The sequence below is a fragment of the Stegostoma tigrinum genome, chromosome 37 (genome assembly GCF_030684315.1).
Source record: "Stegostoma tigrinum isolate sSteTig4 chromosome 37, sSteTig4.hap1, whole genome shotgun sequence".
NCBI classification, from domain to species: Eukaryota; Metazoa; Chordata; class Chondrichthyes; order Orectolobiformes; family Stegostomatidae; genus Stegostoma; species Stegostoma tigrinum.
The window spans coordinates 5,232,187-5,368,509 of NC_081390.1; the positions used below are offsets into that span (position 1 = coordinate 5,232,187).

Consider the following 136,323-nt stretch of genomic DNA (forward strand, 5'->3'; position numbering starts at 1 on the left):
CCGAAAGCCAGCGATTTCAAATAAACCTATTGGACTACTACCTGGTGTCATGTGACTTCTGAATTTGTCCACTCCACTCCAACACTGGGCCTCCACATTATTGCAACTATACAGTGCCTTGGCAATAATTCGCTTGGAATACTGTAGGAAGTTTTCATCTCCTCACCTAAGAACAGTGATGGAAGGTGTGTGATTATTTTAGATTTTTTGAATTTTGAACTGGTGAATGTGGATTTTCTTTGTGTCTGAAGAGGTTTAATGACTAACTCATAAATATTTCTACAGCTATTTAGGATTGAGATGAGGAGAAATTTCTTCAGTCAGATGATTGTGCATTTGTGGAACTACTAAAACAGGCAAGAAGGCCATCATTGAATATGGTTAAGAAAGAAATAGATAGACTTTCAGGCACAAAGATATCAATGGGTTTCAGATTGAGGATCATCTGTGATCATACTGAATGGCAGAGCAGTCTCATGGGTTGAGAGGTCTTGTTCTACTCCTATTTTCTATATTTATAAATGATCAGCTCCTATCCTGAGATTTGACCTGTATTTCATGTTCCCTGACCAGCAGAAATAGCCTAACCTGTTGATTCCGTCCAATTTTGGATCCAATTTGCCAAATTGCCCAGGATCCCATAGGCTCTTAGCTTCTTGACCGGTCTCCCATGTGACACCTTGTCAAAAGCCCTACTGAAGTCAATATAGATTATATTGCACTGCTCTCATCTATGCACCTGGTTATCTCTTCAAAATATTCAATCTATTTATCCCTCAAGTCCTCTGGCACCTCTGTTCTGCCCAGAGAGAATTTGAAAATTAATGACAACCTCCTCCCTTGCCTCCCAAAACAGTCTGGGATACATCGCATCTGGGCTTGGGAATTTATCCCCTTTCAAACTGCTATAACCATTAAGACCTCTCATTCTCAATGCTACTTGTTCCAGTATTTCTCAGACCAGTCCCTGACTTCGAACTTTACATCACTGTTCTGCATTGTGAATATAGATGCAAAGTACTCATTTATACCATACATATGTTTTCTGGCTCTACACGCAGATTCAACTTTGGCCCCTAATGGATTCTACTCTGCCCCTAGTTATCCTTTGAACCCAATGTATTCATAGAACACTCTTGGATTTTCTTTCATTTTACTCACCAGCATTTTTTCATACTGATTCTTTATTGTCTTAATTTCTTCCTTAAGTAACCTCCTGCATGCTCCATATTTTTCTGGATCTCCTCTTATTTTGACTCCTTAGCATCTGCAAAATAGCTTCCCCTTCTCTCCTTATCCAATTCTGTACATCCTTGATGTCCAAGGTTCACCTTTACAGGATCACGTTGGCCTTGCACTCTCACTGTTTCCTTTGCTTATGTTTGATCTGATACCATGTGATCTCACGGGGTCTGGAGTCACTGTTGAGAACTCCCAGGGCAAATCCCTCCCAACAGTATTATCACTATGCTGCACAAGTCCCCAGATGTTAGTGAGGAGGACTTGGCAGGGTTGATAGGGCTGCGCTTACCATTGGCATTTCTGGGGCTTAGGTTGATGCCAGCTTCTTTGTCAGGTTCCATTCCTTTGAGACTTGTCAGCTGCTTGAAACAACTGAGAAGCTTACTCAACCTTTTTAGTTTGGAGTCAATCACATTGATGTGGATTTGGAGTCAAATGTCGGCCAGACTAGGTAAAGATCGAAGGTTTCCTTTTTAAAGGACATTAGAGAACCAGATGGGTTTTTACAATAAATATTTCGTGGTCATTTTTTTAGATTTTAATTCCAAGTTTTTGAATGCAATTTCTACCCTCTGCATGATGAGCCATAAGAGACAGACCCTTCAGTCCAACCGATCCATGCCAAACTAAACTAGTCCCACCTGCCTGCTCTTGGCTCATATCCCTCCAAACCTATCCTATTCATGTTTTTATCTAAGTGTCATTTAAATGTTGTAACTGTGCCCACATCCACTGCTTAAGATTCAAGCCTGACTCCTTAAGACATTATCCAGGTATCTGGATCAATCATCCAGTGACAAACTAGTGACCATGTTTCAGTAAATGACCATCACATTAACTAATTTTTTAAAATTGTTCTATCAAGCCAAATTTAATTCTGGGCTCTAATTTATAGAGGAATGAGTCATACAACATGCAAACAGACCCTTCGGTCCAGCCAGTCCATGCTGAACACAATCCCAAACTAAACTAGTCCCACCTGCCTGCCCCTGGCCCATATCCCTCCAAAACTTTCCTATTCGTGTACTTAACAAAATGTCTTTTAAACATTGTAATTGTATCCACATCCATCACTTCCTCATGAAGATCATTCCACATGCAAACCACCTTCTGTGTAAAAAAATTTGCTCTCATGTCTTTTTAAAATCTCTCCTCTCACCTTAAAAATGTACCGCATTATCTTGAAATCCCCCATCCTAGGGAAAAGACAGCTACTAGATAACTCTATTTGTACCCTTCATTATTTTAAAGACTTCTATAAGGTTGCCTCTCGATGTAGTATGGTCCAGTGAAAAAGACCCAGCCTATTCAGTGAGATAGCGAGAACTACAGATGGTGGAGTCAGACATGACAAAGTGTGGAGCTGGAGGAACGCAGCAGGTCAAGCAGTTTCAGAGGAACAGAAAAGCTGCCGTTTCTTCAGAAGGCAGTTAAGAGTCAACCACATTGCTGTGAGTCTGGAGTCATGTGTAGGCCAGAACAGGTAAGGAGAGCTGATTTCTTTTCCTCAAAGACATTAGTGAACCAGATAGGTTTTTGTTTTCCAGCAATCAACAATGGATTCATGATCATCATTAGACTCTTAATTGCAGATTTTTGTTGAATTCAAGTTCCACAATCTGCAGTGGAAGAATTCAAACCTGGGGCCCTGGAACATTACCTGGGTTTCTGGATTAACAGTCCAGCAATAATACCTCTAGGCCATCACCTTCCCATTGTTAATTGTTGGAAAAAACCTATCTGGTTCATTAGGAAATGGCCATCCTCACCTGGTCTGACCGACATATGACTCCAGATCCACAACAATATGATTGATACCCAACTGCCCACTGGGCAATTAGGGATGGGCAATAAATGCTGACCTAGACAGCAACACCCTCATTCCATGAATGAATAAAAAAAATTTAGTCAAAACTCATGCTTGGGCGGCTGGTTTGTAATGCAGAGTGATGCCAACAGCATAGGTACAATTTCTGCACCAGTTGAGGTTACCATGATTCTCTTTCTCACCTCTCATCTTGCCTGATGTGTTCTAACCCTCAAGTTAAACCACCATCAGTGAGCCCTCTGTAATGAGAGCGCATATCTTGCCAAGGTCTGTACCTTGCTGGAATACATCGATCAACACATTTTTATAAGCCAAAATACCCAAATAACTGTTCGTCCAGCAACCGTAAACTAAGTTATGATTCACAGTTGAGTGTTTCTCTAATTGCGGTTTTATTGTTATATTGACTAATAACAGTATTAGATTTTATAACATACAAACAAGATAAGCTAATTTCCAGACCAGAAGTGATCCCTCTCTCAGTTGAATGTGTGACTTTGTGCTTCCACCTGCTTCTGTCTGCTTTTCTGACTAATCAAAGAACTATGCCTCATTCTAATTAGATTTGGCTATCTTGTGCTACCTTCTGCCCACAAAATAAAAGCGCAGTTCCTGCATTTGAATGCATACTCAGTGTTATTTTCAGCCATTGCCTCTGTGCTACAAGATTCATTTGCAGTAAAGTAGGTGAATTGTTTATCTCTTAGTGCAGTATGTGCTATCTCGAAGGGTGACAAGATTAAATATTCTTCTTCCCTCTTTTTATTATAATTTCACTCCAAGTGAAAGCATGCCAGAGCAATTTGATGAGCTAAATCATCTGAATGCCTTTAACAATATGAAAGAAAATCAGATGAAGGTAAGAGAGGAAAGGCAGTAGATATGAATTTGATCAATAAAAGCTTTTTGTTAAACTCTGAGAAGAAGCAGGAAAGAAAAGCAGGGACAATAGTGCATAAGACGTCCATACATCGTCAAAATAACATACATTCAGCAAAAGCAAAACAAATTTAACCATCAAAACAAGGTTGAAACTTGTGAACTTTACTAAGCTGAAATGGAAAAGGCAGACTGCAGATTACTAATTGTTCAAGGAACAGGGGCAGAGCACTATGATCAAACTAATGTGCACATGAAACCTTTATGGCTATGTTCAATAATGTTGACCATGCATCCTAATAGCAGCCAAGCCTGAACAAAGCATTCATTGCTGTTGATGATCAGTCTCACCGTCAGACTCAAAATGTGCTGGAGGAGACATGTGGGGGAGGGTGGTCAGGTTAGAAAGGGTGAGACTGGGGTATTCCAGTCTCTGAATCTTTGTTTGCACAATCTCAATTGCCTCCCCATCACCTCTCATTATTCCAAAATCCCATGGTTCGCGACCCAACTTGTTCACCCTTTCTTCCTAAATCCTCAACCCAAGAACAGATTCTCAGCAGATTCAGGTACAGTTATACCTTTTATCAAATAGAGATACCACATTCATCACCTTACTCCAGGTGCATCAATGTTCTGTGCAGTAAAACAGCCCTGTTTTTATATTCCATTCTTTTTGCAACAGACATCAGCATTCCATTTGGCTTCCTAATTGCTGCTGTGCCATGATAGTAACTTTCTGTGATCCATGTGACAAGACACCCAGCTCCCTCTGTACCGTCACATTCTGCAAGCTCCATCACATTCTGCCAGCTCTGTCCACTTAAATTGTAGATTGCTTTTCCTGCCACAATGGACAAGTTCCCTTTTCCCACGTAACACTCTGCCTGTCAAATTCTTGCCCATTCACTTAACCTGTCCATAGAATAAGTTACAGTGACCATAGTACCAGAGGACCAAAGGGCTGCTCTCTCATAAGAGAGAGACAACTGGTAATGGTTTAACCTGAGGGTCACCACACATCAAGGGTGAAAAGGTGGAACCTTCATAGTGTAGGAATTGAAACCACATTTTGCATTGTGAATCAGCCATCCAAGCGAACTGACCCCTTTGTTCGTGTCCCTTTTCACTCCTTCTACCTCCTCCTGACACCTTCAGCTCCTACCCATCTTGGTTTCACTGACGAAGTTTATGGGCTGTTTAACAGTGGTTATGCCGTAAGATCATGTAAACATGCAGAAATAATTGTGGTATTTAAGATGCAATCATGGGCTCTTTAACCTTAAGCAGATTGAGTGAATCAGATTGGCAAATGCAGATTGAGAAATAAGGTCATAGAGTACATTTGGGACAGTTTCTTCAAGTAGTGCTTCCTGGTGCCAACCAAGGAGGTGGCTGTTTATCCTCGATTCAGTAATGGCACTGAGACAGATTAACCAATTAACTCACGGTAAAGGTGATAGTGATCATAACATAGAATTTCTTACTCAGTTTCAAGGACAGAAGTGTGAGTATAAAATTAAAAAAACCAAATTAAGGTTATAAAGATTCAGATTTAAACTTTAATAAAGGTAATTATAAGCATTTGAAGATAGAGCTAGCTAAAGTGATCTGGGAAACTGTGGGTTAATAAGTAGACCAGTAGTGATGTAGTAGTAGACTTTTTTAGGACATAGAGTTGTATAGCACAGAAACAGATCCTTTGATCCAACTCGTCCATTCTGACTATATATCCTAAACAGCATAGAATCCCTACAGTGTGGAAACAGGCTCTTCAGCCCAACAAGTCCACACTGACTCTCAGAGAATCCCACCCAGACCCATCCCCAGTAACCCAACTAATCTACACATCCCTAAACGCTATGGACAATTTAGCATGGCCAATACACCAAACCCGGACTGTGGGAGAAAACCCACACAGACACAGGGAGAATGTGCAAACTCCACACAGTCACCCGAGGGTGGAATTGAACCCAGGTCCCTGGTGCTTTGAGGCAGTACTTCTAACCACTGAGCCACAGTCTCTATTCCCAATCCATTATTCATTTCCTCTCAACTTCAAGCTCTCAAGCTATCCTTCCTTTCTACTCTAGATGTAATTATTCAAAACGTCTGCTATTTCATCACAGTCTCTGACAATATTCTTACTTTCAGTCTTTAGAAGACCAACATTGCTCCTACCACCTGCTTTCCTTTCATGTAATTATAACATTTCTTCTATTGATTTTGATGTCCCTTTTGGAGTCACTTTCATAATCCCTGTTTTTAGCAATATAAGCTGCAGTGTGGTCCTTTGTTGGTCTTTGTATCTTTCCTCTTCAGCAGGATCTGTGTTGGTTTTTATTTTGGAAATTCTGTAAACTCTTTCTGCTGTTTTTTCTGGCTGTTACTTTCTGTGAAGTCGATCTTTCCCCCTTTCAGGAATATAAGTAGCAACGGCAATATAAAACACACAGGCTCAGCAACATTTTCCCTTTTGCTTACACCAGTTATAACCTGATTCTCCGTTAGACCTCTTTCGCACACTTAACACCCAAAATCTCAGACAGAAAGTTTGTCCATTCAGCCCAGTTGTTACTGTTTTGGCTTTCAAAGGTGAACATTTGGCATCTTGCTCTGAACCTGGGTTCCTAAACTTTACTGCAATCAAACCACACAAGCTTTCTGTCAAGCAGAATACATAGCAGACCAAATAACCCCCTCACTAATCCATTTAATTTGAGATTAAGACAGCAGAGAACGTAACCACATTGTAAAAGGTCATGTTGATAACACTATGTACCTAAAGAAAACTTTAAAAAGAGCCGCCCAATTACTCTCAGAATGGGCATCATGATACTCAGCAGCCCAGTATGATGGGCAGACGCATACTGTTATAACAGCCCATTCCAATTAAGTTATTTCCAGTCATACAAAACAATAAAATACATTTACAGCATGAAAAGGTCCAGTCAGTATTATATCATGTTCATGGTCAGATCATTTTAATCATAGAATGACAGCAATATACAAGAACACTCTCAAGATTTGAAAGAAAAAAACTGAGTACAACTGGAATCTAACCTTGATAATAAACACTGGTACTGATGAGCAACATAGCAAAATGGCAAGGAAATACAATCATTCGTTCTAGAGATCTGCAAATCAGAAAGTGCTGCAAATATTGAGGGCAGATTATTCATCTGTTCACTCAACAGAAGTGAACCTTTCACACATCTCTTCATTAGACAGCAGTTGAAGAATAGTCCACGTTGGCAGTTTACTCCACAAACACTGTCTGACCTGCCAAACGTTTTAGCGTAATAATAAAATGTGAGGCTGGATGAACACAGCAGGCCCAGCAGCATCTCAGGAGCACAAAAGCTGACGTTTCGGGCCTAGACCTTCTCTGATGAAGGGTCTAGGCCCGAAACGTCAGCTTTTGTGCTCCTGAGATGCTGCTGGGCCTACTGTGTTCATCCAGCCTCACATTTTATTATCTTGGATTCTCCAGCATCTGCAGTTCCCATTATCACTGAAACATTTTAGCATCTTCAGTTTAGGAACTCCATGACGTCGGCATTACAGACACTGCAAATGATGGTGACATTGTGGCTAGATCACCGACTTATTTAAATGTATAGCAAAAAAATTCCTTCTTTTTAATTTGACCATTAACATTGCTTTGGAGGAATAATATACTGAATTTTAAAAATGTGGACCCTTCCAACCCAAAGAAAAGTAATTACTTTATAAAAGATCTACAAAACAATATTTAAAGATGACCAAACTAAAGTTTAAACAAAACTTTGATATCAGACATTATTCTGGTCCGATTCTAATTCTTGACATTGGACTGAAGTTACAAAATTCTGTAGTCCCATTTGCCAACATTTGGTCCAAATACCTCAAAACCCTCCCTGTCCATGTACTCTCCATATGCCATTTAAATGCTGTAATCAAAACAGCTTCCAGTACCTCCTCTGACAGCTCATTTCATACATGCACCATGCTTTGCATGACAAATTTGCCTCTTAGGTCCCTTTTAAATCTTTCCCCTCCCACCATAAACCTATGCCGTCTGGTTTTGGACTTCCCTACCCTGGGAAAAAGACATTGGCTATTCACCCCATCCATGCCTGTCATGATTTTACAAACCTCTATAAGGTTACCCCTCAGGGTACAACACTGGGGAAAATAGTCCAGCCTATTCAACCTGTATCTATAGCGCAAACCCTCCAACACTGGCAACATCCTTGTAAATCTTTTCTGCACTCTTTCAAGTTTCACAACATCCTTCCTATTAGCAGGGAAAAACTCTCAGCAAAGATTTATCCCAAGAAAAACTTCTTGTGAAATTGTAACATCCATGGCTAAATAAGGCAGTTGAGCAATACTGTACAAATCTGCAAAGCTTAGTGGCGTGTCAGAAGATTGGTCAGATTTCAGGAATCAGAAAGAATGACCCTCAAAAATCCAATATGTTTCAATGAGATCATGTCTTATTCTTCTAAATTCTAATGAGTAGAGTTACAACCTGTTCAGCCTTTGTTCATAAGGCAGTCCCTTAATACTGGGGATCATTCTAATGAACCTTCACTGAACTGTCTCCAATGAAATAATACCTTTTCAAATAAGGGGACTGAAACAGCTCACAATACTCCAGTTGTTGTCTCACCAGCACTTTGTACAGTCGCAGTAAGACTTCCTATTACTGTTCTCCAACCCCCTTAAAATAAGGCCTAATATTCCATTAGCCTTCCTGATTACCTACTGCCCCTGTGTGCTAGCTTTCTGTGTTTCATGCACAGGTACCGCCAAGTCTCTTTCTGCAGACTTTCTTCATTTAAGTAATACTCTGTTCTTTTCATCTCCCTTTCAAAATGAACAACTTCATATTTACATTGTACTCCATTTGACAACTTTTAATCACTTACTTAACCTATCAATATCTCTCTGTAAACTTTTTGCATCCCACTCACAACTTGCCTTCCACCTATTTTTGTGTTGTGTGCAAATTTGGCTACAGTACATTCGTTTCCTTCCTCTAAGTCATTAATATATATTGTAAACAGTTGTAGTCCAAGCACTGATCCCTGTGGAATTCCACAGGTTACAGGTTACCAACCTGGAAAAGAACCCTTTATTCCCACTCACTGTTTCCTCCTCATCAGCCAATTCTCAATCCATGTCAATCTACTACCTCCAACACTGTTGGCTATATCTTATGACAACCTTTTGTCAAAAGCCTTCTGGAAGTCCAAATACAACTGGTTCCTCTTTATCTACTGGTTCCTCTTTATCCACGCTGGTTGAGACTTCTTCAAAAAGGTCCAATAAATTAGATACAACCTTCCTTTCATGAAGCCAATTTATCCAGGCTTTCTTGAATTAACAAAAAGAATGAGTTTATTAATTAGTAAATGCAAGAAGAAACAGTATTGGAGCTCACGTACATAGATTAGAAGCAAGCGGTGAGTCCAAAAAGATAAAAAATCTTTTTTAAAAATGGATCAATCTTTGCATTGTTTGTTGAGTGTTGTGACAGTTGCAGTAAATGATATTGGTAGCGTTGGTGTTGCTTGTTGAAAAGTTGATCTTGTGTTTATTGATTTGTTGGTTGATTGAAACTATTTTGTCCTGATTCTTTCCAGCAGCGACCTACAGGCAGCACCCAGAGAAAAATAAATGTTCTGTCTTTATACCTGCAGTGTACGGATGTTTAAATGCCTGTTCTCAGATCTATGACCCTCACAACAAACTAGTTCACACCCAAGGATGTCTTGCCACTAAAACACACAGACTAGCTTTGAATTTCAGTTTTAACTCCATCCCTGTATATTCTTAAAAATGGGGAGACACAATTATGTTTTTCACTCAGACTGTTATGTTTTTTTAACCATCATGTTACAGTGTGATATACTCTCAGACGATTAGAAATTCATTTTCTCATCAGGTCGTAGAGTCATACAGCACAGAAACAGACCCTTCAGTCCAACCAGCCTATGCTGAACGTAATCCCAAACTAAACTCATCCCACCTGCCTGCTCCTGGCCCATATCCCTCCAAACCTTTCATATTCAAGTACTTATCTAAATGTCTTTTAAATGTTGTGATTGTGTGCACATCCACCACTTTGTCAGGAAGTTCATCCTGCACACAAACCACCATTTGTGCAAAAGATTTTCCCCTCATGTCTTTCTTTAAATGTCTCTCCTCTCACCCTAAAAATATGTCCCTGGTCTTAAAATCCTCATCATTGTCACATTCCAGTCTCTCTCTGTCCAATCAGCCATTGAATTTACATCCATAGTCAACTATTGACTATATGATTGGTTTTTAATCAAAAAAGACACATTGTAATTAAAGTTGAAGATGTTCATAAGTGATCCAATGTCTTAATAGAATCACAAGCCTTCCAACTCCTGACAAAGTGTCTAATACTGAACCACAAGTGATTGGATGGACCAATGAAAAGATAGACAGATAGATAGAAAGGAATTTTGAATATCTGAGCAGTACTTTGTACCCTGTTTACTCTTCATTTCCTGTCCATTTACAGAAAGTTACCAATGGAAATTGTTTAAGTGCCACAGCACTGAAAACCTGCAATACAATCATTTACATTATTGTTATCAGTATTCAAGCTTGTTAAAATCACAGTCACACTGCAGGATAAACATTGCATTTTGCTCCACTGATTGAGCAGGTGCAAAATTACTGCACACATAAAGACTCAACCTCGTTGAAACTCCAGGATTCACATAAAATATTTACATTAAAGTCATAACAAAACATCCCAGTGTCTGAGCCAGAATTGTGTCTTTTTTATTCCAAGCCCATTTTCAATCTTTTTAAAGGATTCTCCACATGTGACAAAGTTTTTAAAGGGAAACACACTGGCTTTTGCCAGGAACATAGAAGTTAGAAACAGGAGTAGGCAATCGCTCAAATAAAATTAAATATTGCAGATGCTGGAAATCTGAAATAAAATTGGAAAGTACTGGAGAATCTCAGCGGGTCTGGAGAGAGAGACACACAGAATTAACATTTTCAGACTATATCAGAGATAATAGGAACTGCAGATCCTGGAGAATCCCAGATAACAAGGTGCAGAGCTGGATGGACACAGCAGGCCAAGCAGCATCTTAGGAGCACAAAAACTGACGTTTCAGGCCTAGACCCTTCAGTGAAGCGTCTAGGCCAGAAATGTCAGCTTTCCTGCTCCTAAGATGCAGCTTGGCCTGCTGTGTTCGTCCAGCTCCACACCTTGTTATCTAACATTTTCAGACTGTCTAGTTCTGAATAACCATTCGTCGGACTCAAAGCATTAGCTCTGTTTCTCTGTCCACGGATGCTGCCAGATCTGCTAAGTTTCTACAATGTTCTCTGTTTTTAGGCCATTCATTCCTTTGAGGCTGCCCCAGCATTCAAAGTAACCTGGCTGGTCTATTTGTGATCTCAATGCAATATTCCTGTCTGCCTGTCATAACTCCTGACAGCCTTGTCTATCAGAGACCCATCTCACACAGCTTTGATTAAATTTAAATACCCTGCTCTAGTATATTCTGGGGAAGGGAATTCTACACTCTCATGATACATTGAGAGAAACAAAATATTCTTCATCTCTGAGATAACAAGGTGTAGAGCTGGTTGAACACAGCAGGCCAAGCAGCATCAGAGGATCAGGAAAGCTGACGTTTCAGGCCTAGACCCTTCTTCAGAAATGGGGGAGGGGAAGGGGGTTCTGAAATAAATAGGGAGACAGGGGGAGGCAGATAGAAGATGGAAAGAAGAGAAGATAGGTGGAGACGAGACAGACAGGTCAAAGAGGTGGGAATGGAGCCAGTAAAGGTGAGTGTAGGTGTGGAGGTAGGGAGGGGATAGGTCAGTCCGGGGAGGATGGACAGGTCAAGGGGGCAGGACGAGGCTAGAAGGTTGGAGATTGGGGGGGGCTTGAGGTAGGAGGAGGGGATAGGTGGGAGGAACAAGGGGCCATCATCTTAAATTAGAGCTGGATTGCCAGAGAGTAAATTTAGGAAGCACATCTTCACACAAACATTGTAGAAATCTTGAACTCCCTCCCCGAAAGAGCTGTTCATGTTGAGACAGTTGGAGTATTCAAAACTGAGGTTGATAGACTTCCATTACGTAAGGCCTTCTAAGGACACTGAAGAAAAACAGCAACATTAAGTTGAAGTGGATCAGTTTTAATTGAGTTGAATGGCAGAGAAGGTGGGAGACACTGAATGACGTATTTCTGCTCCTATGCTGCTACATCTTGTAGTTCCTGAAGATTCCATGAATGGTAGTCTGAAAGACAGCAACTCTAACCCTGCGGTTCTCCCTCAATACTAAGATGTCATATGAGATTGTGTGCCAAAAGTTCTGGAGGGGAACTTCAACTCAAGACTTCTAACTCAGAGATGAGAGTCAGCGATAACAGCTAGGCAATAATAAACTCTATTTTCAGGTGTTAAAATAGAGTAAAAAGTATTCTGAACATGCACACTGATAACATTTTAGCAACTTTCGAAATATGTAGTATGTATCTCTAGTACGAATGATATTGTTCTTAAAATGTATTGGAAATATTATAGCAGCACCTATCACAGAGAAGGTGCTGGATTCCAATCTTAAGTGGGCAATAGCAGAATTCTGAGAAAAACATAAAGTGTTCAGACAGTGCCTACATGGCTTTGTGAAAATAAATTTGTTTTGAACTAATCTGTTTGAGTTATTTTTTTCATGAAATGACATGTGCAGTATATAGGGGAAGCAGTAGAGGTGATGTACTTAAGACTTCCATAAGCAGCTCATAAGGTGCCACATCAAAAATTGGTGCACAAAATAAGACCATATAGTATAGTGATTGGCATATTGGGATGGAGAGAGGACTGCTTGACTAACAGGAGGCAGATAATAGCGATTAATAGGTTATTTTCAAGATGATAGTTATAACTAGCAGAGTGCCGCAGTTATCAGTGCTGGATGATCAATTATTTACAGTCTGCATCAAATGTATGGCTAAAGGGACAAAATATATTGTAGTTAAATTTACTAATGACACTAAAATAGGTAAGAAAGAAGTTGTCAAGGAGAGGAAAGGATCTGCATATGGATGTAGACAGATTACCTGAGTATGTAAGATTTAGTATAAAAAATGTGAACCTGTTGATTTTGATACAAAAAGTAGGAAAACAGTATACCATTTAAATGGAGAGCAATTACAGAATGCAGTGGTAAGGAGGGATCAGGAGCCTGGTACATTTTAGTGACTGGAACAGGGCCAGGTGGATCTCATTGATTATGAGATCCTTTTTGGGGGCCGTTCACCCAGGCTAGTCAGGGAGACCAGGCAGACTGATATAAACAGGAGATTCTCCTCTTTCAAGGGGCTGGCTCTGAGCTGGCTGGTTAGAGTCCATGTATTATAGAACATAGAACATAGAATAGAACATAGAACAGTACAGCACAGAACAGGCCCTTCAGCCCACAATGTTGTGCCGACCATTGATCCTCATGGATGCACCCTCAAATTTCTGTGACCATATGCATGTCCAGCAGTCTCTTAAATGACCCCAATGACCTTGCTTCCACAACTGCTGCTGGCAACGCATTCCATGCTCTCACAACTCTCTGCGTAAAGAACCTGCCTCTGACATCCCCTCTATACTTTCCACCAACCAGCTTAAAACTATGACCCCTCGTGCTAGCCATTTCTGCCCTGGGAAATAGTCTCTGGCTATCGACTCTATCTATGCCTCTCATTATCTTGTATACCTCAATTAGGTCCCCTCTCCTCCTCCTTTTCTCCAATGAAAAGAGACCGAGCTCAGTCAACCTCTCTTCATAAGATAAGCCCTCCAGTCCAGGCAGCATCCTGGTAAACCTCCTCTGAACCCTCTCCAAAGCATCCACATCTTTCCTATAATAGGGCGCCCAGAACTGGATGCAGTATTCCAAGTGCGGTCTAACCAAAGTTTTATAGAGCTGCAACAAGATCTCACGACTCTTAAACTCAATCCCCCTGTTAATGAAAGCCAAAACACCATATGCTTTCTTAACAACCCTGTCCACTTGGGTGGCCATTTTAAGGGATCTATGTATCTGCACACCAAGATCCCTCTGTTCCTCCACGCTGCCAAGAATCCTATCCTTAATCCTGTACTCAGTTTTCAAATTCGACCTTCCAAAATGCATCACCTCGCATTTATCCAGGTTGAACTCCATCTGCCACCTCTCAGCCCATCTCTGCATCCTGTCAATGTCCCGCTGCAGCCTACAACAGCCCTCTACACTGTCAACGACACCTCCGACCTTTGTGTCGTCTGCAAACTTGCTGACCCATCCTTCAATTCCCTCGTCCAAGTCATTAATAAAAATTACAAACAGTAGAGGCCCAAGGACAGAGCCCTGTGGAACCCCACTCACCACTGACTTCCAGGCAGAATATTTTCCTTCTACTACCACTCGCTGTCTTCTGTTGGCCAGCCAATTCTGTATCCAAGCAGCTAAGTTCCCCTGTATCCCATTCCTCCTGACCTTCTGAATGAGCCTTCCATGGGGAACCTTATCAAATGCCTTACTGAAGTCCATATACACCACATCCACAGCTTGACCCTCATCAACCTTACTAGTCACATCCTCAAAAAACTCGATAAGGTTTGTAAGGCATGACCTACCCCTCACAAAGCCGTGTTGACTGTATTTGATCAAGCCATGCTCTTCCAGATGGTCATATACTCATGTAAATGCAAGGTGACTTAAGGATGAGAGACCGGCCTCTGTGCAGTTGTTTCATTCATGACTGGCATAAAGTTAGTATGCTGATACAGCAAGTCATTAAGAAGATGAATGTGATGTTTGGTATTTATTATAAGGGGAATGGAATATAAAAATAGGGAAATTCTATCACAAAGCTGATGAGACAACACCTGAAGTACAGATATATACACCACAAATATACAATGTACAGTTTTGGTCTTTTTTGAAAAAATAATTTAAAAGCTGTTCATAGATGGTTAACTTGACTTGTTGCTGGGATGAAAGACTTATAACGTGAAGGAAAGATGAAGAGGGTAAGTGTTTACCCATTGGAGTTTAGAAGAATGAGAGGAGATGGTATTAAAACATATATGATCCTGAGGAGATTCCAGGTAGATACCTCTTGTCAGGGAGACTAAGACACAAACACAAACTGTTGTTGCAAAGGGGGAAGCGGGACAGCAGCAAGAGGCCCAAGCCTGTTATGCAGCAGGAAGCCATTCAGGCCCCTCGCCAAGCCTATTACGCAGCAAGAGCCCATTCAGCTCCCTCCTCTCCTCTTCCCTACCCCACCACTCCTGCTCCAAGAGTCCTGTACTCCTCCAAGTCTGGCCTCTCGAGCTTTCTGGCTCATCATTTGGCTGGCTGTCCTTCAGGTGTGTGAACGTGGAATTCCTGAACTCCGGAATCCCCCCTTTCCGCATCCTGACCACTCCCCCACCCTGGCGTCTCTTTCCAACCCCTGTCCCCACTCCCACCTTCCCACAGCCAAAATAGGTCTATATATTTGCCTTGTTTTTTTTAAAATATATTTTGCACTTCCCAATCATATCACTCCCCAGTCTCCTACACTCAAAGGAATACAAGCTTTAATCATGAAACTTAGGCTTGTAATTTAACTCTGAAGCACTCTCAGCCTCATTCTGGTTTATCCGTGCTGCATCCATTTGAAGGCCAGCGTATATCCTTCCGTGTCCAAAACTAAATGTGGTACCCCACATGATAAGTGTCTGTACAACTGGATGAGGAAAGTGAACGTACTACTAAATTTACAGAAGACACAAAAACAGGTGGGAAGGCAAATAGTGAGGATGACACAAACAGTCCTCAACATGTGAAAACAAGTATAGGAGGTCCCAATTACAAATAACTGATTTACAAAGGCTAATACTTATGAATACAATCCCACACAGAGGACTAATTTTGAAGACCCGATGTAAGAACATTTCCTGTACTTACAACCGACTGCTTTACATTGTCCTGGACTGTGTTCTGACTTGCGTAAACAACTTGCAAACAAACTCCAGATTGGAACGCATTCACAATCCAAGGAGTGCCTGTGCACAGAGTGTTTGATAAATCAATGATTTTTGCAAGGGTGTTTAGACAGGCCCTGAAACAAAGACAATTAATGAGAATGGTTCCAGAGATTAGGGATTTCACTTATGAAGATAGATTGGAGAAGTTGAGATTGTTTTCCTTGGAGAAGAAATTGCTGAGAGGAGATCTGATTGAAGTATACAAAATCATGAGAGGTCTGGGCAATATAAATAGGGAGAAATGGTTTCTGATTGTAAAAGAATCAAGAATGACAGGGTGCAGGTTAAAAGTAATTAATAAGAAAAGCAATAGTAATACAAGGAACGTGCAGTGAGTGATTAGGCTTTGCAGTGCATTATCTGAGAGTGTGGTGGAAAAGATTCAATTGAGTCTTTCAAAAAGGAATTAGACTGTTATCCAAAAAATATAGAATTTCAAGGAAAAGGTGGGAGAGTGATAGTAAGTGAGTTGCTCTTTGAGACAGCCAGTGCAGGCACAATGGGCCGAATAGCCTCCTGTGCTGTAATAATTCTAGACTCTATGATTCTGTGAACAGATCAAAACATATGTGTGGAGAAAATGACACAAATTTAATGCATTATATGCATAACGAAACAAGCTGTTTAATATTAAATCATATTATGACAAGATCAGTGTAATCTGCTTTTATAGATTTTAATGCCGATTTAAAACGAGATTGCCAGCCCATTAAGCATGTTTTCTGGTGTGTAAAAATGAAAAAATCATTGGTTCACATGTGATCATTCATAGAAGGCAGCCGTTTGGCCCATCATACCCGCCCTTACTATTTGGTAGGACTATTCAATCAATTCCATTGAGGCATAATGTGATTGACATTGGTTTTAGCAAGGATTTTGACAAGGTAAAAAGTAACTAAAGGTGTGTGGCATCCAAGGGACATAAACAAAAATGTTTCAAAATTGGAACAGTGGCAGAAAATAAAGTGCAATGGTTAATGCGTTTTTTTTAGACTGGTAGACTGTTTCCGTTGGGGTTGCACAGGAGTCGGTGTTTATGATATACAGTAATCATTTTAGATTTACATGCAGGAGACATGTTAAGAATTTTGCAGACAGTATGAAGAATGACCATGGAGTTGGAAGTGAAAAAACTTGCTGTAGACTGCAGGAGAATATCAATACACTGGGAAAAATGTGTTAAATGGAATTCAACCAAGGAATGTGAAGTCATGTACTTGTGAAGGCCAAACAAGACAAAGAAATATACAATGAATAGTAGGATACTGAGAAATTGAGAATCTGGGGATGTAGGAGTGTACAAATACAAATTTCTGAAGGCAGCATGACAAGGAGTTAAGAGGCTTGGAGACAATAAGGACTGCAGATTCTGCAAGTCAGAGTCTATAGGTGTAGGCCAGAGAAGCATAACAGGTCAGATGGCATCAGAGGAGCAGGAGAATCAACGTGTCAGGCCAAAACCATGCATCAGGACTCTTCATCCGACACAACGAGTTAAAGTAGTCAAGAAGGAAATGAGATAAAAACCAAAAGAACTGCAGATGCTGTTAGTTAGGAACAAAAGCAGAAATTGCTGGAAAAGCTCAGCAGGTCTGGCAGGGTGAGGGTGAATATCTGTTAATCGAGACAATTAGAGGCTAACAATTGGCGTTGTATAATGGCAGGCTATGTGTAACAAAGCCTGGTGTGTGGGGTAGGGGACTAGGATATGGGAGAGTATTGAACTTGATATTGAGTTTGGAGAGCTGCAAGGTTGCCAGGCGCAAAATGAGGTGTTGTTCTTCCAGCTTGTGTAACACTCTACATTCTGCTCTCAAAAAAGACCCTGAATTTCCAGTTGTCTGCCACTTTAACACACCACCCTGCTCCCTGGCCAACATCTGTCTCAGGCTTGCTACAATGTTCCAGCAAAGCTCAGCGCAAGCTGTAAGAACAACACCTCATTTTCCTCTTGGGGACCCTGCAGTCCTCCAGACTCAATATTGAGTTCAATAATCTTTGGGCCTAAACTTTCCCATGTCCTATCTCTACCCCACACACCAGGCCTTGTTATCACACAGCCTGCCATTACACACTATCTATCGTTAGTCACTAACAGTTCCCATTAACAACTATTTACCCTCCTAGTCAGATTATTATCGAATCCTTTGTCGGTCTAACGAGTCTTCTCTCTCTTTTGGGCTTTATCCCCACCTATCACTTACTCATTACCCCCTCCCCCCACCCTATCTTCTAAATAATAAACTGACATTTTCCTAGCTACCATCAGTTCTGAGGAAGTGTCACCAGATCTGAAATGTTAACTCTGATTTTTCTTCACAGGTGCTGCCAGACCTACTGAGCTTTTCTCGCAACTTCTGTTTTTATTCCTAAAACATATGAGACACTTTCCAATATTGGCTGACTGGTTGGACAGTAAATGGAGACAGAGGTGCTACGTGGTGGCTCAGTGGTTAGCACTGCTGCCTCACTGTGCCAGGAGCCTGCGTTCAATTTCATCCTCAGGTGACTGTCTGTCTGGAGTTTGCACATTCTCCCTGTGTCTGTTTGGGTTTCCTCCAGGTGCTCCAGTTTCCTCCCATAGTCTGAAGATGTTAGGGTGGATTGGCCATGCTAAATAGCCCCATAGCGTCCACAGCTGTGCAGGCAAGGTGGATTAGCCATGGGAAATGTGGGTATGATTCTCTTTGAGGGTTGGTGTAAACTCAATGGGCTGAATGGCCTGCTTCCACACTGTAGGGATTTAAGTGCATTGTGTTTAAAAAGGATTTGGATTTACTTGAGACAGTATCACCCACAGCTCAAAATGGTACCAGTACGTTTTGCTGTAGAATATTCCCCAGAATCACAGAATTATTTTGATGCAGAAGGAGGCCATTTGGCCTGGCTCTTTGAATGAACATTTCATTTGTGCCTTTATTCTCCCCACATCCTGCACACTCTTCCTTTTCAGGAAATTAATTTCCCCTTGAAAGCTTCAGTTGAACCTGTCACCAGCCTCTCTTAGGCAGTGCATAACAGACTGTATGAAAAAAAGCTTTTTCCTCAAGTCATTTATGCATCTTTTTCCCCTGGAGAAAAGATCTTGCTGTAAGTCTTTCTATATTTCTTCCACATGCAGATAGACCCCTAGATTGTGCCATTATAATTATGTAATTTACATTGCCTCTTTTCACGCTTTCCACCAAATCATCTCCCTTCATGCAGCTTTGTGTTAAATTTCATCAGCTCTGTGTGTCTTGTCCATTACACCTGCTCATCAGTGCCCTCCTAATGACTCCTCCTCTATGTTCACACATTCGGTATCATTTGCAAAGCTGTGCCACAGGCAGGGAACGTTGACCCCACTGCACAAGTTCCCCCTGACAATATCAGGGAGGGTGAAGAGACAACTTCATGACATTCAGGAGAACATTGGTCATGTAATTATTTTGATAAAATAGAGCTGAGAAAGGAACAGTGAAACAAATCCAAGTCAATTTCATTATGATATATCAATAGGAGCAAAGATTCAACTATTAAATCTCTGGAAGCCCACCTTCTACCTTCCCATCTGAACTGTAACTGTTCTCCACTACTTTATGACTCTTAACCATCTTTATTTCCACTACTCCTTCTGTCACCTTACTACCGTCATGTTGACCACTCCAATATGAGGTGGTTTGTCAATTAAACCCATCGGAAGGCCATTCACAAGGCAATAAAAGACATGGAGAGTGTGATAACACTGCCGAGAGGGAGTGGTTCTGAGTGTAGGGGGCCAGCACTGTCTAAACTCCCACCCTCTCCGGCTGAGCCAGGGGTTTTTGAGCCAGACGCCGTTTGCCCATTGATTGGAGGATCTGAGGATTTGTTGGATCAAATTGAACACTCGAAAAACGCGACAATTTCCTTTTTTGCATTGACGTTGGGAGACTGGCACATTACCATCCACGTGTTTCCAAACGGTTTTTCCCTGTGACTCTTTAAAGAGCTACAGCACCCCACCCCCTCCCCCCTTTCGGATTTGAGTCAATGTGACTCTCTCTATCTCTTCTCCCTCCCACAATTTTGTTCAAAATAGCCAGGGAACAGTTTGCCAGCGTCCGGAACACCCTCTTACGTGCAGTCGCTTGCTTTCTCGGGCACTGTCCAACTTGGTGAGCCAGATCAAGTGGTGCAGGATGAATGGCCTCAGCGTCCGGAGACTGGAGCAATGTCAGGAAGGTGGAAACTGCACCAGGACTGTCTGGAATGAATCTGCAGGCGCCTTGGGAATGCTCGACCTGCCCCCAGCCAGAGTGACGGTAGGGAGCTGTCACTGCGTCCTTTTTGTCCATCTCTGTCCTTCTGTCCCCTGTTGTGTATCTCTGCAGCATTTCACACACTGTGCTGTTTGCATGTAATCTGTGCGCTGTCACTGATTCGGAATAGATTGAAATTTCCGTTCTCCCTCAGCCTGGTGGCTAACGCTGCGGACACTTTGTTCACATCGGAATGTGATACTTTTAGCTGTATCTCAGCGCCACCCTCCCAACACCGTCAAAGCCGGCAGCAAACTGCAAGCGTCCATTCAAATTGAAAACAGAAGGTTCATCTTTTTCAAAACAAAACCCTGCCAATTCCGGATATTTCACATTTCGCAGGTTTGAAGGGATTTGGTGTGGTCTTTCTCCACGCAGCTTCCACTACATTTTCACTCTGTGAGTCTGCTTGGTTAGATAGTTTATTTATCCAGTGCCCCCCGACTTCTATGTTCCTTTTTCAGGCGATTTTCTGATTCAGAAATGATTTTGCCTTTGCATTTGTTCACAAGTCTCTCTCTCGCTGTCAATCTTCACTCTCACCTTCCCCTCGTCGCCACATTCCTCCCCATTTTCGTTTTAAACCAATAATCCCCAGACTCACTCAGCCTTCTTTATTTGCCCCTGTGAGTGCAGTTCAGACAAACTGAGACCTGCAAATTTGGCATTCTAGTAATGCCTCAAATATCAAAGACTAGGTTCCAGCCAGAATGCACTTTTCGTTAAAGGTTAAAACCACGAAACATTTCAGGTTGGAAATTTAATAAAACGAAACCGATCGTAAAATGAACTTTGTTTTTCTGGATTTGAGAAGGTGCAAAATGCGGGGAAGAATTGCCCGGAGTAGCAGGCGTGGAATGTAGTGGGGATGATAGAGTGAGAGTTAGCGTAGGAACACCTGGAGGATATGCACAGTTCACAGGATCGGCTCCAACTGGAAAACTGGAATGACGGACTTCAGTCGAGGTGATACGGCAGGAAACCATTAACCACATTGGGAAAGTGACAGCATTAGAGAGGCCGGTCTCAGTGGGAGAGTTACAGTATTAGAGAGGCCGGTCTGAGTGGGAGAGTTACAGTGTTAGAGAGGCCGGTCTCAGTTGGAGAGTTACAGTGTTAGAGAGCCCGGTCTCAGTGAGAGATATACAGCGTTAGAGAGGCCGGTCTCAGTGGGAGAGTTACAGTATTAGAGAGGCCGGTGTCAGTGAGAGAGATACAGCAATAGAGAGGCCGGTCTCAGTTGGAGAGTTACAGTATTAGAGAGGCCGGTCACAGTGGGAGAGATACAGCATTAGAGAGGCCGGTCTCAGTTGGAGAGTTACAGTATTAGAGAGGCCGGTCACAGTGGGAGAGATACAGCATTACAGAGGCCGGCTTTAGTGGGAGAGTTATAGTATTAGAGAGGTCAGTCTCATTGGGAGAGTTACAGTATACTGTGGTCGGTCTGAGTGGGAGAGTTACACTATTAGGGAGACCGGTCTCAGGGAGAGTTGCAGTATTACCGAGGTCGGTCTGAGTGGGAGAGTTACACTGCTAGAGAGGTTGGTCTCAGTGGCAGAGTTACAGTATTGCAGAGGTCGGTCTCAGTGGGAGAGTTACAGAATTAGAGAGGCCGGTCTCAGAGGGAGAGTTACAGAATTAGAGAGGCCGGTCTCAGAGGGAGAGTTGCAGTATTAGAGAGGCTGGCTTTAGTGGGAGAGTTAGAGTATTAGAGAGGCCGGTCTCAGAGGGAGAGTTACAGAATTAGAGAGGTCGGTCTCAGAGGGAGAGTTACAGAATTAGAGAGGCCGGTCTCAGAGGGAGAGTTACAGTATTAGAGAGGCCGGCTTTAGTGGAGAGTTACAGTATTACAGAGGTCAGTCTCAGTTGGAGAGTTACAGTATTAGAGAGGCCGGTCTCAGAGGGAGAGTTACAGTATTAGAGAGGCCGGCTTTAGTGGAGAGTTACAGTATTACAGAGGTCAGTCTCAGTTGGAGAGTTACAGTATTAGAGAGGCCGGTCTCAGTTGGATAGTTACAGCATTAGAGAGACTGGCTTTAGAGGGAGAGTTAGAGTATTAGAGAGGCCGGTCTCTATGGAGCGTTTCAGCATTAGAGAGGCCGGTCTCAGAGGGCGAGTTACAGCATTATAGACGCCGGTCTCAGAGGGAGAGTTACAGCATTAGAGAGGTCGGTCTCAGTGGGAGAGTTGCAGTATTAGAGAGGCTGGCTTTAGTGGGAGAGTTACAGTATTAGAGAGGCCAGTCTCAGTGGGAGAGTTACAGCATTAGAGAGGCCGGTCTCAGAGGGAGAGTTACAGCATTATAGAGGCCGGTCTCAGAGGGAGAGTTACAGCATTAGAGAGGTCGGTCTCATTGGGAGAGTTGCAGTATTAGAGAGGCTGGCTTTAGTGGGAGAGTTACAGTATTAGAGAGGCCAGTCTCAGTGGGAGAGTTACAGCATTAGAGAGGTCGGTCTCAGTGGGAGAGTTGCAGTATTAGACAGGCTGGCTTTAGTGGGAGAGTTACAGTATTAGAGAGGCCGGTCTCAGAGGGAGAGTTACAGCATTAGAGAGGTTTGGCTTTAGAGGGAGAGTTAGAGTATTAGAGAGGCCGGTCTCAGAGGGAGAGTTACAGCATTAGAGAGTGTCTAGGCCCGAAACGCCAGCTTTTGTGCTCCTGAGATGCTGCTTGGCCTGCTGTGTTCATCCAGCTCCACACTTTGTTATCTCGGATTCTCCAGCATCTGCAGTTCCCACTATCTCTGCTGCCCAACTTGCTGAGTTTCTCCAGCTCTTTGTGTTTTTCAGAATTCCAGCATCCACCATTCTTTATATTTATTTCAGTTTTACGAGACTGGTTTCAACAGGAAAGTGACAGATTAGGTTTCCCTGGGAAACTAACAGTATTAGAAGGTTGAGTCTCAAGGACAGAGTTTCAATGTTACCGGGATGGGTTGCAATGAAAGAGTTACATTCTTAAACAAAAGGAGTTAAGTAGGACTGTTACTGTATCAGAGAGAGAGAGAGACTCGTTCAAAGGGAGAATTGTAACAGAGCGATGTGCTTGAATGGGAAAGTTACCGTATTGGACCCAGTGGTTTTGATGGTAAAGTTAGTGTCAGGGAGATGGATTTCAATGGGAGAGTTAAAGTGTTGGAGAGCTAACTTTCCAATTTGGAGGTTGACAGTATTAGTCAGAGAGCAGCCCATGTTGGACTGGGGTGGACAAAGACAGAAATCATACAACGCCAGGTTATAGTCCAACAAGTTTATTTGCAATCACAAGCTTTCAGAGCAGTGACAGAGGAGCAGCATTCTGAACGCTTGTGTTTTCAAACAAACCTGTTGGATTATTAAAATGTGCAGCTTCTGACTACAGTATGAGAATCAGGATTTCAATGGAAGAATTACAAGGTTTTAAATAAACAAGAATCAATGGGAGAGTTACAAAATGAAAGAGAATTTTAACTGGCAGAGTTACAGTATTAAGCAGACAGGTTTCAGTGGAAGAGTTACAGTGTTAAAGGGGAAGGTTTTAATTGGAGAGTTAAAAGGACATGTTTCCATGGGAGAGTTACATTGTTGGAGCAATGGGAATGAATGGGAGTTAGAGTAATTGGTAGATTGATTTCAGTGGGAGAATTCAGTATTAAAGAGGGGTGTTTCAATGGAAAGTGTACATTGTTAAATAAAGGGGTTTCAGTGTGAGAATGACATTAATAAAGAAATTGATTTTAATCGAAAAGTGACAGGATTAGAGGCAGGTTTCAATGGGAGAGTTACAGTGGTAGAGTGATGGACTTCAGTGAATGAGTTTTGAATGATAATTAGAGAGTTACAGTACGGGAGAGGCAGGTTTCAATGGAAGAGTTGCACTGTGAGAAAAATGGGTGAAATTAGGAAAGCTACAGTATTAAAGAGACAGGTTTCATTGGGGCAGTTACAATATTAGAAACACAGGTTTCAATGGGAGAATTACTTGTTAAATTGACAGGTTTCAGTTTAAGAGTAACATTATTAGAGACAGGTTTCAATTGGGGAGTCATAGTCTATGCTGAGACAGGTTTTAATGACAGAATTACAGTGTTGCAGAAAAGGATTTCAATGAAAAAGTCATAACGTTAGAGGAAGGGGCACCAGCAGAACAGCTACAGTATAAAAGAAAAGGGTATTGACAGGAAAGTTATGGTATTAAAATAACAATATGAGAGAAAGGGATTTCAATCAGGAGTTACAGTATAGGAGATAATAAAATGTAAGGCTGGATGAACACAGCAGGCCCAGCAGCATCTCAGGAGCACAAAAGCTGACGTTTCGGGCCTAGACCCTTCATCAGAGAGGGGGATGGGGTGAGGGTTCTGGAATAAATAGGGAGAGAGGGGGAGGAGGACCGAAGATGGAGAGAAAAGAAAATAGGTGGAGAGGAGAGTATAGGTGGGGAGGTAGGGAGGTAGGGAGGGGATAGGTCAGTCCAGGGAAGACGGACAGGTCAAGGAGGTGGGATGAGGTTAGTAGGTAGGAGATGGAGGTGCGGCTTGGGGTGGGAGGAAGGAATGGGTGAGAGGAAGAACAGGTTAGGGAGGCAGAGACAGGTTGGGCTGGTTTTGGGATGCAGTGGGTGGAGTGGAAGGGCTGGGCTGGTTGTGTGGTGCAGTGGGGGAGGGGACGAACTGGGCTGGTTTTGGGATGCAGTGGGGGAAGGGGAGATTTTGAAGCTGGTGAAGTCCGCATTGATACCATTGGGCTGCAGGGTTCACAAGCGTAATATGAGTTGCTGTTCCTGCAACCTTCGGGTGGCATCATTGTGGCACTGCAGGAGGCCCATGATGGACATGTCATCTAAAGAATGGGAGGGGGAGTGGAAATGGTTTGCAACTGGGAGGTGCAGTTGTTTATTGCGAACCGAGCAGAGGTGTTCTGCAAAGCGGTCCCCAAGCCTCCGCTTGGTTTTCCCAATGTAGAGGAAGCCACACCGGATACAATGGATACAGTATATCACATTGGCAGATGTGCAGGTGAACCTCTGCTTAATATGGAAAGTCATCTTGGGGCCTGGGATAGGGGTGAGGGAGGAGGTGTGGGGGCAAGTGTAGCACTTCCTGCGGTTGCAGGGGAAGGTGCCGGGTGTGGTGGGGTTGGAGGGCAGTGTGGAGTGAACAAGGGAGTCACAGAGAGAGTGGTCTCTCCGGAAAGCAGACAACGGTGGGGATGGACAAATGTCTTGGGTGGTGGGGTCGGATTGTAGACGGCGGAAGTGTTGGAGGATGATGCGTTGTATCCGGATGTTGGTGGGGTGGTGTGTGAGAACGAGGGGAATCTTCTTTGGGTGGTTGTGGCGGGGGCGGGGTGTGAGGGATGTGTTGCGGGAAACGCGGGAGACGCGGTCAAGGGCGTTCTCGACCACTGTGGGGGGAAATTTGCGGTCCTTGAAGAACTTGGACATCTGGGATGTGCGGGAGTGGAATGCCTCATCGTGGGAGCAGATGCAGCTGTGGCGGAGGAATTGGGAATTGGGGATGGAATTTTTGCAGGAGGGTGGGTGGGAGGAGGTGTATTCTAGGTAGCTGTGGGAGTCGGTGGGCTTGAAATGGACATCAGTTACAAGCTGGTTGCCTGAGTTAGAGACTGAGAGGTCTAGGAAGGTGAGGGATGTGCTGGAGATGGCGCAGGTGAACTGAAGGTTGGGGTGGAAGGTGTTGGTGAAGTGGATGAACTGTTCGAGCTCCTCTGGGGAGCAAGAGGCGGTGCCGATACAGTCATCAATGTAACAGAGGAAGAGGTGGATTTGGGGCCTGTGTATGTGCGGAAGAGGGACTGTTCCATGTAACCTACAAAGAGGCAGGCATAGCTGGGGCCCATGCGGGTGCCCATGGCCACCCCCTTTGTCTGTAGGAAGTGGGAGGAATCGAAAGAGAAGTTGTTGAGGGTGAGGACAAGTTCGGCTAGGCGGATGAGGGTGTCGGTGGAGGGGGACTGGCCGGACCTGCGGGACAGGAAGAAGCGGAGGGCCTTGAGGCCATCTGCATGCGGAATACAGGTGTATAGGGACTGGACGTCCATGGTGAAAATGAGGTGTTGGGAGCCAGGGAATTGGAAGCCCTGGAGGAGGTGGAGGGTGTGGGTGGTATCACGGACGTAGGTAGGGAGTTCCTGGACCAAAGGGGAGAAAATGGAGTCCAGATAGGTGGAGATGAGTTCGGTGGGGCAGAAACAGGCTGAGACAACGGGTCGACCAGGGCAGGCAGGTTTGTGGATTTTGGGAAGGAGATAGAAACGGGCCGTGCGGGGTTGGGGAACAATGAGATTGGAGGCTGTGGGTGGGACGTCACCTGAGGTGATGAGGTCATAAATGGTGTTGGAGATGATGGTTTGTGCTCAGGGGTGGAGTCATGATAAAGGGGGCGGTAGGAGGTGGTATCGGAGAGTTGGCCTCGGCGATGTAGAGGTCAGTGCGCCATAATACCACTGCACCACGCCTGTCCCGCAGGCCTGACCAGTCCCCCTCCACCGACACCCTCATCCGCCTAGCCGAACTCGTCCTCACCCACAACAACTTCTCTTTCGATTCCTCCCACTTCCTACAGACAAAGTGGGTGGCCATGGGCACCCGCATGGGCCCCAGCTATGCCTGCCTCTTTGTAGGTTATGTCGAATAGTCCCTCTTCCGCACCTACACAGGCCTCAAACCCCACCTCTTCCTCCGTTACATTGATGACTCTATCGGCGCCGCCTCTTGCTCCCCAGTGGAGCTCGAACAGTTCATCCACTTCACCAACACCTTCCACCCCAACCTTCAGTTCACCTGGACCATCTCCAGCACATCCCTCACCTTCCTGGACCTCTCAGTCTCCATCTCAGGCAACCAGCTTGTAACTGATGTCCATTTCAAGCCCACCGACTCCCACAGCTACCTAGAATACACCTCCTCCCACCCACCCTCCTGCAAAAATTCCATCCCCTATTCCCAATTCCTCCGCCTCCGCCGCATCTGCACCCACGATGAGGCATTCCAATCCCGCACATCCCAGATGTCCAAGTTCTTCAAGGACAGTGGTCGAGAACGCCCTTGACCGCGTCTCCTGCATTTCCCGCAACACACCCCTCACACCCCACCCCCGCCACAACCACCCAAACAGGATCCCCCTCATTCTCACACACCACCCCACCAACCTCCGGATACAACGCATCATCCTCCAACACTTCCGCCGTCTACAATCCGACCCCACCACCCAAGACATTTGTCCATCCCCACCGTTGTCTGCTTTCCGGAGAGACCACTCTCTCCATGACTCCCTTGTTCGCTCCACACTGCCCTCCAACCCCACCACACCCGGCACCTTCCCCTGCAACCACAGGAAATGCTACACTTGCCCCCACACCTCCTCCCTCACCCCTATCCCAGGACCCAAGATGACTTTCCATATTAAGCAGAGGTTCACCTGCACATCTGCCAATGTGGTATACTGCATCCATTGTATCCGGTGTGGCTTCCTCTACATTGGGGAAACGAAGCGGAGGCTTGGGGACCGCTTTGCAGAACACCTCTGCTCGGTTCGCAATAAACAACTGCACCTCCCAGTTGCAAACCATTTCCACTCCCCCTCCCATTCTTTAGATGACATGTCCATCATGGGCCTCCTGCAGTGCCACAATGATGCCACCTGAAGGTTGCAGGAACAGCAACTCATATTCCGCTTGGGAACTCTGCAGCCCAATGGTATCAATGTGGACTTCACCAGCTTCAAAATCTCCCCTTCCCCCACCGCATCCCAAAACCAGCCCAGTTCGTCCCCTCCCCCCACTGCACCACACAACCAGCCCAGCTCTTCCACTCCACCCACTGCATCCCAAAACCAGCCCAACCTGTCTCTGCCTCCCTAACCTGTTCTTCCTCTCACCCATCCCTTCCTCCCACCCCAAGCCGCACCTCCATCTCCTACCTACTAACCTCATCCCACCTCCTTGACCTGTCCGTCTTCCCTGGACTGACCTATCCCCTCCCTACCTCCCCACCTATACTCTCCTCTCCACCTATCTTCTTTTCTCTCCATCTTCGGTCCACCTACCCCTCTCTCCCAATTTATTCCAGAACCCTCACCCCATCCCCCTCTCTGATGAAGGGTCTAGGCCCGAAACGTCAGCATTTGTGCTCCTGAGATGCTGCTTGGCCTGCTGTGTTCATCCAGCCTCACATTTTATTATCTTGGATTCTCCAGCATCTGCAGTTCCCAGTATCACTGTTACGGTATTGGAGATCAGTTTCGAGGGGAGAGTGGGACATCTACAATATTAGAGTGACAAATGTAAACGGCTAAGCTACAGTATTAGAGAGACGGGTTTAAATGGCAGAGTTACAGTGTCAGTGAGATGGGATTCAATGTCAGTTTCATAGCAATAGCAAGACAGCTGTTAATGAGAGAACTACACTATGAGAGGCACGGTTTTCAGTTGGAGAGTTACAGTATTAAACCGAGCAGTTTCAATGGGACAGTTGGAGAAAAGAGTTTCATTGAGAAAATTACAGTGTTAGAGAGAGGGATTTTCAATGGCAGTGTCACAGCCAAACAGAGATGGATTTCATTGGGGGAGTTGCTCTGTTAGAGACAGAAATTTCAATAAGAGAGTTAAAGTATTAAAGAGCGTGGTTTCAATGTGTGTGCAGGAGAATTACAGTAAGAGAGAAATGAGTTGCAGTGAGAATTATGGTATGGATGGCAGGTTTCAATTGGTTAATTATGCCATTAGAGATGAATTTCAGTGGGAGAGTTTCGGAAACAGAGTAATGGGTGGGAGAGTTAGAATATTAGAAAGGCAGATTTTAATCTAGACATCATGGTATTAGATAAACAAGTTTCAATGCTTGAGTTGTAGTGTCAGGGAGTGAGGTTTCAATAGGTAAATGTAGTATTGGAGAGGCAGATTTTATGAGAATGGTCACAGACTAGGGTCACAAATTTTAATGGGAGAGTAGCTGTATTGGAGAAACAGCTTTTATTGGCAGACTTTCAGTATTAGAAAGATAAATGTAGAAATTATTGGAAAGAAAATTGGGAAAGTTACAGTATTACAGCCACGGGCTTTGATAGGATAGTGGATGTAGTATTAATTCTGAAGAAAAGTCAGACCAGACTCGAAACATTAATTCTGTTTCTCTCTCCATGGATGCTGTCAGATTTGCTGAATTTCTCTAACATTCCCTGTGTTTGTTACAGTTACAGCTCGGGCATTACAGTGGGTGAGCCATAGTAATACAGAGAGACAAATTAGTGAGACAAGTTGAGTATGAGAAAGAGACACATTTAAATGGCAGTGTTACGTTATTAGTGAGTGTGGTTTCAATGGGATAGTTACAGGATTCCAGAATTAAGTTCATTGGGAGAATTACGACATTACAGGGATTTCATTGGGAGAGTTACAGCAACAGAACATTGGGTTTCAATGGGAGCATTACAGTATTAGAAAGATGTGCTCCAATGGTGGAGGTACATTTGTAGAGAGAGGTTTTATGAGGTTTCATTAGGAGAATGACATATCAGAGAGACCAGTTTCAATATGAGTGTTACAATATTAGAAAGACAGTTTTCAATGGGAGAGTTACACTGTTAAGTGACGGATTTCAATGGGAAGGTTACAGTCTTTGTGTGACAGTGCTTGTTGTGGATTTTGAAGTGTTTGAACAACAGACCTAGAAGGGAACATTGCTGTACTCGTATGAGAGGGAGGGATTCCAATGGACTGAACAAGCATTCTTTACATTTTCATATTCCCAAATATGATCTTTTTTTGAGTTCAGGTCTGAATTTTATTTGCTTATTTCTATTTCTATTTAACATCTGCTTTCCATTGTGAATTTGACAGCTCTATGTTTTCATTTTTTTAATTTAACAACTAATTCCAATCTTGTGTGTAAGGCTGTGTTCAGTTATTCTGACTTTAAATTCCCAGACCAAGAACCTTAACCTTAATCCAATATGACAGATTTTTCACCCCAAATAGTTACTAGCCCATGAAAACTCATAAAAAGATGTGATTTCTGTGCAGTACATTTGGTTCAGTTACTTGCATTCTCGCTTCTGATTCTATCCCACTTGTGAAGAGAATACAAATTCAAATTGCTGATTCGCAGTGACTGGATTGGTACTTCACAGTGAGTTGCATTTTTCTTCAAAAAGAAATATCTATGTAACATCCTTTACGACTTCAAGTTTTTCCAAAGTGACAAAACACAAACTACAATCCACTCAAGCTACAAAGACCATTTGTTTCCAAGCCAAAGAATAAAAAACCTTACTTTTTCAAAAGAATCCATCTTGATATATGCTGGTGAAAGAAATAGTCACAGACCCATCACTTGAAATCTTCAAAACCTAGCCTGAGATCATTTTATTATCCATTCTGCTAATCTTACAAGTCAGACCTGGTTTTCTCTGCCTGTATGAACTTGGCATAACATAGGCATTAGTCATTGATGCCAACGCAAGCTAAACAGAAGCAGAAGCAGAAGAGCTCAGAATCGGGGCAGTGCAAACACTGTGAAAAGTTTGAAGTCAGGTATTAGACAGCTGGCATCCAGTGAATCCCTAGAGAAGTAAAGGGATGTAGGAGTATACTTAAAGTGGAAATCAGGAGTCAAAATAGGGGCTTGGGATAGCTTTAGCAACTAAGGTTAAAGAGAATCCCAAGAGGTTTTACTAATACATTTAAAGGCAAAAAAGTAACTAGGGAGAGAATAGAGCCCCTTAAAGATCAACAAGGCTGTCCATGTGTGGAAGGGCAGGAGATGGGTAAGATACAAAACAAATATTTTGTGTCAGTATTTACTGTGGAGAAGGACGTGGGAATTAGGGAACTTGGGGAAATAAATAGTGATGTTTTGATAGGTGTCCATTATTATAGACAAGGAGGTGTTGGAGATTTTAAGACACATTAAGTTAAATAAATTCCCAGCTGTAAATCTGATTATGTGTACCCGAGCAGTCTGTGGGAAGCTAGGGAAGTGATTGCAGGGCCCCTTGCTGAGATATTTGCATCATCGGCCATGGATGAGGTGCCAGATGAGTGGAGGTTAGCTAACACGGTGCCATTATTTAAGAAAAGTGGTAAGGAAAGGCCGGGGGACTAAAGATCAGTGAGCCTGATGTCAGTGGTGGGTAAGTTGTACAGGGGATTTGGAGGGACAGGATTTCCATGCATTTGGAAAGGCAAGGTCTGATTAGGAATACTCAGCTTGTTTTTGCATGTGGGAAATTGTGTCTGATTAACTTGACTGAGGTTTTGAAGAGGTGTCAAGGAAGGTTGGTGAAGGCAGAGCAGTAGACATTGTCTATATGGACTTCAGCAAAGTGTTAAACAAGGTTCTGCACGGCACACTGGCTAGCAAGTTTAGATAACATGGGATCCAGTGGATCTAGCCAATTGGGTACAAAACTGACTTCAAGGTGTGAGTCGGAGGGTGGTGGTAAAGGGTTACTCTGGGACGGGTTGCGGTTGCATCGTCTGCATCCCCCTTCTCACAAGGACCCCATTGCCCTTTACTCACTTGACAAAAAAGCTCAGCTAAAATGTTACATTCACTCCAAGATGATCCTCGAGACATGCACAGTAGCCTTGATGGGGATAGTCAGGTGGCCCCACCATTGTTGAATATGCATGGGTGAGTGGTGTTCTTCCTGAAAACTGAGTACCTCGTTTTGGAGAGAGTTCTTACTGTTGGTGCAACATTCTTCTCTCTTGACCTTCTGGAGGTATTTGCTCAGAGGGTCATTTTGTTGAATGTCCCACTTTTTGTTCCATCAGAGCTCCTTCTCCCTCAACTCTGCTTGGGGAGGTAAAGTCTGGCATGGTACCACTACTGCTCGATCTGAGACACATTTACTCCTTCAGGTTTTCATCTGCCCCAGCCCACCGGGGGATGTCTTGGAGGGTACGTTCACCCTCCAGTACAAGGGCAAGGAGTATGCCACCACCCCCTCTACCACCCCACCACGACACACTCCCTCTGACCCTGCCTCAGCCCCTGCAGGAAGAAGTTGCCTTCGCTGACACTGCTCTTACTGATACCAGTGAGGTGAGGGCACCCAGCCAGTGGGACGGTGGGGGTTGGTAGTGGGCGATGGTTGTGGTGTGGGTTGAGCTTCTGCTGGGAATCTTGTCTATCTTGTTGGCCCCTTTCTTCCCCGGAGATCTTGAGGGTAAAGGGACGCATGCTACAAATCATGGTTTGTTTCAGAGGCACAGGGCTACTGTTCATAAATGTACATGTGCCTCCAATGGGACCTGAGTAGATGAACTTCTTCAGAGAAGTGTCTGCTCTTCTTAGCTCCATTGAGGACGGCGAACTCATTCTTCTTGGGGTATTTTAATTGCTTCCTAGAGGGGAAGGACCATGGCAGCACCCAGAACAGTTCATCATCCATGGGGAATAAGGGACTTGGTTAAGACCTTTGATGTGGTAGATGTCTGGCAAAATCTCCATCCTGATTCCATGGTCTTCACCTTTGTGAGGACAGGGATTGGAGCATCCAGAATTGGCTACGTCTGCCTTTGCAGAGTGTGGCCTCTTGTGTTCCAAAGGCCCCCATGTGGCTGGTGCCATCCCCTGATCATGACTTTGGATGTGGGTGAGTCTCATTCTATTCCGCACCGTGACAAGGTCGGCATATTGGCCCATTAACAATGCACTGTTGGAGGACAAGCATTTGCGGGACTTATTTTGTCACTTCTGGACCAGCTGGAGAAGGAAGCAGGGGTCATCCCTCTTTGAGGCTATGGTGGGATGTGTGCAACGGCTGTGTCTTCTGTCAGCGGTATGTGTAGGGGTTGACGAGGGGGCAGAAATCCAGAATTAAGGGACTGGAGAAGGAGGTGCTTGACCTGGAGTCACATCTTAGCCAACCTGACATAGACCCAGCCCTGTGGGAGGCATATGAAGAGAAGAAGGCAGTGCTCTGGGACCTGTAACTCATTGGGTCCCGAAGTGCATACATGAGATCACGAGTCCAGTTCCTTTTGGATCTCAACTGCAGCTCCCCCCTTTCCTCTACTCGCTGGAAAAAGTGCACAGGGTCTGCCATTGGATCATTGTGCTGCTAGCCAATGACAGATCTCTTGTCTTGGGTCCGGAGGGCATCAGGGCCTAAGTGAGAGACTATCATGAGTTCCTCTTCTGTCTAGATCCATCCAGCGAGGAAGCTCGCAGAGTTCTGAGGGAGGACCTGCTGCAGGTCAGCCCAGAGGGTGCTGAGAGGCTTGATATCCTCTTGAAGTTTGGAGGAGCTGACCAGCACCCTCAATCATCTTTCCACGGGCGTATCCCCGGGGCTGGACATGCTGACTATGGAGTTCTTCAGAGAGCTCTGGGACGCCCTGCAGGAGGGCAGGGAATGACTGTGCACAGTCCTGGAGGGGCATACGATAACTGGAGAGTTCCCCTTGCTTGGCAGAGGGCTGCCATCACTCTGTTGCCTAAGAAGAGGATCTCTGCTCATTAAAGAATTGGTGTCCAGTCTCCCTCCTCATCATGGACTACAAGATCCTTGCCGGGGCACTTTCAACCTGCCTTGGCAAAGTGCTGGACCATATGACCCACCCAGACCAGTCCTACCCCATCCCGAGCTGGAGCATCTACAACAACATTGTCTGGTCCATGACGTGATCCCTGATTCCCGGGGGGGGCTGGCCTGCCAAGTGCCTTTCTCTCCCTTGATCAGGAAAAGGTGCTCGACAGAGTGGATCACAAGTATCTGCTCGGAAATCTGAAAGCTTTTGTGTTCAGGACCGGTTTTATCACCTGGATTTGACTTCTGTACACTGCTGCGGAGTGCCTAGTGAAGGTTAACAGGTGCCTGAAGGCACCTCTATGTTTTGGGAGACGAGCATGTTGGGTCTGCCTCCCATCCGGCCAGCTGTAGGTGGCTCCACCCCTGCTCCTCTTGTGTAGGTTGGTGTTGAGTTTGGATCTGCTTAGGCCGGGTTTGCAGTCCTACCAGCGTATGCTCACGACATGCTCCTCCCATTCACAGACCTGGTTGACCTCCGGAGGTAGTGAAAGTGCCAGGAGGTCTACTCTGCAGCGTCCTCCACGGGGATCAACTGGAGTAAGGGTTGGGAACTTCTGGTCAGTCCATGGCAGATGGACCGGGGTAGTTCCGGTTCTTCACATGGAAAACCACTCCTCTCCTCTACCTGACAGTCCATCTTTGCCATGCCGAGGAAGCCTGGCCAGCGAATTGGCACAAATTGGAAACCAAGGTTACCACTCACCTGGATGGGACTGCTCTGAGAGTTGTCCCAAAGGGTACAAGTGCTGGCCATAAACCAGCTGTGGTGGTACTGGCTGGCCACTTTGGTCCCTCCCCCGCCTTTGTCACTGCCAGCCAAAACAAAACTGTTGAGCTTTTCTGGGACAAGAGGCAACGTAGGTTGCTGCTGTGGTTCTGAGCCTGTCACTTCGAGGGTTTGGTCAGGAATTATGCCTCCACAGCCAGGTAATAACGTTCTGCTTTCAGACCCTGCAGCATTACCTTTATGTCAAGCCTCCTCCAAGGTAGTGCACTCTGGTGATGTATTTCTTACATCAGGTCCACAGCCTCTGTAACGACATGCAGTTCTTGTTCGTGGAGTGCTCTCAGCCTTGGGCGTTTTTCCAGGAATTGCCTGTCTTCTGTCTGGACCTGATCACAACCCTGGAGCTCCCTCCCTATGGGAATGGTGGCTCTCTTCTGGGACATTCCTTGTTGAGCGTGGTTTGCACTGGCTGAGGGAGGAGATAGCTCGGGATGAAGGGCTGACCAGAGTCAGGGACAGTCTGGATGGCAGGGGAGTGGGCTGCCACAATCGGTCGTGAGGGTCTCAATCCACCTCCGGTTCACAACTTGAGCCATCTGAGGCACTGGGTCCCAACACTTTGCGTGCACTGAGGTGGTTCAGGTGTGTGGTGGTCTTCCAAACAAACGCCCTGGCACTCGACATTGGTCCCACACCATGGATCCTCCCCATGGTGTGCTGCCCCCCACAATCTGAACAGTCTCAGGGTTATCCTTCTGGTGCCCTTTCAAACAGAATGGAGACGTTATTTGTGCGTGTTGATGCTGCGCACTCTCCACTGCCATGTCTTTTCCCGGTGCCCTAGATATGCCTTGGCGTGATGTTTCACTGTCTAACAGTGGAGAACCCCGTGGATGATCCTCTACAAAGAGGTCTTCTCCTCTTACATCAGGGATCTGGGGTGGAGAGTGCAACTGGAGACTGAGCAAATTAACTGGGTGCCGGACCATGTGTCCACACTATGGCCTGGAGGAGACTGTGTTTCGTGTCTATGTTTATGTTGAGTGTGTCCAGTTGCAGCCCCTTTTTTAGTTTTTAATGACCCCAGAAGAGGACTGTTTTATTTTCTATTTATAGCAACTTTGGACCCCTTGAAAGAGACATGGGGGATGTTTTGTTTCAACCCTGTATTGTCCACATCCCAGAATGCTTGATGCGATCAGTGTAAGTGGATCTTTATTTTAATTTGCAATGGATAGAGGAACCTTTCCCTCTGACCTTTAAACCACTGTTGTCCATGTCCCAGGAATGTTCGATGGGAATGGAGCTCAGTGGATTGGAGTTCTAATTTCCTTTGCATTTGACTGAATGTTTATTCTACATTTCAACCCCTTATTGTCCCTGTCCCAAGGTGAGGCCAGAGTGGAGGAAAGCCATTTTTTTGTTTGTTGATTTTTTTTTTTCTTTTCTTTCCCAGGGAATCACTGGAACTTTATTTCAGTCCAAAGGTTGGGGCAACTTTTACTTTCCTGCTTAAAAAGAGTGAGCTTTACTCTGTTCTTAACCCACTACTGTGTCAGTCCCAGGCATGTCTGATGGGGATGGAGAAATTTCCTTTTCTGTTTGCAACGTTTGTTTAAAGGAGGAGAGGGGTCGGACTGGAGGCCTGTGACCAGTGTTGTATTACAAAGACCAGTGCTGGGTCCATCGCTTTTTGTCATTTATATCAATGATTTGGATGTGAATATTGGAGGCATGGTTAGTAAGTTTGCAGATAACATCAATATCGGAGGTGTAATGGACAGTGAAGAAGATTATCTTAGAGTACAATGGGACCTTGTTAAGACGGGCCAATGGACCGAGGAGTGTCATTTGGAATTTAATTTAGATAACTGCAAGGTGTTGCATGGGAAGGAAAACCAGGGCAGGACTTATACACTTAATGATAGGGCAGTATTATCGAATAAAGAAACTGAGGGGTGTAGATGCATAGTTCCTTGAAAGTGAAGTCACAGGTAGACCAGGTGGTGAAGAAGGCATTTGGCACACTGCCTCCTTTGGTCAGACATTGGGTTGGGATGTCATGTTGTGGGTGTACAGGACATTGCTGAGGCCACTTTGAGAATGCTGCATTTAATTCTGGTCTCCCCGCTATAGGAAAGATGTCGTTAAACTTGAAAGGGTGCAGAAAAATTTTACAAGCATGTTGCTAGAACTGGAGGGTTTGAGCTATAGGAAGAGGCAAATGAGACTGGGGCTATTTTTCCTGAAGCATCAGTGATTGAGAAGTGACCTTACAGTGTTTTATAAAATCATGAGGGTCACAGATAGGGTGAATAGCCCAGGTCTTTTTTCCAGGACAGGAATCCAAAACTAGAGGGATTGATTTAAGATGAGAGGGGAAAGATTTAAAAGGGACCTAAGGGGCAACTTTTTATTGCAGAGGGTGGTGTGTGTATGGAATGAGCTGCCAGAGGAAGTGGTGGAGGCTGGTACAATTACAACATTTAAAAGGCTTCTGGATAGGTACATGAATAGGAAGGGTTTAGAGGGATATGGGCTAAATGCTGACAACTGGGACTAGATTAATTTAGGAAATCAGGTCGGCACAGAATAGTTGGACTGAAAGGTTTGTTTCTATGCTGTACATCTCTATGACTCAAAGTCTGGATGATACAGAGATTAGGAGGGGTGAAGCTTTATGGGATTAAAACGCAAGAATGAGAATTTTAATTTTGAGGTATAACTGGATCAGTGCAGATCAGTGAGAGTTTGGTGTGAATTTAGCCAGCAGAATTTTGGAAAAGTCGAAATTCATGGTGAGTGGGATTAAAGAGATTGACCAGAACATCATTGGAATGGTCTTAGTGAGAAGTTGTCAAAGTTTTGCCCAGATAAGCTGCCAATGAAAGAAAATAGAAGCACGTGGTATTAAAGGAATCATAGTTAATTTGGAATGCTATTAGCTAAAGCATAGAAGGCAGAGAGAAAGTTTCCAAATAGGTTGATTAAAAATGAGGCTTTTGTGACATAGTAGTAGTTTCCCTAACTCTGGGTCAGAAGACTGGGGTTTAAGTCCCTCCTGTTCCAGAGGTGTGTGAAAACATGTCTATGCAGGTCATTTACAAACACCAAGAGACCACAGAGTAACAGACAGTGCTCTGCCTGGTGAGAAATATATAATAGCTCCTCAAGGGTGGTCAACATTAGGACCATGCTTTTCTTGTTACATGTAAGTCACCTGGTTCTGAGCGTATGGGATACAATTTCAAATTTTGCAGTTTGTAGAAAACTTGGCAATGTAGTAAGGAGTGAACAGGTTTATGGCAGATATCAGGAGGACACAGATTGATGAAATGGGCAGACAAGAGGCAAATGTATTTTAATGGTTTAATGCAGACAGGTTTGTAGTAATGAACTTTGGGGTAAACAACATGGGGAAGCAGTCCAAACTAAATGGTGCGACTTTGAGTGGGGTGCTTATTCATAAATTCTTTACAGATTGCAGAGGAAGTTGAGAAGGCAGTTAAGAGGGGATGCTCAACTTTGTACATAGAGGCGTTGGACACAAAAACTAGACAGTATAGTAATATTTTAAAAATCACTATTTAGGCCTCAGTTGGAACATTGTGTACAATTCTGGGCTCCACACTTCAGCACTGATGTCAAGGCCTTAGAGCAAGCACAGGTGAGGTCTTACCTGGATGATGGGATTGCAGAGGTTATGAGGAGAGCTAGTAGAAGCATTCAGAACCATAAGGGCTTGATAGAGCAAGTAGGGAGAAACTGTTTGTTCTGGCACATGAATTGGTAACTAGAGACCATAGATTTTTTAAAAATGGCAAAGTAACTAGAGTCAAAGTAAGGAGAATGTTCCCACACACAGGATTGTCATCATCTGGAATTCACAGTCTGATAGGATTAGGGTTAGGGTTAACCCTAGTGCAGTTGTACTCAAATTCCACACAAACTTTCAAAAGGCAGTGTAATTGAACAGGATTGAGTTCAAGCTTGATGCAGGAAAAACTGGGCGTGGAACTAAAATGGCATTTTCAAAGAGGTCTAGATACAGGCGTGATAGTTTGAATGGTCATCAAAGATTCTATGATCCAAATATTAAAGAACTTCAGAAGCAGCAGCAGGGATAAACCATGCAACTTCTGTAGATTTTATCTATAATATCCTGTCTTAACTCACTGCAATTCTAACTTGAGCATCATAAATTTCTTTCATAAAAACTGAAAGAACTGCGGATGCTGTAAATCAGGAACAAAGACAAAATTGCTGGAAAAGCTCAGAAGGTCTGGCAGTATCTGTCACCGGACCCGAAATGTTAACCCTGTTTTTTCCTTCACAGATGCTGCCAGACCTGCTGAGCTTTTTCAGCAACTTTGTCCCTGGTACATAAATTTCTTTCATCATAGCTTTGATGTCTTGCCTGGACCTTAATTGCTGATATTCACTCCTTAACCCCCAGGTTTTTTTTTAATATCCCCTTTATATTTTCTATTCAAACCTGCTCCAGAGGTGTGTACATGAACCTGGACCTCCTGGCTCAAAGGTCAGGATACTACCGCTGTGCCGGACGAACCCCAACATCACTCTTTAGTTATTTTAATCAACCTGCTCAGACATGTTGAGACACACCTCCAAGCTCAGGTGGTATTTAAACCTAGGTCTCCTGCCTCAGAAGTAGGGACACTACCACTATGCTGCAAGCATTCTTACTCCTTCAATCCTGCACCAGCTACCCTTAAAATCACTGGTCCAAGGCTCAGTGTCATACATTGAACAAATGAACAAATGAAAAAGTACAGCACAGGAACAGGCCCTTTGGCCCTCCATGCCTGCGCTGAACATCATACCCTAATTAATCTAAAAACAAACCTGCCACTTTTCGATCTGTATCTCTCTATTCCCTTCCTATTCATGTACCCATCTAGGTGCCTCTTAAATGTCTTCAACGTGTCTGCTTCCACCACCCATTTCAGGCCACTACCACTCTCTGTGTGAAAGACTTCACATCTCCCTTAAATTTTCCCCCTCTGACCTTGAACCTGTGCCCCCTTGTTATTGCAACTTCAACCCTAGGAAATTGCATCAGACTATCCACCCTATCTATGCCCCTCATAATTTTGTAGACCTCTGTCAGCTGCTGTCTTTACAGTGAAAACAATCCTAGTTTTTTTTTAACCTTTCCTCATAGTCAGTGCCCTGTAGACCAGGCAACATCCTGGTGAACTGTCTCTGTACTCTCTCCAAAGCATCCACATCCTTTTGGTAGTGTGGTGACCAAAACTGCACACAGTACTCCAAATGTGGCCTAACAAGGATTTATATTATCTGGCAATAGTTGTCTGAAGTGCTGTGGGATTGTTTGCTCCATTAAAGGCACTATACAAATGTGGCATTTCGTTGCTGTAATGAAAGCATGATTGGGGATTTCAGCAGCAGGTGAACTGAGGCAGGATCTGAGATGGTTGGCTTTATTTTTCGATTTATTTGTGGGATGTGGGTGTTGCTGGCTGGCCAGCATTTCTTGCCCATCCCTAGTTGCCCTTGAGAAGGTGGTGGTGAGCTGCCTTCTTGAACCGCTGTAGTCCTCCTGCTGCAGGTTGACCCACAATACCATTGGGGAAGGAATTCCAGGATTTTGACCCAGTGATGGTGAAAGGAATGACGATATATTTCCAAGGCAGGGTGATGAGTGGCTTGGAGGGGAACTTGGAGGTGGTGGTGTTCCCTTAAGCCTGCTTCCCTGTCCTTCTAGATGGAAGTGGTCATGGGTTTGGTGTCTGAGGGTCTTTGGTGAATTTCAATATCTTGGCGACTGACAATATTGAGGCAGATGGTCCTAGTGATAAGATTGCCTGGGACTCAGTGAAGCAAGTTCAGGTCGGCCTTAGGCAGGGATCAGGGAGTGAGGTCAAGTTCATGGCTTGGGGTGGTGCTTGTGGCAGGAACAAAGGCACCAAGCTCTGTCTGCCAAGTAGTTCATTGGAGGAGATTAAGAGCTGTACAAGGATGATGTCGTACGGACTGTATGACATATCTGTGGCGGTGGGATGGTTCATGAAAAACAGCAGTGAGGTAGGGCTGGATTTTGAATCCAATGCTTTACAAAAATGTCACGAAGAGTGTGTATGTAGATGAGAAATAACACAAAATAACAGGTAAAAGCAGTCCCTAACAGAAGAAAGGGCAGGAGAGGTGTTGGAGAAAGAAAGCAAGGGTGGGATAACTGTGTAAAAAGGCTGTCGAGAGATCATAAAGAATGAAGATGGTTAATTGTTCATGACCACAGTCACATCAAATTTCATTCATGAGCTCAATAAGGCCTGTTGTGGTACAGGGGATTTCTGCCATAACACGTGTTCCATCAAAGTGAACTAGCTATGATGTGACTGATGAATAGAGGAAAGCTATTTCTAAAACGCAAACTTGTGTTGGCTATAATGCAATTCCATCGGTGGGCTTATTTTTGATGTTTTGAAAGATATTTTTAGAAAATATTGCAGGAGAAAGAATTTGGATTTCAAGGTTCTCTTCATCCTGGATAATGCGCCAGGCCATCCTCCCACCCTTTCTGAAAACATCAAAGTGCCATTTCTACGCCCAAACACAACCTCTCTCCTTTCACCCTTGGACCAGGGTGCAATAGCAGCTTTTAAAGCTTATTATTTAAAGCACACAATGAAGAGGCTGTTTGCAGCCACTGAGGGGGATAAGGACAGTGTTTTTCAATTTTGGAAGAGCTTTAACATCAAGAATGTAATTGACATTATTGTGGAGGCCTGGGGTGATGTCAGTAAAGACTACCTGCATGCAGTTTGGTGGAAGCTTCTCCCAGATTTTTTCCAAGATTTTAAAACCTTTGATCCATCAGAGAAGCTCCCAAGAATCAGAGAACATTGTGCTGACCTTGCAAAGCAAGTTGGATTTGAAGAAATGGAGAGTGAGAATGTTGAAGAGCTGCTTGAGTCCCACTGTGAAGACCTCCCTACAGCTGATCTACAACATCTTGTCGCTGAGTGGGAAGTGGAAGCTGGAGATGAAGGAGATGAAATCTAAGACACAGCACCACGACAACTTTCCACTTCTGTTTTGTCTTCAATCTTGAGGGAAATTGAGGCCAGTTGCAGCTCTTAGAGGACAACGATTACAATGCAGAATGCAGCAGGGGAGCAGTTCATGGAATAAGATCTAACTTGGCACCCAATGAACAGCTTCTTCATGAAAGAATTAAAAGGACTAAGCAGCAAAAACTGGATATCTTTATTAAACCAACCCCCAGGAAACAGTCAGAAGACAATGAACTAAAGCCGTCTGCTTCTGGATTAACTATTTTTCACCCTAACCTTGTGACCACAACTGTATGTGATCATGATGATGATAGTGACAACGCTCAGCCCTGCATTAATGCTAGAGTAAGCTCAAAACCTCCTCCCCTATAAAGCCATCTTGACATTTTTTAAAGATAAGATGTTAAATTTACTTTTATTTCATTATCAAATATGAATTAAATATTTATTCAAACTGTGTCGTCCTTTGTGTTAGGCTCTTGAGTGATTATTGAACAATTTTGAGTGATATATTTGGCTGGTCTGCCCCTAAACCTGCTTTTCCCATAGGCCCCGTTGTTTCTATAGAATGATTTTCTATAAAAAGGTGTTGTGCAGGAACACTACTATCATGTTATAGCAGAACACATAACAGTATTATGGAAGGAAAATAAATTTTATTGGAGTGGTTCGGTCATGGAACCCCAGAACCCAAAATGCTGAGATGATTGAAGGTACCACAGCCAAATTTGTAGATAATATTAAAATAGGTGGGAGGGTAAGTTGCAATGAAGAAATAAGATATTTACAAATGAATTTGGATAGGATAGATGAATGGGACTGCATTTGGCAGATGCAGTTTAATGTGGTAAGTGTGAAATTGTCCATTCTGGTTGGAGAAATAGAAAGGCAACTTGATAATTAAACAGAGGGAAACTTGAGGGTGCTTCAGTGCAGAGGGAATTGGGTGTCCCTTTGCATGAATTCACAAAAAACTACAGTGCGGGTGCAGCAGGTAATGAGGACAGAATTTAGAATTTTGGCATTTATTGCAAAAGGAATAGAGTATAACAGTAGGGAACTGTTGCTGCAACAGTACTAGGCATTAGTGAGACTGCACCTGGAGTATTGCATACAATTTGGGTCCTCTTACTTGAGGAGAGGTGTAGTTGCCTTGGAGGCAGTTCAGAGGAGGTTCACAAGATTGATTCCAGATTTGAGGAGCTTGTCTTCGAAGAGATATTGAGCAGTTTAGGCCGATATTCTCTGGAGTTTAGAAGAATGAGAGGAGTTCTAATTGAGCTGTATAAGATGTTAAAGGGTATTGAGAAAGTGGACCAGAGAGGAATTTTCCTCATGTGGGGCAATCTAGCGAGGGGGTCATCGTTTTAGGAAATGGGGTAAGGTAACAATTTAAAACAGATGAGGAAAAATAACTTCTCTCAAAGAATCATGAATCTGTGGAATTCACTACACAGCATTAAGGATAGCAGGCAAAAAAGTAGAGTTGAGGCAAAGATAAGATCAGCCATGATCATATCAAATGGTAGAGCAGATTTAAGGGAGTGAATTGCTTGCTCCTGTTCCTGGTTCTCAAGTCTTATGTTCTTATGTTCTAAATGTGGCAGATCAATTACATGCACACTTGACCCATACTCTGGCTGCTGGCATGACTGTTCCTGAATATCAGAATCACCACAGAAACATCAAACCCCAATATAGAACATCAGTTAACTTAACACTTTGAAGACAGTGGAGTAACGGTAATTTCAATGCACTCAAAACCCAAAGGTCCAGGCCAATGCTCTGGGATAGTGCTTCAAATCCCACTACAGCAACTGGTGGAAATTAAGTCCAATAAATTCTGAAATTGAAAGCTAGTCTTTGTAATAATGAAGGTGAAGCTATCATCATTTGTTGTAAAAACTCATCTGGTTCACTCCTGTCCTTTAGGGAAGTAAGTCTGCCATCTTTACTTGGTCTGGCCTTCATGCGATCCCTGAGCTACAACAATGTGGTTGACCCTCAACTGCCCTCTGAAATCGTTAGTCAAGGTATTTAGCTCAAGGACAATTAGAGAAGGGCAACAAATGTTGTCCTTGCCAGTGACACTCACATCCCACCAAAAATAAAGCAGGAAAAAAGCATTGGTAGATCTGATTCATTTCTGTCAAAACTATTTATCACCCTTGTAGCTTCTGAGAATGCAAGTGTAATACTCACCTTTTCTTCCTCCCCTTCTCCATCAACAAGTGAATAGAACAGAACCTATGGATGTGTTTGTTACAAAGAGTGAGACCATCTATTCAGCTACTTCTTCCATTTAATTTCCTTCCCCAGCTCACTGACCCAAAGCTCCTGTTTTATTCCTGCATTCAGATCTTTCGCCGATTTCATTCTACTATTTCCTTATGCCTTCTCTGAGCTCATCTTGCTCATGAGGCCCACAGCCTGCTCCCTTGATCCTAAGCCTGTATGGTGCTGATTGCCCAATTATTCCCTGCTGGCTCCCATGCTGACTGATTTTATGAACAGTTTCCTGTCCTCTGATACTGTCTCCCTCCTTTACAAATTTACCATCATCATCCAAATCCACAAAATCTCACCCATTTCTCTCTTGCCCCTGCAAACTGCCATCCCACCTCCAACCTTGCTTTCCTTCCAAAGTCCTTGGCTATGTTGTTGACTCAGTTTGTTAACATTATTCCAGGAAGGTTGTATTTACCTATGCTGCAACACCAGGGGGAGCACATGCTCAGTGTCAGAGAGTTGAACTGCTGTATTTAAACAAGTTGGCTTGACACAGACAAATACTAGTGTACCATTCGTAACTTATATACACTTCAGCTAACAACTGTTCCCTCTAAAGTATATTTCCGACAATTCAATGAATATTGAGGTAATATAATTGCTTGATTGTGTTCACGTGGGCTCTTCAGATATTAACATAAGCTGAAACTAGATATCTTGGCAATAGTTCACCTATGCTTAATGTCACACTGTGGATGATGATAAGGCTACAGGGCAACATGTTCTGAGCTGGCAAGACTCCAAGCTCTGACTACAAAACAATAACAGATAGCCAGTGAGGTCACAGTAATATCACTACCTGCCTCAAAGATCTATCTGCATAGTTATCAAATCTTACCACCACAATGATCAGGATATTTCAATAAATGTGATACTCAACATCCAATTAACCGAGAGACTGTGGATGGTGACATTTTTGGTAAAGTTAGTAAAAATCAATATTTTTAAAATATGAGAAATGTATTATCTAATTAGGATTTGAATAATGAACTTTGGATTAAGAGTGTGGCTGTCTTCAAAATGAGCTAACTGGGCTGTGACAGAATCTTTGCACACAGCCTTAACATGCTAGGGGAAAATAGTATTTAAATAGACTCATTTGTTTTGTTTATTTTCAAAGTTTGCCCTTCCCTAATTGCTCTTGAGATGAGTGGCCTGCTAGATCATTTCAGAGGGAAGTTAAGAGTCAGACACATTGCTGTGGGTCTGGAGACATATATAAGCCAGAGCAGAGAAAGGTGACAGATTTCCATCTCTAAAGGGCATGAGTGAACCACGTGAGATTTTAAGATAATGATAGTTTCATGGCCACCATTACAGAGATTAGGTTTAATTTAGATTTATTGATTTAAATGTAAATTCCAGCAACCATTATGGTGGGATTTTAACTGATATCCCTGCAGTATTATTGTGGATGGCTGCATTGTTGATCCAGAAACATTACCTCTATACCAACACCTCCCATGTTTGGGCATCTTTGAGAGTGAATAGTAACGGGATGCATGTCTTTGTATTCAGGTCTGGAGACCATTCTTGTGGGAGTACCAGTGTAGGAGAGGGTAAGGATATTACTCTGGACATGGGTATCAAAAGCGTAGGTGAGTGTTGGATTGAGCAGTTTGATTGCTTCAGAGTTTGCGTGGCAGAGAAAGTGACAAAGGCCAGATAAGGGAAAGTTGGAAAGCACCACTGCAAGTGAATTGAGAAGGGATTTTTCCGGGAGGGGTGAACAGAAGGAAATCCAGTTGGGAACGATGAAAGGGATGTTTGGAGAGAGCTACTGAGAAATTACCTGGAATGGCCGTACCTTCTGACCGCTTTAAAGTCCAGTGGTCTCATACTTTCAGAGACATTTACAGAGGGAGCAGCTCAGCTCATTGTTACTTCACTAGTCGCTACACTAATCCCATTTTTCAACTTTTAGCTGAGATTCTGGAGGCTATGGCAACATAATTGAATATCTAAATATCGTTTAAGTGTTACAAGAGTTTCTGATTCAACCATTCTTTCAGGTAGTGTGTTCCAGTCTTCCACTGCACCCTGGTCAAAAAAGTTTCTCACCTGGCCTCTTAACCTTCTACCTCTTAACCTTAATCTATGCCCTTGGTCATTAATCCCGCTAATAATGCAAAAGTGTCTTCCTATCCACAATATCTATGCCTTTCACAGTCTAATATACCTCTAGCAAGTGTCCATTCAACCTTTGCTACTCCAACTCATCCAATCTTTCTTCATAATTCAGACCTTCCGACACAGGTAACATCCTGGTGAATCTCTTCTGTACCCTGTAAAGTGCAATGATGTTCTTCCTATAATGTGATATCCAGAACTGCACAAAGTACAGATCGCTGACGATAGCAGGACAGGTAGATAAGTTGGTTAAAAGGTATTTGGAGTACATGTCTTTATTAGCTGAGGCACAGAATACAAGAGCAAGGAGACCATTGCTGGACATATTTCCTCTCTCTCAATGTTTATTACTTTTAATATTTCACAGTCCTCACCCTGATATATATATCACAAAGTACTCACTGAGAACTGTGCCCCACATCTTCTGGGTCCACACGCACACTACCTCATTGGTCCCTAGTGGGCCTTACCCTTTCCTAGTATTTCTCTTCCTTTCTATTTATTTAAAAAAAATGTCCTGTGGGTTTTCCTTAATTCTACCAATCAATGCTATCTCATGCATTCCCTTTATTTTCCTAATTTCATTTTAAGATCCTCGCTGCTCTTTTTGTACTCCTCCAGGGATTCTGCCATATTGAGACCTTAATATCTGCTGCTATAAGCAGTACTAGCATCAAAATAAGCTTTAAAATATCTGTGCACACTTCAACTTGAAAAGTAACATCGAAGTAGGAAAGCATGTTTTAAAAAATCTATAAAACAGTCAAGTATAAAATCAGAAGCTGAGTTCCTTTACGCTAAATTTATTTCCAAAAAGAGAATTTTAAAAAAAAATTGACTTAAAAATAGAAAGTGGAAAATTATTGACTCAAGGTGTAGAATCACCTTTGCACATTGAGATGATGTCTATCAGGAATTCCCTGGTTTGCCCAGACATTCCTCCGTCAAAGCTTTGAGTTCTGTATATTTTGGGGACCTGCATGATTCATTCCTTCTTTCTCCAATTACAGGAGGAGTCGGTGACAGATGTCAATTATCATCACGCCTTTCCTACAGTGAATGTACCAGATCATGCCCACTACACAACTGGAGCAGTAATTCTAGCAGTGGGCATCACTGGCATGGTGGGCAACTTCCTGGTCATCTACGCATTTTGCAGGTACATGTGCGCACCTCCCCCAGGCATCATGTTACACTACGCACTCGCAGTCTCCCCAGTACAATACAGTAGTATCATACATCACAGGAACAAGCCCCTCGGACCACCAATATCCTCTGTCTACGAGTGGGGTTTTTCCTTCCCTGGATGTTCTCGAAAAATGAAGGGAGGCATTTACATGGGAATGATGCAGGTGTCACTCAACAGTTACAGAACCAGTGAGTCTCCCGTGTCACCTCATTTAAGGGAGGCCCTCAAAAATTAAGTGCCTCTCAAGCATTTACCTGGGCAATGAGGGTCTTCCCAGGAACAAGGACTTATGCAGGTGGACCTCCACCTATTAGAGTTGCTGGCCAATCAGAGACTGCATTGTGACTGGATTCCAGGAAACATAGAAAATAGAAACAGGAGTAGGCCATTCAGCCCTTCAAGCCTGCTCCACCATTCAATAGGATCGTGGCTGATCAGCCAACTCTGTACACTGTTCCTGCTTTCTCCTCGTACTTTTTGACACCTTTAGCCCTAAGAATAATGTCTAACACTTTCTTGTGAACATTCAATGTTTTGGTTTTACCGGTTTTCTGTGGCAGAGAATCACAAGCTCACCAGTCTCCGGGTGAAGAAATTTCTCCTCATCTCAGTCCTAAATGATTTATTGTGCATTCTTAAGCTATGACCTAATCAAAATGGAACAAGTGTAGTTGGATGGAAAGAGGTCAGACGGTGGGTATTGTGAGGGACCAGGATGGACAATGTACAGGCAGGGGCCTGGCTTTGAGTGGCCCTCCTCAGCCCCGATGCCAGGTCCCTCAATCACTCAAATGAGTGCATTTAAACAAAGGTCCCAGGATCCTGTAAATGATGCCACATTTTTCCTACATGTCTGACTCCATTCCCAAACAGCCTCCTTGTTCAGTGCTAGGATTAATCCCCACTCCAGCAGGACAATGCCCTCAAATAGCTTTCCCATAATGTGAATTTAATTGGGGTTTAGGCAGGAAGGTGGAAGGGCCCAGCTGGCACCTTCCCTCCTGATTCAACATCCCCTCTGCCTCCAAAGGGAGGCTATTAAAATTCCTCCAAGTGTATCCACGTGGATATGGAGATGAAAGGCTTAGTTACACAGTAAGCGAATACCTCCCCAGTGATTCCGTGAGTAAAAGATGTGATACTAAGCTGTACAGATTTGAAAAGGATCTGGTTTCTGCCACATCAACTGACCTACACCACGAAAGTGTGGACCTGAGAAATGAGAGATGGACTTGTCCACAGGACCCCATCATTATGGACTCCACTCTTCTGCACTAACTCCCTATCTCTTGATTCCTTCAGTATGCAAGAATCTATCGATCTCTGTCATGAATGTGCTCAACATCCACAGCTCCCTGAGTTTCCGAATGTGAATAGTTCAGAATTCTGTCAGTGTGCCTCCTTCCACATCTCAGTCCTAAAACGTTGACCGCATATCCTGACTGTGTGAAACCATCTAAATGCTTTATGTGCTTTAATAGAGTAGAATAATTTACAGCACGGTGGGTGACCTATAGCCAGGGTCATGTTAAGTCCCTGCTGGCTGTCTGCAAAAACTATTGAATGGATCCCATTCCTCTGCACTTTCTCCTTTCTGAGATTTCAGCTCTGCTGGAGTATGGAAATACCCCTCAGCTATGTGAGGCCATGGGTTCAAGCTCCATTCAGTGACTTGAGCACATAAAATCCCTATGGCGTGGAAACAGGCCATTAAGCCCATCAAGTCCACACTGACCCTCCCACCACACCCTATCCCTGTAAGCCTGCATTTCCCATAGCTAACCCACATAGCCCGCTCATCCCTGGATACTATGGGGTAACTTAGCATGGCCAATCCATCCTAACCTGCACACCTTTGGACAGTGGGAGGAAACCAGAGCATGCAGACAAATCCCACGCAGACACGGGGAGAATGTACAAAATCCACACAGACAGTTGCCTGAGGGTGGACTTGAACCTGGACCCTGGTGCTGTGAGGCAGCAGTGCTAACCAGTAAGCCACTGACATATTGATATACCTCAGCATGGCACTCAGGGGGCAATGGACTGTTGGGGGCATGGTCTGTCAGATGGCAGACTAAACTGACGGTGCAAGCGACATCTTTTCCCATGGCATTATTTGAAGGGGAAAAGAAAAATTTTACTGTTGTCCTGCATAATATTTCTCCATCCAGCAACATCACTACAAACAGATTACATTTCATTCATTTGTATTTGAGGGACCTCACTGTGTTGAGATTGGCTGCTGCATTTCCTCAAGACAAACGTGAATACACTTCAAAAGTACTCAATTATCTCTAATTTGGACATCCTAAAGTCATGACAGACACTACATAAATGCAAGTCTGCTTATCTTTGTAAAGTCTTGGTTGAAATTGGACTTTGTTTACTGCTCAGGAGTCAAAATCAGACTCTTCAGGCGGCTCCTTCATTGAAGGGTTTGCAAGAGTTCAGTGAGAGATGAGGGGTCACGCCAGCTAATAGATGGCAAAGATAGGGGCTGAGACCTGCGGATGGATTTGTCAAAATCATCTGAAAGAAACGGAACTTTTCACTGGCCTGCTGAAAACATTATGTCCTCATTCTGTGCAATGTTTCATTTTTGAGGCTGTTCAGCAAAACAAACGAAGCACTAGGCTTTATTCCTGAGAGGATAGAATGGAAAAGTAGGGATGTTATGTTAATGCATAAGAAAATGAAGGGAAAGCAATAGGTATAGATATAGGTGGAAGAAGGCACCAGAATAAACGCTGGCAGGGACTGGTTGAGTGGAAAAGTCTGTTTCTGTGCTGTATATCCTTCATGTACTCCTATCTGTAATCCTATGATATATCAATCACCTGAATAAGTGGTCAACAGAAATCCTAAACTTTGTACAGTGACTGATAATTAGAGAAAGGAATGAAGTTGTAAATGTGCAGAAGAAAATCCTCCCAGTCCTTGTCAAATGCTATTTTTTTTTCTCTCTCTGCTTTTGGCTAAAGCAAAAATGAGAAAGAAACAAGACTAGTTTGAAAAGTGATATTGTTGCTTTTAAAATCTTTTAAAGTCTTTCCCTCTCTTTCCCCACAGAAGCAAGAGTCTGCAGAGTCCATCCAATACTTTCATTATCAATCTGGCCATCAGTGATTTCCTTATGTCAGTCACACAGGCTCCAATCTTCTTCACAACAAGTCTGCACAAACGCTGGATTTTTGGCGAGAAAGGTGAATTCCATCTCTCAATTTTGTGATTCACGGTGTCCTTGGGGATCTAATACCTGTCCAATCTCTACGTGTACACACACAGGGGCTTGCCATACTGTGAAGACCGAGAGCTGTGGACTCAATCTCATAATGAGGATGTGTTTACTGTCGGGGTATTTCCATGTTTGTGCAGCTGTTTCAAGTGGGTTAACTGGTGCAGTGTCAGAATCCTGTTCAAACACATTCACGTTTGTATTGTGCCTTGTCGTATTTCTAAAGCACTTTGCAACCAAACCTTTTCAACAAAGCAAAAACTTGGGGGACATTCATTCCCTGGTGCATCCCCAAAGCAATGCCTTGACCAATTGGAATCCACTTTCTAAATAATCAGCACACTCTTTTCAAGCAGCATAAATCATTGTTCACTTTGAGATTTGACATTCTTGCAATTCTGTCCTGATGAGGGCCGCACAAAAAGCTACAACAGCATGGCTCTTTTTTTTTTCAGTAATACTCACATTATGTGTTATCAAGTGACTAACCAACTAATAATAAACTTTTGAAATGTGGTCCAGTTAGTGGTATATGCGCAGTAAGATTCCACAAGTGGCAAACAAAGTGAATGACCAGTTCCGAGATAATGGGAACTGCAGATGCTGGAGAATCCAAGATTACAAAGTGTGAAGCTGGCTGAACACAGCAGGCTAAGCAGCATCTCAGGAGCACAAAAGCTGATGTTTCGGGCCTAGATTGATGCAACTAAAGAGAAGGTAGGTACGTCTATGAAAGAGAAAGGAGATTCGTGTGGACCATCAACAGCAACTGCAACCAGTTGAGCGAAACAACCTATTTTCCATGTTGTTAAAATATTACTTTGTAAGAGATTGTTGTCCTCTGAGTTGCAGAGGGATCCCAGTACACTTGTCCATAATCTCAAAAGGCTGTCACACAGGTACAGAGCATAAGGAAAGCTAATAAAATGTTATCATTTATCAAGAGGTGAATTGAGCACAGCAGTCTGGAGATTATGCAGCAGTTATACAGGATACTGATGAGACCGTACCTAGAGTACTGTGCACAGTCTTGGCCTCCTCACTTAAGGAAGGATAGAAATGCTTTGCAGGCAGTTCAGAGAATATACATAACCTGGAATGGGTGCGTTGTCCTGGAGCTAAGGTTGGGCAGGCTAGGTTTGTGTCTGCTGGAGTGTAGAGTGGTAAGAGGAGACTAATAGGATCTTGTGCAGTCTTGACAGGGTAGGTGAGGAAAGGAGGTTTCTTCTTTGGAAAGGATCTAGAATTAGGGCACACTGCTTAAATAAAAGGGGTCACACACTAATACAGAGATGGGAGGATTTTTTTCTGACAGAGAGTTGTGAGTCTTTGGAACTTTTTTTCCTCAAAGGGTGGTGGAAGCAAAGTTTTTGAATATTGTGAAGGCAGAGGCATTTAGATTCTTGATAAACAAAGGGGCTAGGCAGGATTGGGGTTAACTCAAGCCAATCATGATCTTCTTGAATGGTAAAGCAGAGCTGAGTGGCCTAGCCCTGCTTCTAATTTGTATGTTGCATCATTCTATAGGCTGGATTCTAGCTGGAAATCAATTGGGCCAGGGCCACTCCCACACGAATGTAAAAGCTGGTGGCATTGCCTTGGAAGGCTGCACTGGGCATGAGGCAGGAATATGGAAGTATTTTCAGGGGGGTACAATTAGGTGGCACAAGGGCATAATGACTGCAGGTAGCAGCAGATGGTGCTGGTGAAGGTGAATGATTTTTGTGTTCACGTTTTGACTTCTGTGAGCCTTCAATTATAAAAAAAAGTTTCAGGGGGCAGGGTTCATTTAAATTTGTAATCCATGACCACTCTGTTTGAGCCCCAGCCCTTCCATCCCATGAGATCCCGGTCTTGATTCCTGATTGGATATAGAGCCCTCCTGGTTGCATCTCTGATCAGCTCGCTTCCCAAAAGATGGCTACTCACTGGATGTTCACTGGCTGTAAAATCCAGCTATAAGTGTGTTGCATTAAAGTGCAAGATTTTGCCTGGGATTGCTGCTTTTTAAACTCCCAATCATTGCTATCTGAGTTACACTGAGTTTCTTACTTAGAGAAAACAAACCAAATGTATGATATGTTTCATCTCCTTCCCTTTAGGAAATCTGCTGACCTTAAACATCCTGGCCTATATGTGACTCCAGGCCTGCAGTAATGTTAATGACTCTTAACTGCCCTCTGTAATGGCCAGACAATTGCCACCCAATTCAAGGGCAATTCAGGATGAGTAACAAATGCTGGCATTCCACACATTCCATGAAAGGATAAATAAAACCAGAGGGAGGATGTCTGACGGTATCACTGGGAGCACCAAACTGCTAAGCAGCATCTCAGGAGCACGGAAACTGACGTTTCAGGCCTAGACCCTTCACCAGATGCTGCTTAGCGTGCTGAATGACCGGTTCCTATGTGTTTGTTTTAATGATTTTAGATGGGTTTCTGGAGGAAGTCACATTCGGTTTCAGATAGTGGTATGGGATCTTTTATATCCACCCAAACTGGCACCAGTGCCTATGTTTAATGTCACAGCTGTGAAAAGCACCGCTAACCATGTAGCACTCCTTCGGTGGGTGCCAGGGTGCGGTCTTTGATGCCTGGGTAGTGTGTCACAGGGGACAGGCATTGAGCAAGGGTGCAGAATCATGTTGCATGTTATTCTGATTTCTGATCCAATGACAACATTTTATTTTATTAGCTTTCCTTACGCTCTGTACCTGTGTGACAGCCTTTTGAGATTATGGACAAGTGTACCGGGATCCCTCTGCAACTCAGAGGACAACAATCTTTTACAAAGTAATATTTTAACAACATGGAAAATAGGTTGTTTCGCTCAACTGGTTGCAGTTGCTGTTGATGGTCCACACAAGTCTCCTTTCTCTTTCATAGACGTACCTACCTTCTCTTTAGTTGCATCGATGCTACAGCCACTCTGTGTGGCAAGGCTTCCACATTCTAATCACTCTGTGAATAAAGATGTTTTATCCTTTCTTATATCCATGTCTTTTAGCTTTGGATTCCTGGAAATATCTTAGAATCGTACAATCCCACCGGCCTAAAGGAGGCCATCAGCCCAGGGGCCTGGAGGAACTATTTGAAGAGTGCATTTCTCTGCATCTACCTATCAAAGTCCTTCATAAAAATAAAACCTCCATCACAAGACACCCACAGTATTCTGCTTTCATTATTAATTCTGGTACACTCACTGTACAAAGATCTTTGTACAGGAAATTCACTCAGTGCTTGATGACAGTCACATTTATAATATTCGAAAAAATTACTACATTATCCCAATGTTAATCAAGGTGGAGGTTAGACATTAACCCTTTAATCAGTGGCAATTCTTGCTCATGCTGTCCTTTTGCCCTCTCCTCTCAGGCTGTGAGCTGTACGCTTTCTGTGGGGCTCTGTTTGGAATCACCTCGATGATCACATTGGTTGTAATTGCAGTGGACAGATATTTAGTGATCACCCGGCCCTTGGCCTCCATTGGAATGCTGTCGAAGAAGAGAGCTATTTACATCCTGGTGGGCGTCTGGCTGTATTCACTGGCCTGGAGCCTCCCTCCTTTCTTTGGATGGAGTAAGTATCACAGAGAAATGATGTTATGTCAGGAAATACTGACGATAGAATGTTTTGGAATCTATGTGGTGAAATTCCTGTAGTCTTGGTTATTTGACATGTCAAAACTCTTCACTGGGCAGATACTTCAGGAGTCATTTTTACCTAACAGTCAGAGTGACGAAAGGGACCATGCTTCTGCAGTGTTTGCTTAAGCTTGTCTGATCACTGATCTCTGTGGCATTCTTGATTGCTTGACCCTGAGGGAAAATCCTAGAAGGATACTGAATATGCTGCTCCTGGCTATAAAGGCAAGCCCATTGAAAGTTGTGGATAGTTCTAAGAAGTTTTAATTATGTAAATAAACTGTTTGAATTTCAAACAATCCACACGATACCCTAAGATAAACCCTGACATTAAGTTAGAGACACATCAACTCAAAGACAGCAGCTTCCATTCTGGAAACCCTCTGACAGGAAAGCTAGGCTGTTTCTCTAACAAGATACATTACCCACAATATAAGTGGAATGTTCCAATGATCAGTGAGAAATTACAATCTTTAAAACCAATGGGACCTAATAGAGGTAGTGGGAACTGCGGATCCTGGAGAATCTGAGATAACAAGATGTAGAGCTGGATGAATACAGCAGGCCAAGCAGCATCAGAGGAGCAGGAAAGCAGATGTTTCAGGCCTGGATCTGGCCTGAAAGCCACTAGAAGGCATCTAGAACTGGACCATATCTTGGACATTGCCTCCCAGCAACCGCCCCGGGGAGGCAAGCAGTTGAGACTGCCTTCAAGCCCTCTCCATCTACCTAGCCATAGCTATAGCTGGAGGGCACTGTTTGGAAAGACACCTCCTCCACAGTGGTGACTCGGTTCTGGAGGTCATCTTTTAGTTTCGACCTTCTAAAAGCTAGTAGAGGGCACCTCAAAATGGAAGCACCCTGTCTCTCCCTTACCAAAATTGCCGGCTACAGTGCCCCTATGGCTGGAGAGTGAGGTAAGGCCATCCACAAGACTTCAACCAATTCAAGAAAAACTGCCGCTGGGTGATTGCTGTCCACCCCAGCCATCAGGTTCCTCGCTCAAAACCTGAAATCCAATTCTTTATTTCAAGTACAAAAACAGAAAATTCTGGAGAAACTCAATCGGTCTGGCAGCATCTCTGGACTGATAAACAGTCAACATTTCGAGTCTGATGTGACTCTTCTTCAAATGTGCCATACTCGAAATGTTGTGAATGCTGGAAAACCAAGTCTAGAGATGGCCCATTGAAATACTGTAGCACTGAGGTAGAGAATTGGACAGGCAATAATTATGAGTACTGGAATTATGGAGGAAAATGCCAATTTGTAAGATACTCCATCCATATCCATTTTGATAAATATGATCCTTCAATGTAATGTGCCCCTGACATACCCTGACATTTTGACATACTTCTATAGATATGAGTAATCTTTTCTAATGTAGCAAGTGGTCAGGATCTGGAATGTTCCACATAGAAGTAGGTTCAATTGTGCCTTTCACAAATGAATTGGATCATTATCTGAAAAAAAAAGACCCTGCCACTGAAAAATTTGATGAGAAGGTGGTGGAGGTAGGGAGGAGGGTGTGAAGTTGTACGAGCTGGGTTGTGACAGAGAGCTAGCATTTACTAAATGGACAGAATGGCCTCCTACTGTTCTGTTACCATTCTATGATTCTGTGAACCATGCTCAAGTTCCCAGAGTAAATTTAGACAAATTAATGAATGGGTCTACAGCAACCCAGTCCCACCCCACCTGGACAGCTGTCAGGGTTGGGCTGACACAGGTTAAGTCACATTTGAGACACATAAGTGCCAGGCAAATGACTATATCCAACATGGAAAAATCTAACCATTGCTGCTTGACTTTCAATGGCATTACCATCACTCAATTCCCCTGCTCCCAACATCCTGGGGGTTAATACTGACCAAGACCAGGCAATAAAGGAAGGCTTTTCCTGCCATCAGTGTCAACTTCCCATGACCAAATCAGAAGATCTCACCCCTACCAACCCATTCATTACAACCCCCTCACTCATCACCTCCACACACCACCCCCCCCCCTCACACACACACACACACACACACACACACACACACACACACACACACACACACGGACTATCAATGCAATCCTGCAAGATATTCATCAGGACGAGAGAGATCAAACTGAACCTTTTCACTTCTACCTCCACAGCCTCTTGTTTTTTAAAAACTGTGAGTTGCCAGGTTTTGGAATCACAGGGTCAATGAACCCAGGTTGGCCAGATTCTCGATCTTCATCTCAGTGTAGCAGTCCCGTGGTTACTGCAATGCTCGAGTATCTGAAAACAGTTCCTGTGAAAGTGGAAGAAAAATAACATTGTAGTTATTCAGTTGAAGTGGGGACCATTGCTGTTCAGCTGGCATCTGGTTTTGACAGTGCTGCCTGTGGCGAAATAATTTCACATTGTATCTCTGCAAAACTCAAATGGACAACTGCTTGCTGCTCAGTCATCAAGTTCAGTGTTTAAGGTCAGGACAAGTATAAAAGGCATGAAGTGTTTCTTAAACAGAGCTGCCCTGTCAGTGATTGAAAAACTGCAGGCAATCACCCCCCCCCCACCCCCCTCAACAGGCTGACCATGTGAGATCATGTTTATGAGTAAGTTCCCAGGGTCAAACAACACACAGAATGGTTATAATCTGACCTGCCTGTGCTGCAATCACATGATTGTGACCTTGAAATGCACTTTGATGTTTTTAGTTGAAATCACATCTCAACACGTAGGTTGACCACCTCCTAATTAATGCATCGCTCACATTGTTGGGTGTTCTGTGGTTCAGATAGCAGTACCACCTCTCTCAGTATGTGAAGGTTGTGGGTTCATGTCCCATGTCAGGACTTGTAGATTACCACAAATGTTGTGTTTATGTTGTCAATCATCATGTCAGCGTTTCTAATGCTGCTCCCTATTTCTCCAAGGGTAAAATCAAGTGGCAAACATGGAAAACAAACTCATGCTGAGGATGTACTGAAGAAGAGGCATAATGGACTTGAAATGTTCGCTCTGTTTCTATCTCCACTGATGCTGTCAGGCATGCTGACTTTCTCCAGCATTCTCTGTGTTTGTTGAGGATCTACTGATCCCATTCGATTGACTTAGTCACTACTATTTTTCAGTCCAAAATCCATTCTTGTTACAGAGCATGAGAAGTAGAGAAAACATCCATGGCGGCACGGTGTCTCAGTGGTTAGCACTGCAGCCTCACAGCGCCAGGGACCCAGGTCCAATTCCAGCCTCGGGTAACTGCCTGTGTGGAGTTTGCATGTTCTCCCCGTGTCTGCGTGGGTTTCCTTCCACAGCCCAAAGATGTGCAGGCTAGGTGGATTGGCCATGCTAAATTGCCCACAGTGTTCAGGGATGTGTGGGTTATAGGGGGATGAATCTGGGTGGGATGCTGCAAGGGGCTGTGTGGACTTGTTGGGCCAAAGGGCCTGTTTCCACACTGTAGGGAATCTAATCTTAAAAAAAAGGGAGCAGTTTCAAAGTTTCAGATGAATCAACACCAGGTCATCAAACTTCAGACATACGCAGAAGTAAGAAAGGAGGAAGATACATAGAGGAACCAGAGTGAGAAACACAGAAGCTGATTGCCACAGTCTGATTAAAGCATTTAATTAGAGCAAGATTTGAATCCAACCTCCAGTGACAGGATCAATTTTACATCTCTGAAGCAATTTTTCAGTATAATGAGGACTTGTCAGCTTTGTCTTCTCAGTGCCCTTTCCCTGGCAATTGTAATGGCTTTAAGTTCTTCACTCTTTCTTATCTCTTGATTTACTATTATTTATGGGATGTTATTTGTATCTTCTACAATGAAGACAGATGCACTCTGTTCAAATCATTCACTATCTCCGAGTTTCCGTTACTACTTCGACAGGCTCACTCTCTCAGGGACCAACGCCCACTTTACTTACTCTTCTCTTTGACTACATGATGTCATACTCCAAAATGACGTGTCTTCTGGACAAGTCAGATTCCAGAGTGGGCTCCAGCTTGGTAGATTGTATAGAATGTGAGGCTGGATGAACACAGCAGGCCAAGCAGCATCTCAGGAGCACAAAAGCTGACGTTTCGGGCCTGGACCCTTCATCAGAGAGCTCTCTGATGAAGGGTCCAGGCCCGAAACGTCAGCTTTTGTGCTCCTGAGATGCTGCTTGGCCTGCTGTGTTCATCCAGCCTCACATTTTATTATCTTGGAATCTCCAGCATCTGCAGTTCCCATTATCTCTGGTAGATTGTATGTTTCTTTTTATTTAATGTGGCAGTCATTCACTGAAACAGGTGCACACAAGGCTGTAGATTTTATTTAACCAGAAAAAAGACTTTTGTTATGCAAAAGGCAAAACAACAAAATGAATCTAAACATAATCAGTGAACTGTTTAACACACACTTCATTTCGCACAGACTCAAAGGACCTCTTCTGTGCTGTCTGACTCTATGATCTTTCCACCTGTATTGTGCTTCTTATCCCAGTCATATCTACTCCTAAATGTCTCCCAAAACTTCCAATCTCTGGGTTTCCTAAACTAAAATCACTTACTGATTATCCTAATGCAAAAATATGAAAATAGACCTCAAAATTCACACTCCTAACTGTAAATCCCACAATTTAAAGCAATCTGTCATTAACACACCTGGGGCTGCCTGCTCCCTGACACAAACTGGATTAGGCCATGGCTCAAGAAAGACTGACAGATCTACCAAATTTTTTCTAACCATTCAAAAAAAAGTAACTGACATCTATAAACTACTAGTTTGAAATCCTAACTGTAAAAATGGCATATATGCAGTCACAGTGCAGAAGCTCTTACTATCTATTTTTATATTTCTAACTAGTTTTTTCCTTTCTCCAATTTCTCCTTTCTTAATTTACTCTTTTTTTTAATAAACTCGTTTAATCTTTATGCCACTAGCCTTCATGGAGTTGTGGATGTTGTGTCAATCTCCTCAAGTCTTTCTTTCTGACTGAAATGAGTATTACAAAATATTTCCTTAAATGTGTGGCCCTTTGCATCTCTACTGACCTACCCTTAACTTAATTTCCTAGTTCATGCTGGCCAACTCTGTCTTCATGCCCTCATAGATGTGCTTATTTAAGTTTAAAATACTAGTCTTGACCCACCTTTTTCTCCCTCACTTAATGACTTTGTGATGACTACCACTCAGAGATGCTTCTACTATGGGGTAATTAATTTATCTCATCTCAATGCACATTACCAGATCTAGAAAGCTTGCATTCTGATTGGCTTTGGAATATGCTGCTGTAAGAAAACACTGAGCTCATCTCCGAGGCTACTTTTGCCAATTTGATTTTTCTGAGTCATATTTAAATTAACATCATCCACGATTCTCACTCTACCTTCTCTTAAATCTCCATTATTTCTTCCTTAGTGCTCAATCCCACAGTGTGGTTACTGTTAAAGTAACTATAATTTACTCTCACAAGTGACTCCTGACCTTCATTATAACTAATCTTGATCCAAACTGATTCTACATCTTGATTGTTAGGATGAAGGACATCTCTCCCTCTGTTCTACTCATGTCATTGTTCCATTAGGGATGGGCAATAAATGCTGACCAGTGTACCAGAAATGAATAAGAGAAAGTTATCTGAAAGTTGACTTACAACATCTACACTTTGTTCTTGTTGTATCTAGGTGCGTATGTGCCTGAAGGATTGATGACCTCCTGTACGTGGGACTACACAACATTCACCCCATCTGTCCGGGCTTACACCATGCTTCTCTTCTGCTTTGTCTTCTTCATTCCTTTGGGCGTCATCATCTACTGTTACATTTTCATTTTCCGGGCTATTCTAGCCACCAACAGGTCAGGCCTGCATGTTTTTTAATGAGTGTCTGCTAAATGTCTGTTGAATCCATGGTGGAGGAGTGTTTAAAGTAATGCTGGGTGCCACTCTTCATGATTTCACAGCTCTACTGTATCATTCTGGGAAGCTGGATTCTCTGTGTTCTCTCTTGAATGCAACTGTCCCAATCACATTGACCACAATGTTTACAAATTTTAGTTAAGCTCAGAGCTGACTTAAGAATTTCCAGACAAATTTATGTCTGTGACTAAGAGCGTGAGAAGAGGATAAGAAATGGAGCCTGATTTAGCCCCTTAATCCCTTCAGCCAATTCTTCCATTCAATGAGATTGTGTCTGATCTCTTTATGGCCTTAAATGCACTTTTTCATCTACTCCCATAACTCACAACTCCCTTGTCGATCAGATTTTGAACATAGATTCAAGCGTATTCAATGACTCAATTTCTGCTGCTGTGTGGGATGTAGAATCCTAACAATTCACACTTGGTATCAGGGATAATGGGAACTGCAGATGCTGGAGAATCCAAGATAACAAAGTATGGAGCTGGATGAACACAGCAGGCCAAGCAGCATCTTAGCTTATGTTCTCCGCAGATGCTGCTTGGCCTGCTGTGTTCAACCAGCTCCATACTTTGTTAACTCATAGCTGGTAGTTTGCACCATTTACATATAGGATCCTGCAGGGAATTGAGATGGTGGGTACGGGGAGGATATTTCCTCTTGTGGGGGAGAATAGAATGGGGGGGGGGGGCTAGTTTTAAAATAAGAGCTCTCCATTTTAAGTTAGGGATGAGAATAATTTTTTTCACCTCTGTCTGAGGGTTATTAGACTGTGGAATTCTCTTCCCTTCAGAGCAGTGAAGGCTGAATCACTGAATTTGATCAAGGTGGAGTTAGGTAGCTTTTGACAATAAGGGAGTCGAGGATTACTGTGGCCAGTCAGGAAATTGGACCTAAGATCACAGCCAGATCAGCCAACATCTTGTTGAACAGTGAAGCAGGCTTGAAGGGCTGAAAGTCCTTCTGGCTTCCAAGCCCTATGTTTCCATATTCGGATGCCCCTCAGGGAGAAGAAATCCCTTCTCATCCACACCAAAATGGGAGACCCCTTATTTCGAAAATGTTACCCCCTAGTTCTAGATTTCGTATCGGAACCATCTTCCCAGCATCCACCCTGTCAAGTACCAACATCACAGAGCCTTAGAACATGACTCATTCTTATAAACTCCTGTGAGGATGGACCCACCCTGCTCAATGTTTCCTCATCAGATAATCTATTCATCCCAGGAAACATTCGAATGAGCATTCTCTTAACTACTTCCAAATTAAGTACATCCCTACTTAAAAAGAGACACTAAAACTTAAACTGTACCCTAAATGAGATCTCAACAATGCTGTGAATAATGGTACAGACTTTTATACTCTCGCCCCCTTACAATAAAGGTCAACATTCCATTTATCTTCCTCCTTGTTGAGATTCATGTTCAAGGATACCCAGAACCCTATGTCCCTGACTTAAATAAACTGAATCTTTGAAATTCCAGAAAAATTCACTATCTTCTGTAACTGAGCCTGCAGCATTATGTTTCACCTTTAAATTGTTGAAACTTAATTTACTTGATGAATTTCAACCTCAAATTCATTTGAGACTTTTTCCTTGCTTTATTGCAGTTAAAACATTATAGTCAGTCTCTTTACCTGGTAAAATGTTGCAGGACACTCTGCATTTCAAATATCTGATTGTTCAAGTTTCAAAAAGGAGTTCCTGTCAAATACAAGCTGAACCAGTAACATAAATTTGTTCGTTCTTGAAATATGTAGTAACTCCCCTCAAGTCTGTGATGAATAAAACTTGCAACAATGTACTGGGATAACAAAGTGTGAAGCTGGATGAACACAGCAGGCCAAGCAGCATCTCAGGAGCACAAAAGCTGACGTTTCGGGCCTAGACCCTTCCTCAATGTACTGGGATTGATTTAACAGTTTTAACCGTTGCCACAATGGGATTCTAGCATTAAATTTAAGAAGAGGCAAGGAAGGCTCATGGAATACAGGAACCTTTGCCTGAAATCTCCATTTTCAACGCAATCATAGATGTTGGTACACACTGCACCCAAAGTTACTCGGGTTTTCTGTGATCCTTTTCATTTTGAGTTTCTACTTTGCCAAAGATAATATTGGCCCACACAATCTGACAGTGATTCTCAAGAGGAATGTTTTCCTTAAAAGATGTTGTTTGTGAAACAAAATACCCTGACACATTTAAGAGTGGCAACTCAGTTTTATAAAAGTAACTCAAAATGGGTTATCACAAGAAAATAAGCCTTTTAAATTGGCGCCCAGTCACTGTGTTCATACTGCATATAACTTGCACTCAAATTCTTTCCTGCTGATTTCCTTACGTTTTATACAAGGTATATGCTGAAAGACCTCTTATTTTAAAACTACCCCCTCCATTCTATTCTCCCCCACAAGAGGAAATATCTTCCCAGTACCCACCATCTCAATTCCCTGCAGGACCCTATATGTAAATGATGCAAACTACCAAGTATGAATAGTTAGGCTTCTATATCCCACACAGCAGAGGAAATTGAGTCATTGAATTTGCTTGAATCTGTGTTTCATGTATACACTGAAGAAGAGGCTTCACAAAGTGGAAACCAAGTGGGGAGATGATGGTGTAAATGGTCATAATTGCTGGACTAGTAGCCCAGAGCATTGTCTGGGGTACTGGTGCATGAGTACAGCTGGTGAGATTTCAATTCAAATTAATAAATCTGGAAAATGAAGCCAATCTAAGTGATTGTTGTACATGAACCCACCTGATTCACCAACATCTCTCAGGGAAATAAATTTGCTGCGCCTTACCAGGTCTGATCTAAATGTGACCCAGTAAGTCACACAATTCAACAACAATTAGGGATGGGCAACAAATGCTAGGCTCACCAATTATGCCAACACCCCATGATAGCGTAGATTAGCTGATATAAAACTGTAGTGTTACGAACAGGGGAAGACTCCCACCTTGGGACAGGTTTAGAAGTCACTGTCTCCTACAGTAAAAATATTTGAAACATTTAAAAGGACTTTTGCGGAGAACCAGGGTCTTTAACTCAAACCCTATCCTCATCTAAAACATCAGTGGGGGAACCATTCATGATCCCAATGGCTGCCAAGCTGCAAGTTAAAATGAGGAGCTGTGTTAATTGCGTTGAGGCAAGACTTCAACTCAATTCTTGGGAGCAAGTGCCACCAACGTGTCCTGTAGACCAAACAGAACCAGTCAGGAATGGTGGCCAATATTGGGATTAGAAGCTATTCCCGGTGAGGAGGAGCCAGGATTGACAGGTCAGTAAAACTAAAATGCTGTGGATTCTGGAAATCAAAACCAAAAACAGAGAATTCTGCAGAAACTCAGTGGGTCTAGCAAAGGAAGAAACAGTTTTAATGTTTTGAGTCCAGTATGGCTGATCTTTAGAACTGACAGTGTCCGTGGTCAGGAGTCTCCGTAGTGAGGCTATGAGTGTGAGTAGGGGTAAAATTCCACTTTCCCACCTCTTACCTGAGACCAGTTAAATCTGACAATCCTGTACAAATGACATTACCTAAGATGGGGAAAACCTGGCACTGGTGAAACAATGGTGTGAAGTGCCCATTAATTGGTCACTTGATAGCCTCAAGAGGTCCAAATGTAGATAAACTGCCCAGTACACGACCCCCCCATCCTTTACTGTAAAATGCAGTTGTATGACTTTATGACTCTTGGCCAGGGATGGGCAGATAGGTGGTAGCAAAAGCATCTTCTGGACCTGACACACTGCCCCACCTAAAATCCACCAGCATGGGGGCATCAAATCCAGCCCATGACTGGATGCAACTCTGCTGGGAAATACTGTGTCCAGCAATAGAAATCCCACCCCACCTTCCAAACCTTTATTTTGCCCTCCTTGCACATTCATCATAGTGTGCTGTTTATGTCATTTTAAAAAAATAATTAACTAGCAACAGGCTTACAGAAAAAATGTACCAGACACTGTACCTTCACCTTTACATGAGCTAGATGACACCAAAGTTTACATACTTTATTATTATTATTGTATTGGATTTAAAATGTTTGTTTTATTCCATGTGAAAATGAATCAAACCCTTTAAATTTCTCCTGCTCAGACCATTTTTCACAACTTTTTGTATTCAACTTCTACCTTATTAATTTAATTCAGATACTCTTAATCCTCACAGGCTTCATTTCCAGCTCATTCACCACTCATCCCCAAAGTTGATGTAGTGATTGTGACGAAGTCAGCCAGATGGATGTCATGGAATATGAGTTCCCTGATTGAGGCTGTTAACCTGGTCCGATTAGGGAGCCCTGGCTGACAGATGAGAACAGGAGTGTCTGACATCCTGCTCACTCTGAAAGCTGGCTCTGAGGAAGCTGGATCAGTGTCAAGGACGCTGTACATTTAAGTAAAGGGTGACTCGGTGACAGGATTCCAGCCTCTGTGGAGTTATTTCAGCGGCGATGAGAGAAAAGCATGTCCCTAAAGAAATTCACTTGCAATAGTTGTCTTTGTGTTTGGGGGTAAGCAGTTCTGGCATTATGCCTTTATTTGAGAAGCTTGTTTCATTTGATTCTGCCCTCAAAGATTGGGCCCAGTATGTGGAAAGTATGCATTATTTTTTCCAAGCAAATGACATTGGGGCAATGAGTAATTCTCCTGACAGCTTGTGGACCCACAGTTTTTTTCGGTTATGAGGATCTCAACTTTCCTTGAAGCACCAGATACTAAAACCTTTCAAGAATTGACAGAGTCAGTTAAGGAATATTACAACCCCAAGGCTCCTCTAATTCTGAGGAGCTATTGGTTTTACTCGACGATTCAAGAACCAGGAAAATCCATATTAGGATTTTTGACTACTTTAAGATGACTGGCAGAGGCATGTGATTTTGGTTTGACCCTTGATGAGATGGTAGAAGACTGTTTGGTATGTGGGATTAATGATGTAAACATGCAAAAGCACTTAATAGCTGAAGCCCAACTAGACTTCAAATAGGCACTAAACTGGCTTTTTCTTTGGAAAATGCAGCAAATGAGGCATATGCATTTCAGGGTATTTCATTAGAAGCGGAGACCCTCACCAGTCCTACAGAGCTTGGGGAACACCACCTGAGTGAAGGCAATTGCATAGCCTCACTCAGGCACACCGCGAACAGGTGGACTCCAGGTCAGCCCACAGAAAAACCCCAAAACAAAGCCAAGCCATGGCCAAACAGTTAAAACTTTCTTCAAGATCTGGGCTGCTCATATGCGGACTCAAGACAATAAAAGAGTTGCACTAGCCCTTAACTGAGTAAGAGAATTCATAGGAAGTTATCCAGGAGAGTGCACACCCTGGGAAGTCCACCTACATCTGGTTTGGAACTGTTACATTTATTAGCAACATGCAACTCAGAATCAATCAGAATAAACTTCTGATCACTGAGTTCCAAAGGACGATGCTAGTACAGCTGTTTCAGTGATCGCAGGGCTCCAACCCTTAAATTTACCCAAGACCTAGATTAGACTGAGAACCTGTACTGGAGAACCTTTACAGATTAAGGGTACGACTTCATTTCTGGTCTCTTCTGAGAAGCAGCTGGTTCAGTTCAGTTACCACTGATTATCATAAAAGACTCAGGCCTCAAGCTTGATGGGGTGAAATTGGTTGAGAAATATTCACCTTGATTGGCTCAACATTTTTTCAATTAGAAAGTGGCTGCAAGGGTCCTAATTAAACACCCAAAAGATTTGAAGGAAGGTCTATGGGCTATCAAAGGGGTTAAGGCCATCTTACATGTTGGTGAGGAAGCAATTCCACGATTTTGTGAGGTCCTCCCAGTGCCATTTGCCTTATGGGCAAAAGTAGAGGGAGAAATCAGGAGGCTGGAAAGGGTAGGGATCATCAAATCAGAACAGTTTGTGGAATGGGCAGCACTGATTGTACCATTTGTGAACCCAACAGGTCAGTTCGCCTTTGAGGGGATTTAAACAGGCAGCTTTCCACAGCTGGTAAATACCCATGGAGGGTTTATACACAAAGCTGGTTAGTGGGGGTGGGTTGGCTTTCTTCATGAAGCTGGACATGAGCCATGTGTATTTGCAGTTGTGGTTAGATGAGGATTTCCAGAAGTATATTCAATCAAGATCCGTAAAGGTTTGTAACAATATACAAGACTGCCTTTGAGGGATCGTTATCCTGTGCAATTATTCAGGACATTTTTCAAGGTCTACCCTAGGTCATCATTTATCTAGATGATGTGCTAATCAGAAGGAAGACCAATAAGGAGCACTTAGAGAACTTGGACTAGGTCCTCTAGACATTCCTCCCAGAGTGTATGCCTGAGAAGGGAAGGACGTGTGTTCCAGGGACCCCTAGTGACTTACTTAGACTACAGAGTCAACAAGATCTGGTGACAACTGTTTGAAGATAGAGTGAGGGTGATTAAGGGTGCCCAGCTCCTGTTTCCATATTGGAGCTTAGGTTTTTCCTTGGGCTGGTGAATTATTACAGAAAGTTCATACATAATCTGGCCTCCACACTGTACCTTTGCATCAACTCTTAAAAAAGAGCCAGCCTTTGAAATGGTCATGCAGCCAAGCCATAGCTTTCAGAGGAGTGAGGTAACCGCTATTATCCTCGAAGGTGTTGGCCATCTATGATCCTAAATGAGATCTGGTGTTGACATGCGACGCCTTCCCACATGGAATTGGGTAGTATTAGTTAATAGGTGGCCCAATGGAGGGGAATATTCAACAGCATATGCATCCAGGACTTTGGCCATTACAGAACGTAAATATACACTGATAGAGAAGGAAGTCTTGGCGGTCATATTTGGAGTCACGAGGTTCCACCAATACATTTACAGATGCAAATTTGTAATAATAATGGACCACAAACCCCTGCCAGGTCTATTTAAAGAGGATAAGGCAGCACTGGCCATAGCTTCAGGCCGAATTCAGCAGTGGGCTGTAATTACAACTGCGTATAATTACAAGTTGGAACACTCTCCGGGAGGCCAATTAGCAAATGTGGGTGCATTGCGCTGCCTCCTGCTGGCAGATGCACCACCAGTGGTACTGTCACTGGGAGAGTCCATTATGGTTTTAAATATTCTGGACACACTTCCAGTCCCAGCTGACAATTTCACACTTTGGATGCGGAGAGATCTAATCCTGGCAAAACTGATGGTGATAGGGGAACCAAAATGACATTATAACCAGAATTAAAACCTCTTTGGACCCAAAGAGACCAGATCACAGTAGAGGACAGCATATTATTATGGAGAGCAAGAGTGATTGGCCTGAGCAAAGGTCACCTCCAGAAATTGGCTTAACCCCACAAGGGTCATTCAGGGTCACCATAATGATGTTGGCAAAAGGGTATATCTGATGGATGAGATTGGATACAAACATAGCCATGTTGCCCAGAGTGTCAACAAGGGCAAAATTATTGCCAACTGCTCCCCCATATTCGTGGGAATGATGAAGTAAATCCTGAATTCGGTTACACATTGACTGCGCAGGTCCTTTCATGGGCTCAATGTTCTTAGTCATTGTGGACTCCCACTCAAAGTGTCTGGATGCGCATTGAGTTCATTTGTCAAACATGGGGACATCGGCAGAAAAACTGTGCGAATCTTTTGCAAAACAAGACCCAGAAGTATTTGGCGCAGAAAATGGCCTATCATTTACCAGCTGGGAATTTGAGTATTTCCTAAAGTCGAATGAAGAAATGGTGTACAGCTTCACGTAATACCAAACTGTTCCAGTTCCTGTTTGATTATACAACCATCATCATGCAACTACAGGGATAGCTCCAGCAGAGTTGCTTTGGGGAGGAGACCCCACACCAATTTAAATCTGATCTTCTTGGACCTGGATGGGTGTTGAAACGGCATCAGAAATGCCAATGCCAAATATAAGACACTGCCAAGTGAGAGAGATGGTTTACTTCAGGGGATGAAGTTTGGTGCTGGAATTATAGGAATGGCCCTGCATGAGTAAGAGGCTTGGTAGACATGAGGTCAGGTCCAGTGTTGTATAAAGTTAGGGTAGGTACAATTTCCCCTAACAAGCACGTGGCCACATGAAAGCTGCAAGCTGTCAAATAGTGAGGAGCAAAATGCGCCTTTCCAATTGTTCTAGAACCAGTGGGTTCTCCTGCTCCATCACGCATTGAAGGTACCTGGGAATCTGAGATGGACACAGCAGATATTGCCATCTCAACCCCTTTGCCACGTGAAGAAGGGAATGAATTTCTTCCGAGAGTATTACATACCGTCTTATCAGAGGCAGATTTGGAGGAACCTGAGCCGGTCCTAAAATGCCCCGGGAGGAGCTACAAAAGAAAGAACCAGTCGATGTCCTCGGACTCAGAGGGAAAGGGATGTAGTGATTATAATGAGGTCAGCCAGATGGACCTCATAAAGTATGAGTTCCCTGATTGGGGCTGTTAATCTGGTCCAATCAGTGAACCCTTGCTGACAGGTAAAAACAGGAGTGTTAAACATCTGTTTCAATCTGAGAGCTGGCTCTGAGGAAGTGAAGGATTCCCCACATGTAAATAAAGGGTGTCTTGGTGATGGGATACTGGCCTCAGTGGAGTTATTTCAGCTCATTTTGTTTATTTTCCATTTTTTTCACGAGAACTGGATTCTTTTCAGCATGAATTGTTCGGGTCATTCATTCGTGCTGACATTTACTGCACATTATTATGTTACACTTCCACTTCACTGGAGGGTGCAGATGGCAGAGGGAACATCTTAGCACCATCTTCACAATTTCATGATCTCTTCCTTCATTAGTACACATGTATATGGCTCTGCAGCTGAAACACATAATGGTAGATTGATTCAGGGCTCAATTCACAGCAGGCTTAATTTTGGATGGTTAACTCTACAAGTCCTTGTAATATTTGCGCTGCAGTGTTTGTATCGATGGTTAATATACACATCAAAAATGATTGGGCTCACATCTCCCCTTTCTATGACATGTGAATAAGTATGTGTTGAAATAAGAGGAGGGTTACAGAGGTCCGCATATCTACTCTGCTGTTCAATGAGATTAAAGCTGAAGAGCAACAAGTCTACAGAGCTGCCTTCTCCCCATATTCTACTCGGTCAGAAATCACATGACACCAGGTTGTCGTCCAACAGGTTTATTTGAAAGCACTAGCTTTCACAGCTCTGCTCCTTCCTCGGGTAGACTGTGGAAGAGGAGGTATGCCGACACGGAATTAATGAGCAGAAATGTAACTACCCTAAAAGTGACTGGCTGAGCGCCACCTGTTGAATCTTTAATCAGTTATAAAGGAGACGCAAGTTTCAATTGATTAAAGTGCAAATCCTAGAACTTCTTTCCACTCCTTGTCCAAAGATAACTAAAGATTTTATCAGTGTATACAAGAGGAGACATCTCAGGCCAGATGTGCATTTTAAGTATGAGGTCTTGTTTAAAATCTCTCTGTGTTTCAATCTGGAACCAGGCTGGTTTTATTTTTTTTGGAACAAAACAGAATGCATTTTCAAATATATAAATATCTTGGATGAAATAATTCATCCCATACATTTATATTTGCATGAAGGTTGTTGTGGAGACATGGAGAGTGTGGGTCAGAGAGAGAGAGAGAGAGAGAGAATGTGTCTGTGTGCATGGGAAAGTGTATGTGTGTGTGAATGTTTGTGTGTGTGTGTGTGTGTGTGTGTGTGTGTGTGTGTGTGTGTGTGTGTGTATGCTTGAGAGAGAGAGTGTGCGTGTGTGTACGTGTGTAGGGAGTGCATGTTTGTGTGTGAGTGAGAGAGAAAGAGGGAGAGAGTGTGAGTGTGTGGCTTTGTGTATGTGTGTCTAAGTGAGTGTTTGTGTGTGTGTGTGAGCGTGTGAGAGAGAGGGTCTGTGTGAGAGTCTTTGAGAGTGTGTGTGTGAGCGAGAGAGTATGTGTGTTAGTGCGAATGTGCATATGCAGAAGAGAGAGTGTGTGTGTGCATAAGAGTGTGTGTGTGTACAGGAGAGAATGTGTGTGTGCGTACGTGTGAGTATATAATGCAGTGACATCACAAGTAGCACGATATAAACCCAAGATTACGGCTGAGGCCATCCTCGTGCATCTGGAACTTGGCTATCAGCCTCTGCTTTACGATTCTGCATTTTAGTGTGTCTCAAAGTCCACTATGAAGGATGCTTACCTGAAGATCGGAGGCTGAATGTCCTTGATCACTGAGGGAGGGAACATCCCTGTCTGGCAATTGTTGTGTGGTGTCCCTTCATCTGCTGTCATAGTCTCTGCATGGTCTCGCCAATATACCATGCCTCAGGGCATCCTCGCCTGCAGCATATGAGATAGACAATGTTGGCCATATCATGATACCAGCTATGCGCATGGTGGGTGGTGTTCCTACGAGTGATGGTGGTATCCATGTTGATGATCTGAAATGTCTTGCAGAGGTAGCCTTGACAGGGTTGTATAGTGTTGTGGTCAATATTGTCCTGAAGCCTGGGTAGCATGCTGTGAGCCATGATCTGTTTAAGGTTTGGCGGTTGTTTGAGGGTGAGAAGTGGAGTTCTTCGCTCTGGGGAAGCACAGGACAATGAAGGGTGTTCTGCTGATTGTATCTGTTGATTGTGTCTGACTTCTGAGGAGGCCATTGCAGTTTCTCGCCGTGGCACATAGGAACTGGCGATCAATGAGTTGAGCATCGTATCCTGCTCTTACAAGGGCATCCTCCAACATGCTCAAGTGTCCACTGTGTTCCCCCTCATTTGAACAGATCCTGTGTATGCATAGAACTTGTCCATAGAGGATGGCTTCTTACAATGTTTATTGTGGAAGCTGGAGAAGTGCAGCATTGTGAGGTCATCTGTGGGCTTGTGGTAGAGTGAGGTGCTGAGGTGTTCTTCCCTGATGGAGATGCATGAGTCCAAGAATAAGTCTGATTCTAAGGAGCAGACCATGGTAAGTCTGATGTTGAGATGAAACTTGTTGATATCGCTGTGCAGTTGTTTCAGTGATTCTTTGCCATGAGTCCATGGGAAAAAAGTATTGTCAATGTATCTGGTGTATAGCATTGGTTGGAGGTCCTGCGTAGCAAAGGAGTCTTGTTTGAATTTGTGCATGAAAATGTTGGTATTTTGGAGTGCAAGTTTGCTGTTCCATGTGTCTAGATGAAGAACCGGTTGTCAAAGATGAAGATGTTGTCGCCAAGAATGAAGCAGATGTGTGTAGGATGGCATCTGGAAATTGGCAGTTGTTGGCTTTGAGTACTGATACTGTTGCAGCGATGGCATCATCATGGGGGCTGCTGCTGTACAGTGCCGAAACGTCCATTATGATGAGGAGTGTTCCTGGTTTGACTAGTCCGTGGGTACTGAGTTTCTGAAGATATCTGTAATGTTGCGACAGAAGCTGGGGGTTCTTTATGAAATCGACTTCAAGTTGCCCTCAATGTAGCCAGAGGGTTTCTCACGCAGGTTCCCATAGCCTGATACGATGGGACATCCAGGTGTGTTGGCTGTGTGAATCTTCGGAAGGCAGTAGAAGTCCTCTATGTGAGAAGTACACAGCATGAGAGTGCGTAGGGTACTCTGAAGGACTGGATTAAAAAGCCTTGATTAATCTGTTGAAATTCACAGGTGGTGAAATTCGGCAGGTAGGTGTCTGCAGTGTTCCTTGCTGTTCAGTTGTCACTATACTTCTTTGCAGTAATCCGTTCTATTCTGTACGACAATGGCTCCTCCTTTGTCTGCTGGTTTGAGGACAATATTGTGATTGGTCTTGAGACACAGAATATTCTCAGATGACGGGGAATGTGACGAACACCTGAAGGTTTTGAAGGATGCCCTCATAAGAACGGGATACGATGCTCAACTCATCAATCACCAGTTCTGACGTGCCACAGCGAGAAACTGTAATGAGCTCCTTAGGAGACAGATGCAGGATATGACCGTTAGGGTACCTGTCGTCATTCAGTGTTTCACTGGAGCGGAGAAACTATGATGTGTTCTTTGCAGTCTTCAACACATTATCAATGAGCACCTCACCCCACTCTTCCCCACAACTCCACTTCTCGCTTCCAACAACCGCCAAACCTTAAACTGACCATTGTTCGCAGGAAGCTGTCCAGCCTTCAGGACAACACCAACCAAAACACCACACAACCCAGTCATGGCTACCTCTGTAAGGTATGTCAGACTATCAACATGGACACTACCACCACACGTGGGAACACCACCCAACAGGTGTAGTGCAGATACTCATATGAATCGGCCAATGTTATCTATCTCAAACGCTGCAGGCAAGGGTGCCCGAAGCATGGTATATTGGCAAGACCATGCAGACACTACAACAATGGATGAATGGATACCACACAACAATCGCCAGACAGGAGTGTTCCTTCCCAGTGGGGAACACTTCAGCAGTCAAGGGCATTTAGCCTCCGACCTTTGGGTAGGCATCCTCCAAGGCGGACTTCGAGATAAATAGGAACGCAAAATCACTGAGCAGAGGCTGAGTGCCAATTTCTGTACCCAGGAGGATGGCCCCAATTGCGTTCTTGGGTTCATGCCACACTACAGGTGACACCAACACACTATATACTCACTCACACATGTGCGTGCGCGCGCGCACACACACACACACACACACACACACACACACAAACACACGTGCACAAACACATACTCACACAGATACATGCACAAACACATACGCAGACACAGACACACACACACGCACACAAACACGCACGCACACACACATGTGCACAAACACACGCACACACACATGCACAAACACACGTGCACAAACACATGCACACGCACACACACATGCACACACACACATGTGCACAAACACACACGCACGCACAAACACACACGCACACACATGCACAAACACATGCACATGCACATACACACACACTGTCTCACACAAACATACTTGCACACTCACACACTCTCTCACACACACACTCACATTCGTACACCCTCACATGCATACACTCCCTCACGCACACATTATGTCTCAAGTACACATGTGTGTGTACTCACACATGCACTCCACACACTCTTGCACACATTCTCTCTCTCTTTCTGTCTCTCTCTTTCTCTCTCTCTCCCTCTTCATCTCTCCCTCTCATACAGTACACACACACACAGGCACGCGCGCGTATAATGTATGAGGTGAATTCTTTCATCTAAGATGTTTGTGTATTTGCAGGTACATCCTATTTTGTTCCAGAAAAACAAAACCAGCCTGACTCCAGGTTAAAACACAGACAGGTTCTGGACAGGGCCTCACATCTAAAATGCATTGTCGACCTGAAATGCCACCTGTTGTATACATTGATAAAACCTTTAATTATCTTGGGGCAATCACTGGAAAGAAATTCTGGGATTTGCATTTTAATCAATAGAAACTTGCCTTTCCTTTGTGACTGATTAAAGATTCAACAGGAGGCGGTCAGCCAGCCATTTCTGAGGCTTCTGCTCATTAATTCCGTATCGGCATATCTCCTCTTCCACAGTCTACCCGAGGAAGGAGCAGAGCTCAGAAAGTTAGTGTTCTCAAATAAAACTGTTGGACTACAACCTGGTATTGTGCAATTTTTGACCTTGTCCACCCAAGTCCAACGCCTGCACTTCCACTTTATATTCTACAACACTTTCGCATAACAGAAGTCTATTCACCTCAGCTTTAAAATGAATAATCAATTTCTACCACCATTTGAAGAGAATTACGAGCTTCTAGCACCTTTTGTGTGTTGAAATATTCCCTTACTTTACTTCTGATAGGTCTGATTCTAATTTTCAGGCTATATCCTTAGTTCTTGACTTCTTGACCACTGGAAATAGGCTCTCTCTATCAGGTCTCCCTGTTCCCTTGATCAACTTTTGAATTTTGATCAAATCAAACCTTAACTTCCATATTGTGGGAAATGAAGCCCATGCTTATGTAATCAGTCCTCTTAATTTAACCCTTTGACTGCAGGTATCATTCTGAGCAATGTACATTGCGGTTCCACCAATCCCCAAATTGTCTTCCTACACTGTGATTTGCAGAGCTCTTCAGAATAATTCCAATTGCGATCCAACCAGGGCTTTATATAGTCGAAGCATGTCTTCTACCCTTTTATATTTCATTCCTGTCAATATAAATAAGAGCATCCCATTGGTTTTCTAAAATTATTTTCTGTACTTGTTCATGACTCTTAAACTTAATTCAGGCCACACTTAGCATTTGTCCCATTTCTCCCAATAGAACATAGAACATAGAACATAGAACAATACAGCGCAGAACAGGCCCTTCGGCCCTCGATGTTGCGCTGACCTGTGAACTAGTCTAAGCCCCTCCCCTTACACTATCCCATCATCATCCATATGCTTATCCAAGGACTGTTTAAATGCCCCTAATGCGGCTGAGTTAACTACATTGGCAGGCAGCGCGTTCCATGCCCTTACCACTCTCTGAGTAAAGAACCTGCCTCTGACATCTGTCTTAAATCTATCACCTCTCAATTTGTAGCTATGCCCCCTTGTACAAGCTGAAGTCATCATCCTAGGAAAAGGACTCTCACTGTCCACCCTATCTAATCCTCTGATCATCTTGTATGTCTCTATTAAATCCCCTCCTAGCCTCCTTCTCTCCAATAAGAACAGACCCAAGTCCCTCAGCCTTTCTTCATAAGGCCTGCGCTCCAGACCAGGCAACATCCTGGTAAATCTCATCTGCACCTTTTCCAATGCTTCCACATCCTTCCTGTAATGGGGCGACCAGAACTGCCAATCTTCCCTATATTTTCCCTTTAATGTCTTAGAAGATTAAATCAAATCATATCTCAACTTTTCAAACTTCCAGGGACCACAAACAGCCCTGATTTTTGTTTTAACAAAAATAAAGTTGCTGGAAAAGCTCAGCTGGTCTGGCAGCAAGCCCTGCTGAGCTTTTCCAGCAACTTTGATATTGTTCCTGATTTACAGCATCCGCAGTTCTTTTAATTCTGATTTTTAAAAATCTGCCCTGGAAATTTTCCTTCAGAGTCCAGCTGTTATTCTTGTGAATCTATGCTGAACTCACTCCATGGCCAATACATCCTTCCTCAGATCCTTTATTTATTCCTTTATTTATTCACAGGACTAGGGCATCACTGACCAGGCAGCATTTATTGCCCATTCCTAATTGCCCAGAGGGCAGTTAAGAGTCAACCACATTTCTGTGGGTCTGGAGTCACATGTAGGCCAAACCAGGTAAGAATGGCAGTTTCCTTCCCTGAAGGATATTAGTTAACCAGGTGGGTTTTTCCTGACAATCAGCAATGGATTCACAGTCATCATTAGATTCTTAATTCCAGATATTTATTGAATTCACCATCTGCCGTGGCAGGATTCGAACCCAGGTCCTCAGAACATTATCTGGGTCTCTGGATTAACAGTCCAGCAATAATACCACTAGGCCATCACCTCATCCCCCTCAAGATGGTGGTGGCTGGAACTGCTCACAGTGACTCCAGGGCAGTCTAACCAGGAATTTGTCCCTTTTGAAAGCATGTATTCTACCTTCCTGTATGCTATTAATATTCCCATTTTGGATCGTAGACTCAAACCTGACAAATCCTTATCTTGAACAGGGATGTCGAGAAAATTGGAAGAAACACCAATAAGGAATCCCGGAGACGGTTTCAGAGAATGAAGAATGAGTGGAAAATGGCCAAAATTGCTTTGATAGTCATCCTCCTTTATGTCATCTCCTGGTCCCCATATTCCGTTGTAGCTCTCACTGCGTTTGCTGGGTATGTATACGTACTGTTGAGCTCTATTCCTGCCAATGACTGGTGCTCCCAGGGTGAATTTATACTTCAACCTTCACATCTATCTTAAGTAATCGCGATCTCCACATTGATATTTAACTGGCACCCAACTGTTATTTGTATTTGTAGGTATGCCAGTGTCCTCACACCCTACATGAACTCTGTTCCAGCTGTGATTGCTAAAGCCTCAGCCATTCACAATCCAATCATCTATGCTATCACTCATCCCAAGTACAGGTACATTTTTTCAAAATTACTTCTTGTATTCCAATAGGGATAACTGCACAAGGTCCGATAGGTGGGGTAACATAATGGCCCTGTTATTAGATTAGTAATCCTCCACTAGTAAATGAATGGAAAGAATTTTAATCCTGCAACTGAAGTTTGAAGATTTAAATTTAGGTTTACAAAATGGAATAATCTGGAAATAGAAAGGAGGAATCAATAGAAACCAACTCATTCAGTCGTGTACTTACAAAATGGAAAGATGATCTTTACCTTGCCTTTATGTGACTCCAATCACCACACCAGTGCAGTTGACTCTTAATTTGATTAAAACATATAAGATGCTGAAGAGTTTTGAGAGAGTGGATGTGGAAGGAATGTTTCCTGTTGTGAGTGAGTCTGGAACAAGGCGTCACTGTATAAGAATAAAGGGTTACCCATTTTAGACAGCGGTAGGGAGAAATTCTTTCCCACAGACGGTTGTGAATGAGTGGCACAAAGGCAGTGGAATATTTTTTAAGGCAGGGGTGGGATAAATTCTTGATAAGAAAGAGACTGAAGGTTATCACAAGTGGATGTCCTTTGGGAATGACCTTCAGGAACAGCAGAATATGCCCAAGAGGCCAAGTGTTTTACTTCTGTTCCTAATTCATATATTCATATGTAAGTGGCCTGGGAAGCCATATAATTGCATCAAAGCTTTATAGACTACCCATGCAGAAAGTTGAAAAGACAGGGTAAGGAGGGATAGGCAACAAATGCTGATCCTTCCTGACGTGTCTGGAGAATTGTGTTTTAAAAATGTAGATAATGTGTTCCAGCAAGGTCCCAATCAATATAACAGCTCAGAGTTTTGGTAATTTAATTCACCATTTTCAATTTCAGTTCAACTAACTTGATAACATTATTGTCCTTCACTTTCAGAGCTGCCATTGTGAAATACATTCCTTTCCTTAGATGTTTTCTGCGATTATCTCATAAGGATTACAAGTTAACAAGCAGCAACTTTTCCACCAGGCAATCCACCATGACCAGCCAAACCTCTAACTCAAGCGGATATCTTCACCCCAAGAGTCGCATGTCTGCTTCTGACTGTGAGTTGGTAAGGACATATGGTTTAGTCATGAGAGCCATAGGAACAAGAGCAGGCCATTCAGCCTTCAGGCCTCCTATGACACTCAAGTAGATCATGGTTAATCTGTGCCTTAACTCCTGCCTTAGGTCAATGTCACTTTACAACCCACCCTTCAAAACTAAAATTAAATGAACTTTTCGATCTAACTGATAATGGGTGTTGTGCATTTGGTTAGTTTGCATTATTGGTGTTGTCAACCTCGGTGCTACCTTTGGCTCAGGTTCATGAGTTAGAGAGGGTTGAGCCAATAATCTAGGATGATAGTTTCCTGAGAGAGTGCTGCACTGTTGGGGGTACTGCCTTTCAGATTAAACTGAGGGTGCCGTTTGGTCTCTTTGGCAAATGCAACTGATTCCATGGCACCATTTCAAACAAAGGGCAGGAGATGGTTCCCAATGTATCAACAATATTCATCCATTAATCAACATCTCCAGTAAACTATCTCCATATTGACAACAAGACCTGGGTTGTCTTGTGTAACATAAATACAACTGTGACCGCACTAAAATAGAAAATCTACTTGTTGGGTGTGAGGAAATTCTGAATGACTGAAACTGTAAAAATGCATTTTGCAAACTAAGTCAACAGAAATAAAAAGCATCACTTTGTGGTGCAGAACCTGAACAGTGCAGAAAAGAGAGATGTTGCTGAAGCATTGCACCTTGTGGACATCAGGACAAATGCAAGGACGCTAAATTTCAAATGATCACAACAATTTATACTCCAGGAGAGAAGTGAGCTGGAGGTTGTCACGTGGAATCTAATTAAACAAAAAATTACTTTTGAGAAAGCAACAGAAAGCAATAGGTTCCCCACACACTAGTTCAAAACAGACAGACAGCCTTGAAAATGTTCCTTTTATTTGCAGCTAATGGGTCCCTGTGAACGAAGGTATGTGGCAAAATAACAAAAAGAAATAGGAATCAATAAAGATGCAAATTGAGCTGTCAGTCAGCTGTCTTCTGGTTCACACATGAAGTAGAGACAAGTTAACCAAAACATTTTTTGCAATTCCGTAAAAACAACAAAAAGGTAAAAGTTGAGTTATTGGAATGTACTTAGTTCCTCAATATGGGAATTTGCATCTGGAAAAGAAAGCTCTAATCCTGAATAGAAAAACCTTCAATTTTTATTGCTGAGAGATTTGTGCTGATGGTAAAGCAAGCTTCATCAAATATAATATCAATGTTTAGTGAGATTGTACAGGAACTTTGAACAACCAGCACCGTTCCATAGAATTTAAACAGATAGTTTCCCTTCCCAGCAACACGGTTGCTTCAACACACAGCATCCACAGTAATCTCAAAATCAAAAGGTAAAGGTCAGTGAGTTACATAACACACATCAAAGCAGCACATAAGAAAGAATAGAACTGGAAAATAACCTCCTTTCAAGAGAGGGTATAGTCAAGTAAAGCATCTCGCCAAATCAACTGAGCAGATTTAGGTTCGAAACACTTGACAGATTGATAATAGCAGAAAGACATGTTTAAAATCCAACTTAAACATACATTTCATGAATTTACAAGAAAAACACTGTTTCCAAGAACTGATTTCAAATGATTTAAGCGAGTCTGTGACATGTGGGTCATGACCAATATCTTGACCAACATCTACCCTTTACCAAAATATTGACTATCAGTTGCCCACAGCAGTTGCTTATCACATGTACAATCACAATTGGCTCATTATTAGCAGTTTTAAACCACAACTTCACTTTAAAAGGCATCTCTTTGTGTATATTCCTTGCACAGCCAAAAGATCTCTTCCAAAGAATGCAGCCAACAGAGTTATCTTCTAAAAGTAATTCACAATACATTAGTTTATACAAGGATATTTTTATTCTTAACACTCCCAGTGCATATTATAGAGATTGGATTTATACTCCTGTGATTCTCTGTTCAACAAAATTAATGGATGAAAATAACAGGAGCATGATGCTACATTTCTAATGCACATGCTCAGTGTGTGAAGGACACCACCAGGTAAAGTTAAACATGTACCCAGAAAATCTCATGTTCAAAATTCATCATTCGCAGTTACGGAGCATTATACCCCTTCATCCATAATCTCTGCAAAGAGTTTGAAACAGTCAACGTTACTATAGTGATAATGGCAACTGCAGATGCTGTAGAATCCAAGATAACAAAGTGTGAAGCTGGATGAACACAGTAGGCCAAGCAGCACCTCAAGAGCACAAAAGCTGACGTTTCAGGCCTAGACCCTTCATCAGAGAGGGGGATGGGGAGAGAAAACTGGAATAAATAGGGAGAGAGGGGGAGGCGGACCGAAGATGGAGAGAAAAGAAGATAGGTAGAGAGGAGAGTATAGGTGAGGAGGTAGGGAGGGGATAGGTGTGTCCAGGGAAGATGGACAGGTCAAGGAGGCGGGATGAGGTGGTAGGTAGGAAATGGAGGTGCGGCTTGAGGTGGGAGGAAGGGATGGGTGAAATGGATACAATATACCACATTGGCAGATGTGCAGGTGAACATCCATATCAAGCAGATGTCCACCTGCACATCTGCGAATGTGGTATATTGTATCCATTGTACCCGGTGTGGCTTCCTCTACACTGGGGAAACCAAGCGGAAGCTTGGGGACCGCTTTGCAGAACACCTCTGCTCGGTTCGCAACAAACAACTGCACCTCCCAGTCGCAAACCATTTCCACTCCCCCTCCCATTCCTTAGACGACATGTCCATCATGGGCCTCCTGCAGTGCCACAATGATGCCACCCGAAGATTGCAAGAACAGCAACTCATATTCCGCTTGGGAACCCTGCAGCCCAATGGTATCAGACTTCACCAGTTTCAAAATCTCCCCTCCCCCCACTGCATCCCAAAACCAGCCCAGCCTGTCTCCGCTTCCCTAACCTGTTCTTTCTCTCACCCATCCCTTCCTCTCACCTTAAACCACACCTCCATTTCCATCCCAACTCCTCGACCTGTCCGTCTTCCCTGGATTGACCTATCCTCTCCCTACCTCTTCACCTACACGCTCCTCTCTAACTATCTTCTTTTCTCTCCATCTTCGGTCTGCCTCCCCCTCTCTCCCTATTTATTCCAGTTCCCTCTCCCCATCCCCCTCTCTGATGAAGGGTCTAGGCCCGAAACATCAGCTTTTGTGCTCCTGAGATGCTGCTTGGACTGCTGTGTTCATTCAGCTCCACACTTTGTTAACGTTACTATAGTGCCTTGCTAGGAGGTTCATATGTATGGAATTAACTTTTTTATTAATATATCAAATGCAGATGTTTCCAGCTGAGCCAACATTAATTGCACATCCTTGGTTGATCTTGAGAAGGTGGTGGTGAGCTTCTTGAACCTTTGGAGTCTATTTGCAGTCTAGCTATGCCTACAATGTTGGTGCTGTCAAAGGAGCCTTGGTGAATTTCTGCACTGCAGCTTGTAGATGGTACACTCTGGTGTTACTGTTCATCAGTGCTGGAGGGAGTGAATATTTGTAGATGTGGTGCCATCAAGCAGGCTGCCTTGTTCTGGATTGTGTCGAGCTTTTTCAGTGTTGTGGAAATTACACTCATCCAGGCAAGTGGGGAGTGCCTGATTTGTACCTTGTAGATGGTGGGCAAGCTTTGCAGCATCAGGAAATGAGTTACTCACTCCAAGATTCCTAGTCTCTGATCTGCTGTTGTCGCCAAAGTATTTATATAGCTACTATAGTTCAGTTTCTGGTCGGTGTTAAGATGTTGATAATGGTGATGCATTGAACATCAATGGATGATGGTTTGATTCTGTGTTGGAGATGGTTATTACCTGGCACTGAGTGGCATGAATGTTACTTGCCACTTGTCAGCTTGACATCAGGAGAGAGAAGAGGGGCCGAAGAGCCTGTACTGTGCTGTACTATTCTATGTTCTATGATTATTGTCCAGGTCATTACTGGATTTGACCAAGAACTGTTTCTGTATCTGAGGAGTCATAAATGGTGCTAAATATTGTGCATTTAACTCTGGACATCTCCACTTCTGATCTTATGATGGTGGGAGGGTTATTAATTAAATAACTGAAGATGGTAGGGCCCAGGACACTACCCTGTGGAACTCCTGCAGAGATGTCCTGGAGCTGAGATGACTGACCTTCATCAACCACAACCATCTTCCCATGTGCCAGGAATAACTCCAACCACCGGAGAATATTCTCTCTGACTCCCAATGATTGTAGTTTCGCTGGATCTCCTTGATGCCACCATTGAACGAATGTAGCTTTGATGTCAAGGAAAGTCACTCTCCAAGAATGGCCTCTCTTCCCTCTCCTACCAAGAATACCTATTTCTGACCACTTCCTCTTCATTCTATAACTTGGTAACAACCATCATCAGACAACCAGTTTCTCCAGTGTGCTCTATTATCCTAGCTCTTCACCTCACCCAATGCATTATGCTGCTCCCACATTGTCAGATATCTGACATAAGTAAGGCCTAATGTCTTCCAGCCCAAGGTCAGGAAGAGTGAAACCAGTGTCTTAGCCCCACCTCCCCAGCCTTCCAGCATCTTCCATAGCCATCCAACAATGTATCAGTTTGAACATATTCAACACAACTTTGTATTTGTCCCAGAGGAGAATTTCGGACTGTCTTCAGCACAATAATAATCTCCTTGTACCACTGCCTGCGTCATGTTCTCTGTTGCTGAAGTTCTCAAATATCACTTCAGCTCCTCCAACCCTCACTATTCTAAATTTTATTTCCTGCCCCCTCCCCACCTCCAGCCTCCAATGTCTATAACCTACAATGTGCATTGCGCCCAATCCTCATTAAATTACATTAGTTTTCATTCTCCGACATGATCAGCGTTAAATCCTACTTTTGCTTCAACTCATCCTATCTCTTTAATTTCCTCTGGCTTTGTAACCTTCCCAACCTCCCAGACAGTATCCTGGTTCAGTCTCCTTTTCCTCGATCTTGAAATTAGGACTGCCACTCCTGTTGATCTTATCCACAGCACTCTCTAACCTTAAATGTTTTCACCTCTATCTCTTCCTTCAGACACCAGCCTTTAGCTGAGCATTTCACAGAAGGAAAAGAAAATTAAAATGAGACATCTTGTTCTGACCTCTCTTGTGTACTTGTAAGTGGAGCTTCAGTATGACCAGGACATTCATTTCCTAGCATTACTGTTCTTTCATGGCTTTTGCCTCCAGGTTTGTCACTTCTCTTTTGCTGGCTCAGCATCTGTTGTCCTTGCATCAATTCTGCAAAGCATCTTGGGATTCTTTTTACACAAGCGGAGAATGTTGATGTTGTGAATGAGCTGTCCTTCTTTTGCACTCTGAGAAAGCATTTAATTTCAACTGGCTGTTTTTCCCTTGAGTGTTATGATGCCAGCTCATCTTGCTCCTGATTGCTTCTCTTACGGTGATACCTTCGGAAAGATTAAAGGCTAAAAATTGGTCTGAGTCAATTTGTGTGATTTGCAACCCACCTGCTTCCAGTGAGGCAGACAGCGCCTGGAGCATGCAGCCATATTGCTGGCTGCGCACAAACTCAAAGTTGTGGGGAGGAGTGACAGTATGTGCTTGCAGTCTACAAAGGGTGTTCTAGCCTACCCTCCAGCTCTTCACAATGGTCTGTCCCTCTTGAAAGAGATTTGCAATGAATTAAAAAATGCAGTTCCTGCCTGCTGGTACTGCAATTAGGAACTAAGAAAATGGATCTCCAGGCCAGAGAGAGAAACTGCCTAGGTTCATGGATATTGAACTGGAATCCTTGATCATGGAGGAAGAGAGAAGGAGAGAGGTCATGTCTGTGCGCAGTTACAAAGAGAAGGAAGGCCCACTCTTAAAAGATGACCTCCAAAAGGTATAGATATAGGTGGCCGGGGAGGTTAAACCATGACATATGCTTCAAGGATCTGGTTGCAGTGCTGGATGTAGTTTAGTGGCTTTATGTGGGTGGTCAAGGTCAGAGTAAATCTGATTATCCACTGCATCACCAACTTTTCATGCTGCACTATGAGCCTTTCACTCACCCAGCAGTAAGCAGTTCCAAATATTCTGTTACTCCACCCCATCTTCGTATATCTTCCAAACATGCCAACCTCATACCCACCTCCCCAAGCCTCCAGCTGCATCAAGCAATTCCTCTATAGCAAGCCCATTACTCAGACACTGTGCCATAGAATCACTGTCATTTCTTTCCTTTCTCTTGCAAGGCAAGGGGACATGAAATGAAAGAGCAGGCAGAAGCAATTCGGCACATAACTTTCTACGTTCCATATTCCATACTTTATTGACAGCATGAAATAAACTTTAGATCTAATTTCCACTTCATGTGCTAGCCTTTTATTAACTCCTTAAGCAATCACACATCGGCAGTGGCCCAGTGGTTAGCACTGCTGCTTCACAGTGCCTGGGACTTGGGTTCGATTCCATCCACAGGCAACTGTCTGTGTGGACTTTGCACATTCTCCCCGTGTCTGTGTGGGTTTCCTCTGGGTGCTCCGGTTTCCTCCCAAAGATGTGCTGGCAGGGTGGATTAGCCATGTTAAATTGTCCAGAGTATTCAGGGATGTGTAGATTAGGTGTGTTATAGGGACTGAGTCAGGGTGGGATGTTCTGAGGGTCAGTGTGGACTTGTTGGGTCGAAGGGCCTGTTTCCACACGTTAGGGACTCTATGACAACACCAGTTGCTCTGACAGATCCTACGAGCAAGAGTTCACTGCTACATGATGACTCTGGCAATGAATTGTTGGTATGTCATCCCATGACCAGCCAGACTTCCCTGGCTGCAGTCATGATGTTCTTGAGGGCGGTTTCTTCCTACCATCTCTGACCCCAGATCCTTCGCAATGCCTTAAGTTGGTTCATCCAGGTAGGTTTTCAATCCCAGCCTGGCGCAGCTATATTCCTTGTGTGTGGTCCTGTCAGACCCTCAGCAAGTGAGTGTGGTTGCTGTATTGAGGTACAAAGCCATTTATACCCACCAGACAGGCTCTGGCCTGAGTCAGTTGCTGTAAACAGGGCCTCAGTGACCTCCATTGAAATAGCTGATGGTGTCTTCAGTCAGAATTCTCCTTTTCAGTACGACACCTAGGTCTGAGCTTGATTGTAGATCTCTGTAATACAGTTTAAATCAAGAATAAATACATGGTCACCTCCTAGTTGAATCATCTCAGGCTTTGTTCCTTTGTGAGGGGTTGGTTCTGTGTGCACAGTCTAACGAGCTGTGTACACGGTCTAAAAACCTGTGTACAGTCTAAAAACCTGAGTGTCCCACCTAAAAACCTATGTATTGACCTGTGATGGCTAGGATTTTCTGTAGACAGTTCGAGGCATTGACACAACAGTGTCCTTAACTCTTCAATAATTGGTGATCAAATTACCTGTATTTGCTGTGTGTCAAGGGACCTCCAAAACCAAGTTGCTGTATTTTCATGACTCTCCTCACAGCAGCAACTAAAGCTAGCTCTTCAAGTGACCGTACAGTGAGAATTCCTTATGCAGCCTGGTGCATGTTTGGTTCTGATTGATAAGTGCAAGACCAGAGCAGTCCATGCTTGACAAATGTGCGTCAAATTTATCTGTCAACTAGTTGATGTTACAGTCCATCTACTCCTAATGCCATCGGTGTACACATATTCTCCCCAACACTAGACATGATCAGCAATACAAACTGGATAATTTTATACATTTGGGGATTCCATTACAATTGCACTAACAGTGCCTTGAAGCCTAATTTCCTGTTCTTTATCTTTTCATGGGATACAGATATCACTGGCAAAGCCAGCATTTGATGTCCATTCCTAATTACTTAGAACTGAGTGGCTTTCTAGTCCATTTCAGGGGAATGATTAAGAGTCACTTACGTGGCTGTGGACCTGGAGTCACTCGTAGGCCACACCTGGTAAGGATGGCAGATTTCCCTCCCTAAAAGCCGTTAGTGAATTAGATAGGCATTTCCGAAAAAGACAAAAATCAATGACAGCTCCCGGTCTTTATGGTTGGGACCAGCTTTATATTCCAGATTTAGTGATTGAATGTAAACCCCAGCACGTGCCATAGTGGGATCTGCACCCATATCCACACAGTGTGGGTCACTGGCCTCTTCTTGAAGAAGGGTTATACTTGAAACATTGACTGCTCCTTTCCTCCCGATGCTGCCAGGCCTGCTAGGTTCCTCCAGCCACCTGTCAGTCTACCTTGGATTCCAGCTGCTGCAGTTTTTTTCGTCTCTGCTGGGTTATTAGTTGAGTAATGTTATCACTACACAACCATAACTTGTTACTTTAAGTGGCATGAAGAGAACATTGGTTTAAAGATTATCAGTGTCTCTGTGTTCAGGGTATTATACAGTCCTTAACTTTTATCTGCCTCCCCATTCTAGGGCTGGACTGACAATGAGGTTGATATTTCTATTATAAATTCAAGTTCTGTCAGTAGAACGGTTTCCTGTGAATTCAGCGAAGATACAACTGAGCAAAGTGACACCAAGGGGAAATCAAAATTGAAGAACAATGACTCTGGCATCTTTGAGAAGGTAATTGTTCACTTCAAGTAGAAGCAGCTAAGCAAAATGACATGAACTATGAGAACATTGGCAAAAATCTCTTACATGGACTCACTGGGTAAAATTGGCATCTGTCAGCATCATCAACCAGACTGAGTAAATCAACAGCAGATCTTTCACCATATCCTCTTCTTTCCACCAAAGTTCATAGAATGAGAATGACATTTCAACTCATTTTTTTTGGTGAGGGGGCTTCAGCCTTCTTCTCTCGGTCACTTGTATTGGTTTGAAATTTTAAAAATTCTGTTTTTTTATTGTTCATTCATGGGATGTAAGTGTTGCTGGCTGGGCCAGCGTTTATTGTCCATTCCTTGAAAAGCTGGTGGTGAGCTGCCTTCTTGAACTGTTGCAGTCTATTTGAGGTAGGGACGCACACAATCATGTTGGGAAGGGAGTTGCAGGATTTTGAGCCAACAACACAGAAGGAGATAACAAAGTGTGGAGCTGGATGAACACAGCAGTCCAAGCAGCATCTCAGGAGCACAAAAGCTGACGTTTCAGGCCTAGACCCTTCATCAGAGAGGGGGATGGGGAGAGGGAACTGGAATAAATAGGGAGAGAGGGGGAGGCGGACCGAAGATGGAGAGAAAAGAAGATAGGTAGAGAGGAGAGTATAGGTGAGGAGGTAGGGAGGAGCAGTGATATGTTACCAAGTCAGAGGGGAACTCACACCGGGTGATATTCCCATTTATCTGCTGCCTTCTTTCTTCTAGATGGTAAAGGTCAGAAGTTTGGAAGGTACTGTTAATTGTTCAGTGTTGACAATAATTTTGACCATTGTGTTGTGCATGAACTGAGCAATTTAGGTTTTTCCAAATAGTGTAACACAGACAATATCCAATCAGCCAGCCATTCCTCATCACTCCCAATTTTCAGGAGGAATGTACAATGGGGGGCTGATCTTATGGATTATTTCACACCATTGGTCAAAGACTAAGTGATGCCCTTAGCATGAGACCTGCAAGGAGACATCTTGCAGAGATTCAGAGCATCAACAAACGGTGCAAGAAACTAGAATACTGGGTGTAGGAATTAACTCTGTGGAAAAGTACACTTGATCTTTGGGTCACTGCCAAAAGCTCAGCAAACTCTGAAATTTCACAGGGATTCTGCCAGTTTCCTGCCTTAATTCTGGCAACGGATGTCATGGGAAACACAAGAACTTAACATTTGTACTAGAGCCAGAGGGCTTTGACATGAACTGTCACATTCCAACCGAATCAGCCAGTCTGTCAGTCAGGCAAACTGGGCTGTTCAGATAGAAGTCACGGGAGTTTCACTAACTGAGGTCACGTCTCTGGATCATGCTTTATCTCTTCGAGAAGAAATGGAGAGACGTCCTGAGAATTAAATAGGACAGTTTCTTATTGTCAAGTAAATAACTGGGGAGTAGAAGGAAAGGTGAAAGGGGAATATTTGCATCTTAAACAGAATACCAGCTCATTTAACATCAGGCCTTTTCTGCTTTTTTGGAACATGGGTAACAATGGTCTCAGAATAAATTGCCAGCCCATTAGTTTCAATTGCTGAGTGTCGTGAGAGCTCAAGACAGAGAGTTGCGAAGCAAACATAAAGATGAGACTGGGGTATACAATGCAGTAACAATGATTGCTAACAACATAAGTTAAATTTAGCAGATAAAGTGGACTGATAGACAGATACAGCATGACATTGAAATGGAAGATTTATGATAGTTCCTTAGAGAAAAAGGATTGACAATCTCTTTCGATGCATGAAGCCAATGTTTGCTAATTTCCACAAACGGCATTGTTTTTATTTCAGACATCAGCCAATGTGACAAATATCTCGATGATTGAAGTGAGTCCTAGGGATGATGAGAGACTTGCTCCCAAGGTAGGTGTAAACACATTCCAATAAACAAGAGAACAAAAACTGAACATTCCAACAGGAAAGGAGCCCCATTGCTTGGTCAGACACCAGTATATTTGTTGCTTAAGGTTGTTGTCATCTCATTCAAAATTGGACTGGAAGTTTTACTAGCTGCAGTCTTCATTGATTGCGATGCAAATCATTCTGTATGTATCATTGCTGTGTCCAAACCATTGATATACTTGCTGTAATCAGTATCGTGAGTTTTGTACGATACTTATGTATTTTCATCACAAGATCTCAGTCACTAACACACATGGACACATGCACACATAGGTACACACAAAGTAACAGACATGCACTCAAATTCACGCAGACACATAGACACTTGAACACATGGATCACAGAACCACAGAAATATTAGGGTGAAGAGGAGGTCATTTATGTCAATATGCAGATACCAGCTTGCTAAAGGAGCATCATTACCGAGTGCCAATCTCCTGCTTTCTCCCCGGACATGTTCACATCATTCTTATCCAAATAACCATCAAATATCCTCTTGAATGATACACACAAACACATACACATAGACATACACGCAGAAACGCCAACACACAGACATACATGCAGAAACACCAACACATAGACATACACAAAGAAACACCAACACATAGACATACACGCAGAAACACCAACACATGGACATACAGGCAGAAACACCAACACATAGATATATATGCAGAAACACCAACACATACACATACACGCAGAAACACCAACACATACACATACAGGCAGAAACACCAACACATACACATACATGCAGAAACACCAACACATACACATACACGCAGAAACACCAACACATACACATACACGCAGAAACACCCACACATAGACATACACGCAGATACACCAACACATACACATACACACAGAAACACCAACACATACACATACACGCAGAAACACCAACACATGGACATACACGCAGAAACACCAACACATACACATACACGCAGAAACACCAACACATAGACATACACGCAGAAACACCAAAACCTACACATACATGCAGAAACACCAACACATAGACATACACAAAGAAACACCAACACATACACATACACGCAGATACACCAACACATACACATACACGCAGATACACCAACACATAGACATACACAAAGAAACACCAACACATACACATACACGCAGAAACACCAACACATGGACATACACGCAGAAACACCAACACATAGACACACACGCAGAAACACAAGACATGGACATACATGCAGAAACACCAACACATGGACATACATGCAGAAACACCAACACATAGACATACACGCATAAACACCAACACATACACATACACGCAGAAACACCAACACATACACATACATGCAGAAACACCAACACATACACATAGAAACACCGACACATACACATACACACAGATACACCAACACATAGACATACACGCAGATACACCAACACATACACATACACGCAGATACACCAACACACAGACATACACACAGAAACACCAACACATACACATACACGCAGAAACACCAACGCATAGACATACACACAGAAACACCAACACATACACGCAGATACACCAACACACAGACATACACGCAGAAACACCAACACATAGACATACACGCAGAAACACCAACACATACACACAGATACACCAACACATAGACATACACACAGAAACACCAACACATACACATACACGCAGAAACACCAACACATGGACATACACGCAGAAACACCAACACATAGACACACACGCAGAAACACAAGACATGGACATACATGCAGAAACACCAACACATGGACATACATGCAGAAACACCAACACATAGACATACAGGCAGAAACACCAACACTTAGATATACACGCAGAAACACCAACACATACACATACACGCAGAAACACCAACACATAGACATACACACAGAAACACCAACACATACACATACACGCAGAAACACCAACACATACACATACACGCAGAAACACCAACACATAGACATACACGCAGAAACACCAACACATACACATACATGCAGAAACACCAACACATACACATAGAAACACCGACACATACACATACACACAGATACACCAACACATAGACATACACGCAGATACACCAACACATACACATACACGCAGATACACCAACACACAGACATACACACAGAAACACCAACACATACACATACACGCAGAAACACCAACACATACACATACACGCAGATACACCAACACATAGACATACACACAGAAACACCAACACATACACGCAGATACACCAACACACAGACATACACACAGAAACACCAACACATACACATACACGCAGAAACACCAACACATACACATACACGCAGAAACACCAACGCATAGACATACACACAGAAACACCAACACATACACGCAGATACACCAACACACAGACATACACGCAGAAACGCCAACACATAGACATACACGCAGAAACACCAACACATACACACAGATACACCAACACATAGACATACACACAGAAACACCAACACATACACATACACGCAGAAACACCAACACATGGACATACACGCAGAAACACCAACACATAGACACACACGCAGAAACACAAGACATGGACATACATGCAGAAACACCAACACATGGACATACATGCAGAAACACCAACACATAGACATACAGGCAGAAACACCAACACTTAGATATACACGCAGAAACACCAACACATACACATACACGCAGAAACACCAACACATAGACATTCACACAGATACACCAGCACGTAGACATACACATTCACGAACACACACACTCCTGCATACAGAGACACAGATATCAATGTACCAATATAGGTACAAACCTGACATTTCCTGTGTCCAGTATAGTTCAATATCTTTTTGTGCAGTACAGCACACTTTGCCACACATTACAGATGAAAATTACAACTGCGACCTACATTTCATCTCCGAAATTCTTCACATATACTGCCTCACAGATTTGGCACAGGTTCCAGCCTTTGAGAGTCTGGGATAAAGAACCAACAGAGAAAGCCTGCAAGAGGGCAGAAGAGAGGGGGAGAGATTAAATGACAGAAATGTTGGTGATACAATCTATGCAATAGATCCACAACCTGTGACATCTCAGTGTGCCAGCTGAGGGGACTTTACTGTTCTGCTCAAGCTGGTTTCATTCAATATCCATCTAACACTGATAATGGTGAAAATAACATATTTAAAACTGCACTGTTTATTTTTATGTCGAATGCTTTGGAACTTTTCAGTCACAACATGATCTGATGGGTTGATGATGCTAAAATGGTACTTTGAATCATTAACAGCTAGTGTCATGGGATTTGTGGGAATGTTACTAATTGATTATTCATAGGAAAACCACGGGTGGTAATTATACATTGTTACCAGCAGAGAAATATAACATACTGAAGTTGCAAGTTATTAACCCAGAAACTTGTGTTTTGAATATTCACTGACAAATATGTAATATATATGGGCGATATTCCTCTGCTCATTGTCTTACATGAACTGAGTCCAATTATCTACATGGATCACCCACTTCAGAGCATGTTAAGGGGCTTGTGCACCAGTGATGTAGGATTGCCAATGCAGAACACATTGAAGTGCACAAGCTGTCCGGTAAAACATCCTGTGTCTTGGAAAATCCCAGACAATATCATAAACCAGAGCTTTACTACTTGGTATGGTTCTTAAGAATTTGGTGCATGCTTCTCTCATAGTCCCAATGCATTCACTGGATATCTTATGGTACACTGGAGATTATAGGCAGACATATATGCAGGGTTAATGGGAACTGCAGATGCTGGAGAATCCAAGATAACAAAGTGTGAAGCTGGACGAACACAGCAGGCCAAGCAGCATCTCAGGAGCACAAAAGCTGATGTTTCGGGCCGAGACCTAGAGAGGGTCTCTGATGAAGGGTCTAGGCCTGAAACGTCAGCTTTTGTGCTCCTGAGATGCTGCTTGGCCTGCTGTGTTCATCCAGCTTCACACTTTGTTACCTTATATATGCAGGGTTATCCATTTTGATAACTATATTCAACTTGATACACACATTTGGAGAATTGCAATGTGACTTGCAGAACTTTAGATGGCAACAAGAACATACTCCATTCATTAGATCAGCAGTTTTGGAAGGCTTGATGTCACTATTTTAAAACCATGGCGTTCTTTAACATTTTAGTTTTTGGAAAATGGGCACAATTGGTATTTTGTTGCCCTTAAGAAGGTAATTATGGGGTCTTGTCTTGAAACTCTGCAGTAGTATGGTGAATCGGACAGACAGGAATTCCAAAACCATTGACTCAACAATGGGGGAACAGTGTAACATCTCCAGGCTGTTGTAGGATTTAGATTCAAATTTATTTATTCTCACATTTACTAAGTATGGAATACAGAAAGGCAGTGAAAAGTGCACAAACTCACCATTCACAGAGCTGAAAGGTAAATAAGAAAAACAAAACACAGATCAGAGCCATTAAAGTCATACAATGAGGCAGGTGCTGCCCCAAACACGAGGATGCTGTTGCCGCCTCTCCGGCCATGTCACAGCACCGAACACTGACCGCTCCCTTACTGACCATCTCACTCTGCCGACCACTCCCTTACTGACCATCTCACTGCTGACCACTGCTGCCTTACTGATAATCTCACACCGCCGACTGTTGCTGCCTCTCCGGCCATCTCATACCACTGACCACTACTCCCTTACTGACCATCTCACACTGCCGACCGCTGCTCCCTCACTGACCATCTCACAGCTTCGACCGCTGCCGCCTTACTGACCATCTCACACCGCCGACCGCTGCTCCCTTACTGACCATCTCACACCGCCAACCGCTGTTCCCTCACTGACCATCTCACACCGCCAACTGCTGCTCCCTTACTGACCATCTCACACCGCCGATCGCGGCTCCCTTACTGACCATCTCACAGCTTCGGCCGCTGCCGCCTTTCAGACCATCTCACACCGCCGACCGCTGCTCCCTTACTGACCATCTCACACCGCCGACCGCTGCTCCCTTACTGACCATGTCACCACCGACCGCTGCTCCCTTACTGACCATCTCACACCGCCGACCGCTGCTCCCTTACTGACCATCTCACACCGCCGACCGCTGCTGCCTTACAGACCATCTCACACCGCCGACCGCTGCTCCCTTACTGACGATCTCACACCACCATCCGCTGCTCCCTTACTGACCATCTCACACCACCGACCGCTGCTCCCTTACTGACCATCTCACACCGCCGACCGCTGCTCCCTTACTGACCATCTCACACCGTCGAACGCTGCTCCCTTACTGACTATCTCACACCGCTGACTGCTGCTCCCTTACTGACGATCTCACACCGCCAAACGCTGCTCCCTTACTGACCATCTCACACCGCCGACCGCTGCTCCCTTACTGACCATCTCACCACCGACCGCTGCTCCCTTACTGACCATCTCACACCTTCAACCGCTGTTCCCTCACTGACCATCTCACACCGCCAACTGCTGCTCCCTTACTGACCATCTCACACCGCCGACCGCGGCTCCCTTACTGACCATCTCAGAGCTTCGGCCGCTGCCGCCTTTCAGACCATCTCACACCGCCGACCGCTGCTCCCTCACTGACCATCTCACACCGCCGACCGCTGCTCCCTTACTGACCATGTCACCACCGACCGCTGCTCCCTTACTGACCATCTCACACCGCCGACCGCTGCTCCCTTACTGACCATCTCACACCGCCGACCGCTGCTGCCTTACAGACCATCTCACACCGCCGACCGCTGCTCCCTTACTGACCATCTCACACCACCATCCGCTGCTCCCTTACTGACCATCTCACACCACCGACCGCTGCTCCCTTACTGACCATCTCACACTGCCAACCGCTGCTCCCTTACTGACCATCTCACACCGCCGAACGCTGCTCCCTTACTGACTATCTCACACCGCTGACTGCTGCTCCCTTACTGACGATCTCACACCGCCAAACGCTGCTCCCTTACTGACCATCTCACACCGCCAACCGCTGCTCCCTTACTGACCATCTCACCACCGACCGCTGCTCCCTTACTGACCATCTCACACCGCCGACCGCTGCTCCCTTACTGACCATCACACACCGCCGACCGCTGCTCTCTCTCCAGCCATCGCACACCGCAGACCACTGCTGCCTTACTGACCATATCACACTGGCTACCGCTGCTCCCTTAGTGACCATCTCACACCGCAGACCGCTGCTCCCTTACTGACCATCTCACACCACCAACCGCTGCTCCCATACTGACCATCTCACACCGCCGACCGCTGCTGACTCTCTGGCCATCTCACACCGCCGACCGCTGCTGCCTTACTGACCATCTCACAGCTTCGACCGCTGCCGCCTTACTGACCATCTCACACCGCCGACCGCTGCTCCCTTACTGACCATCTCACACTGCCGACCGCTACTGCCTTACTGACCATCTCACACCGCCAAACGCTGCTCCCTTACTGACCATCTCACACCGCCGACTGCTGCCGCCTTACTGACCATCTCACACTGCCGACCGCTGCTGCCTTACTGACCATCTCACACCGCCGACCGCTGCCCCCTTACTGACCATCTCACACCACCATCCGCTGCTCCCTTACTGACCATCTAACACCACCGACCGCTGCTCCCTCACTGACCATCTCACACCGCCGACCGCTGCTCCCTTACTGACCATCTCACACCACCGACCGCTGCTCCCTTACTGACCATCTCACACCACCATCCGCTCCTCCCTTACTGACCATCTCACACCGCCGACCTCTGCTCCCTTACTGACCATCTCACACCACCGACCGTTGCTCCCTTACTGACCATCTCACACCACCATTCGCTGCTCCCTAACTGACCATCTCACACCGCCGACCGCTGCTCCCTCACTGACCATCTCACACCACCGACCTCTGCTCCCTTACTGACCAACTCACACCGCTGACTGCTGCTCCCTTACTGACCATCTCACACCACCATCCGCTCCTCCCTTACTGACCATCTCACACCGCCGACCTCTGCTCCCTTACTGACCATCTCACACCACCGACCGTTGCTCTCTTACTGACCATCTCACACCACCATTCGCTGCTCCCTAACTGACCATCTCACACCGCCGACCGCTGCTCCCTCACTGACCATCTCACACCACCGACCGCTGCTCCCTTACTGACCATCTCACACCGCTGACTGCTGCTCCCTTACTGACCATCTCACACCACCGACCGCTGCTCCCTTACTGACCATCACACACCGCCGACCGCTGCTGTCTCTCCAGCCATCGCACACCGCAGACCGCTGCCGCCTTACTGACCATATCTCACTGGCTACCGCTGCTCCCTTAGTGACCATCTCACACCACAGACCGCTGCTCCCTTACTGACCATCTCACACCACCAACCGCTGCTCCCTTACTGACCATCTCACACCGCCGACCGCTGCTGACTCTCCGGCCATCTCACACCGCCGACCGCTACTCCCTTACTGACCATCTCACACCACCGACCGCTGCTCCCTTACTGATCATCTCACACTGCCGACCGCTACTCCCTTACTGACCATCTCACACCACCGACCGCTGCTCCCTTACTGACCATCTCACACCACCGACCGCTACTCCCTTACTGACCATCTCACACCGCCGGCCGCTACTTCCTTACTGACCATCTCACACCACCGACTGCTGCTGCCTTACTGACCATCTCACACCGCCGACCGCTGCTCCCTTACTGACCATCTCACACCACCGACCGCTGCTCCCTTACTGACCATCTTACACCGCCGACCGCTGCTCCCTCACTGACCATCTCACACCACCGACCGCTACTGCCTCTCCGGCCCACTGTAGCCACTGAGCACTGCTGCTTGAGGGGGTGACTTGGAGGGGTACCTCAGCGGTGTTCCAGCTATCTCTGTCCTTGCAGCTGTAGGTATTGTAAGGTTGCTCCTCTTCATGAGAAAATTAGATCAGAGGTTCAATCTCAGGAAAAAACATTCATCATTTCAAAGTTTGTGCACCTTTTGAATGTTCTACTCCACAGGTTTGTGAATGTTACAGCATTTTGTATTACTTCATGTATTCAAGACAGTCAGATTTTTGGTCTCTCAGGGACCAGGATCTGGGTTCAAATCCTACCCTGGCAGATGGTAGAATTTGATTTCAATAAATATCTGGAATTAATAGCCCAATGATGACTGTGAATCCATTGTCAAGTGTTGAAAAAATCCCATCTGGTTCATTCATGTCCTTTAGGGAAGGAAGCTGCCATCCTTTCCTGGTCTGGCCTACATGTGACTCCAGACCCACAACAATGTGTTTGACTCTTAACTGCCCTCTGGGCGATTAGGGATGGGGCAATAAATGTTGACGGCATCCTGTGAATCAATAAAGGAAATGATTGTGGTTGTTGAAGGTCAGTCATCTCAGCTGCAGGACATCTCTGGAGGAATTCTACAGGGTAATTCCTAGGACTAACCATCTTCAGCTGCTTCATCAATGACCTTCCCTCCATCATTATGTCAGATGTGGGAACATTTGCTCGTGATTGCACAATGTTCAGCATCATTCACGACTCCTCAAACACTGAAGCAGTCCATGACCAAATGCAAAAAGACCTGGACAATATCCAGGTTTGTTCTGATAAGTGGAAATTAACTTTTGGGCACATAATTGCCAATTTCCAAGAGGCAAGGATCTAACCATTGCTATCCATCATCATTCAATGCAACCCCCATCACTGAGTCACTCACTGTCAACATCCTGGGTGTAACCATTGACTAAAAATTGAATGGATTACTCGTATAAATCCTGTGGCTACAACAATAGGTCAAAGGCAAGGAAGCCTGTAGTGAGTAAGTTACCTCCCGTCTCCTCAAAAAAGCCTGTCCACCATCTACAAGGCACAAGTCATGAGAGGGAGGGAATACTCCCCACTTGCCTGGATGAGTGTAGCTCTAATAATGCTCAATGAGTTTGACACCACCTAGGACAAAGCATCCGAATTGATTGGCACATTTACAAACATTTGCTCTGTCCGCTACTGACATGCAATAGTAGTAACGTGTACTTTTCACTGTATTTTGTAACAAGATACATGTGACAATAAATAATTCAAATAAATACTATCTACAAGATTCACTGCGATAGTTTGCTCAGGTTCCTCATGCAGCACCTTCAAAACCCATGACCAGAGGGTGAGGTCAGCACCACCACCTGCAACTTTCCCTCCAAGCTACTTACCATCCTACCTTGGAAATACATTATTGTTTCTTCAGCATTGCTGAGCTAAAACCCTGGAACTGCGCTCCCCCATCTCACACAATGGCATTATGAGTATACCAACACTAAATGGATTGCAGTGGTTCAAGAAGGCAGCTCACCAATACCTTTGCCAGGAGTAATTAGGGATGGTAATAAATGCTGATCTAGCCAGCAATGTCCATGCCCCATGATTGAATGAAAAGTGAATCCATGGTGTGCCAGTTGTGGAAGTCATGTGTATTTGGGCTCTCAGATGGACTTGGAAAGGACTTCGCTGAAACAAGATTATCTCCTTAACTAACAAGTACTGCACCTTCTAAATCCTTATTATTCATGTAAGGGATGGGCATCAAATGAAGAATGTGGACAAATCGTCAAAGTAGAACATTTTTACTGTTTGAATTGGATCATTCTTGACCAGCAATGAAACGCTGACTAATTTCTCTTGCTTGATTCTTTGTCTTGTCCAGGTGGCCGGAAATCTGGATGATGTCACACTGAAGAAGGTCGATGTGGCTTTGGTGCAAGCTGCCTGGACCCCCAGCATCATCCTCCCTCACAATAGCAACCCTGGCAGCAGCCAGTCTTCAGAGGCCAGCTTCAGTGCCATGTATGAAACGAGCATTCTTGGGAACCAGCAATCCACACTCCCAAGCCAGTGACAGCCAAGGTGCTGCAATTGCTACTTGAACTTTTACCCCATTCAAGTTAGTCGTACAAAAAGCCACCGGAGTATTTGCAAAGACTTAAGATCAGGACAGTTTCTGTAGTGCAGTGTACTAGATGTTCAACATAAAGCTTTGAGACTATTAGGAACATTCCACAGGCTGACTGGTCCAGTGTTCTTTGCACTTAACCCAAAGCTGAGCAGTTTATCAGCATTAACAAAACCATGAGGTGCCCAAAGTGGCTACACTGTCCTGAACCAAGAAATGTATGATTTACTAGTGAAGTAGTAAGTGAGAGACAGGACAAAGTTCAGGAAGGAGAATTGGACAAATTGTGAGCTTATACCATAAGGCAAAGCCAGGTTTGTGTTTCATAGATTGGAGAAGGAAGATCAAACTTGGGGAGCTGTGAACTTCCATTTTCTTTGGAGATGGTGTAAAGTAGGAGATGGTGTGGTTAGTGTTGGCTTGAATATAGTGAGGTTGCAGCATGGAGAAACAGTATGTAAAATGGTGTATTCAGAAAGTCAGACAATGCTGGCAGCACCCTGCCCCCAACCCAATCAACCCTAATGACGAATCCTAGGATCTCATGATCCAATTATAAATGGATCATGCGGAATCATTCAACCAGCAAGTAAACAATAAATTACTGTATTAATGCAATAACCAGTGAGGATCCTAATCTCAGAATGTTTGGCAACGCATTCAAACATGCAATACATCAACTCGCAGACTTTTGAAAATATTGTGGAAAAATGGGATTGGTCCATTTAGAAATTAAAATGTCCAGAAAGTGACCTGCATTTTTTAAAATCATAGGTTATTCCATTTAAACACAAGCATTTTTCTCTCTATTCCAACGTTTAGTTTGTTGGGTCCTGTGTGAATTTGACATTCCCGTTAGGATGACTACAAAAAGATGCTACAATTCATTAGAGTGGTATTAGTGGGACATTGAATAGGTATTTCCTTGCTGTGCATTTTCAACATCAGTTCATAGAAACCCTGCAATGTGGAAGCAGGCCATTCAGCCCCAGTGAGTCCACACCGAAGAGTATCCCATCCAGACCCATCCTGCTGTAACCCCACATTTCCCATGGTTAATCCACCTAACCTGCATGGCCCTGGATAGTATATGCAATTTAGCATGGCCAATCCACCTAACCTGCACACCTTTGGACTGTGGGATGAAACCGGAGCACCCAGAGGAAACCAACGCAGACACAGGGAATGTGCAAACTCCACACAGACAGTCACCCGAAGGTGGAACTGAACACTGATCTCTGGTGCTGTGAGGCAGCAGTGCTAAACACTGAGTCACCGTGCTGACCATTCTGGGGATTAAACACAGATGACACCTTTTCTCTCAGATTACAACTATTAGGAGTATAGACAAGGCTCTGCTACCAGGAAACTGTCCCTCCTGCTTTCATCTTTTGGTGCTACAGAGTGTGAACATGAATGATAGAGTTTGAGCATCCATGCTCACTCAAACCTGTGTCTGCAAACAGAAGCTTTAAAGCTTCTTTAATGTTCAGATACCCTCTGAGCAATCTGTATTTGCTAAGTTTCTGCTTTCAATCACAGGAAATAGCAAATTCCTTTCATTCATTTCTTCTCCTCATTCAAGAGTTCAGCTCCTATTGAGCACTCTGTGCAGCAAGTATTTGTTGTTAATGGGCCCAGATACCAGGAGGAATGTTACAGGCTTTTTAGATAATGAGACATTTCTATTGACACTGTGCATGTTGGCACAGGCAACATCTGGAAAACAGGTATATTTGTTTTCAAGTTAGAACTCCAGGATGCCATTCTCTATACCTTCAAGCCTTTATTCAACAGCTCAAAACCTCATTATTGTTGGATTTCTTTTGTTTATTCTCTTGTGGGACATGGGCATTGCTGGCTGGGCCAGTATATATTGCCCATCCCTGGCTGTCCTTGTGAAAGTGATGGTAAGCTGCCTTCTTGAGCCGCCATAGTCCATGTGCTGCAGGTTGACCCACGATACCCTTAGGGAGCGAATTCCAGGATTTTGACCCAGTGACACTGAAGGAACAACAATATATTTCCAAGTCAGGATATGAGTGTCTTGGACGCAAACCCCCATTTACCTACTGCGTTTGTCCTTCTAGATGGGTTTGGAAGGTGCTGTCTAAGGCACCGGTGAATTTCTGTAATGCCTATTGTCGACAGTACATGCATACTGCTACTGAGCATTTGTAGTGGAGGATGTAGATGCTTCTGGACATGGTGCCAGTCAGCAGGTTACTTTGTCCTTGATGATGTCTAGCTTCTTGAGTGTTGTTGGAGCCAAACTGATCCAGGCAAGTGGGGAATATTCCATCACACTCCTGCCTTGTGCCTTTTAGCAAGTCAGGAGATAAATTACTCGCCACAGTATTCCTAGCCTCTGACCTGCTCTTGTAGCTATTGTATTTATATGGCAAGTCCAGTTAAGTTTCTAATCAATGGTAATCCCAAGGATTTTGATAGGAGGGGATTCAGTGATGGTAACACCATTGAAAGTCAAGGGGTCGTGGTTAGATTATCTCTTGGAGATGGTCATTGCCTGGCATTTGTGTAGCATGAATGTCAGTTGTTGTCTAAGTACTTTATGTCCAGATAGAAAATAAATAGAAAGTAAAGGAATTAATCATATTTTGTGGCATTTCGGAAGCCAACAGACAGCCATTATAGAACAGAGGCTTTCAACTATCAGATTATAAAGACAATAAACTTGGATTCTGTGGTTTTATTCCATATTGATTCTGTGCCAGGCCTGATTCCATCTGCCCTCATTAATGTGCACTCAAGGTCAGTGGATATTTCCTTGTGCTATGTTGTTTGAGTCTTTTCTATACAAAATCCATTGAATTCCTAGCCCAGTAGCTGTCCATCTTTTTTCAACATTCACCTATTCTTTCCCACGCTTATGTGGAATACAACCATAATTCCCATCTGTGTGCATCTAGCATTGTCTAACACTCCCACTTGTCATAGAATCCATACAGTGCTGAAGCAGCCCATCCAGGCCACCATGTCTGCACTGACCCTCTGAAGAGCATCCCATCTGCATAACCCTGCATTTACCATTGCTAATCCAACTAGCCTGCATTTACGTGGACACTACAGACAATGACCTAACCTGCTCATCTTTGGACTGTGGGAGGAAACCGGAGTACCTAGAGTAAATCCACACAGCTCAAACTGGAGGAACAACACCTCATTTTCTGCTTGGGAACCCTATAGCCCTCCAGACCCAATATTGAGTTCAATAATTTTAGGGCCTAAACTCCCTCATGTCCCAGCCCCCCAGCCCACACACCAGGCCTTGTTACACGTAGCCTGCCATGACACACACCCCTGTTGTTAGTCACTAACAGTGCCCATTAACAACTATTCACCCTCCCAGTCTGATCATTAGCAACTCCTTTGTTTTTCCAACTGTCTTTCTCTCACTTTGGGCTCTATTTACTCCCTACCCCACCCACCTCCCTATTTTCTGCACATAAACTGACATTTTCCCAGCCACCATCAGTTCTGGGGAAGGGTCACTGGACATGAAACATTAACTCTGTTTTCTCCTCCACAGATGCTGCCAGAGCTGCTGAGCTTTTCCAGCAACTTTGTTTTTAAACCCACTCAGACACAGAAAGAAAGTGCAAACTCCACACAGACAGTTGGCTGAGGGTGAAATTAAACCCAGGTCTCTAGTACTGCGAGGCAGCAGTGCTAACCACTGAGCCACCGTGCCAGCCAAAAATCCTGTTCAAGCACCGCAGTTCAACTTTTAACTGTTAAGATTGCCATTTAAGGACTGATTAGAAGGTTTTTGCACATTATTGCAAGCTTTGGGTCTGCCAGTTTTTGGGCTGACACTAAATTGGATGTTTGTGCAATAAATTGCCAGTAACACATTCCTTGAATTCATTATTGCTGCTACATTAAAATCTGGGGCATTGGATGAATTCATGTATGGGATTTTAGTTGCATCAAAGTAGCTGTCAGACAGTCTGAATGCTCCTTCATTGATACCTAGATTTTAATTATCGACAAATGGCATGATCTCTAGTTGACTAATTTTGTAAAGGTAGCCTACTGCATTCTATGTGGAACTATTCATTTTGGAGATTTAATTTGCATTTTGGCAGCAAAAGGGAAACATCTTTGACTGTATGTAAGTTATCAATAACCAAGGATCCAAGTTTATAGAAAATGGTTTCTGTTGTATGAAGTGATGAGAGTAACATTGACAAACACCTTATAGACTAGACCAAAAGTTGTATCATAAGGAAACATAGAAAATATGAGATGGAGTAGGCCATTCTGCCCTTCAAGCCTGTTCCAGCATTCAATGAGACCATAGCTGATCATCTAAACCTGATTCTACTTGCTCCCTATTCTCTTTGATCCCTTTAGCCCAAAGAACTTCAGATAACTAGGGCTGTGGATAGGGAAAAGAATAGTGGGGGAGGGAGGGTGTCCTTCAGTTGCACAGAAAATTACAGAAAAAGTTAAAGGTGGGGGCAAGCTCAGCAGAGGCTGTTAAAGTTTCCTGAGCAAGTAATAGGACAGAGAGTATGGAAAGGGTCAGGAATCTAACTTCAGTCACAGCAGATGAGTGGACAACTATGAGAAGGGGAGGCAGTCAATGCAGTGTAGGAGTTGGAATGTCATGTTGAGGTTGTACAGGATGTTACTGATAATGCCTTTTCTGGAGGACTGTGCCCAGTTATGATTGCCCTGTTATAGGAAGGATATTATTATGCTGGAGGGGGGGGTCAGAATAGATTTACCAAGATGTTGCAACAAAAGGAGGCTTTGAGTCATACGGAGAGGCTGGATACGCTGTGACCTTTCTCACTGGACCATAGGAGGTAGAGGGGTGACCTTATTGGAGTTTATAAAATCATGAGGGGTATAGATAAGGTGAATGGCCGGTGGCTTCTCCTTAGGGTGGGGGATTTTAAGATGAGGGGGCATATTTTTAAGGTGAGAGGAGAAAGATTTAAAAAATACATGAGGTACAACATTTTTTACACTGAGAGTGGTTCAAGTGTGGTCGAGGCTTGAATTGAATTGAATTGAAATGAATTTGCTTCATTGCCACGTCCTCAAGTTGAGTACAGTGAAAAGTTTATAAGTTACCAGTTACAGTGCTTCCAGAGGAAGTGGTGGATGAAGGTACAGCTATAACGTTTAAAAGCCTGTGTTCATCCCTCCTGATACCCTTGTCTTTTAAAAATGTTTGGAGGGATACGGGGCCAAGTGCAGGCAAGTGGGATTCCCCAGGTTTGAGACTGTAGTCGGCAGGCACTGGTTAGACTAAAGGGTCTATATCCACGCTGTATGACTCTATGACTGTGTGAATCTATGACTGTGTGATTCTATGACTGTATGACTCTATGTCTGTATGGCTCTATGTCTGTATGGCTCTATGACTGTATGACTCTATGACTGTATGGCTATATGACTGTATGGCTCTATGAGGGCAGCACGGTGGCTCAGTGGTTGGCACTACAGCCTCACAACACCAGGGGCCCGGGTTCAATTCCACCCTTGGGCAACTGTCTGTGCGGAGTTTGCACATTCTCCCCATGTCTGCGTGGGTTTTCTCCGAGTGCTCCGGTTTCCTCCCACAGTCCAAAGTTGTGCAGGTTAGGTGGATTAGCCATGCTAAATTGCCTGCAGTGTCCAGGGGTGTGTGGGTTATAGGGGGATGGGTCCGGGTGGGATGCTCCAATTGGCAGTGTGGGCTTGTTGAGCCAAAGGGCCTGTTTCCATACTATAGGGAATCTAATCTAATCTATGACTGTATGACTCTATGACTGTTTGGCTCTATGACCATATGACTCTATGACCGTGTGACTCTCTGACAGTATGACTCTATGACCGTGTGACTCTATGACCATATGACTCTATGACTGTATGGCTCTGACTGTATGACTCTATGACCGTATGGCTCTATGACTGTATGGCTCTATGACTGTATGACTATGATTGAGGGTGTTGTACCTAAATGCACACAGTATACTAAATAAAGTAAATGAGCTTGTATTACAGTGTGAAAATGGAAGGTAAAATGTTGTGGACAGACACGTGACTGCAGGAGAATCAGGGCTGGGAACTAAATATCTATGGATACACATCATTCAAAAGGATGGGCAGATAGGCAATAGAGGCAGGGTTGCCTTGTTAGTGAGAAACTAACTTAAATTGATAACAGGAAGTATTATACAGTCAGAAGGGTTAAAATCTCTGTGTGTAGAGTTAAGGAACTGTGAAGGATAAAAGACCCCGATGGAAGTTGTGTACAGGCTGCCTAGCCACAGCCAGGATGTGGGGCAGAAAATAAATCAGGAGATAGAAAAGGCAGGTAAGTGAGGCGCTATTACAGTAATCATGGGAGACTTCAACATGAGGTGGACTGGGAAATAAGATTGGTGGCACATCTCAAGAAAAGGAATGCATGGAATGTGGACACCAGCAGCAAACCAGAACCTCAAGAGAGTCAGTGTATGGAGATGACTATAATGACTATCACTAAGCAGAAGATGTGGCGGTAAGCTTAAAGGTTAGAAAGTGAATAAATCACCCAGATCGGATGGACTATACCCTGGAGTTCTGAGTGTTAAGGGCAGGTACTGGTGTGGATAGAGAATTAGCTGACTGGCAGAAAATAGAGAGAAGGGATAAAGAGGTCGTTTTCAGGATGGCAGCCCGTGGAGTTCTGCATAGGTCAATGTTGGGATCACAACTATTCACGTTACACATTGACGATCTGGACGAAGGAACTACAGGCGTTATTAGAAATAGTAGGAACTGCTGATGCTGGAGAATCTGAGATAACAAGGTGTAGAGCTGGATGAATACAGCAGGCCAAGCAGCATCAGAGGAGCAGGAAAGCTGATGTTTCGGGTCTGGACCCTTCTTCAGAAATTTTTCTGAAGAACTTTTCTGAAGAAGGGTCCAGACCCGAAAACGTCAACTTTCCTGCTCTTGTGATGCTGCTTGGCCTGCTGTGTTCATCCAGCTCTACACCTTGTTATCACAGGCACTATTACTAAGTTTGCAGATGACACAAAGGTAGTTAGAGGAGTAGGTCGTGTTGAGGAAGCAGTGAGGCTGCAGAAGGATTTGGACAGGCTAGGAAAGTGGGCAAAGAAGTGACAGATGGAATAAAATGTGGGAAAGTGTGAGGTTATGCACTTTTGAAGGATGAATAAAGATATAGACTATTTTCTAGACTATTTATGGGGAAAGGCTTCGGAAATCTCAAGCACAAAAGGAGTTGGGAGTCCTACTTCAGGATTCTCTTAAGATTAGCATGCAGGTTCATTTGGCAGTCAGGAAAGCAAATATAATGTTAGCACTTATTCCAAGATGTCCAAAATACTGCTGAGGCACTATAAGTCTGCGGTCAGACTGCATTTGGAATATTGTGGTCTGTTTTGGGCCCCGTTTCTAAGGAAGGATGTGCAGGGAGTCCAGAGGAGGTTTACAAGAATGATCCTGGGGCTGAAGGCCTTGTCATATAAGGAGGGATTGAAGGTTCTGAGTTTGTACTCGATGACGGTTAGAAGGATAAGAGTGGTCTAGTTGAAATTTACAGAATACTGAGAGGCCCAGATAGAATAGATGTGGAGAAAAAGTTTTCACTAGTAGGACAGACTAGGACCCGAGGGCACAGCCTCAGAGTGAAGGGATGACCCTTTAGAACTGAGATGAGAAGGAATTTGTTCAGTCAGAGGGTGGGGAATCTATGGAACTCATTGCTACAGAGGGCTGTGGAGGCCAAGCCATCGAGTGTGTTGAGATAGAGATTGATAGTTTCTTGTTCAGTAAGGGGGATCAGGAGCTACAGGGAGAAGGCAGGAGAATGAGTTTAAGAAACATGCCAGCCATGATCGAATGGCAAAGCAGACTTTTGGCACAGTGGCTCAGTGGTTAGCACTGAGGCCTCACAGCACCGGGGACCTGGGTTCGATTCCAGCCTCAGGCGACTGTCTGTGCAGAGTTTGCACATTCTCCCCGTGTCTGCGTGGGTTTTCTCCGCATGCTTCGGTTTCCTCCCACAGTCCAAAGATGTGCTAGCTAGGTGGATTGGCCATGCTAAATTGCCAGGAGTGTTCAGGGGTGTGTGGGTTATAGGGGGATGGGTCTGGGCGGGATATATCAAGGGGTCGTGTGGACTTGTTGGGCCGAAGGGTCTGTTTCCACACTGTAGGGAATCTATCTAAAACAGACTTGATGGGCTGAATAGCCTTATTCTGCTCCTATGTCTTATGGTTTAATATGTGCTATCCAAATGTATTTGAGTAGCATAATGAGTGAGGATCCAGACAGTGAAGTTGTTGAGCTGATAGCCTTGCATTCCTGTACATCTGTATTCCAGTGATGGCTTTCCTTTTAATTCTTCACATGTAGGTGATGTCAACAAGAGCAGCAAGTTTGAGACATCCATTGTTGGCATAATAAGGTGCTTTGGAAGTGGAAGTGGTTTGGATGGTTTGTTGCACTCTTCAGGTTTTGGCACTTGCCCCAGTGGTGTTGGGTTGCAATTCCAGGATACCAATAAGGGAATGCTGATAGATGGCCAAGATAGGATGATGCATTGCTTAGAGGGGAACTCTGGGGTGATGATGCTTCCATAGTATTGCTGCTTTTGTGCTTCTCAATGGCAGAGGTTGCGAGGGAGGGAGGTGCTATTGAAGCAAGCTTTAGTGAGCTATTGGATTGAGTCTTGTGGATTGCATATACCACAGCCACACTGCATTGGTAATAGTCAGCATGAATATTGACTTTGGGCCCGGATCAAACAAATTATTGTGTCCAGGATGGTGATGAGCTTTGTGAGTGTTTTTGAGGCTATACCCATCCGGGTGAGTAATGAGTATTCATCCAAGCCTTTAATTTGAGCTTTGTAGAATATATAGTGGAGAGGCTGTCTTGAACATAAAGACATGCTACACTGTAGAGTACCCAGTTTATGCCCTGTTCCTGTGGCCATGGATTTTAATATGACTGATCCAGCAAAACTTCTTGCCAACGGTGAGGCACACAATTTGGATAATGGGAAACTAAGTTGACAACCAAGGGCTTTCATTTAACCAGAGTGGGACTGAATACTGTACAGGGTGAAACACCTCATCACCCTCCCTTCTCAACTAGTGGACCATGGTTTTAGTTTGTCCTTTCTACAGGATACACCATAGCAACACACCAAGGCTTCTTTAGTGACACCAATTTGGATTTATAGGACATCTTTATTGTAATCAAGAGTGCCAAGGCACTTCATATGATTCGTGTCATCAAAGGATAAAGTGTGGAAGGCCATCCAAGATCATATATGATTGGTTGAGTGTAGAGAGAACAAAGGCATGAGTAATGGTCATCAGACCTGAGCTGAGAGAAGAGTACAGTTAGAAAATGGTAAGGAAGTGGATATAGAATTAGTGATGATGTGGACATAAGATCAGACATTTAGGGCGAAGTATGTCACTAAGGTTGTCTGATTTAGATTACTGTTATCAGAAAAAGGAGTGAAGAGTAGCTACAGAACTGAGCACCTCCAAAAACACTAAGCAGCACGACAATTTTCACATATTCTTCCATTCCTTCATTGCACTGGGTTATAGTTCTAGAACACTCTATCTAACAGCATTGTGGGTATACCTAAATTGCATGGATGCTTGCTGTTCAGCATGATCCAGCCACTATCTTCTGAAGGGCAATTTTTTTTATTTAACTCATTAACGGGATGAGGACACCACTGGCTAGGCAGCATTTATTGTCTGTCCCTCATTGCCCAGTGTCAACCATATGCTGTGAGTCTGGAGTCACATGTAGGCCAGACCAAGTAAGGATGGCACTTTCCTTCCCTGAAAGATATTAGTGAACCAGGTTTCTTCCCTGACAATTGCCAATGGATTCATAGTCATCATTAGATTCTTAATTCCACCACCTGCCGTGGCGGGATTCGAACCCAGATCCCCAGGATGTTATCTGGGTCCCTAGGTTAACAGTCCAGCGATAATGCCACTGGACCATTGCCTCCCCTCCGTTTATTGATGGCAGACAATAAATGCTGGCCTTATCCATAATGTTCACATCCCAACAACAGATTTTTGAATATGCTTACCCCTGTTCTCTTCCTGTTTCCGTCTCATAAACTTTCTCTCTCATTCACACTGTCATTACTCCTTCACCCACCTTCTTCTTATCCGCTCTATCCCCTTGCACCCGCTATCTGTGCCTCTGTCTCTCTAATCTTCATTTCTCTCTTTATCTTTTGCTTTTTCTCTCCCCCTCCTATCTACTTCTTCTTTATCCTTTTATCATCTCCTCTCCTTTGCCCCAGTTCTCCAGGGTGGTAAAGAAGGCATTTGGCACACTTGCCTTCATTGGTCAGTGCATTGAGTACAGGAGTTGGGATGTTATGATGCAGCTGTGCAGGACATTAGTTGGCTGTTTTTAGAGTACTGCAGGTATTTTCCCTGGAATGTCAGAGGCCGATAGGTGACCTTATAGAGGTTTATAAAAACATGGGGGGCACCGAAAGGATGAATAGCCAAGGTCTTTTTCCCAGGATGGGGGAGTCCAAAACTAGAGGGTATAGGTTTAAGGAGAGATGGGAAAGATTTAAAAGACACCCAACGGACAACTTTTTCACACAGAGGGTAGTGTGTTTACAGGATGAGCTGCCAGAGGAAGTGGTGGAGCTGGGTACAATTACAACATTTGAAAGGCATCTGGATGGGGACATGGATAGGGTGGGTTTAGAGGGATATGGGCCAAATGCTGGCAAATGGGACTAGATGAGTACAGATGAGTTTGGACTGAAGGGTTTGTTTTTGTGCTGTACAACTCTCTTACTCTATAACTCTCCCCTTCTTACATGATACAAGCCCTGGGAACTTCAGGGTTCAGAAAAGTGGATAGTTCACTCATGACAGGATGGAATTTAAGATAATAAAATGTGAGGCTGGATGAACACAGCAGGCCCAGCAGCATCTCAGGAGCACAAAAGCTGACGTTTCAGGCCTAGACCCTTCATCAGAGAGGGGGATGGGATGAGGGTTCTGGAATAAATAGGGAGAGAGGGGGAGGTGGACCGAAGATGGAGAGAAAAGAAGATAGGTGGAGAGAGTATAGGTGGGGAGGCAGGGAGGGGATAGGTCAGTCCAGGGAAGACGGACAGGTCAAGGAGGTGGGATGAGGTTAGTAGGTAGGAGATGGGGGTGCGGCTTGGGGTGGGAGGAAGGGTGAGAGGAAGAACAGGTTAGGGAGGCAGAGACAGGTTGGACTGGTTTTGGGATGCAGTGGGTGGAGGGGAAGAGCTGGGCTGGTTGTGTGATGCAGTGGGGGGAGGGGACGAACTGGGCTGGTTTAGGGATGCGGTGGGGGAAGGGGAGATTTTGAAACTGGTGAAGTCCACATTGATACCATCAGGCTGCAGGGTTCCCAGGCGGAATATGAGTTGCTGTTCCTGCAACCTTCAGGTGGCATCATTGTGGCACTGCAGGAGGCCCATGATGGACATATCATCTAAAGAATGGGAGGGGGAGTGGAAATGGTTTGCGACTGGGAGGTGCAGTTGTTTGTTGCGAACTGAGCGGAGGTGTTCTGCAAAGCGGTCCCCAAGCCTCCGCTTGGTTTACCCAATGTAGAGGAAGCCACACCGGGTACAGTGGACGCAGTAAAGCACATTGGCAGATGTGCAGGATGGAATTTGTTGGTTTATTTAAGAACTTTCTTTACAAATGCTGTCAAACAGGATTAGATCGGTTTAGGATATCTGGTGAGCATGGATGAGCATGGATCGAAGGGTATGTTTCCTTGTGATAAAACTCTGACATCCAACAGAAGAAACTAAGTTACAGTTCTGGTCTTAGCATTCAATCACCAATCATGCACAACTATCTTGTAATCTCTTTATTTAAAAGTAAAGACAAAGAACACCTTTCACAACCTCAGGACCTTCTAACACACTTTGCAACCATTTAAATTCTTTTTGAGATGTATTCACTGCTGTAATGATGGAACATTAACACTTGCTTTTTAAGTGTGTCTTTGTTGGGTGGACAAAGTGCATTCATCAACCAGACTTGGGATAGACTATTCATTATGGATACAGTGAATACCAGTGCTCAGTAGTCATAGTTAAAGTACCTCCAAGCCAGATCAGTTTAGTTGGTAAATGTTATTACAGATAGAGAACAAACAGTAAAGTTGCCCTACTGCTATAGTCTTTTGTGGAAGATGGTGGTGAAGTGGTCATGTCTGTAGACTAGGAACCCAACCAATGCTGATGATATACATTCAAGTCTTATCATAGAAGCTAATGATGCTAAAATTCAGTTAATTTGTAATATTTAGGAGGTTGGTCATCGTATGTCCTACTTAAAATCCTTTAGAGCATGAGTTTGGTCTGTCGACCGACATGTGATTCAAGATCTATTGTAATGTAATTGGCTTTTAACTGTGCAAGTTAGTTTAGCAATCATGGGAACCTCAAGCTAAGTAATAAATGCTAACCTTACCAATAATACCATCATCCCATAAAGGGTAACTCAGCCACCTGAGAGAGCTCTAGGACATTGGCGAGTGTAACTCAGCAGGGGACTGCTGCAAAAAACGTCTCTTGAGAATTAAAATTATTGAGAAGGAACAAGGGAGGATGGTAAAGGGAACAGTTGGTCATATAGCACAGCAAGAGTGAGAAAAGGATCAATATTGGGACACATGCTTTGAAATTTAAAGGCCTTGACAAATGGATTGAGCTCAGAACTGTGACATGTTTGCATTTCCCAGACAAAAAGTGGCAAGATTTTGTTGTAAATGCTGCTAAATATATAATTAATTATTGTCAATAATGGCTGTTACTATATGCCTAATTAATCTGTGAACATCCTATACTCAGTGCTGGGATATCTTATTATTTTGAGGAGTAACCTATAACTCAGAATGCCCATCATTGAACTGAAGGTTGCATCAGATTGTCATCTTCTGAAGCTGCAGACCATTTCCAAGGTCCCTGCACTGTTGACTTTCTGATATCATTGGTGTCAGGTGAGTTCTCCTGCATACAAATATATTCTGAAAATACCCATTTGCTCTTTGTTTAACATTGGGTTCAGTCACCATCAGCTCAGTGTGTATTAGATCAGAGATAAACATTGTTTAGCATTGAGAAACAACAACTGGCATTTATGTAATGCTTTTAATGTTGGAAAACAGCCAAGAGCATTTAATAGACATGCACTAATACTGACTCAAAGAAGGAGGCGTTAATCCAAGTGACTAAAAGTCACTTGAGTCAGAAGGCTGTGGGTTCAAGTCATACACCGAAGAATTGAATATGACACCAACACTTCAACATGGTGCTGTGCTTTCATCTGAGATATCAAACCCAGGGCCCACTTGACCTTTCAGGTAGACATAATCTATCCCACAGCACTACTCAAAGAAATGAAAGAAAATCTTACACTGTGTCCTGGCTAACAGTAAACTCTTACCCAATAATGTTAAAAAAACAAATTATCCCATCTTTATAACATTGCTGCTGGTGGTACCTCGCTGCATGTATATTGGCTGCAGATTCCCACATAACAGTGAGCACTATACTTGAAAGTACTTCATTAACGGGATATCCTTAACTTGTGAAGGTTGAATACAAGTTTCTCATTGTGATTAGGCCTCACTAACTCAGACACTAAGAGGCTGTAAGAGAAGGTGAATTCTAGCCAGCCCACACATTATACGCTCGCTATGCTCAATCAATTCTCCCAACTAATTCTATTGATGGCTGAATAGTAGGCACTCATGTCAGCTGCAATCTCATTAATTTCAGGACTAATTGAAAATAAGCCACATTTGAGACTGTTTGCAGTTAGTACCTGAGGTTGCTTTGATGGCAAATGTAGATTCATGAATGTGATTATAAAAAACTCCTTAAAACATGTTTGAGGAACAAAAAATTAAAATGTGAAATATTAATACTTTGATCATAAAAATCATCATATTAAAAGAGATTTCACCCTAAACTGATATTATAAAGGCTTCTTTCCAGATTGTGGTATCATAGGGAAATGAATGTATTGAGGAATGACCAGTGTACCACCTGCAATGGTTCAGAGAGTTGACAGCATTAAGTTCCTGGATAACTGATGACCTCCCTTAGAATTCCCATGTAGACGTGATGGTCAAGAAGGCACAACAATGCCTCTCCTCGCTCTGGTGGCTGAGGAAATTTGACATGTCCATAAGGACCTTTGCCAATTTTTACAGGTGCACCACAGAAAGATTTTTATCCAGGTGCGTAACAGCTTGGTATGACAACTGCTCTGCCCTGGACTGTAAGAAACTACAGAATGTTGTGTACAGAGCCCAGTCCATCACGGAAGCCAACTTCTCATCCACAGACTTCATTTACACATCTCATTCCCACTGAAAGGCTGCCAAAATCATCAAAGACCCATCCTACCATGGCGATGCACTCCTACAATCTGTTCTGTCAGGCAGGAGACACAGAAAACACACCAGCAGGCTGAAGAACAGTTTCTTCCCTGCCACTATTAGAGTGATGAATAGACTCTCTAACTTCAAATAATAATGATCTTGTTAATGTTGATCTTGTCTAGCGCACATCCTGTTCAGTGTAGCCTGGATACCTTGCTCTGCCCCAAGTTTTATTTTCACCAAATGATCTGTATACCCTTGCTTACTATGATCTGCCTGTGCTGCTCGCAAACAAAGCTTTTCACTGTAGTTAGGTACACATGACAATAAATCAAATCAATCAATCGATCGATCAATTAGTGGACACAAAGTCATAGTACATGGGCATGCAATTCTCTCATATATATTTGTTTGTGGGGCATGTTGCCCAGTGATGGTGCAGACACAGATAGTAATCCCCCCAAATAAATCTCTATCATTTATCTAATTTAAGTGGACACCCTGTTTTAAATATATGAACCATACATTAATTGTATCTGCAACTATTAATTCTGTAAGCAGTAAGAAATTAACCAAGGGGTAGGAGGTATTCGCAGGAGTGGGGATGTGGGGGTTGGGTTTGCTACAGGATGGAGCCGGTGGGGAACATTGAGATCAGAGATAATGGGAACTGCAGATGCTAGAGAATCCAAGATAATAAAGTGTGAAGCTGGATGAACACAACAGGCCAAGCAGCATCTCAGGAGCACAAAAGCTGACGTTTCAGGCCCAGACCCTTCATCAGAGAGGGGGATGGGGTGAGAGTTCTGGAATAAATAGGGAGAGAGGGGGAGGCGGACCGAAGATGGAGAGAAAAGAAGACAGGTGGAGAGGAGAGTATAGATGGGGAGGTAGGGAGGGGATCGGTCAGTCCAGGGAAGATGGACAGGTCAAGGAGGTAGGATGGGGTTAGTAGGTAGGAAATGGAGGTGCGGCTTGAGGAGGGCAGCAACCAGCTTGTAACTGATGTCCATTTCCGGCCCACCGACTACCATAACTACGTTAAATACACCTGCTCCCACCCACCCTCCTGCAAAAATTCCATCCCCTATTCCCAATTCCTCCGCCTCCGCTGCATCTGCTCCCACGATGAGGCATTCCACTCCCGCACATCCCAGATGTCCAGGTTCTTCAAGGACCGCAACTTTCCCCCCACAGTGGTCAAGAACGCCCTTGACCGCATCTCCCGCATTTCCCGCAACACATCCCGCACACCCCATCCCCGCCACAAGCACCCAAAGAATATCCCCCTCATTCTCAAACACCACCCCACACCTCCGGATACAATGCATCATCCTCCGACACTTCCACCATCTACAATCTGACCCCACCACCCAAGACATTTTTCCATCCCCACCCTTGTCTGCCTTCCAGAGAGACCACTCTCTCCGTGACTCCCTTGTTTGCTCCACACTACCCTCCAACCCCACCACACCCGGCACCTTCCCCTGCAACCGCAGGAAATGCTACACTTGCCCCCACACCTCCTCCCTCACCCCCATCCCGGGCCCCAAGATGACTTTCCATATTAAGCAGAGGTTCACCTGCACATCTGCCAATGTGGTATACTGTATCCATTGTACCCGGTGTGGCTTCCCCTACATTGGGGAAACCAAGCGGAGGCTGGGGGACCGCTCTGCAGAACACATCTGCTCAGTTCGCAGTAAACAACTGCACCTCCCAGTCATGAACCATTTCAACTCCCACTCCCATTCTTTAGATGATATGTCCATCATGGGCCTCCTGCAGTGCCACAATGATGCCACCCGGAGGTTGCAGGAACAGCAACTCATATTCCGCTTGGGAACCCTGCAGCCCAATGGTATCAGTGTGGGCTTCACCAGCTTCAAAATCTCCCCTTCCCCCACCGCATCCCAAAACCAGCCCAGTTCGTCCCCTCCCCCCACGGCATCACACAACTAGCCCAGCTCATCCCATCCCCCCACAGCATCCCAAAACCAGCCCAGCCTGTCTCTGCCTCCCTAACCTGTTCTTCCTCTCACCCATCCCTTCCTCCCACCCCAAGCCGCACCTCCATTTCCTACCTACTAATCTCATCCCACCTCCTTGACCTGTCCGTCTTCCCTGGACTGACCTATCCCCTCCCTACCTCCCCACCTATATTCTCCTCTCCACCTATCTTCTTTTCTCTCCATCTTCGGTCCACCTCCCCCTCTCTCCCTATTTATTCCAGAACCCTCACCCCATTCCCCTCTCTGATGAAGGGTCTGGGCCCGAAACGTCAGCTTTTGTGCTCCTGAGATGCTGCTTGGCCTACTGTGTTCATCCAGCTTCACATTTTATTATCTTAGCATTGAGATCCCTGTCTGGTTTCAAACTTTCTTCAGCAGTCAGATTTCAAGGCTCAATACCCATTGGTCAGACATGTAGCTGATAATAAACCACCAGGGAATGAGTCTAGTATGATTCATCAATAGACAGACACTTGAGGTGTGACCACACATAATGGATGGCTTAATGGCATTATGCGTTGTGTTAAAATATGTAACACTAAAGTTTAAAGAAATTAAAAGTGTTATAGATCTCTCTCTGAGCCTCACTCCACAGCAGCAAAACAACCAGACAACAAGTGAATTGAAGATAACAAAGTGTGTAGCTGGATGAACACAGCTGGCCAAGCAGCATCTCAGGAGCACAAAAGCTGAAGTTTCGGGCCTAGAATTGAAGTGCTTCAGTAAAGCGATACTGTTGCAAACTGATCCATACAGTGATCTACACAAAGTACTGTGTCTATTCCTAAACATTGAGATATAAATGATAAACCACAAAAGTGAGCTTCACAGTGAGGTGTGTGAAATGTATCATAATGTGTTTCAGTGAGGAGTGTGGAGTGTGTCAATGAGTTACCAGTCCCAGGTATGGGGTGTATCAGAGACAATTGGGAGAAAAATGTAGGATGCATCGAAAGTGAAACAATGGTGTGTGTCACAGTACTATTTGTGGGATAACAGCAGAGAGTGTTACAATGAGGGATATGTAGTGTGTCGAAGTGTTACATTGAGAGATGTGTGGTAAACCAGAATGTAAGAATGAGGGGTCTATTAAAGTTTAACAGTGAGGTGAGTGTGGTCTATTCTCGCGTGATAGTGAGAAGCGTGGGTCATCTGAGTATTACCGTGAGGGGAATGGGATATGTCCAAGTGAGGTTTGGAGTATACAGAATTACAGTGAAGTGTATGGGATTAATCCATCAGATACACTGAATGGTGTATGTAATATTACTGAGGTACAGTGTGGAGTGTTCACTATATCAGTGTATTACAGTGACATGTGAGATGCATGAAATATTCCAGTGTAGGATACGGGTACATCAGGGTGTTACTGTGAGACATGTCGGGTATATCAAAGTATTGCTCTGTGCTGTGTTACAGTGAATGTTAGAGTACAATAGTATGGTAAATCTATATAAGCAAATAATTTTGGGGAAATATTTGTTTGAGTTAATTCTGCTTTTAATTCTGATGCTAGTTATTGTGAGTCACTAGTTAATTTGGTTATTCACGTGAATAGTTTTAGAAAGCATAGATTCAATTTCCTCTTTGAAAGTTTACAGATAATTGAACTTGCACCATCTTGGAAATGAGCTTTGGATTTGGCTCATTACCCAATCAGAAAATGTTTTTGAACTTTAATAATTTGCCTTGATTCAGTCACTCCTGCCTCTGAGTCAGAAGGTTCTGAATTTCTGTCCTGCCTCAGTGACTTGAGCACCAAATCGAGGCTGACATTTCAGCTCAGTACTGAGGGGATGCTGCATTCTCAGAGGTAGAATGACAGTGGCTCTTAGTGTCCTGGTCAGTCTTAACATCTCAACCAACAACCTTCAGCTGCATCATCAATGATCTTCCCTCCATCATAAGGTCAGAAGTGGGGATATTCGCGATGATAGCAAAATGTTCAGCACCATTTGTGACTCCTCAGATCCTAAAGCAGTTCATGTTCAAATGCAATAAGATTTGGACAATATATAGGCTTGGGATAACAAATGGCAAGCAACATTCGAACAAATTACAGGCTATGGCCATCACCAATAAGAGACAATGTAACCATCACCCCTTGACACTTAGTGATATTACCATCACTGAATCCCCACTATCACATCCCGTAGGTTGCCATTGTCCACAAACTCAACTGGATTCACCACATAAACAGTTGCTACAAGAGTAGGTCAGAGGCTAGGAACACTGTGGTGAGTAATTCACCTTTGGGCCATCAAAGCCTGTCCACCATCTTCAAGGCACAAGTCAGGAGTGTGATGGATACTTCCCACTTGCATGGATGGGTGCAGCTCCAACAACACTCTAGAAGTGATGGGATGGAGGGCCTTAGGGTAAAAATTCAACAAATTCATATTTGCGGAGAGCAGCTGCTTTTAAAGAGATGTTGGAGGCATGAAAATAAGGCAGTGCTGAACCTTCCAGCATGCTTCCTAGGGAGAATGTGGGATTGCCAAATGCTCAGGTTAAGCTTCAACAGTTTGCGTTGAAGTGACTGTGAAATTCAAGACATGTAAATAGAAATGCAGCAAATTTACAATGGGTCAGTCAGAAGGAGAAAGTAGAAGAGAAGGTGCTGCTCAGTTTCAGGGCAGTGCTGTTTACCACAGAGGTTCAGTTCAAGTCTTGCTCATGCACATTTTGGGAGACAACTGTCAGGACCAATGCAATGCTGGTGAACCTCTGAGGAATCTTCTGGTGTGATAGCAGTCTTGCAAGAGAGACTCTGCTGGAAGGCTGGAATTGGAGCAGCTTAGATCATGGAACTCTGCTGTTACAATCAGCATGTATATATTGCTACTATGTACTGCTTTAAGAAATATCTTCTGGTATCGCTTGAAGAAAACAAAAACTCAGACTAAATTTTTTGATAGCACAGTTTGTGTTCTGCAGAGCCTTAAATCAATCAGCCATTTCAAGGTCCTTCACAGGAGCAGTGACACTAAGACATGTAAACAGATTTAAGGTGACCAAAAATAGGCATCAAAAAGCTCAGTTAAGAATTAATGTTCAAGAAGAGGCAGAGAAGCAAGGAATTCCAAGGCTCAAGGCAAAACCAACATTGAAAACGGCTGTTTTTGTGAAAACGTTGGCATTTCCAGAATTTATATTTTCCACCTCCACATTGCTAATTAAAGCTGGTTTTCAAATGACCTGGTAATTGGCTTGCTCCACTTTTCAAGAATGTTTGCGTTATTACATCAGGCATCTTTAATGGGAGGGGGAGTGGGCATCAGAAACCACTGAGGGTTTCAGTGGAATTATTTACCTTCGCAGTTTCAAGCTGTCAGTGAGCTGTGAAATTTATGCTGCATTTATCATTTGTTAAATCCCGAAGTTCAAAATAATCAAATGCATGGAGGCTGATGACACAGACTGATAAGTGATCCATAAGTGAACAATATTCAAACTCAGGAAAGGAAATAGCAAAACAGACTTTGATGGCAGATGTCAAGAACCTCATGAGCAGATTATCATGCGTAGAGTAGAAGATCTAGGCCCCACAACTTATTGTGCATATGTGTGCTAGTGAGCACACATGTATGTGGGTAACATGTTCACATGTGCATCTTATGTATATGTGCCTACATGTGTGAATGCATATGTGTGTGTGAGTCTGTTTGTTTCTCTGCCTGCGCACACGTGTGTGTGTGTGTGTGTGTGTGTGTGTGTGTGTGTGTGTGTCTGTGTCTTTGTGTGTGTGCATGTGTGTGCACATATGTGCAGGTCTGCGTATATATGTGTGCGGGTCTGTGTATGTCTGCATGTGTGTGCCTGTACGTCTCTGTGCGTGTATGTGTGTGTCTGTGTGCACGTGTGTCTCGTGTGTGTGTGTGTGTGTGTGTGTGTGTGTGTGTGTGTGTGTGCTCTAACCTCTTTTGAAGCTGTCAGTTGAAAGATAACTCCCTGGATCAGCCTCAATTAGTGCCAGGAGATTGTTTCTTTCCACCTCCACAAACTGCCTGAGTCTTAGCTTGAATTTTCACATGAAAGTTTTACTATCAACTAGTGTAGACTTGCCAACTGGTTGCAGATTGTTCAGTTTAAAAGTGTTGTCCTGAGTGCAAATTATGTAGTTCAGTCTCTCAATAAAAAGAATTATGGGGCCCCTGGGCCACATAAAATGCATATCTTTGTATTCTTTTCATCATCTTAGCTTGTATTCTGCTTTATATTATATTGTGTGTGAACAAACATTCCAGGGTGGGGTTATTCAACTGATGATGTTTATAAATACCACTCTCCACATGCCTGGATAAGTGTAGCATCAACAACCCTCACTTGGCACTATCCGGCACAAAACAGACTCCATCTGCCATCTTGAAAGTTTTTCCCTCCATCGCCAGCCAATTTGGTGCCAATGTGCACTGCTTATAGGATGCAGTAAAGCAACTTGCCAACATCCCCTCAACAGCAGCTTCCAAACCCACACTGTCTCCCACTAGATGGGAAAGCAGGACCATGGTAACGCTACGTTCTTCAAAATTCCCAGTCATGTACGCATCACCAATCCCTTGTTGCCGTATCCCAAACCAGGAACTCCCACCCAAAGAGAATTGTAGCAGTACCTTCACCATATGAACTACAATGGTTCAGGAATAAGGCCCATTATCACCCTCTCAAGGATTAGAAATTGACAGTAAATGTTGATCTGGGCAGTGATTCCTATATCCCAAGAGTAAATGTTATCTCTGTTTAGAAAGGCGCACTACCTCTTAACATCTTTTGATTAAAAGTTATTCTTAGTTAATCTGCTCAGACTTGTTGTGACACACCTCCAGAGAGTTGGACCAGGGACTTCTGGCCCAAAGGTAGGGACATAACACCTGCTATCTTTACATTTATATGTGTAATCAGCTCAAAAACTCAATAAATATTCCTCATTTGCCATTGTCTAGAATCTGTCTCCAATTTTCAATTAAACAGATTTAACTCAAAACTAGAATTAGTTTGTCACTGCTCAAAGTCCACATCAATCTATGCTTCCCCTATTTTGCTGTGTAAACTAGCCCCATCAATTCCATTCTCCTGTCAATGGTAGTATCGCAGAACATCATCTGAGGGCGTAATTAAAGTGTAACATGTTCACATAGAAAATTTCCATTGTAAATGTAGATATATCATTTTTAATGCGAACATTAGTAGAAAGTTCTATGAATAGTTATATCAAAGCAATTTTGCCTTTTGCACAACTTCAATATCTTAATAAGTTATACAGGGTTTTGAGGTAGCGCAGGGTGTTTGTGGGTGACATTCAGGACAGAGCCTCTTGTTGACTTGTGGCAGTGACATTCTGTGACATTGTTGCTCCAGTGACTCAAGTAAGGATTAGAACCATCGATCTGTATTCGTCAGCTTCAATCAACACCAGTGGAATCCAACTGGGTTAAAAGCTTTCAACATGAATGTGTCACTGACCTACATTGACAGATGGAAAACTGATAGAGTTGAATTCCTGTTTTTATGGTAGCTGCTAAATGTGGTTTTCAACAAAGTCTGAAACCTTCAAGAAATGTAGACTTCTTTTAATATCAAACAAAAGTTATTTTTTAAAATTTGGACTAAACATTTCAAGTTAGAAAATCTGAAAACTCTGCAACTATATATTCTAAAGGTCAGCCAGACAGAGCTGTCCTAATATTTACAAAGAAACAAAGAAACCTACAGCACAAGAACAGGCCCTTCGGCCCTCCAAGCCTGCGCCGATCAAGATCCTCTGTCTAACCTGTCATCTATTTTCTAACGGTCTGTGTCCATTTGCTCCCTGCCCATCCATGTACCTGTCCAGATATATCTTAAAAAACGCTAACGTGTCTGCGTCTACCACCTCCGCTGGCAATGTTCCAGGCACCCACCACCTTCTGTGTAAAGAACTTTCCACGCATAGCTCCATTAAACTTTCCTCCTCTCACTTTGAACTCATCGCCCCTAGTAATTGAGTCCCCCACTCTGGGAAAAAGCTTTTTGCTATCCACCCTGTCTATACCCCTCATGATTTTGTAGACCTCAATCAGGTCCCCCCTCAATCTCCGTCTTTCTAATGAAAATAATCCTAATCTACTCAACCTCTCTTCATAGCTAGCACCCTCCATACCAGGCAACATCCTGGTGAACCTCCTCTGCACCCTCTCCAAAGCATCCACATCCTTTTGGTAATGTGGCAACCAGAACTGTACACAGTACTCCAAAAGTGGCTGAATCAAAGTCCTATACAACCGCAACATGACCTGCCAACTCTTGTACTCAATACCCCGCCCAATGAGGGAAAGCATGCCATATGCCTTCTTGACCACCCTATTGACCTGTGTTGTCACCTTCAGGGAGCAATGGACCCGAACACCCAGATCTCTCTGTTCATCAATTTTCCCTCGGACTTTTCCATTTACTGTACAGTTCGCCCTTGAATTTGATCTTCCAAAGTGCATCACCTCGCATTTGCCCGGATTGAACTCCATCTGCCATTTATCTGCCCAACTCTCCAGTCTATCTATATTCTGCTGTAATTTCTGACAGTCCCCTTCACTATCAACTACTCCACCAATCTTAGTGTCATCAGCAAACTTGCTGATCAGACCACCTACACCTTCCTCCAGATCATTTACATATATCACAAACAACAGTGGTCCCAGCACAGATCCCTGTGGAACACCACTGGTTACAGGTCTCCAATTTGAGAAACTCCCTTCTACTAGTACTCTCTGTCTCCTGTTGCCTAACCAGTTTTTTATCCATCTAGCTAGCACACCCTGGACCCCATGTGACTTCACTTTCTCCATCAGCCTGCCATGGGGAACCTTATCAAACGCCTTACTACAATTAACCTTTCATTACTCAATCAGAACTAACATAACGAGTATTCCCATTATAAACAAATTTGCTGTTACACGTTGGGCCCTTACTCTTGGATCAAAACATGATTCAAAAGACCAAGGCCCGGTCTTTTCTGATAAAATCCCTCCATTCTTGCCTACCATTGGGGGCATGGGGAGTAGAAATACTGAGATAGAGAATCAGATATGATGCTCTCGAATAGGGGAGCAATCTCAATGAATCAAATGACCTGCTCCAGCTCTGATTTTCTGTATTTCCATGTTTGCTGCTGGTTACATAACTGATTAATTGCTTGACTGATCATACAGTTTTAAATGAAAGACTGCAAAGTAACTTGTAAAAAATCAACTTAAGTTAAATGCAACTTATTTCAAAATCAAAAGAAAAGCAGAAATAAAATACAAATTGCAAAATGTAGTGGTGGTAGGCCTCAACTTGCAGTTTGTTGCCTCTGGATTCATTACAGTCTGAGGTCAATTATTCCATCATTGGCCAGGGCACATTGTCCAGCAAGCTTTATGGTCATCCTGATTTGGGATCATTTGCACCCCCAAAATTGCTCCCCCAACTAACTACCACCCCATTGTATTTCAAATAAGCACAGAGTTTACTGTGAAGGCAAAATCAGAGTTAAGCTTTTAAGCTGTTAAGAGTTAAGTTCTGAGGAAGGGTCACTGAAACTCTGTTAACTCTGTTTTTCCCTTCACAGATGTTGCAAGACCTGCTGAGCTTTTCTAGCAACTTCTGTTTGGTTTCACAGCGTTTACTGATTGTGGTCTCGAATTCATCACCATTCAATAAGCCACTGGATTTGTTCAAAGTTGGGAATCTGTCCAAGAAACTTGTTTTATCCGAAGGAATGCAGTGATTTCACTCACAGCATCATTGATTTAAGTTGATGCTAAAACCAAATGAATCCAGCAGTCGAAGTAATTAGCTGGCAGGCTTTGAAATTTGCAATGTCGCCATTAAAATAGTCAGTCAATTAATTGCAATTAGCCTGATGAAAGGATACATAAATACCAACAATCCAAATAGATAGGTCCAACTATTTACCTCAATTCGGAAGTTTGTATTCTTGTTCATTCTGAGGGACATTATTCACAGTGAAACAAGTTATTAGTAACTTTCTGTTCTACTGAATTGATATTCTCCTCCTCAAATTTCAATCACCGTAACGGCAGCTCTCCTTTTAAACATTATTGGTACACATGAATGTTACAATCAAACCTATTTTCCACCTCTTTACAGTGCATAACATTGTTCCATTGTGGTTTCCTCTAGTCATGTTCATCCTTTGTGAACTTATGCCTGGTACAATATACCTTGTCAATGCAGATCTTTTATAGTCATGCTGCTGTAGAATTTAATGGAAATAAAATTGCGCTTAATCAACACATTTCACAGCCTCAGAACATTTATTACATTCAGCAATGTTCATTCGAAGTTGTTGCTGCTGTAATGTAGGGAATAACAACAGGTTCTAAACACAATGTTGCTTCATAAGCAGCAACGAAATAAAAGCATGAGATAAGGGGTTTATGTGATGGTTGGAGGATATGTATTGGCCAGAATTGGGAGAGACTCTTCAAATAGTGTCAAGTGAGTGGTGTCCTGAGTCCAACTATCTCCATTTCCCTCATCAGTGACCTTCCCTAATCACAGGGTCAGATGTTCACGGATGGCTGCACAATGTTCATTTCTGTTCCCTCCTCAGATTATAAACATACAGAAAGACCTGGACCATGTTCAGGCCTGGGCTGGTGATGGGTAAGTGCATTCCTTTTTTATTATTCTTTCAATCAGATGGCAGCATGGCTGGCCTGGACAACATGCATTGTCCATCCATAAGTGCCCTGGAAAAAGTGGTGGTGAGTTGTCTTTGTGATCTACTGAAGGCCATGTGCTGTAGGTGGACGCATATTGCTGTTAGGGAGGAAGTTCCTCTCAGTGACAGTGAAGAAATAGAGGTACAGTTTCAAGTCAGGATGGTGAGTGGCTTGAAGGGAACTTAACGCATAGGTGTCAGGCAATGACCATCCCTAACATGAGAGAATATAACTAGCTTTAACTGCTATGCAATGGTATTACTATCAATCAAACATCATCATTCACTGGAAACTGAACTGGGCTGGTCATATAAATATTGATCTCCAACAGCACGAATTCTTCAGTGAGTAATTCGCCTCCTGATGCCCCAACGCATGTCCTCGATATATAAAGCACAAGTCAGGAGTGTGATGGAATACTCCCCACTTACCAGGATGGGTGCAGCTCTAACAACACTCAAGAAGCTTGACACCATCGTGGACAAAGCAACCCGCTTGACTGGTACCCATCAATCATTTCAAAGTTCAATACCCCAGCATGAATACACAGTGGCTGCAGTGTGTACCATTTTTATGATGCTCAGCAATAACTCACCAAGGCTCCTTCCAAATTCATGATCTCAACCATCTAGAAGGTCAAAGGCTGCAAATACAAATGGAATCTCCATCAACTACAAGTTCCCCTCCAGATCTCAGCTCAAACCACGTCACTGTTCCGCCATTGTCACTGGGCAAAATTCTGGAACACTTTCTGTAACAGCACTGTGGTTATCAGTGTGCAATTGGAACTGCAGTTTGAGCAGGACACTCAGCACTATCTTGTCAGGGGTAATTGAGATGGAAATAAATGCTGGTCTTGCCCATGAGGCCCACCTCCCATGAACTGAAAATCAAACTAAGAGGAAAGATGGGGCCTTGGTTTAACATTTCCTCTGAAAGTCAGCACCTGTCATGATGAGGCTACATTCTTTCAGCACTGCGCTACATTCTGCAGCCTCTGAAGTGAGACCTAAACTGTCAATCTCACAGAATCTGATATTTCCTGAGATGCAGCAACTTTCTGAGTTGGTTAATCCTAATTTCTTCTGAACAAACTGAGAAAATAAAAGAGCTTGAGCTTTATCTCCAGACTTTCAGTGGAATCTGTCAACCAGTCCCTGGTGCTGTCTCCAAAGATGTGGATTGACCAGTGTGTGAGTTCTGCCTCAAGATGCTTAGATTTCCTGTAAGGTCACAACACAACTCATGGACAGATGATGGTGGGTTCGGAGGCAGATGAAATAGAGACACAGAGACAGATAAAGAGATTCTAGACTCTAGTCAATGGGACCTTAGCCAAGATGTTAACTATTGATAATTTAAAATGTTGCAGATCAGTCCAATCTCCCTGTGGTTGTGTAACTTGCATGACTATCTGGGCAGAGTGTCCAACAGCTATCAGCAGCACATAAAATAGCACTGGGAAATAAGCTACAACCTTCTGGATTGGATGTAGAATAACTACAGCAGCTACTAAGCTAGAGCTCGAATGGTAGCACTCATACCTCTAGATCTGAAAGCTGTGTGACTCAAAATTCCCATCAAAAACGTAAGCTCTACAAAACGAGTTTGGCATATCAATATAGCATTGAGTGAGTCCTATATTGCTATCTTTCTGTTAAACAGGGAGTCTTACTGTTCCCATGCTCACTATTTTACAGAAAGGCATGAAGACACATGTGCCTCACTGACAGTGCTCACTCACTCATTGTGACTGAAAAATCGGGTTATCTGATCATTATTATACATTTCAATATGGGAGCTTAACGACTGCTGAATTTCCTATGTTACAAAGTGTGGCAACGCTACATTTGTTGTAAAGTGCTTTGGACATCCTGACATTGTAAAAGCTACCATACAGATGCAAATGTTTCATTCCTTATGTACAGAGAGTGTAAATTGCCGTGATATTGCTGTGCATTCTGGAAAGTTAAATTTTGGTGCAATTTAACTCCTTAAATCCAAATGTTATTGAGAGTCACTTAGGAACAGAGTTGTCTACAGAAACATCTGTTTTTAATATTCTTTGATATTTGCATACAAAACATACTTTTAAAAGGAATAGCCCTGAAGCTGGGCATTAGATCAAAGTGACATTTTGAAATCCACACTGATTAATAGCATTGGCTCCTGTTACTGAATTCCAAACAAGGGCTTTGAGTTTCCTTGCCATTTAAATTATTTATCAGTTGATTGGCTGTCTGGGCATACGTGGCAAATTATATTTTACTATTGTCCGTGTAAGTTTTATATTATACCAAACTGCACAAAGACTTCAATTTACTTTCAACATTTCCTAATTTGTCGCTTATACAAACATGCAAATGAGGAACAAGTGTCAACCCACGCTTCCTCTAACCTACAATAAGATCATGGCTAATCTACTCGCTCTGCATTTCCACCTATCATCAATAATATTTCATTCCTTTCTTATCATGAATCTAACACTGCCTTAAAAATATTCAAAGATTCTGACCCATCCTATTGCGGAAGTTCCAAAAGTCAAGATCCTGTGAAACAGGAAGTTAGACCATAAACCATGTAGGAGTATAATTAGGCCATTCAGCCTATCAAGCATGATCTGAATATAGTTTATGACCCAGCCTCAACAGCTCTCTTGTGGTAAGAGATTATACAGATTCATTACCCTCTGAGAGAACAAATCCCTCCCCAGCTCTTTCTGAAATCTGTGACCCCTCACACTTAGATAATGCTCTCTGGCCCTGGACTCTCCCATAAGGAGAAGCAGCCTCTCCATATCAATAAGGTCTTCACTCATTCTTCTAAACTCCAATGAGTACAAACCCAACTGATTCAACCTCTCCTGATAATAAAATCTCTCCATGCCTGGAATTAACCTGGTGAACCTTCTCTGGACTGACTCGAATGATAGCATATTTTTTTCTTAGGTAAGGGCCCCAAAACTGTTCACAGTATTCAAATGAAATCTGACCAGCACCATATATAGTTGACTTGCTTGTATAGCTATAATGACCTATTCCTGCTCCTGTGCCTATTCTGAGCATTCTGACACAAGCCCCTAAATGTCTGGATGGCGTAGTGTCTCTATTCATTTATCCCCTGGACCAGTACGTCAATTTACTTCAGTGAGACCATTGTTCCCCTTATGTAAGTTTAAAATAGTAGTCAAATTAGACTCAATCTCCTCCTTATCAAACTAAATGAAAAGTTTGATCATAATTTAGTCACTGCTACCCCAGGGTGCCTTTAGTCTGCAATCATGAATGAATCTTGTTGCATTACACAAAACAAAGTCTAGAACAACCTGGTCTCTAGTTGGTTCGAAAACAAACTGCTCTAAGAATCCATCTTGAAAGCATTCTAAAAACTCCTCATTCAGGTTTTTCCTTCCAATCTTTTTCTTCAGTTTATACGCAGATTAAAATCACACACGATTATTGCATCCCTTAAACACAAGCTCCAAATGTTTCTTCTTGTATATTTTATCCCCACATTGTGGTTACTGTTAGGGAGCTGTAGACCATTCCTACTAGTGACTTCTTTCCCCAATCTTCCGCATCTCCATCAAACCCAATTCTGTACCTTGTTCTCCCAAACCAAACATGTTCTTTAACATATCGCACACTTCATCCTTAATTAACAATCACATCCCTCCACTTTTACCTATTCTTCTTGAATGTCATAAGCCCGCAATGTTCAGGATCCATGCTCTGCCAGCTGGCAGCCGCATCTCTGTAATGGCTATCAGATCATATTTATTTGCTATAATGTCCGCTATCAATTGTTTACATTGCCTTGAATGTTACATGCATTCAGAAACAGGGCCTTTAGCTTTGTCTTTTTTACTGCTTTTATAACATCTAACCTTGATGTTGCTGTGTTCTTGCATTGTTTTTCTCTTTGTCTGTACTTTCTATTCTGACTCTTATTTTCCATTTTACCATTTTTCTCACTTACCTTGTTTCTGTCTTTGATATGCCACATCTTTCCACATTTAATCCTTTGCCCCTATTATTTAGTGTAAAATTTTTTCCACTTTGTCAGTTTGGCGGTTTGCAAGAACACTGGTCCTGACGTGTTTCAGATGCAGACCATGGAGACTTACTCAAAGCAATTCCAATTCTCACCACTTACCGTGTTCTTTAGATACCCACACGGTGCTGGTAGATTTCATTGCCATATTTGCATAATTAAAGCCTTATGTTGTCATATTTTGCCATCATAAGTTTATTCATAAAAAGTCATCATTTTTATATGTCATTGTACTTGTATGTACGTATTATTTGGATGTCGTTAAGAAAGTATTTAAGTTGGCTTTTCTTCAAATGCTAAATGAGGCTTTAAGAATGAACACGTAGGGTTATAACTAAGGCCCATTTGATCTCCAGTGAGTCTCGAACTAGCAATAAGTAAATAAATAGAAGCAGAGTGGACAAATTAATTGCCTGTAAGAATGGCCTCAGAGCTAGAGTTAACCAGAGCTTTGGGTTTATAGGATATAGAGCAATACATTTTGAACCTGTGTTTGGTGCCATACTTGGACAAGTGACTTGTCAATCCTTATTTTCCTAATAATCTTGCTAGTTTGTATTCTAAATTATAGACTGTCTTGTTTGGCAATAAGGTTATTCCTCATCAAGAATGTCTTTACTCTGGGATTTAGTATGAAGTCTAAATTCCAACTGTGCCTTGTGTCCCAAAGCACAGAACAGGCCTCCAAATTCTTGAAGACACTTCCAAAGTGAGTAATGTAAGTTCTCAGTATAGGTACTGTCAATAAACCCTTTCACAGAAGCCCATGCTTATCTGTGCTCCAAATTTATTGGTATCATTCCTTCGCCTGGCTTTAGCCCCTCAATATAATTCTTCCTTTTTTGGTTCCACAGGTGAGTTCTAGGAAGCCCAAGAAATTTGTGTTAGAGTTGTGCAACTTACTATATTACAGTTTAGAAACAACAGGACTGAGCTGAAGGTATAAAACCCACAATAAAAACTGAGTGTTGGAGCAGCTCGACAGGATTGGAAGTATTTATGGAGAGAGAAATAGGTTAATATTTCGACTCTGATATGAGTCTTCTGTTGGAGACAAAATAAAACAGCAGATGCTGGAACCCAAGTTAGACAAACAGGAGGCTGGAAGAACACAGCAAGCCAGGCAACATCTGGATGGAAGGAGCAGTCAACATTTCAGGTATGACCCTTCTTCGGGATGACCCAAAACAGTGACTTCTCCTTCCATCCAGATGCTGCCTGGCTTGCTGTGTTCTTCCAGCCTCCTGTTTGTCTACCATGAGTTTTCTGATGTCCACGTCCCACAAATGCATTGAAAAGATAGCTGTGGAATGTCTAACTCAATCTTTTGCTCACTGACCAGCTGCTCAAATCACATGGAAGCCTGTATATAACTTTAATTCTGAATTTTGCTAATCAAGTCCCGAAAGTTAAATTTTTCAATATTCTTAAGTGATAAATTTCTATTTTAGTTGCATTCACCATTTTACTGGGCACATAAGGCAGTCAATGTGCATCTATACACATGATCGGTGTTCTTTTAATCCAGGATGAGTTTGAGATTTTAAAAAGTATCACTAAATATGTGTTGTTCTTTTGTGGTGCAGTGGTAGTGGCTCTACCTCAGGATCAAGAGACTTGGGTTCAAGGCACCTAAGGTATTATCTCTGGACACTTAATCAGAGACACAGGTAATATCCAGGGGACTTGGGTTCAAATCCCACCACAGTAGATTGTGGAATTTGAATTCAATAAAAATCTGAAATTAAGAATCTAATGTTGAGCACAAACCCATTGCCAACTATCAAGAAAATGCCCGTCTGGTTCATTAATATGGTTTAGGGGAGGAAAATGCCATCTTTACTTAGTCTGGCCTACATGTGACTGCAGACACACAACATCTTAACTGCGCTCAGGGCAATTAGGGATGGGTATAGCCAGTGATGAATGAATAAAAAGAGTCCTGCCTGCTCCAAAGGTAGACTGTGACAGGTTGATTCAGAAATAACTATATTGTGTCCTCCTGTGGTCACGAAAGTGCACCGGTCTGTTCACATCATCTTAGATACTTCCCATCACCTTTCATCCCAAAATTCTAACTAAGTTCCAATTCTAAATACACTAAACAGCTTCAATATTCATCCTTTACCACCAGAAACCAATGAAACCCATTATAAGCAGCTAGTTGCCATCACTATCAATATCTCAATTCAAGGTTGAATTAACTGAGACCTCCTGATCCTGGAGAAACTCAGCAGGTCTGACAACATCAGTGGACAGAGGAACAGAATTAACATTTTGAGTCCAATATGTCCACAGGTGATCTGGCAGGCTTATCCTGGAGCTAAAGCTCTTTCAACAGAGAGAGCAGGAGTTACCCTCAGGGAAAAAAAACAGTTCACAAGCTATGGTCCTGCTCTCTCTCTCTCTCTCTCCTTCTCTCTCATTCTGTTCTCCTCTCTTCTCTGCGGTAGAGTTTAAATGGATTGGATGAGGTGTTACCATACACAGAGTGCATCAAGTTCCTCAAGCACTGATGTCAATTTGTGCCCTTTCCAATGAGGCCGTCAGAACATCTTTAAATCATTTTCTCTGTCCACTTCAACATTGGGTGCTAACTTAAGTTGTGAATAGAGTACCTGCATCAGAAGCCATTGATGTGGTATACAGTATCCAGGCCAGCTGAGCTGATTTCACACCATCATGGTTGCAATGCAGGAGGAAGTTACTTCAGTGAGGATATTGGAGTTTGTTTGCCTGTCTTCCCGCTTGACTTTGAGTATTCTCAGAGAGATGCCCTCAACCTCTCCAAACACTTCAACAAAACGGTCGTTCTGTCAATCAACATTAGCAAGAGCAAAGTTGCCTACCAGCCCTTCCCGAGATGAAAATTTGCATTTCTAACCATAAGTGTTGGTGAACAGACTTTATGACAAAGGTTTAAGCCCACATTTCACTGTTGTCACCACCGCTGCATATGGCAGTGAGTCTTGGATCACCTACCAAAGGCACTTTGGGTGCTGGTGAATTTCCAATCAGCACGTACAACATTTAGTTTCTGTAACCCCTGATCGCTGTAGCGTGCTAAGACTGTACCAGTCGGATTGTTGATCATGCCATGACTTTCTGGTATTGATGCTGAGGTTGAAAGAGGGAACGGAGATTCCAGATCTCAAAAACTATTTATTCTCTTAGTTAGAGAGGTTGTTTACCAATGATTGCAACTGAATTGGTTTTTAGTGTGTTTGTTCACAGAACATTAACAATGTTGATGAGGTCAGAATTTAATGCCTGTATAGGATGGGAAAGTTGATGATGATATTCGACAGCTGCATGACCTTGAATGAGTCCTGTGGAACATTGCTGTATGGACCAAAGGCAGCACCATCAGCTTGTTTTTCTGTACTGGCTGTTTGTTACACTCTATAAGAAGGAGACTTTTGTTCCAGTTCAGGAGACTTCATCTTAGACTGGGATCACAAAAGGCGCCAAGAAAGAATTTAGGTCTCCAGGCCAGCCATCAATCGAGAAGTCCCTAGTGGGCAGAAGGATGTGAGGTTTATTGTTTTTTACCTTTTCTTTTCCATTTTTATTATTATTATTTAATAAATATTGATATTTAAGCAAATTGCTGTTGTCAAGTCTTCTCTTAACTACATTGAAATGAATCCAAAGAATCTCTTGGATACATTTTGTGATCAAGATATTTTTGGCGACGAGGATGGGATTCAGAAAAATGTTTAAGCGAAGGCAGAAGCAACCTAATGCTTGGGACACCTTCCATATTTCAAGATGGAATGCGGCAGACTCTGCATTCGGGTGCATAGCTACCTTGTTAGCAGAGTTAGGACCCCAGCAAGAATTGGAAATAGAGAGTAAGGCGGGTTATTCATACAAGCTGCTATACACGAGTGCTTGTGGGAGGCAGGCTTCCCCAAAGGCAAGAACAGTGTACCACATGTGGGATAGATAATGCTGACAGCTTCGCGTTCTACATGTAGAGAGTTGGAAGAGTGCCAGGCCAAAAACAGGCAACATGAGGCTGCATTGCCGGCAGTAGAGAAGCATATCATCACCCTGACCGTATTCAAGAAACAGTTAAAACAGCAGAGGAGAGAACTGAGAAGGCAGAAGGGAAACAGAACCAGACAATTCACCGTCTGGTGATGGTACAACAGAGAAAAGAAGAGCAAAATAGCACAATTGGAAAGTTGACCCAATCCAAGTCCGCACTTTATTAACTTCACAATGGGACCCTGGCCATTGGGACAGGGACATTTGGTACACATCTGATCCAGAGTCTGAACGGACAGATGTGGAAGGGGATGCTCCACCTCCGGAGCCATCCTCCGAGGCGGGATGAATTGCATGACCCCCCCAACAACAAATAAGGCAAAACTGGGAGGAGGACAGAACCTCCAAAATTTGAGAACTGTGAGAGATTATTCCACATCCAAATTACAGCATTTAGGGTCGCGCTTTCAGCAGAAGTCAGGCAAACCCTTGGCCTCTTGACTGATGCGGTCATGAGACCAGGGTGCAGCTCATATCATGCTGAGTACCTAAACTGGGAATATTAAATTTAGATTCACATGTGAATAGCATTTTTAGAAACACAGGGCAAACCGGATCATGTGGAATGCACTGACACTAACAATAGGAAACAAATACATCCAATAGTTTGGCAAGGTGATGTTGAAAAATAGGAGAGCATACCAGTCCAGAGATAATGGGAACTGCAGACGCTGGAGAATCTGAGATAACAAAGTGTGGATGAACACAGCAGGCCAAGCAGCATCTTAGGAGCACAAAGGCTGACGTTTCGGGCCTAGACCCTTCATCAGGAAAGCTCCTAAGATGCTGCTTGGCCTGCTGTGTTCATCCAGCTCCACACTTTGTTATCTCAGATTCTCCAGCATCTGCGCTTCCCATTATCTCTGGACTGGATAAGAGCTGCACTATTAACCCTATTAGGCCCAGCCCAGGGACAGTCAGTGGGGAAGGTACATTTGTTGTTGGGACAGTTAGAAAATGTGGAGGCTGGTAAGCAAAGAGTGAGGCCCACCCAAGCAGGTGTCAAACAAGGACAACAAGTTGGAGATGGGGTGGGCTTGAAGGCGAAACAGAAGATAACCTTGTTTTCAGCAGCAGCAGCACAAGCCGGGCTGCTGATGGGAAGGTACGGTTGTTTTTTTTCTCCCCAGTATAAAAACTTACCTCGTGCAGCGGCCCTCTTGTTTTCAGCGGTGGGTTTGTAGAGAGAACGCGAGCCAGGAAGGAACTGATATACTCAGGAACTGGCTTAGCCCAAAACACTACACGTGTAGTGTCTCCCACCCACCCTCCTCCTCCAGCCAAAAAAACAGGCTGTGTAGAGGGTCAGTGAGGTAAGGCCTTTTTTTTTAAATTCTTCTGGAAATCTAGAGTAGAGGGAGTGGAAGCTGGGGCAGTAGCATGCTCTTCTTGCAGGATGTGGGGGGTAAGGGTCACTGCTGGGGTCCCCTCTGATTTCACCTGCGAGAAGTGCACCCAACTCCAGCTCCTCAAAAACCGTGTTAGGGAACTGGAGCTGGAGATGGGTGAACTCCGGATCATTCGGGATGCTGAGGGGGTGATAGAGAGGAGTTATAGGGAGATGGTCACACCCAAGGTACTGGAACAGGATAGCTGGGTGGCTGTCAGGAAGGGGAAGGGGAATAGGCGGACAGTGCAGAGATCCCCTGTGGCCGTTCCCCTCAATAATAAGTATACCGTTTTGGATACTGCTGGGGGGGAGCTACCTACCAGAGGAAGGCCACAGCAGACAGGTCTCTGGCACTGAGCATGACCCTGTGGCAAAGAAGGGAAGGGGGGAGAATAGGAGAGCAATTGTAGTGGGGGATTCGATAGTAAGAGGCACAGACAGGCGGTTCTGTGGACACGAGCGAGATGAACGGATGGTATGTTGCCTCCGGGGTGCCGGGGTCCGTGATGTCGCAGATTGTGTCTTCGAAGATCCTTAAGTGGGAGGGTGAAGCAACCAGCAGTCATGGTACACATCGGTACCACTGACATAGGTAGAAAAAGGATCGAGAATGTGAAAAACAAGTACAGGGAGTTAGGTTGGAAGCTGAAGTCCAGGACAAACAGGGTAGTTATCTTTGGATTACTTCCAGTGCCACGTGATAACGAGGTAAGAAATAGGGAGAGAATGCAGCTAAACACATGGCTACGGGGCTGGTGTAGGAGGGAGGGCTTCCATTAGGTGGATAATTGGAGCACATTCTGGGGAAAGTGGGGCCTGGACAGTAAAGTTGCGTTGCATCTGAACCAGAAAGGCACAAGTGTCCTGGGAGGGAGGTTTGCTTGAGCTGTGCGAGATGGTTTAAACTAGTTTGGCAGGGGGTGTGGAACCAGATTTATAATTCACAGGGTGAGGTATTCAGCCTTCCTACAGACACCACAGGGAGTGAGGTTGTTAATAAAGACGTGCGGTCAATGGAGTTCAATTGTCCGCACAATGCGGTCAATTGTGGACTCCGGGATGGTTTGAAGCGTACATACATCAATGCTAGAAGTATCAGAAATAAAGTGGATGAAGTTACAGCATGGGTCGGTACTTGGAATTACAATATTGTGGCCATTACAGAAACTTGGGTAACTTGGTTTTTGGAAGTTCTGGGATTTAGATGCTTGAAAAGAAATTGGGGTGTTGAAAAAAGAGGCAGGGAGTGGCATTGCTAATCAGGGCTAATATAGTAGCTACTGAAAGGCAGTTCGAGAATGAAAACGGAGAGCAATGGGAGCCGGGCGGACGTGAGGTCAGGGCAGAGAGGCAGTTGGGAAGGTAAGTGAGTGCTATTTAAGTACTTACCTCAAAGCGAGCGGTCCTTTTTGTAGCGGAGAGTGGCGGGAGCCAGGCGGATGTGAGGTCAGGGCAGAGTGGCAGTCGGGAAGGTAGGTGAGTGCTATTTAAGTAGGTGTGAGTTTTCGGTGAAGAGGCTCACTGAGGAGATTACGCCACTGTTGAAGAGGGTGAAGACATGACTGCCAAGCTGATTCAGTGTGCTGCATGCATGATGTGGGAGGTCAGGGACACTGATGATGTTTCTGGCTCCTATAGCTGTGCTAAGTGTGTACACATTCAGCTTCTGAAGGAGGTTGTTGCAGCCCTGAAGAAAGAACTAGATGACCTCAGGCTCATCTGAGAGAACGAGAATTTTCTGGACAGGACCTTCAGCGAGGCCATTACACCGAGGATACCTGAAGAGAGAAGGGGAATGTCGATGACGAAGGAAGATATGAATGAAGTACAAGAGACCCCAGGGAAAGCACCTATTGTAAACAGGCTGACTGTCTTGGAAACTATCGAGACAGACGACACTGCCAGTCTGAGAGGTGGACAGGTCTGTGAGTCAAAAATTGGTGTAGAGGCAGAGCTGAGAAGTCAGACATCACAGAGAGCTGTGGTAATAGGGGACTCCATAATGAGAGAGACTGACAGGGGTTTCTGCGGCAACAGGCAGGATTTGAGGATGGTGTGTTGCCTTCCTGGTGTCAGGATTCAGGACATCACCAACAGCGTGCAGGGAATACTCAAGGGCAAAGGTGAAGAGCCAGAGGTGATGGTGCATGTCGGCACTAATAATGCTGGGAAGAAAAGGAGGGGCATTCTACAGCGGGACTTCAGAGAACTCGGAAGGCGGCTGAAAAGCAGGACTTCCAGGGTGGTTATCTCTGGTTTGCTTCCAGTTCCTCGGACTGGAGAGGGCAGGAACAGGGAGATAATGGACTTGAACGTATGGCTGAGGAAGTGGCGCCGGAAGCAAGGATTTAAATTCTTGGATCACTGGGGTATGTTTTGGGGTAAGGATAAATTGTACAGGAGGGACACTTTGCATCTTAATAGTTGGGGGACCAGTATTCTGGCAGGCAGGTTTGCCACTGCAACACAGGCGTGTTTAAACTAAGTAGTGGGGGGGAGGGGACAAACTGGAAATTTAAGAATCAAGTTAAAGGGAAAGTGAGAATAAGAGAAGTTAAGAAAGACAACAGAATCAACACAGCAGAAAACTCAAGAAGGGATCGTAAAGTATGGTCAAGTGAAATAGGGATTGATAGGAAGGATGAGGGGAGAAAAAAATTAAAAATATTATATATGAATGCACGAAGCATAAGAAATAAGGATGAGCTTGAGGCTCAGTTGGAAGTTGGTAAGTATGATGTTGTGGGGATAACTGAGACGTGGCTTCAAGTGGACAGGGCCTGGGAAATGAATATTCAAGGCTATACGTGCTATCAGAAGGACAGACTGGTGGGCAGAGGGGGTGGGATAGCCCTGTTGGTGAGGAATGATATTCAGTCCCTTGCGAAGGGGGACATAGACTCAGGAGATGTAGAGTCAGTATGGATAGAGCTGAGAAATTCTAAGGGTAGAAAGACCCTAATGGGAGTTATCTACAGGCCCCCAAACAATAGTCAGGATGTAGGGTGCAGGTTGAATCAGGAGTTGAAATTGGCCTGTCACAAAGGTATCGCTACAGTTGTTATGGGAGATTTCAACATCTTGCAGGTAGACTGGGAGGATCAAGATGGTTCTGGACCCCGAGAAAGGGAGTTTGTGGAGTGCCTCTGAGATGGATTCTTAGAACAGCTGGTACTGGACCTTACTAGGGAGCAATTCTGGATCTGGTGTTGTGCAATGAACCGGATTTGATCGGGACCTCAAAGTAAAGGAGCCATTGGGAGGTAGTAACCATAATATGATAAGTTTTAATCTGCAGTTTGAGAGGGAGAAGGGAGAATCGGAAGTGTCAGTATTGCAGTTGAATAAAGGGAACTATGGAGCTATGAGGGAGGAGCTGGCCAAAGTTCAATGGTACAATACCCTATCAGGGATGGCAGTGGAACAACAATGGCAGGTATTTCTGGATATAATGCAGAAGGTGCAGGATCAGTTCATTCCAAAGAGGAAGAAAGATCCTAAGGGGAGGCGGGGGCAGCCGTGGCTGACGAGGGAAGTTCAGGACTGTATAAAGATAAAAGAGAAGACGTATAACATAGCAAAGATGAGCGGGAAGCCGGAGGACTGGGAAGCTTTTAAAGAGCAACAGCGGATAACTAAAAAGGCAATACACAGAGAAAAAATGAGCTCTGAAGGAAAACTGGCCAAAAATATAAAGGAGGATAGTAAAAGCATTTTTAGGTATGTGAAAAGAAAAAAATGGTTAAGACTAAAATTGGGCCCCTGAAGTCAGAAACGGGTGAATTTATTATGGGGAACAAGGAAATGGCAGAAGAGTTGAATAGGTACTTTGGATCTGTCTTCACTAGGGAAGACACAAGCAATCTCCCAGATGCAATAGTGGCTGAAGGACCGAGGGTAATGGATGAACTGAAGGGAATTTATATTAGGCAGGAAATGGTGTTGGATAGACTGTTAGGTCTGAAGGCCGAAAAGTCCCCGGGACCTGATGGTCTGCATCCCAGGGTACTTAAGGAGGTGGCTCTAGAAATCGTAGACACATTTGTAATTATTTTCCAAGGTTCGATAGATTTAGGATCAGTTCCTGCGGATTGGAGGGTGGCAAATGATGTCCCACTTTTCAA

General features: G+C 43.7%; 1 protein-coding gene across 4 annotated transcripts; it reads left to right on the forward strand.

The window, feature by feature from the left end:
- Positions 1-20,029: 20,029 nt before the first annotated feature.
- Positions 20,030-121,666, forward strand: opn4a (opsin 4a (melanopsin)). Of its 4 annotated transcripts, none has more exons than XM_048563752.2 (12): positions 20,030-20,300; positions 47,053-47,201; positions 50,304-50,437; positions 53,847-54,050; positions 59,763-59,934; positions 75,594-75,755; positions 75,903-76,010; positions 76,923-77,100; positions 85,474-85,626; positions 87,439-87,510; positions 97,323-97,522; positions 121,584-121,666. In XM_048563752.2, exons 1-11 carry the CDS (start codon positions 20,178-20,180, stop codon positions 97,512-97,514), a joined length of 1,647 nt encoding a protein of 548 aa, XP_048419709.2. In that variant the 5' UTR covers positions 20,030-20,177; the 3' UTR covers positions 97,515-97,522; positions 121,584-121,666. The 4 variants fall into 4 exon arrangements, with proteins under 4 accessions (XP_048419709.2, XP_059496340.1, XP_048419708.2 ...); XM_059640357.1 differs by lacking the exon at positions 121,584-121,666 and adding an exon at positions 101,119-101,179; XM_048563751.2 differs by lacking the exon at positions 121,584-121,666 and having other exon boundaries at positions 97,323-98,939.
- The last annotated feature ends 14,657 nt before the right edge of the window (positions 121,667-136,323 follow it).

Bases quoted from the DNA above. Each gene is read 5' to 3' on its own strand.
- opn4a (XM_048563752.2), top strand. From the start codon at position 20,178: ATGAATGGCCTCAGCGTCCGGAGACTGGAGCAATGTCAGGAAGGTGGA. The intron at 59,935-75,593 runs GTCAGGCCTGCA...TATCTTGAACAG, and splicing joins GCTATTCTAGCCACCAACAG to GGATGTCGAGAAAATTGGAA. The intron at 85,627-87,438 runs GTAATTGTTCAC...TTTTTATTTCAG, and splicing joins ACTCTGGCATCTTTGAGAAG to ACATCAGCCAATGTGACAAA.